The sequence below is a fragment of the Thamnophis sirtalis genome, unplaced genomic scaffold (assembly GCF_051295495.1).
Source record: "Thamnophis sirtalis isolate CommonGarterSnake01/CBP01778 unplaced genomic scaffold, rThaSir2_p1.2 scaffold_11, whole genome shotgun sequence".
NCBI lineage: Eukaryota > Metazoa > Chordata > Lepidosauria > Squamata > Natricidae > Thamnophis > Thamnophis sirtalis.
This window is the reverse complement of record NW_028261391.1, coordinates 27550528-27694706: the sequence shown is the minus strand read 5'-3', so window position 1 is coordinate 27694706 and position 144179 is coordinate 27550528. Positions and strand designations below refer to the sequence as shown.

The window sequence follows — 144179 nt, the reverse complement described above, 5'->3', positions numbered from 1 at the left end:
CAGAGTTTCTCACAAACAAACTTTCCAGACTGATGAACGAATTGTTTCCTACAAAAGCCCACTCCCCGTTCCTTCCTCTTTTGTTTCCTATGTGAGGGGGCCAATCACCTCCAAGGTGTGGCTTTACTCTTGAGTAGACCCTACTTTCTTAGTGGTTCTTGTCTTCTGGCAGCTCTCTGCATGCACACACTGGGAATAGGCTCCAGCTGCTCCTCTGCCTTGCTACTGTCTAGCTCTCTTTCTGCCTCCGATGCAGAGCCCTCGGCTGAGCTTTCCTCAGCCCTCAGGACTGGTCCCTGTTCCTTCCCAACCTCCTCACTTCCAACTCTGCTGCCAGCTCTGCAGGCCACCAGCAGACCACAAGCAACTGAGCCCCACATTTATGTTTCTAATTGAGAAATTTTAGGTGAGTTTTGCCCCATTTTACAACTTTTCTCATCACATTTGTTAGGTGAATCACTGCAGTTCTTAAATTAGTAAAACGGTTGTTCAGTGAATCACGTTTTCCATTGACTTTGCTTATCAGAAGGTCACAAAAGGGGAACCCACATGACTATGGCACTCTGCAACTGTCGTAAATCTGAGTCAGTTGTCAAGCATCCAAATGTAAATCATATGACCATGGGGGTGCTGCAACAGTCCTAAGTGTGAAAAATGGCCATAAGTCAATGCCGTTGTAACTTCAAATGGTTACTAAATGAACTGTTGTAAGTTGAGGACTACCTGTATCATAAATGGAAGAATAGTCACCTTCTGATTGAAGTTCAAGGAAGATGGCTTATATGTCCACAATGTGGTCTTGCAAACTTTTTTAATAGATTAATAACTGATACTATATTATCGTTGTTTTTATATTTTAACTGCTTCATGAATTGCTATCATATCTACTACTACTACTAAGAATTCTCAAGGGTGCCCAGGCTATAGAATTGTGAATGACAAGGAAAGACAATAGCAAAAGATGAAGAGTTTTTTTTCCAGCTGCTGTTCTTGGGCCCCAATAATGTCTGTATCTTCTATAATTTCATTTTCTATACAATGCTAAACGTCTTTCCCTATGAGATCAATACTCCAACATTGCACAATCAAGCTGGGAAATTATTAGTTCTTTTCCCTTCTTTTCAATGATTAGAGATATTCTACCTTTACTAGAAGGGACGCAGTGCTCAGTGGCTAAGATGCTGAGTTTGGCATTTGAATCCCTAGCGCCACGTAACGGAGTGAGCTCCCATTACTTGTCTCAGTTTCCGCCAGCCTAGCAGTTTGAAAGCATGAAAAATGCAAGTAGAAAAATAAGGATCACCTTTGGTGGGAGGGTAACAGTGTTCTGTGCACCTTCAGCATTTAATCATGTCGGGCACATGACCACGGAGACATATTTAGACCATGCTGGCTCTTCAGCTTTGAAATGGAGATAAGCACCATCACTTAGTGTCAGGAAGGACTAGTATATATGTGCAAGGGGAACCTTTACCTTTACCTTATCTTTGCTAGCTTCATATTTTTGGCAGTGAACTCCCCATCCCACCCCTCAACAATTCTTCTACACTAGTTTTGACTTTTTAAAAAGTTAAACTGTCTTTGATAATCACTGGAAAGTGAACTTTGAAAATGTAGAAATGCTTTTGTTCAAGGAGGATGCTGAATCACATTATAGTTTGTTCTGTTTGACCTTACTATATTGTCAATACCTAAACAACTGAAGCTGAAAACTAAAGCTAAAATTTATGTTTTAATATGTTCAGTGAATCCAGGCAATTGTGATTCATTTTGTAAGCCTCAGTTAAATATCACACAGCTCATGGGACATTGGAATCAAACTTTGTTCATGTGTGTGTGTGAGAGAGGGAGAGGGGGTTGAGGGAGAAATGTTGACAGTATATGGTGTACAGGTCTATCAAGCTAATTGGAATGGAAACTCAGCGGAACTACTTTTTGAAAGACAAGGTCCTATTATATTGGAGCTGCTGTGGGCAAACAATAGGCGAATGAATCTGGCTTGCAAATAAATCTGTTTACTATTGAAAACTGAATGCAGGATTAAATAAAAATTCAGCATGATCCTGCAAGGCTCTTCTTTTAGTTTTACAAGTTGGATCTGCAACAGCAGTTAGAGAATCCAGTGCTTCCCTTCAATATTTAAGAACCATCCAGAAGTAGTCACATCACGCTCACCTCTCAAATAGTTTTCCATGACTACTGAGCATCTCATTAAGAAGTTTGAGTCGAGAAATATTTTTCCTGAATACATTTGGTACTTAAACAAAACAAGGCATAGTTTTCTCAGACCTGCTTCTCTCTCTCTCTCATTCTCTCTCTCTCTCTCTCTCTCTCTCTCTCTCTCTCTCTCTCTCTCTCTCTCTGTGTGTGTGTGTGTGTGTGTGTGTGTGTCTCCTTCCCTCTCTCAAGAGTTGTCATTTCTTCTGCAAAAGCAACATATGTTCAACCTAAAACATCAGAAAGTGAATGATTTCACTCCCTATGACCACAACCTATGATTTAAATATCAGACTAATGAGATTTCCATAATATTGGATTTCTTTTTTCTTTTTAATGAAACTTATGTTCCCACACTGTCATGATTAACAGCACTGGACTTAGTTTGTTAATTTATGAGTTTACTTTTTATCTTCTTTTTTTTGGTGGGTAGAGTAAATTCAAAGCATGTAAAATGATAATGAGGATAGCTAAAATTTAAAAATTCATCTCATATTAAAGTAAATTAGATTATGAAAACTTTTAATACACTTATTTAGTTTAAACAAGCATTTGACTTGAATCAACATTTTTAGACAGCAATTTTGTATGCATAAATATTTTTCTTCTTTGGCTATCAATAGAGATTTATAATAATAAAATATAACACATGATATACCTATATTTTCTTAACAAATCTTGTTATAAATAGTCTTAGTTATTAATCAGACTTTCCCAACCTGGCTGGAAGATGAAGGTGTAGAACATATATAGAACATGTTGGGAAAATCTGCTAGAAGAAGATGAAACTCTAAGGTGGGAGAGGACTTTGAACTGTGAGCGAATAAGATGTTACTGGCAGATAATTATTTTTATCTTTTCTGAAGATTATATGTTGAAAATGTTACCTTATGTTATTCCAATGTGGTGATCAGGTGGTGGAGGGATCAAAGATGATAATCTTTCTGATTATTTTTTCCAGTAAACCACAGAATGAATGAAATCACGTGGAACAAGTTTAATCACAATTACTAATTCAATAATGTTGGTATACTTAAAATTATATAAATAGAGCAAGCAATAAATAAATGTAAATTGTTTGGACAGAAAAATCTGATATTTCTTTTTTTCCCTCCCCAAATTCTTGTAATGCTTGATTGCAGCATTCTTAAAAAGATGGTGTTTTAATAAAAAAAAAAGGTAAACATACATACGAAAATCAATCCTTGTAATAGAACAATGTAAATTTGTTCTTAGTTTGTAAGCAAACATTTTATTCAATGGGCTTGACAATGATTACATGTTGGCAGGATGGATAAGGGTATCATAATTGACCAATAATCATACTCTTGATGGTTTTAAAAAGGATTTAGTCAAATTTACTTGGATAAGTCTCTCCACGACTATTATCAAGATGGTTATGTAGGCAATATGGTTATGAGTACAAGTTTCTGGGGAGCAATGAGAATGATATTGCATGTATGTTCTGCCTGTAGTCTTTCCAGAAGCATCTGGTCACTCAGTCTGTGTGTGGGGAAATGCCTCGCTAGATAAAGCTTCAATCTGAAGCTCTTATGATTTAAGAGGTGTGGGCTCATATTCAAATACTGCTTCATATTCTTGTTAGGCTTTGTATTAATGAAGAAAAAAATAACCTAAATAAATCAGTGAATGCCACCACTGATAGAAATAGAGCATCTATGTTCAGCCTTAGCTATTACACCTCATAGCACATTGTTTGATTGTTGCCTAGTTACTAATACAAGTTACTAAACGTAAAAAGATGGTGTACAATATGGAGGTCAGTCTTGAAGGTCTTAAAGATACTTTATATAAATTGATAAAATAATATTTATACTGTAGACATATATTTATTTTTTCAAAATCACTGCATATTGCTTTCTATTAAAAGAACCTCAAATTTCACATCATCAATTACTGTGGATATACATTATGACATTTTTATATTCACTTTGTTGCAAAGGGTGCCAAGAATTCTCTTTTCCTCAAGGATGAATTAACTATTGCTAGGACCCAGCTGGTGTCACTTCCTGGGTCGCCTTATCAACCAGTCAGGAGGAGTATGGATCTAGTTCACAGATAGTCCTTTTTAGCACCCCAAAGATCTTACCACTTCTTTAGGCCCAACAGGATCCAACACAGATAACCAGGTCATCTATTTAATGGTCAGGGCCTCAAAAGGACTGTGTACAAAGCCTCAAGTATACTCATCCCCAGGGGTGGGTTGTCATTTTTTTTACTACCGTTTTGGGCAGACTTGCTCGTGTGCTTGATTGGTCGCATGACACTTCTGATCACGTGCAGAAGCTTCTGCACATGCACAGAAGTGTACTGGTGGGTAGGCAGAGCCTCCCATCACCATTACTACTGGTTTGGCCAATCCGGGCTGAACCAGGAGCAAACCACCTCTGCCCATCCGCCATTTCCTTTTTATCAGTTTCTAGAAGCAGACCAATGAAATAGATCCTGATACCCTGCAGTGGAGGGAGCAAAATAAGAGATCCCCAAAGTCACCAGGCTGTGATCTCACCACAATAGATGAGCTTACCCACTTAGTGATCTACTTTTGCTCTCTTCCTTCCCTCCCCATCTCTCACTTAGAGAGGGAACGCAGAGGCTATTTTTTAAAGTTTAAGGTTCATTTTGCTGTTGGCCTCTTTTGAGAAGGGGGTTATTAAAAATGGTGTCCTCATGTTTGTTTCTCTAAATGTCATCTTTCCACGTGGCATATAATTTAAATAAATAAATAAATAAATAAATAAATAAATAAACAAACAAACAAACAAACAAACCTTTTCATTTTATTCTTAAGAATAATGTATAGTACTTTACCTGGGACTAAATGAACTTTGTAATTGAAATCTTCCAAATACTGAACAATATATGGAATATATTTTAGAATTTAGAAGTCTTATAAATACATGCATGTATATTTTTTTTCTATGAGGGATGAGATATTTCCTTGATACCAACAGCAGAAGGATATGCAACCTATCCTAGTCCATATTTATCTTTTGGAAAAGAATGCAGAAGTCTAACACCAGCTGCCTATTTTAATGTTAGAAGATTTCCCCCTTTGGCTGTTGTTGATTATATTTGTTTTTCACTGTAGCTTCCAAGTTAATAAAACACTTCAAAGTGGTTCTTGGCATCCAGCTTGTGAACAGCCCTTTTAAAATCAGCAGAAGTGTTCAGTGCTTTACAAATTTGCTTCAGTATCTCTGCTGCTGAACTTATCTGTGCAAGCTGAATCCAAATCTCTTCATTGCCATGAAAATTGCAATATTTTAGTAAACATTACAGAATCACATTCATTATCCCATATAGCTTGATATTTTTAGAGTTGCAAGTTGGGTTTATGATTGGATATTATTGTTAAATGTAGGAGATTCATGAACTTTAACAGTTGTTTTTCATTATTTCCACAAGTTATACCAGAGTCTAATCCTGTGAATGAAACAATATATTTATATTATTTCATTTCATTTCATTTTCCTTTATTTGTATGCCGCCCTTTTCCCTGGGGGGACTCAGGGCGGCTCACAATTCAAAAAGGGAGGGGGGGAAAGACAAACAGTATTCAAATATGGAAACAATACAACATATTAAAAGAGAGCACAACAGTCACACAATTCGGGTGGGGTTGGAATCTTAACCCCAGGCCAGCCGGGACAGCCAGATCTTCAAAGCGGCGCGGAAGGATTGGAGGGTGGTGAGGGTCCGAATCTCCACGGGGAGTTCATTCCAGAGGGTCGGAGCAGCCACCAAGAAGGCTCTCCTCCGGGTAGTTGCCAGTTTGCACTGGCTAGTAGATGGAATTCGGAGGAGGCCTAATCGATGCGATCGTATCGGTCTAGTGGAGGTAATTGGTAGTAGGCGGTCTCTCAAATACCCAGGCCCACTACCATGAAGGGCTTTATAGGTGATAAGTAGCACCTTGAAGCGCACCCGGAGATCGACAGGCAGCCAGTGCAGCTCGCGGAGGATAGGTGTAACGTGGGTGAAGCGAGGTGCACCCACAATCGCTCGCGCGGCCGCATTCTGGACTAGCTGAAGTCGCCGAATGCCCTTCAAGGGCAGCCCCATGTAGAGCACATTGCAGTATTCCAGCCTAGAGGTCACAAGGGCATGAGTGACTGTTGTGAGGGCCTCCTGGTTCAGGTAGGGACGCAACTGGTGTACCAGGCGAACCTGGGCAAATGCCCCCCTGGTCACAGCTGACAAATGATGTTCGAAGGTCAGCTGTGGGTCCAGGAGGACTCCCAAGTTGCGAACCCTGTCTGAGGGGCGTATAATTTAACCCCCCCAGCCTGAGAGATGGAACACTTGGCCAATTCGCGGGAGGGAAACACAGCAGCCACTCGGTCTTTTCTGGATTGAGCACAAGCTTGTTGACCCCCATCCAGTCTTTAACAGCCTCCAGACCCTGGCTCATCACATCCATCGCTTCGTTGAGTTGGCACGGGGCGGACAGATACAACTGGGTATCGTCTGCATATTGGTGGTATTTTATCCCGTGCCGTTGAATGATCTCACCCAGCAGTTTCATGTAGATGTTGAAAAGTAAGGGGGACAGGACCGAACCCTGTGGCACCCCATACGTTAGGGGCCTAGGGGTCGATCTCTGCTCCCCAACTAACACTGACTGCGACCTGTCCGAGAGGTAGGAGGAGAACCACTGTAGAACAGCGCCTTCCACCCCCACCTCCCGCAGTCGTCGCAGAAGGATACCATGGTCGATGGTATCGAAAGCTGCTGAGAGGTCAAGGAGCACCAGGATGGAGGCGTGGCCTCCACCCCTGGCTCTCCAAAGATCATCGGTCAACGCGACCAAAGCGGTTTCTGTGCTGCAGCCAGGTCTGAAGCCTGACTGGAAAGGATCGAGATAACTGGCTTCCTCCAAGGACCGCTGGAGCTGAAAGGCCACCACCTTCTCAACAACCTTCCCCACAAAGGGGAGTTTGGAGACCGGACGATAGTTATTTAAAACAGCTGGATCCAAGGATGGTTTCTTCAGGAGGGGTCTCACCACCGCCGCCTTTAAAGCGGGGGGAAAGACCCCCTCCCGAAGAGAGGCAGTAACAACTGCCTGGATCCAGCCCCGTGTCACCTCTCTGCTGTTGACAACCAGCCAGGAGGGGCACGGGTCCAGCACACATGTGGAGGCTCCTACAGCTCTCATCGCCTTGTCCACATCCTCAGGGGTAACAGCTTGAAACTCAACCCAGCGATGGCTTACCAGATCATCCCTTGGTGCCTCGGCTGGTTCTGCAGGATTGGAGTCCAGGTCCGCCCAGAACCGAGCAACCTTGTCTGCGAGGAACTGGACATAATCCTCAGCCCTACCCTGCAGCGGATCGCCCGTATCCCTCCTATTTAGGAGGGAACGGGTTATCCTAAACAGGGCGGCTGGGCGCGACTCAGCAGACGCAACCAGAGAGGCAATGTATGTTCTCTTAGCCGTCCTAATTGCCTGAATGTACTCTCTGGTGCAGGTTGTTAAAGGTGCTTAAGGCTAAAGGAACAGCAATGTCACAATGCCAGTTTTAAGAAGAGTTGATGGTTTAATAATAATTAATGCTAAGTTAAAGAAGATTGATCTACAGAAACACAATCTAATAAATAACAGATTATGAATGTATGATAGTGTTCCAGAACAAAAGATTAGGATGATCATTGACTATCATCCAAAATATCTTCTACAAGAAATGGATGACTATGAACAATAACAAGTACTTTACAGATTGTTGAATAAATGATGAAGATTGTAGAAAAGCATCATCTTAAACTGCTTTATGAAACAATATTGTATTGTTCATGCAACTAAGTCATATACCTGCACTGGTATAACCAGTAAAAATGATTCTTAGATCCATTTTCAATTCTGGAATTCAGTCAACTCTGCATATGTGAATAAACAACATATGAAAGAAAGCAAATGAAGTATTGTGCTTTGGAAGATTTAGGCTGAGATTGATTTTGCTCAACTTCTTTTAGTTTCCGCTGTGGCTTTGAGAAACAACATTATAAATTCTTGTCACAGATGTTTCTTTCATGACACTGTACAAAAATGGTTTACTGCTCTGCTTTCATCTCTTGGGAAAACAAAGGCAGCTTCACCAAATGTGCTAAGGGACTTCTCTTCACTGAGACCACAATAGCATGAACAATCATGAAATTTTCATAACTGATTTTAGAGACCCTCTTCGTGAATATACAGTGGCATTTATCCAAACTGTGTGCCTTGAAGGTTCCACATCATTGTTTAATTCAGTGGATTAAAACTAACCAGTTCTATGTTGCTGAATCAAGAAGATAAAAGGGCCAGGCTTACATACCATGCACTGAATAAATGGTTCACAATGGATTTGAGTAATTAATCACTTCTAACAACAATAACAAAACTGCCATACTATTTAACTGTTTCTGCTCTGGGATGTTTCTCTCCAAGCAACAAGACTACAAATACTTGCAGTTGGAAATCTAAAATATTTTTGATATTGCAATAATTCTTTCATTTGTGTTATAAATCAAAGAAGGAAGTTAAATATAAATGGAAAATTCTGCAGGTGCAATTTTGCTTGGATTTTTTAAAAATAAATTTATAATTATGTGTAACAAAAATGATGAAAATAATAAATGTGTGATGATGTCACAATGCAATCCTCTTCCTTTCACAATTGTATCTCAACTTTGGATGCAAATATTCAGATCACTATGTTTTCATTATGATGTCACCATACCTCCCCCCACTGCCCATGACTATGTTTTTAGGAGAACAGTAACTTTACACACCATCCAATGATCCAAAACCATAATTTCATGCAGTCTTTCAATGACTAGAATCTTCCCTCTATGTTGAAATTACCTCAGTCCCAACTGGTATTCTTCATGGCTCCATGATTCATATAGTTTGCATCTGTGTCTTTTAGGAGACTATCACATTGTATACTAAATGATTCAACATCACTCTTTTCAATGGAAACAGACATGAGATTAATGTTATAAAGCATTTAATACTGATGGAGTATTCATACTATTGCTTTCCCAAAGATGCTTTTCCAAGTGGCAACTGGATTTCCTTTTTCTTTGAAGATGTTTCACTTCTCACTCAAGAAGCTTCTTCAGCTTTGATTTGATGGTGGAGAATGGAAGGATTTATTCTTCACAGACAGCTGGTCCTTTGAATTATTTTACAGAATTGTTGAGGCCACATGTGTCCTCAGGATCACCTGAATAGTGCAATCAAGCCTTCTTGGAACTGCTCAAAGGACTGTGTGGTGGAGCTGTGCTTTCTGTAGGATGTTTTCTGCCCTGTGTCCCTTCCCTTTAGAACACAGGTGCGACCTGTAGGGGATGAGTCTGCATCTCAAACTGAAGTGCAAATAGTTCTTGCAGTCTATGATTTTTCTGGAAATCTGTTCATACTTCCATTCAAAGGGTATCCATGCCAAAGTGCATAGCTAAATGTCTATAGAGATTCTCAGTTATCCAGGTCACAGTTGTCCCAAAAGTGCTTTTTTCCAAGAAGCAAGTGGACTTTCTTTTTTTTTCTTTGAAGACAGTTCACTTTTCATTCAAGAAGCTTCTTCAGCTCTTGATACTATTGCTAGATATTCTTCATCTTGTGATGGAGTTGATAGCCACTGACTACTGTATGTAGATTCAGCTCTCAGTAGTTTGGGGAAAGTGCAGTTATCATCATAATAAAGGTGGGATAAAAAAAGAAAAGAAAGAAATACAAGCATTTGTCAATATATGGACAAGCTGATTCCTTTTATTCTTCAAAAGCAACCAAATTTTATTTAAAATGGGGATAGCTAGTCTATTAGACTCTTCACAAAAGCAATTCAGCTTATCAAATCAGGGATGTTATTGCAGGAAAATATTCATATAGTTCATCCAGGTCCAAATTAGAAGTGGTAGATTCTCCAAATTTAATTCAAAAAAATAATGTATATGGCTATAGTTCTAATGTATAGCACTATAGGCATTTTTGGTCTTTATAGAAATATCTATCTAGTTTATCATCTAAAAGAAAGTGTGCAAGTGATTTTAATAAGTAAGGTGTTTTAATAAATGAAAATGTACAGTTAACGATATCTGAAACAGTTCTGAAACTGTTCTATTCTATGACACTAGTCCTATTCAGTTCTATTCAACATTATTAGTCTTATTCAGCTTTACCAAATGTGCATTAGCTTGGTTGTAAAAATCTTTCTCAATCTTTTTCATATGACAAGATCTTTCACTGATGGTCATTACATTCATTTGGACAGGAGTGCCAGAAAGAGAGTACAAATAATGTGCTCAGGACCATTCCCTCAAATGTGTCACTTTTCCTCAATAACTGAATGGAGCTATTATGCTGAAGCCACATAAACTCACCATTCCTTTTATCAGCATTTCCAACAGCCAGACTAAGAATTATCTCTAACATATATTATGTTGACCCTAGCATCTATTGCTTCCTAGTAGTAGACATGAAACCATGGTAATAGTAGTGTAATAATAATAATAATAATAATAATAATAATAATAATAATAATAATAATAATAATAATATTTACATTAGCAAAAATATTACATCCTTTACTGAAAAGGCGATGAAACAATGGAGAACTGAGTTGGTGGTAGGGAATGAGATCTATGGAATGGTTAATATCAAGCGAGGAATTTTCCAGGGTGATTCACTTTCACCTCTTCTCTTTATCATCGCAATGATCCCACTATCAGTAATCTTAAAAAAAATGAAATTAGGCTACCAAACAGCCAAAGAAGCTGAAAAAATTTCGCATTTACTATATATGGATGATTTGAAACTCTATGGAAAGTCAGAAATAGAAATCCAATCACTGACAAACACAGTCCGAGTATTCAGCACCGATATTTCAATGCAGTTTGGCATGGAAAAATGTGCCACTGTATCCATAAAAAGGGGCAAAATCACTGAATGTGAGGGAATTGAAATGCCCAATGGCCAATTAATTAAATGCAAAGAAAATGAAGCCTACAAATACTTAGGCATTCTGCAGTTGGATAACATCAAGCATGGAGAAGTAAAAACTATTGTCAGGCGAGAGTACACCAACAGAGTTAGGAAAATTTTGAAATCTAAATTGAATGGTGGAAATACAATCAAGGCCATAAATACCTGGGCAATACCAGTTATAAGATATACAACTGGTATAGTTAACTGGACACAAGCTGATTTGGACATTTTGGACCGAAAAACCAGGAAACTAATGACAATGCACTACAGTTTACATCCACGTGGCGATACTGATAGACTATATCTGCCCCGAAAATCAGGTGGCAGAGGATTATTACAAGTGAAGCAAACAGTTGAAGAAGAAAAACATGCACTGGCTGATTATTTAAAAGAAAGTCAAGAACATCTATTAATCGAAGTAAAGAACAAAAATCTACTGAAGGCCCAACAGACGAAACAAGAATATAGAAAAGATGTGATAAAATCAAGAATGGAGAGTTGGCAGAACAAAGCACTGCATGGCCAATTTCTGGAAAAAATAAAAGATAAAGTGGACAGTGAACAAACTTGGTTATGGTTAACAACAGGTACATTAAAGAAAGAAACAGAGTCACTAATCCTGGCTGCGCAAGAACAAGCTATCCGCACAAATGCCATTAAGGCCAAAATTGAAAAATCCTCTGATGATGCCAAATGCAGACTTTGCAAAGAAGCTGATGAAACTGTTGATCACATACTCAGCTGCTGTAAAAAAATTGCACAGACTGATTATAAACTGCGGCACAATTCAGTAGCACAAATGATCCATTGGAATTTGTGCAAAAATTATAATATTAAAACAGCAACAAACTGGTGGGAACATCAGCCTGAAAAAGTCACCGAAAATCAGATGGTCAAGATCTTGTGGGATTTCCGTATACAAACCGACAAAATACTGGCGCATAATACACCAGACATCACACTGGTTGAGAAAAATAAGGTCACAATCATAGACATTGCAATACCAGGTGATAGCAGGGTCGCCGAGAAGGAACATGAAAAAATCGCAAAATACCAGGACTTAAAAATCGAAATTCAACGACTATGGCACAAACCAGCAGTGGTAATTCCAGTGGTAATTGGCACACTGGGTGCTATTCCAAAAGCACTGGAATTACATTTAAAACAGTTAAAAATTGACAAAATCACCATCAGTCAAATGCAAAAAGCCGCACTGCTTGGATCTCACGCATATTACGAAAATACGTTACGACATCCTAGGCCCCTGGGTGGGGCCCGACTAGTAACCAATGCCAAATCCGGCGAAACAACTGGCCGCTGTGATACAATTGCATAATAATAATAACAACAACAACAACAACAACAACAACAACAACAACAACAACTCCGCCGTTGCCGGTCCCAAGCCCGGATGAGAAAGGAGGAAGGTTGGGATCAGGTTGGCATCTGGTCCTGTAAAAAAACCCCCGCCAACCCATACAATATGGTGAAAAAAACGAATAAGAATTCCATACCGCATCGGTCGTCGCGCGGGTTAACAAGGGCCGCGGCGGATGTTGGGGTCCCTGGACATCCGTCGACAAGTGGGCTACAAGTGGACCAGCCAACAAAACGACAAAAATATAGTGCAGATGAAAACCGTGCCATAATGGCCTGTTACTACAACTCAGAGCCAGAAAAAAGAGGATATTTAAAGCGAATGTATGAATTATGGAAACAACAATATCCAGATTCAAATGTTAGTGAACAACGACTAGCAGATCAAAGGCGATTTATTATACGGAATAAAGTGTTTAGTGAAGTTGAACATGAGGAAATTCAGGCAAATTGCAAAACCCAAAAAACAATATCACAAGCGGAAATAACTGATATTCAAGACACAACTAAAGACACTATAGTAGAACTCCCAGAAGAAGCTCTCAGGGAGGAAATAACATCACCACCACTAGAACCAGTTATCACTGAACCAACTGATGAACTAACTCAAAAACAAAAAGAATTGAAGGATAAGATCATGGAGCATTTTCTGCTTAATGAGGAAAGGCAACGTTTACCATCACTAAAAACTGTGCCTAAGAAAATTTTGGCCCCTATCATGAAAATGGTTAATGCAGTGTTTTCAACAATTGAACCGGGATCCATCTTGGAAACAAACCAGTTAATGTACAGCGCAGCTGTAATAGTCACTAATGAACTAGGCATTAAAATTAAAGTACCTAGTCACACAACAGAAAAAGCATCAAAGCCAAAGTGGAAAATCCGTCGAGAACAAAAAATCAAAAAATTAAGGGCAGATGCTAGTAACTTAAAGAACATGCATGAGCAACGGCTTAAAAACAACAAAATCATAGATCGGCTAATCAGAAGATATAGATTGGATACAAGAAACATCAATGAAGCTGTAGAGATTGTAAAACAGCAGATAACAGCAACAGCTAGAAAAATTGAAAGATATGAGGCACGAATCATCCAATATAAACAAAATCAGCAATTTCGATCAGACCAACGGCGTTTTTATCAAAGTCTTAATGTGAATGGTGACACCAAAAGTGAAAAACCAGAAAAGCAGGCCACAGTTGAATTCTGGAAAGAATTGTGGGAAAATGCAAAGGACTACAACAAGGAAGCAAAGTGGATACATGACTTTGAGAAAAGCATTGGCAACAAACAAATGCAAGTATTAGAAATAACAACTGAGATGATCAAAAATCGAGTTAAAAAGGTAAAGAATTGGACATCACCTGGAAAGGACCAATTACATGGTTTCTGGCTCAAATATCTGACCAGTTTACATGCAATATTGGCCAGGCAACTGAATGAAATTTTACAAAAGGGCCAAATTGATGAATGGTTGACAACTGGAAAAACATACTTGATTCAGAAAGATCCAACTAAAGGAACAACACCTGAAAACTATAGACCAATAACATGCTTACCAACAACCTTCAAATTACTCACAGGCATTATTGCAGATAACATGATGGATTATTTGGAAACAAACAACATCTTGCCAGTAGAACAAAAAGGCAACAAAAGAAGGAGCAGGGGCACAAAAGATCAGCTTCTAATTGATAAAATGATATTAGAAAATTGTAAGAACAGAAAAACGAACTTGAATATGGTCTGGATTGATTACAAAAAGGCATTTGACTCACTGCCACATAGTTGGATCATAAAATGCTTAGAAACAACTGGCATTAGCAAAAATATTACATCCTTTACTGAAAAGGCAATGAAACAATGGAGAACTGAGTTGGCAGTAGGGAATGAGAGCTACGGAATGGTTAATATCAAGCGAGGAATTTTCCAGGGTGATTCACTTTCACCTCTTCTCTTCATCATCGCAATGATCCCACTATCAGTAATCTTAAAAAAAATGAAATTAGGCTACCAAACAGCCAAAAAAGCTGAAAAAATTTCGCATTTACTATATATGGATGATTTGAAACTCTATGGAAAGTCAGAAATAGAAATCCAATCATTGACAAATACAGTCCGAGTATTCAGCACCGATATTTCAATGCAGTTTGGCATGGAAAAATGCGCCACTGTATCCATAAAAAGGGGCAAAATCACTGCATCTGAGGGAATTGAAATGCCCAATGGCCAACTAATTAAATGCAAAGAAAATGAAGCCTACAAATACTTAGGCATTCTGCAGTTGGATAACATCAAGCATGGAGAAGTAAAAACTATTGTCAGGCGAGAGTACACCAACAGAGTTAGGAAAATTTTGAAATCTAAATTGAATGGTGGAAATACAATCAAGGCCATAAATACCTGGGCAATACCAGTTATAAGATACACAGCTGGCATAGTTAACTGGACACAAGCTGATTTGGAACTTTTGGACCGAAAAACCAGGAAACTAATGACAATGCACTACAGTTTACATCCACGTGGTGATACTGATAGACTGTATCTGCCCCGAAAATCAGGTGGCAGAGGATTATTACAAGTGAAGCAAACAGTTGAAGAAGAAAAACATGCACTGGCTGATTATTTAAAAGACACTCAAGAACATCTATTAATTGAAGTAAAGAACAAAAATCTACTGAAGGCCCAACAGACAAAACAAGAATACAGAAAAGATGTGATAAAATCAAGAATGGAGAGTTGGCAGAACAAAGCACTGCATGGTCAATTTCTGGAAAAAATAAAAGATAAAGTGGACAGTGAACAAACTTGGTTATGGTTAAAAACAGGTACATTAAAGAAAGAAACAGAGTCACTAATCCTGGCTGCGCAAGAACAAGCTATCCGCACAAATGCCATTAAGGCCAAAATCGAAAAATCCTCTGATAATGCCAAAGGCAGACTTTGCAAAGAAGCTGATGAAACTGTTGATCACATACTCAGCTGCTGTAAAAAAATCACGCAGACTGATTATAAATTGCGGCACAATTCAGTAGCACAAATGATCCATTGGAATTTGTGCAAAAATTATAATATTAAAACAGCAACAAACTGGTGGGAACATCAGCCTGAAAAAGTCACCGAAAATCAGATGGTCAAGATCTTGTGGGATTTCCGTATACAAACCGACAAAATACTGGCGCATAATACACCAGACATCACACTGGTTGAGAAAAATAAGGTCACAATCATAGACATCGCAATACCAGGTGATAGCAGGGTCGCCGAGAAGGAACATGAAAAAATCGCAAGATACCAGGACTTAAAAATCGAAATTCAACGACTATGGCACAAACCAGCAGTGGTAATTCCAGTGGTAATTGGCACACTGGGTGCTATTCCAAAAGCACTGGAATTACATTTAAAACAGTTAAAAATTGACAAAATCACCATCAGTCAAATGCAAAAAGCCGCACTGCTTGGATCTGCACGCATATTAAGAAAATACATTACGACGTCCTAGGCCCCTGGGTGGGGCCCGACTAGTAACCAATGCCAAATCCGGCGAAACAACTGGCCGCTGTGATACAATTGTATAATAATAATAATAATAATAATAATAATAATAATAATAATAATAATAATAATAATAATAATAATAATGGCGGCGTTCGACTCATTGCCACATAGTTGGATCATAAAATGCTTAGAAACAACTGGCATTAGCAAAAATATTACATCCTTTACTGAAAAGGCGATGAAACAATGGAGAACTGAGTTGGCAGTGGGGAATGAGTAGGGTTAATATCAAGCGAGGAATTTTCCAGGGTGATTCACTTTCACCTCTTCTCTTCATCATCGCGATGATCCCACTATCAGTAATCTTTTAAAAAAATGAAATTAGGATAGCCAAAGAAGCTGAAAAAAAATTCACATTTATTATATATGGATGATATGAACTCTATGGAAAGTCAGAAATAGAAATCCAATCACTGACAAACACAGTCCGAGTATTTAGCACTGATATTTCAATGCAGTTTGGCATGGAAAAATGTGCCACTGTATCCATAAAAAGGGGCAAAATCACTGCATCTGAGGGAATTGAAATGCCCAATGGCCAACTAATTAAATGCAAAGAAAATGAAGCCTACAAATACTTAGGCATTCTGCAGTTGGATAACATCAAGCATGGAGAAGTAAAAACTATTGTCAGGCGAGAGTACACCAACAGAGTTAGGAAAATTTTGAAATCTAAATTGAATGGTGGAAATACAATCAAGGCCATAAATACCTGGGCAATACCAGTTATAAGATACACAGCTGGCATAGTTAACTGGACACAAGCTGATTTGGACCTTTTGGACCGAAAAACCAGGAAACTAATGACAATGCACTACAGTTTACATCCACGTGGTGATACTGATAGACTATATCTGCCCCGAAAATCAGGTGGCAGAGGATTATTACAAGTGAAGCAAACAGTTGAAGAAGAAAAACATGCACTGGCTGATTATTTAAAAGACACTCAAGAACATCTATTAATCGAAGTAAAGAACAAAAATCTACTGAAGGCCCAACAGACAAAACAAGAATACAGAAAAGATGTGATAAAATCAAGAATGGAGAGTTGGCAGAACAAAGCACTGCATGGTCAATTTCTGGAAAAAATAAAAGATAAAGTGGACAGTGAACAAACTTGGTTATGGTTAAAAACAGGTACATTAAAGAAAGAAACAGAGTCACTAATCCTGGCTGCGCAAGAACAAGCTATCCGCACAAATGCCATTAAGGCCAAAATCGAAAAATCCTCTGATGATGCCAAATGCAGACTTTGCAAAGAAGCTGATGAAACTGTTGATCACATACTCAGCTGCTGTAAAAAAAATTGCGCAGACTGATTATAAATTGCAGCACAATTCAGTAGCACAAATGATTCATTGGAATTTGTGCAAAAATTATAATATTAAAACAGCAACAAACTGGTGGGAACATAAGCCTGAAAAGGTCACTGAAAATCAGATGGTCAAGGTCTTGTGGGATTTTCCACATACAAACAGACAAAATACTGGCACATAATACACCAGACATCACACTGGTTGAGAAAAATAAGATTACAATCATAGACATTGCAATACCAGGTGATAGCAGGGTCAACGAGAAGGAAAAAACCAACAACATTGTTAGAGAGAAGTCACCTGGTTTTCTACAGAAGTGTCCTCCAGAATTCTGGGCCTTTTAAAAACACTGCATATGATGTGGTGGTCATGCCTTAAAGCTAGGGAGTTCTGGCTCAAAGTAAATGTTTTGAAAAGATTACAGGACAAAAGATAGAGCTGAAACCAGAAGTATTCTTATTGGGCATATTAAGGGGATAGGTGTAAAAAATTTCAATACATAATATTGAATATATTAACTGCAGCTAGAATCGTCTTTGCTCAAAATTGGAACAATATCCCCTCTGATCAAATGGGTAGGTTAACCATGGAGTTAAAGGATAGAGAAGAATTGGAATATTATAAGATCTGGAATATGTTTTACATTTGGCTGGATTATAGACGTAAAGGTACTGTATAAGGAATATGTAGGATGTATATAAAAAAAGAGAGAAATGTATATATTTGTAAATATTGGTATAATTTCAATCAATATATAATACATAGTATAGTAATCTATATAATTAGTAACTATGTTAATATAAGTGACATCGATACGGAAATGCTGTAATGAGTGGAACTATATGTTGTTACTTTTAAATGTTGAAATATGTTTAATAAAATCTTTTTTTAAAAAAACACTGCAGATGAAAGTGTTCATGGGCAAGCTTAAAAACCTGCACAAATTTCCAGACTTAAATTAATTGCAATTAACTTGTTGCTATGGATTTCACTGGGCCTGCCAGGCAGGAAAGCTATTCCCATTGATTCAACAAGATTCCAACTTTCCTCCCTGTTGACATGATGATATTAGTGTTTATTTTATTTATTTATGTTTACTATTTCTTAACCGCCCATCTCCCACCCATTGTTCTACTTATATTGGTAATGTTTAAATTGCTAAACACTATAAGGTTTAACTTCTTCCTTAAATGTGGCTAACTGCTCTTGGATGGGAACTACCGTAGCATATTTTGAAGTGGTAAGTCTTGTGCCTATTTTCTCAGGTGTTTCATTTAGGGAATAAGGAACCAGCTAGAAGAGTTCTGTAGATGGCACAGTCCCATCCAAATATACATACACCTTGAGTTCGACACAGATGGCTGGAAAAGCATAGCAAAAGGCTGTGTTACAAATGAGGCATGGTTACAAAAAGGTTCACTGTGACTGTGAAGTATATGGGTGTACCAGTCCTTGCTGCCAATGCCATCTGACAGAAGCCGTAGCAAAAGGAACATTTGCCCAGTGGCAGCCAACAGCAGAGTTTTCCACTCAGTCTCCATTCAGTGATAGGCACCTGGCAGGCAGGCAGGTTTCAATGTTTCCTATGCTGTGTCGTCTTTCTGCACTGGTTTTGGAATTTTTATTTTTAAAAAAATCCTTGTTATTTTGGTATACCACACAGAATAGTTGCATGAAGCTTCCTCCCAAGATGCTGAAATGATTGAAAAAAAATTGTTCTACCCTGAACAAGGGTACTGGCATCTGACAACTAGCAGAGCATTTAGCTAGCTGGGAGCTGGCAAAAGCCATCTCAACATGAACAACAGAAGTGACATCCGGCATGAACTGGTGCAAAACAAACAAACAAAGAAGCTGACATATTGCTACTGGCAAACTAGAGAGGAGGTTGGATCATTAAATCAAAATCATTAAAAAAAAGCCACCACTACATTTAATAGACTTCTGTTGCACAGTCTCCTCTTTTCTAGGCACTGCTGTTTCTTTTAACAATTGGATGCAGAACTGTACTGAAATGGTCTTGGTACCATTTCAGGTACGGCAACAGCCGTCAGCAAAAGTCTGAGCCATTTCAGTTTTGCCAAGAGATTAAGTAGAAAGATTTCTGGCTGTTGAAAAGTTTTTCAAAAGGATAGTTTAGTTTCTGGTCTTTTTTTTTTTAAGACAATAGTTAAGCATTCCCAGTAATAATTCCAGACTGGTCTCCAGTCATTGTCTCATCTCATCATTTTAGTACTACTATAGTGGATACAATTTTTCATACGTTTTAAAGATGGATGGAAAAATGGCCTTCCAAATGCTCTCAACGTGTTTGTAGATAGTGGAACGGCCATTTGGAAAACTATTTTCTGGAAAGAAATCCTTCAGCAGTTTCTGAGAGAATAAAAAAGAACATTCTCTGAACGTCCTGTGAGAAACTTTGGTCTCCATCAATATGAAAGAAACATCACTAGTCATTCTGATTTATGAAGAAAATAAGCTAAAAGATGAACTCTGAAAGCTATAAAGAGGAACCTACTGAGTCTTTCAATACAGTAATATGAATATAACCAGTAAACAAAATAAAACGCAGATAGATAAACGTTGCTATTTTTCTGTTCTACTGCATAATGTCTTTGTAGTATGGCAGTATACTCCTTCCATATTTTTTTCATGTATACTGAGTTAAGGAACACTTTCATGAAGGATCTTTGTGCCAATTCAGAAGTAAGTCAGGATATGTCCAAGTCATAGTATCAATTATGCATGGAACTTGGGTGATTTATTGCTGACTCAGTTGTGGTATGTCTGAAACCACAGCAAAGCTGGCCCTTTTACTTGAAGCTGCAGCTCTGCAGAACTTGTGGGTGGTCTGCTTTCCCATTGAGGGGAACTCATGCCTTACCCTTCTTCCTGTCACTCCCCCCAAAAAATTAGCCACTGTAGCATTAATTCTATGTTTTTAAGTTGACAGAAATGAGTATGATTATAGATTGGCTTCAAGTCTAAGAAATTGGGAAGTAGAAATTGTGGTGGTATGTAAGTGTCCCAAATATGAAAATGAAGGTTTATGATGACAATGGTCTTGCTTTTGAAATCTAAACATTGAATGCAAGATAACAAAGAGGTTTAATATTTAAATCCACAGAGGCTGTGAGTTCCCATATATACAAACACATGTATTATGGCTGCAAGACCTTTCCAAACAATTTGCTTAGCTTCTAATTTGTCAGTTTCTGCTGCTGCTGTCTTATAAACAAATTAAAATTAGCAATATTAAGACTACGAATTAGAGGGTGGATGGTGGCAGGCACTCAAGTCATAAATGGTTTAAGAGAAATATATGTTTTTTAAAAAATTCCAGATACTTTTGCTTTCTTTTTGTCAGTTTGTTCCACCAAAATGTGGCCAATGGCATGATGACATTTGCATCTATGTGTTACATGCTGACTTTGGTTTTTAGTTCATATTTTTCTCATTGTCCCACATAGACTTTACTTCTCCTCATGTTTGGGTATAGCTCTAAATTAATAGAGAAATCAAGCTTCAGATTTTATCCAGCTGGAAATATGGATTCTCTTTCAAATCTTTTTCAGACTGCTGTTTGGCCCCCACATTTTCATTGTTCAGAAACATGGTAACATCGTGGTTAACATCTTGGTCAAGGAGCCTATTATATGTGTATTGCTTGCTTTTTCTTCTCAACTACTTCAGATATTAAATGAAATAAAGTATTATCCATGTTTAGCTCTATAGGCAACCAGCAAAAATTTATTGGAAGGATGTTCTGCAGATAAATTTTCCAATTGCTTTTACTTTCCATACTTTCTTTACACTGCCAAGAATGAGTCACACTCAGTTTCAGAGCATAAATCAGTGAAAGTAAATTGATGACCTTATGAGTGCTTTATAGAATCCAGGCCACAGAACCAACCATTTTAATCCAGTTTTGGACACACAGTGCCTCACTTCATAGCTATTACTGGAAAAAAGGGTGGGTGAGAAACAGACAAGTCTCCAAATCCCAAAGAAATTGGTGCCGAGAATATTATGTACTTGGGAATCACCATTATCTTTTGGGAACTTGTCATGAAAGCAGATACTTTTGATGGTGAATTTATTCATCCATAAAAGTCCAAATACCAGTTCAGTATCTGTACAAGTTATAGCAGAACTATTGTCAAAGGCATATGATCTGGTTTGTAATGTGTATTTCACTGTTCTGATGTTCTTTTTTACAAATCAAGCCACAAGTTCTTGTAGAAATGATTTTATTCTTTTTGTAATATACCCAATAAATTAACAGTTTAATCCTATTGATAAAGTATAGTATATCCTTTACTCCAAGGTCTGAAATAGGGCCTCTGTTCTCCCTGATTTCTCTTTCCTCTCCTAGATAATCTTTATCTGTTTTCATGCAGTTTCCAGTCTGAAGTCACCTAGCCAAGTCACCTGAAGAATGGTTGCGGGATTTGGGTTTGACTAGTCTAGAGAAAAGAAGGACTACGGGGGGACATGATAACAGTATTCCAATATTTGAGAGGCTGTCACAAAGAGGAGGGGTCAACTTATTTTCCAAAGCATCAGCTTTCATGCTTTGGAAACAATGGATAGAAACTTATCAAGGGGAGAAGCAACTTGGAATTAAGGAGAAACTTCCTAACAGTGAGGACAATTAACCAATGAAAAAGATTGCATTAGAAGTTGTGGCTGCTTTATGACTGGGTTTTTAAAGGAGACACTGGATAGTCATTTGAAATGGTACAGGGTCTCCTGCTTGAGCAGGGGGCTGGACTAGAAGACCTCCAAGGTCCCTTCCAACTCTATTCTGATTCTGATAGCCAGTTTTTCTCCCACTCTGCTGCCAAAAGCAAGCCACAAAAGCACAGGACCATATGAAAAATATAGTGAAATATAGTGGAAAATATCAATGTGCAACATTTCTTAATTAGGATTTTCAATATAATTATTTCAAAAAGTATTTGGTACATATAAAAGACCTGTTACTAGCTGTGATGGGATTTTGTTCATCAACAATACTGGGAGATAGGCCATCCTATATTTTATAATCTGCTCTGAGTGAGGTGTGAGATCAACCTGAGCAGATTTGGAGTATGAATGTGTATATGTGAAGAGTTAAAAAATCCCCATGGCATAAGTACAGTATTGATCTGGTCATCTGTCTCTAGGTTTGCTTTTGTCTGCTCTCAGTTCTATGAGCACTAACAATGCATTTTTAATTTAAGCAGGCACATTGTAAGCAAGCTTCCTTGGTGTAACTTTTCTGGATTAAATAAATGAATTGCATCCTTTAAAAATAACAGCAATTCAAATGCTGAATGTGTTAATTGCTACTTTTTAAAGTAGTTTATATTTTAACTATTTTTCTACCTATGCCACCCTGAAGCTAAGGCTAGAGGATGAGTTATAAATTTAAAAAGTTATACACCACTGTGCATTTATGTGTATGCATGTGTGTGGTAGAGGGAGGAGGAGAGATTATTTTGTTCCCATGACTGTATTGGATAATCAACTATTCATTTTCAAACAAAATCTATCTGTAATCAATGAAAAAGTTTTCCTACACAGTATTTTGTAAATATTTAAGTAACAGCATGTAACTTGCCTGAGGCCCTATAATCTTCAAAAGACACAATGTTTTGTTTTTATTAGCAACCTTATAACAAGTGTAAAATTTCAGGAAGAACAAAGAACAGATTTTCTGTGTCTCTTTACTATTATTTCATTCCAACTAAATAAGAATATTTAAAATGGGAACTGTAGATGGGTTATTTATATGGAGGTCAGAAGAAAATATCACTCAGTGTTTTAGGATCCCTGCAGCTTTCAATGGATTTTACCAAAATATTTTTGTAGATGTCTATTGTTGTTTTTTTAAAACTTAAAAATATGACAGATGTGAATGAAATGGATAGGTCTTTTTCAAGAGAAGGGGAAAAAAATCAATTTCATTGCTCAGCATGTAGCATTTTTTTCCTCTGTGTTTCAAATCTGCTGTAAAACAAGACCTCTCCATGTCTTTTTAATCGAGAAACTTAGCACGACGAAAAATCACAAGCAAATACTAGAAGATGAGATTATTCAGCTGTCTAGTTTTACGATGCTATTATGATTTTTTTACTTTGTTTATCCTGGGATTTCTTCTTTTTAACAAGGCTGCTTCAGCAGCGAAACAACAATAAGTTTGTACAATGAAGCTGTATTACCCATTACAAAAGTAGCAACAGCTGGACTGGATATGCTACAGTTGAAAAAGAGGAAAACTCCCACAGTCTTGTGTGATTCTGACACTTAACTGATTGAGGCTTTTATAGATCTAACCTACTAATGGGGTAAGAATGCAAACTATAAGAATATTTCAGTGACAAAATGAAAACAATATAGAAATGGAAATCTTTATGGATGTATTCCAATTAAAAGTAAAGGTAAAGTTTCCCCTAGCACATATGTGCTAGTCATTTCTGGCTCTACGGGAGGTGCTCATCTCTGTTTCTAAGCCAAAGAGCCAGCACTGTCCGAAGATGTCTCCGTGGTCATGTGGCCGGCATGACTGAATGCCAAAGGCACACAGAACCCTGTTACCTTCCCACCAAAAGTGGTCCTTATTTTTCTATTTGCATTTTTACATGCTTTCGAATTGCTAGGTTGCCAGAAGCTGGGACGAGTAACCAGAGCTCACTCTGTTATGCGGTGCTAGGGATTCAAACCGCTGAACTGCCGACCTTTCTGATTGACAAGTTCAGCATCTTAGACACTGAGCCCTTGTGTGCCCTACTGTATTCAAATAAAGGTTTTGTAAACACTGGCACTTTTCCAACTCATGCTGGGAATGTGCATTGATCACACTTGTCGACGACCTCTGTTGGGCTCAGAGTGCATACATCATGGCACTCCTTGGTTCTCTCAGTGGCTTTAAATACCATTGATCATGGTACCCCTCTGGGCAGTCTCAGGGGGCCAGCACTGGAAGCACTGCATTATGGCATTTTTCTTTTACCAGGACACATTCCAGTCAGTGTGCTGGGTGGAAGAAATTTAATGGAAGCCCATGCCTTGTGGGGTTCCTCAAGGCTCCACCCTTTACACACTCTTTTTTAAACATCTAAATGAAGCTGCGGCATGATGTTATCTTCTGGTAGTTCTGTAGTGCTACCAGGCAATAGTTCTTAGAGTTTCAGATAAGTGTCTTTGCCAGCTGGATCTGAAGATGCCAGTACAGAGACTGAATCTTGCTCTTTTGCATGCAAAGCATGGGTTGTCCTACTGAACTACAATCTCTCCCTCCCTCTCTAAAGCTGCCTTACAGTATATGTTTTGTTCCATTCAGTGAGTACTATCAATCATTGTGGGACAGCGGCTTTCTAAGTTGGAGATATTTCTCTGCCTGCTAACTTTAGGTTCTCTAAACTGGAGGTGCCAAGGACTGAATGTCGAACACTCTATATGCAAAGCATAACTCTGCCCCTCTGCAGTTTACTCATTTTCCAGTCAACATTAATAGTACAAAAGGGTGGGTGCAGGGTATTATCCATATGAAAGCAGAAGTAATGTGATTGGGGAAGTGTGGATAAATATAAAGTTGGACTTATTTATAGTCTGTACTGGTTGGCTACTATTCTGATTCACCAGAAGCTTTTAAATGCATTAAAAAAAACCCATACATGTATTTGCATTGGTTTTTGACAATAATATCATCGTTAAAACATTTTAACCCTAGCAATCTTTGCTGATCTAAAAAATAAAACAAGTTTGGCTTTGGTTAGTATGTGGAGAGGAAACTGCTAGATAACCAGGGATATAAGTAGACTGGGAGGTTGAAAATGACAAATCACTTCCATACTGTTGCTAAAACATTACAGGATGTGCAGAAGAAGACAGCAAAAGTAATCTTTGATTCAAAACACCCCTTTAATATATTTCTAATGCATATTTTTCTTGATACTTTTTTGTTACCAAATTTCCCCTGCTACAAGATTTTTAAATAGAAGAGTTCCTTTTGGAAACAAGGTTCAGAAATAAAATATATTTCCAAATAAATCTTTGTATATGTATGTCAATGCCAGGAAACTATGTTCACTTATGTTGTCTCACCATTCATTCATTCATTCATTCATTCATTCATTCATTCATTCATTCATTCATATTTTATCACTATTCATCTTAAACAAGTGGAAAACAACAATTAAAATATTTCAGACATTACAAAGGAAAGATCAGGAACAACAACTACACAATTAACATTTGCTTTCTGGATCCCCCCAATCTTTCTGATGTTAAAGTAGCAGTCTTATAAAGGCCTTAAAATTGTATTTCACATTTGCCATTTACTGGTTTTTCTTCAGGGATAATCTTGGACAGTTACTTTTTAATATGACTCCAAAAGCTATCCCTACAAATGAATGCAGTTTTGAAGTGGAAGAGAGACAGCTTTCAGAATTCACATTTACTCAAAATCTAATGGCTCACCTGTCTCTGTAGTAGGAATGGTAAAATAAGCAATGTCATGCAGATTAAGAAAATGCACAGTCATCAAAGAGCTGGGAAGCAGCCTTCTGAAGTATTCCACATAAGAAGAGCAGCAGTGTTACCTGGCAGTTGACTAACTGAAGCACCAGAACTATCTTGCTTGGATGACATTTTTTTCCCATGGGGAAAATTGGGGGATAAAAATTAAAAATGAAGACCACGGTTCTCACTTGCTATGGCTGGGGTTGCCACCCGCCCACCTACTAATAAATTTAAACAAGAAAACACAACATTGTCCTTATGGACACAATTCCTCAAAAAGGAATAAATCTGTAAACCAGAAAGACTTCCTCATGAAAGCCATTTTGTGAGTGAGTCTACAATAGGCTTTCACACTTCCAAATATGCCTATTCAGTTGTATACGCTGCTTTCTTCATTCACAATACATTGTAGAGGAGCTTGGAGAAACATTTCAGATTGAGGAAGTGACACAAAATAAAAAGTTGATTGCTCCAAGTTTCTTTCCTGACCAACTTACCTGCTTGCAGTAGGGAAAGGGAAACAAAATGCCCATAGTTTGGTCTTGAATGAAAAAAAACTGATTGTGAATAATGAGACCTTTGTTGCTTTTATAAATTTATTGAGAAGAATATTCATGTGTATGTATGCATATGTGTATGTGTTGGTTTATATACCCCCTAGATATACAATAAGAATCAGATATTTTTAATAATAACTTATGGCACAGTCTTGTATTCTCATCTATAACAATTTTTCAGTGAAGTATATTTGTGTCATATCTCAAAAAAAGAAAACCCAAACCCGAAAACGTACAACCAAACAATCAAAGAAAAAGTTAAATCTTTGTAGCAACCAGGAGCTTAATTTTCATTAGAGTGACTGTTTGGTAATTAGTCATGCATCATAAATCAAGTCCCCAAATCTTCTGTAGGTTTCTTAATTGAAAATTATTGTTTCTTGTCTGATTGTGCAGCAGTGTTAGAGCAGTGTTAGATGCTGAATCCAGCACAAACAGTTTGATACAGTCAGAACTTGATAGATCATTGCCCTGAAGCAGCTTGTAATGGTGGAGAGTCTGCACATTAAAGATTCCTTCATCAAAATGCAATGGAACAAAGGTAACTGTGGTTCACAAAACAACATTTGGAGTTTTCTAACTATTTGAGAATCATACTTTAGTTCTAGAATAAGTTCTGATAAAGAGTTGGTGGAGATTTAATTAATTTAATTTAATTGATTTAATTCAATTCACAGCTAATTCAGTTTCTGGACTAGCTATAATATAATTTAACCTTCCTAATGTGTTACAGATAATAATACAATTGTAGATAAAAATTATCTTCTTACCTAAGAGCAACTTTCTGATAAATACTAGCCAGAAATGGGATTTCAAGGAAATGCTAATCAGAAAACATACCTGTTTGTTCTATTAAAAAATACTGTGTTTCATCTCTTCATCATGTGTGGGTGTACAGAGCTTTTTAGCAAAGATAACAATGTTTATATCTGTTGTGCATTTTTTCTTTGTCTTTAAGGCTGTTATGGGCAGCAAAAATGCAGATAACCATAGAATGGCAATAAAAAAATGCACTCCATTTTTTTTGTAGATACTTAAGGATTTTCCAGATATTTGAACCCTGATGTAACAGTCCTATTTTTCTAAGGCTACTTAGGAAATAAACTCAACCCTCTTCTTTACCATGCTCAAGATAAATAAGCAGTGGTATTGATTTTTATATTTCCCTTTATAACATTTAGTTGATATAGGCCTTGTTCTGACCCCCCCTTCTTTGCTCGTTCAAAGACGACAGTCAGGCAGACTTACAAGGAAATAACTTTATCAGTCCTGGCTTCTGCTGGCTGTGAGCCAAAAATAAACATAAATAAAGTCTCTGGCAAGAAGATAACAGATTGCAAAAACAAAGATCTCTTACGGCCAAACCAGGTGTACAGAAAGAAAGCAAATCACTTCTCCAAGTGTCTCTTTGAATCAGGGTTACAGAAAGCAAAACACTTATCCAAGTGCCTCTCACAAACAAACCATGACCGATGAATGATGAACCATGAACGAACGACAAACGTTGACTTCTGCAACCAGGGCATGGCACCATCAGTCCTTTTATCTCCAGAAGACCACACTAACGAGCCCCAGCTGCATTGTTATTCCTGCATCCCGACTCAACTCACAGCAAACTTCTGCTGAGTCACAACAGACCTGAATATTCAAAGAAAGTTATGAAATTAATGTGACAGGTTTTAATATGGAAATCCTAAAGAAAAGTGAGCAGAAAATGTTAAGAACATTGCAAATGTATCAAAAGAGCCACATTTTATGGTAAGTCTGAAAATATTTACAACTCTTTCTTAGGGTCACACTGAAACTATTTGAAGACCATTGGTACTGATGAAATCACCATCAATCAATTGTAAAAGGCAGCTTTACTTGGAACAGCTTATATCTTGTGATGATATAGTTAATACTAACAAACACCAACATCTGCCTACCTCAGGTCCTTGGGATGGACTCAATAGATAGATTAAAATGCCAAATTCAGTCTGAACAACTGGCTGACTATATGATGAACAATAATAATAAATTGTACATGTTTAAACCTAAATGGGTTAATTGACATTAGACAACACTGACAAAATTAAGTGCTTAGCAGTGATGACATGTGGGGACAAACTGTCCCTGTCTCTACTGTTTTGGCATGCTATATGCACAGTCCTGAAGGAAGAAGTTGAAACAGTTTATGCCCAGAATATGAAGGGTCTACAATATTTTCCAAACCCTCCTTCTGATCCGGGCAATGTACATGTCTTCTAGGAAAGCCAGGCTGGTGGTAATTGTTCTTTCTGCAATATTAACTATCCATTGGAATATTTTCCCCAAAATCTGGGTCCTCATTTTACAGACCTTGGAAGGATGGAAGGCTGAGTCAACCTTGAGCCTGGTGAGAATTGATCTGCCAAACTGCTGGCAGTCGGTGATCAACAGAAGTAGCCTGCAGTACTTCATTCTAACCACTGCACCACTGCGGCTCTTATAGAAGTACAAATAACAGACTCAATAATTCCTCTGCAAAATTGTATCAACAGCCCCGGGGACAATCTAAGATTCTTGAGTTCATGCAGGAAAAATATTCTTTGTTGTGCCTTTTTAATGAAGTTTCTAATGTTAGGTGTCCATTTCAGGTTCTGGAAGATTATAGAACCCGAAAATCTGAAGAACTCTACTGCTGTCAAATATAGTAGAGGTGGTAAACGAGAAGGTGTCCTCTTAAAATCTTGAAGAAAATCCAGAAATAGCAAATCCAGAAATTGTCTAGAATATGGTACACAAATAATTTTATATTTGGTAACACTACATAGCTTAGGCCCAAATTACCTACGGCATTGCCTAGTAGCATACAGTGTGTTCCAGATGTTCAGGTCTTCGTTATGTCACATTTTTCAGGTCTTACCATATCTATGTTAACATTAAATTCTGGGGTTTTTTTCTGTCATGGGATCTTTATTGAGAAATCAGCTGGGGTTGAAGATGAAGCAGTTTTTCACATTATATTCTGAGCTTAAAGCCTACCTGTTTAGGCGATTGATTGATTAATTTAAGATTGATTGATTGATTGATTGGATGGATGGATGGATGAATAGATGGATGGATGAATTTATTTGCTGTCCATATCATAGCAAAAGACTCTGGGTGGCATTTTAGTCTGAATAATGTTGTGTGTGTTGTGTGGGTATAGTAGGTTTCCAAGAAATGTATAAAAGTGATGGAATATAAATGTACTGATAAATAGAATTATCATGGCACAGAGGAAAATTGGACAGGAAATGGAAAGAATGAGGAAACTCTAGTATACTAGTCCTTGGCTATCTGTGATGAAAATGAACTGCTCAAATATCATTTTTCTAAAGCAATTATGTAAATCATATTTCTTATTGATAATTCTGGGGAATTGGGTTCCTCAAGTCAAATGGGTTTTCTAGACCAATTCTCCAATATTGATGGAGATTTCACAGCCTTCCAGTCTGCTTTCCTTGCTCATAGATTAGTTAGATTCAATGGCTTCTTCAGAAGATAGCTGTATTCTTTCTGAATACTGCACAATAGAGTTCAGACTATAATTACCAGATATGGAATTATTGTAAAAAAGAAATGTTAACCATATAGCAAAAGATAGGATTTTAGATGCGAGATTAGATCTGGAAAAGAATTGAATATGCCATGGTTTCAAATAAGACCTTACAAAGAAGAAACTACTAAGTTCATGCAAAATAACCTCAGCCTATTCTATTTTTTTGCTTTATCTGTCAACATGTTTCATTTAAACATACTTACAGTCCTGTGGATATGCATATATCCATCAATTTTTTTATTCTGTTCTTGATTTCAGAGATGCTTATGTAAAATAAAAGCTATCATTTTTCTTTACATGTGATTATCTTTAATTATTTTAAATTTTATTTTTAATTAAAACTTATCTCTTCATCTGCTTTTATGATTTGATCACCTCTTTTCTATATACATAAAATTTGTCCAGAGTTTTACAAAATGCACATTTCCAAACACTATTCCTTAACATATGTAATAATGCCACTTTGCAAAATTCTCTCTCCCCACTCCTCTCATTTCTTTCTGGCTTTCTCTCTCTCTTGCCCCAATTCTCAATATGACAGTTGAATGACAGTTCCTGATAAAGAATTAGAATTTGGTATATAATTCAACATCAAAGTGTCAAAGATTCACAGGATTATATCATATGGGTCAATCAACCCTCAAATTTGTACCCCTCCAACAATGAAAGTCTGATATGTATCTTTTCAAGCATCTTTTTGAGGGGAGTCCAAAACACTCTAAATACATTTTCTGATAAATCAAATTTAAACTCAAATCTGTAGATACCATTTACACTTTTTAAGGACATGAAGACCCTGATGGGACTGGTGTTTCCAGTTCTTTATTCTATATTTGCAGAAATGTCCACTTTGAAAATATTCCTGTGTTTTCAATAGAGATATGTTAAACAAGTTTTACTTCTGCCATGTATTTTGTCATATGAGTCCATCTTTGATGCCTTTGAAATGATCAAAGAGTCTGGCTCATATTGAACCATTAAAACAAGCTCAAGTTGAAAAATATTGCCATTGCCAGTGAATCAGAAAGACCAAATCCAATTTAAAGACAGGATAAATCCTTAAAAGGGCAATTTCATAATAATTGGTTTAGAATAATTTAAATCATAAAATCATCAGTCAAAGCTTTCACCCAAACTTTCATGTGATGGAAAAAGTAAAATAATAAAATAAAGCTGCAAAGCCTTCTCCAATGCCCACCACCACTTTTTTCTTTGTCTCTCCTTCCTGTCCCCTCTCCCCTCTGCTTGTCCTATTGCAAAGTCTTTTCCCATTTCTCTCTGCTATTCCCCTCCCCTTGCTTACATAAACTGGAGCAGCCGTAATCTAATGCATAACCCAAATATGGCTATCTTTTCCGCTGCCAAGATAGCCTTTTAATCCTATCTCAAGGAGAACAATGAAAAGTCCTCACCTAAAAATGTTCATCTAGAAAACAGGAAGTGAGAAATCACAGAGATTTCATCTCATGCTGACACAGTGGTTAGAATGCAGTATTGCAGGCTAATTCGCCATTCACTCCAGGAGTTTGATTCTGAGCGGCTAAAGGTGACTCAGCCTTCCATCTTTCCGAGGTCAGTAAAATGAGGACCCAGATTGTTGGGGCAATATGCTGATTCTGTAAACTGCTTAGAGAGGACTGTAAAGCCCTGTGAAGTAGTATATAAGTCTAAGCGCTATTGCTATCCTAACCATGCCACATGCTTGATTGTCTCAACATTCCATTCTCGTCATAATTCTTGCCAGCTTTGCTTCACAATAGAAAAAAATTATTTTCCTTTGCTTAAACACTTATCTCACTTGGTCAAAAGGTGTCCATGGATCAGTTTCTGCCCCTTAACTCCCAAAGGTATAAAAATTTCAGCCTTTCTATTGTTCAGATTCCATCTTTTTCGCAAAGCAGGCACCCACAGATCACTGAAAAATGTCTGGCCATTTTTCCTCAGCATTGTGCTCCTTTCTTTGGCAAAAATTCCATGACTGTTCCCATTAAATGTTTTACTGCCTATTTTCCAAAGAGTAGTCATAAGCTTTATAATAAAATCCCCTTTGTTGCCCAATTCGGTCCAAAGATTTCTTGCCTGAATTTCTGAAAATAAGAAGTTTTCTATATATTTATTGCCACAACCACAATGGAAATGAGTGGCTTTCCAAAATACCTTATAAATATTCCCCTACATTTCCACATTGTGATGCTTGAGAAAATATAATGATATATTTGCAAATCACTTTCCTCATATAATAATCTCAGTTTAGCTAAAGAAATCATTGAAAGTCTACTATTCCTAATATATTTCTTAGGTAACCTGAAAGAAATATTTATTTGGTATTTAAAATAGAAATATCGTTAAGGATATACATTAATCACAGGGAAATATTTATCTTAATAACGCTTTTTTTACCACACACTAAAGGTAACTGTCCAAAGGGAATTTTGACCCATCTATTTACATATGATTCAATATTTTCTAATAGCATATTTCCACAGATATATTTTTGAGTATTTAAGTTTCATAATTTTAGTATAATCAATGGAATCAGAAAATATAATTCTTTGAATAACTGTACTAAACTATTCCCAAAGGAAATGAGCAAGATTTATCTCAGTTTATAATTTTAATCTTATAACCAGAATACTTTCAAAAATGTTATACAAAATACAATCTATTGAATAAAGTCCCATACCTAATCATCACTTGCTTAGGAATCTCTTCTGATAGACTGGTGCTAGTAGATGCAAACAACAAATTTCACTTTTATTATTCTTATCCATTATTTATGATCACTAAAATGCAAAATGCAATTGCAAACTAAAATCTTTGATTAAAATAATGGGGAAATGAAGATCGCTTTTAAATTAAAAGATTGTGTTTTGCATGATGAAATTCCAGGTTCAATTCCTGGCAGTTCAAAGTAGGTCTGGAAAAGCTGTTTTACCTGACATTTCTCTTAGTATTGTGAATTACTAGGCTGAATTGGCTAGTCATCCGAGACAATATAAGGCATCTTCTTATATTCCTATTCCATGCAGTTTTTCTTCTTTGGAGCAACACTGGATCATCATCCATTCAAATTTAATGGGTCTTTCTACATGCATACTGATCTCATTTAACATTTGAAATTTATGAAGCTAAATCTGTGTGACGCACTTTGTTTTTGATGAATGATGGAAAGTAATTTCAACAAGCAATTTTAGTAGGTGGACCAACATTAAGCATAGGCCAAGATCCATACATCGCCTTCTCTGTGTAAATCATTCTGGAATATTTCAATCAAAAGTAGGTTCAGGTTATAAAATGTTGGTCTGCCTGCCTATCTGCATTAAAATGTGCCTAAAATGTTGTTGTTATTGTTGTTGTTGCTGCTGCTGCTGCATCCTGTTCACTTGCTTGATACTCTGACCATTTTTGAACCCTTGGGCTCTTACAGAGAGGAGGGACTTGGAAAGGTTGTCATTTGATCTATGTATGAAGGCAAAGGGAATAGTTTTCCCTTTAATAGCCGTCTTTCTGCTTAACAGTTGGTGGGAGATTAAAATGATCTAGGTGGAGATGGTGGGTCAAAGGTCAAGAGACACCACCATCTTTTTTCCTCCCCTTTATGTCAAAATAGAGACAGGTCGTTAAACTTTAGAAATAGTATGTTCTTTCCTTTCCCTCTCACCCCCAAAATATTTAAATCCATAGATGCAGACTGATTTTATTGTAAATTCCAGTTCTTCTGCAGGACTGCACCCCTACCAAGCCACTGCTTGGCCTGAACGGTTGTCAGGTTCTGACATTCTGAGTTTCAGCCATATTAATTGCTGAATAAAAGCTATAATCCTCTCTCTTTGAAGCCTGGGGTTGATTTTTAGGCAGAACTTCAAAAGCAGCACACAACTGAAATAGACATATTTCCGACCAGCACTGAATCAATATGATTTACCCTCTTTGCATCTGTCCACATGCACACACTGGACTTATTTGGTTATACACAAGACTGATCTGATTTGACTGTAAAACAATCTAAGGAGAGGTTTTTACAATCTTTAGCATTTTACTTGAGACACAAATGTAGCCCTCCAGAACTTTCCTTGGTGCATTATTCATGAAGTAGAAACTCCTTTAGCATACTTGCCCTGACAATGAAAATAACGTGTGTAATTTGAGTTGTTTTCCATTCTATGTTCACAATAAAATTACAGCTGCATTAGAATCTTAATGAGATCAATGAATGCCATTTAAAACATGTTTGAAAGGCCAATCCTAATATTGTAAATTTTGGAAGCATTTTGGTTAAATGTGTCTGTGAGCAAATACTGTTTTTCTGCAACCAGAAATACATTCAACGTATTAAGCATTTCATTTAACTTAGCTGCAAAAAAGTCCAATTTTGACCCAGACACCCTTGCCATAAAGGCAAGGGAGGGGGGCAGAGAAGAAGAGAAGCAGTGAATTGTGTAGCTAATATGAAACTCTTGATTGGCACCTAACCACTCTCATTTCTGAGGCTTGAATTATATGAGACCTCTCTCTTACAGGATTTGCCAACTGTACTCAGTGTTATGTTTGAGAAAGATTAACAGTATTTCAGATCAAAGGCGAATCCTGCCACACAGTCTTAGGAGATTGCCATTCACTTCCATTATAGCTCATTTGCACAAGATTTTCCTGTAATATGAACCATTGTTTTGATGGCACTGATTTGACGTCAAGACAGGGGCCAGATGCATGTCAGCGTCCAAATCAGCTGAACTCAGGGTTACTTGCTTCAAAAGGACTTGAAATGAAATGCAACTATTACTGTTATATTCAAGTGCTTTTTTCAGTTTGAAGAAAAAAACAACAACAACTTATAAATGAGCTGGATAAATGCATTTTTTCCATACTAAGTCAGTGTTGAAAAGTGAAAAAGAAACAAAGGCACGCAGTGAATAACTATGGTAAATTCTGTTCAAATTTTTAAAGTGTGTGTGTATGTTTATGTGTGTGTTTATTGTTAAAAATAACATTTCATGTAACAATTTTGTGCACTTCCAAGGATTTATGTATGCATGTTTCCTTCCTTCCTTCCTTCCTTCCTTCCTTCCTTCCTTCCTTCCTTCCTTCCTTCCTTCCTTCCTTCCTTTTTTCTTTCCTTCCTTCCTTCCTTCCTTTTTTCCTTCCTTCCTTCCTTCCTTTTTTCCTTCCTTCCTTCCTTCCTTCCTTCTTTCCTTCCTTCCTTCCTTTTTTCCTCCCTCCCTCCCTCCCTCCCTCCCTCCTCCCTCCCTCTACCCCTTTTTATTAAGCCAGTGTGAAGCAAATTTATAAAGTATATGGAATTCATGAGACTGAATTGATCATTGGTGGAAGTCTATTGAAGTATTTCAATTTTTAATCATTTTTGTGAGAGGAAAATGAAAAATTCTATATGAGAAGCAGATAGGAATAAAATCCTCAACAATATTCATAGCTTGATTTAAACAAAACAGTGAGAAAAAAGAGATGATAATATCCTGAGCTACATTTTGAAGATTCCAGAGGAGAGAAGAACAAATGTAAAATATAAATGTCATTGTTATAAATAAAATATCTGAGATTTATTTTTCTTTAAAAATAATATTTATTGTATTTGTATCTTATTTGTATCTCATTTCTTTTTCAGCTATGGAACTTTCCTACACTTTTGACAAAAATAATGAGGATTTAACTGTGAGATTGTTTTCTTATTTTCTTATTTTTATTCTAAGAGTTTTTTGGTAGAAAGACAAGTCCCAACTGAACACAAACAATATGTAGTGCATATGTACTGACAGGACATTTTCATTACAATACCAGGCTTTCTTACTAGATGGACATACCTTCACAGACCTAAGTATTTTTAAACTCTCTGGCTTTAATGTGCAAATGCTTATTCTTCTTTGTTAAATCTAATCCTATAAGAAAAATTTAAAACAAATGTTTCTCGGTGTTGTTGAAACAGTGCAAATTCCACAAGTCTGAATATGTAGCCATGTTTGTGTAATGGTGGCATTATTGATCAGAAAATCAGTTAGCAATCTATTAGATCACAATCTATATAACAAGGTGTCATATCTAATATAATGTTAATTGAAGAACTATCAAGTTAATTAAACTATATAAATTGACAAAAAACCTGGATGGCTAATAAATGAAATTCTAAAAAGATATTTTCTCCTTTAGAAAGACGCCTATGATACCAATTATGAACTAGCAAGTTCTTTTTGAATGATTTGAATGTTGACTGCTCATTGGCATCACAGCAATGGGTTGCATGTGTATGTATGCGTGTATTTGTGGCATATGCATTAATCAGCAGATTAAAGTACTGTTAATGGAGTTTGTTTTAAATAGAAACATTATATTGCAGGATTACACACTTGATCTTAGCCAAAAGGCCAAGAAGCAGGATTAAAAAATATATATAACAGTGAAAACTGATTATAACACTGGCAATGTAAAATTGAGGTGCCTAAAACATAATTCTTCTATGTGCTTAGAAGCTAAGCCATAAAGTAAAAAGCTCTTACATAGAACTTCCCTAGTGTAAATGTGTATAAAATCACATATCAGTACTTTTGAAAAACAACAACCCTAAACTTGTTTTTTTCTTTTTATATAAGTATGTTTTATGCTACAGCTGTCAAAATGAAACCTTGCCTCTGAAACTTTTGGAATACAAGGAATTAAAAGCTGAGTTATCAATCTCTGCCAAGTGAGCTTTATATGGAAACATTGACATTTAACTCTGACATTGATTGTTTGCAACCTAGCAGCACTTTGTGAGACTAAAAAAACACCTACTTTCATAATGCCTTGAAATAAAAGATAATTTGAAATGTTCATATTGCTCATATTGCTCATATATGGAAACTTTTAAAATATAAACATTAAGCTACTGAGATTTCATTCCCTTATGTGGACTGAAATGTGAAATTAATGAACAATAGCGCCCTCTAGATTTGGAAAAGCTAAGAGAAAAATAAACAGCCCAGTTTAAAGAAAGGTATTTTAAAAATATATTTCTGTTTATTGGTGGTTTTCTTTTGGGATTTCAAGATGCTAAAATATAAAACTAATAGGTATGTGGAATTATAGATTGATATGCCTCCTTTGCTTTGCTTTACTTATACAACAAATTCGTCATACAAGAAACAAACCATCAGATCCGTAACTAACATTGCTAAGTTTAATAATGAAATATTTGCTTATAATTGAATATAATATATGCAATATATATGGATATATGTAATATATGTTATATATATATATATATATATATATATATATATATATATATATATATATATATATATATATATATATATATATATATATATATATATATATATACACATACATACATACATACATACATACATATATATTAGATTTTTTAATATATATATTTTATACACACACACACACACACACACACACACCACACACACACACACACACACTGTAAAATTTCTGTTCTGCTTTTAGACTTTAGAAACGTTACTATTTATTTAAAAGCTTTTTATTATTTATCCTCTATCAGTTGTTTACATGGTTGATTAACATTGTACTAAAACTCTATAACATTAATGTGCTTCAGGTATAACTTTTATAAAATAAAAGAGGAAAACTATGTGAACATTGGAGGAAAATTTGTTGAGATGTTTAGGAAAAAATATTTTTTGTTGCATTACTAAAAATTCGTATCTGTTGAATCATAAGAATAAAAAATTAAAGGTTACTTTGCCATTCTCCCCCTAGGCAAGCAACTGGGCTAAAAGACAACAATTTTTTTCAACTACACTTCGTATTTATACACAGCCCATTATGCAATTTATAATATATTTAAACAATTATATAATTTAATAATTTATTTAACAAATACCACAGCATTAAGGATATTGTTTTAAGGATATTTAAAAACAATGGAATAAATTATTTCATATCAGAGTTATAAATTCAGAAACACAATTTATAGTAATTTCATTATTAGTTTTATAAAATATATAATTTTAAGAGCTTATTAGGCTTTGGCTACTAGCTTTAATATTTAAATAAAGATGACAGTATTTTGGCGAATTAGAAAGATTTGCATTCATTAATTTCTATATGTCAGTTTAATGTTTAAATGAGTATCATGTTTCTGTATTCTCTTTTTTTAATTAAAACAGTTACAAAAGTTATTTTCTGTATTTTACACAGAAATTTAACATATTTTGTTGTTAATTAAAGTTGCATTCATATCTCAGAAGAAGCTTTTACAAAACTGATGAATTGATTTTGTTTAGGAATTTTAAGGACTGGTTAATAAAAATATTTCTCACATAAAAGTGCAAAAAAAAAGTTTCTTGCACAACTTAAATATATGTAATAATAATTCTCATGTAATAATTCCCAATGAATGCACACATCACAAGGAACCTTAACTGTGTGCATTAAAATAGTTTTTTCTCTAATATGTTGGAAAAGTTTTTCTAAAAAGCTTTTAAAAAGAGAAATCAATATTATTTTGTGAATCAAAACTGACCGATCAAGATAAAGTCCCATAGCACTTTCATCTTCTGAAAACAATCATTCCTTGTTTCATTTTCTAGTCCAAAGTAACTTAAAATTGTGAAATGGCTACACCAGAGATAAAATTTGTAAAAGTGCAGCGATTTTTAGTGGCACCCTTTTCACATTTTGGAGTAAATTAAATCATTGAAAGAATGCTGCAAATATATAATTGTTCCCTGCATTCTCTTTGCTTGTGACTTCTATAATCATACAGGCTGATTTACAAATGTAGACTTCAAGGTTGCCCAGTTTCCTGCAGCGTCAAAGACTGTTACTTTGGCATTCTCACTCCTGCCCTTGTAATCATCACTGAGACACTGTGCCTTGGTACTTCCAGTTCCCAGTCTCTTGATTGAACAGCTCATTCTGTGCTAACAAGGTGTCCAAGGTATTTGAACAGGGTCTGCAGTCAGGGGGGGGGGGCGGAATTGTTAATGGTGTCACTCATTAAGGAAGGAGGCACTACTTTTAAGTAATTTGCTAACTGTCCAAATTCCTAGTTGATTTTTGCCTTCTCTGTTTCCAGGGACAAATCTATTGGGATGGGAGAATTCTTTGGAAGAGTTACTGAAGGGGTGTAATTATATCGTTAGATGTAAAATATGTTACTAAATCTGAAGAAGCCCTTACTGTATAGGTTTATTAGAATAAGTATAGAAGATCTGAATTCTAATTTGTTTTGGTTTTAACACATATATTTTTATTGCATAAAAATAACATTGGGACATTATTTATTTAGAAATACGGACTGTTTAGGTGTATAAAATATATGCGCACTGAAGTGGAACTGCTTGGGGAAATATATTATTATGATTAAAAAGAATACAGATTATATAACATGAAAGCTAACTTCCAAAACACAATGAAAGAGTGAAGAAGGAACATTTCTAGACGGTGAGAAATAAGTTGCCAGTCTAGTAAATTTCATTTAAAAGTTTAATAATCATTCAAAAATGATAAATTGTCATAAATAGTTCAGTTTTTATTATCTGTAGCCAAAGTTATAAATCATCATATTTCTTGAAAGAAAAGCAGCTTCATTGGCTTTTAAGAAAAGGGGTGAATATATTAAAGGAAGCTTAATATTCCCTCAGAAACATAAATTGCAAGGAATATAGTTTCTATTCAGACGGAAGCTGATTCAGCTTTCCTTAAGAAGTTGACTTGTTGACTTGGAAAGATTTATTCAGGGAATGCCTATTTAAACTTATTGTCCTACTTCTACACTAACTGTTGCAAACAGATTTACAGTTAACACTTTTAGAAAATAAAAATATAAATCACATGTAAGAGGTAGAAATGGGACACTTGAAAATACTATCTAGCAAAAGGTCAGTTTTCAATAAAGAGTTATATCTAAAGTAACCCTGTTGTTTCAGAAATGTGATTAGAGATTTTCTTCCAAGAATAAATTCAGTGCCTCCCTCTAAAATCTTTCAGTTTATAAATTTAACATTGGCTATGTGACAATTTGGCATTTTTCTTATATGCTTTTTAATGTCAGTGATAAAATAACATCTTGAAAATAAAGGGATTTTTTAAAATTTATTTTTAGTTTGATTTCCCAACTCTCTGATTCTAAACATTGTACGTTATGTAGAGCAATTTGTACTATAATAACCAGTTATTTAAATATAATCTAATTTAAGAATCCATTTGTGAAAAAAATTAAGTTGATAACAAACTGGATGAATTCAGTTCTGCCCTAAACCTTCGGTGTTACCTGTTCCTGAAGTCTTCTGCTAATAATCATTTGGACCTACCTTTAAATTTTTGTCTTTTCAATATTATGCAAATAATTCATGCCATGTGTTCTTTAAGAGACACACAAAAGGTTAGTAAGGGGAACATTTAAAATAAAAGCTTTCAAGTAATTTAATAAATACTGGAAATAAGTCATTTCAAAACTACATCTAAATATAAATTTTAATACTAAATATTATTACTGATTATTTACACGATATTTTGATAATTAAAATGAACATTTTCTTTAACACTCTCTAGATATGAAAACTGAGAGCAATAAAATGCCTTTAGATTTGATTAATTTTTTTAAAAGTTTCAAAACAAGAATGAACTTCAAATGATGGACATTTTGAAACAATCCCTTCTGTTTACTTTGGCATATTCATTTTCACTGTGCACTTTTCTTAGAAGATTTTCAATTTTGCTGGAAAAATCTTATCATTTACTCTATTTTGTCATTAATAGATTTCAAATGTTTATGCCAATGAAAATAATCTCACTTCAACTACCTCTTTCTTTCCAAATTTAATTGTCAAATACAATAAATGTAGGGATTTTTAAATTACTTTTTTATTCTTCATAGTATATTTTGTGTACATGCTTAGTTAAACAATGTTAGCTAAACCCCCTTTTCCTGGTTAAGATAAATCTTTGCTGAGTTTACCAGACTTTGCAGTGATTAATTAAGGGCTATGTTTACATAAATATTAATATACCTCTTGCATAAATATGCTCTTTAAAGGGAATGGCAAGATTGGGACTTTTACATGATGGTTTTTGGCACCATGATGGTGCCATAATGTAATTTGTTTTCAACTGATTGGGAAATAAGTGAAGATAATTGTCTCTTTACTGGGAGACAAGTTCTGTATTTAATCCACCAAATTCAATGAAATTTGCTTTTTCAGATAAATATTTCTAGGATTTCAGTTAAGCTATCTAAAGTGTCCATTCTGTGTATCATTTTATGAACTTACGAAATCCAGATGTTGCTGATATGCAACTGTCAGTTCCTTTCACCGATTCCAGGATTCCTATATAGTCTGAACTCCTGGAATTGGTGTCCAGCATGTTCTAGAGTCCATGAATACAAATCATGCTAGGGTGATTTTTTTTTCCATTTCAGCAGATCAATAGCAGGAAGAATAAGCATCAATTTCAACTTGTATTCTCAAGAAAAATCTTACTTTAGAAAATTATAAAGTGAATGGAGGTCTATGTGGTTTTTTTTCTTCCTTTCCCCCCTTTTATTACAAAAGTGCTTCATCCAAAAAGGGAAAGAGGTCTCTATGGAGCCTCCTTGGAATGTCTATGTGATCACACATTTTTAATATATGTTCCAAAGTAGAAAATCTATTCTACGAAGAATCTTGCTCTGCATGGCAGGAGATAAAATGGATCAGATTCACATGACTAAGCATTATATATATATATATATATATATATATATATATATATATATATATATATATATATATATATATATTATATACATACATACATACACACACACACACAGTTGGAGATTAATTCCATAGAAATAAAAGAGTTTTATATTTTATTGTTATAGATTCATAGTTTAAAACATGTTAATAATCTCACGTGAATTTGGTGCAAAAATACGTGCGTTTTAAAATGTTTAGCTCCTTTGTCAGAGTTAGTGAAAATGGAATGTCTATATTTCTAAATTCCACTATTGTTCTCCCTTTTTGTTAGACAGAAAAAAAAGGAAAGAAAACATACAGGGCACACGGTGAGTGTAAATAGCACTGTTGTGTATAAATCTTTCTTGATGTTCTTCTCCTTTCTATATGCTACATAACTATACTTGCCTAGAGTTTAAAGACATATAAAATCAACAATTAAACCATTTCCTGCTCATAAACAAAAAAGGTTATAACCTTTTGTATTACATAATCCAGTAATCATTCTGACAAAAAAACCCAAGAAAAGTATCCTTCCAAATCCCTCCAAATACTAAAAGACATGAAAACAAAAAGATGGACAATTTGCCAAGTTAACTTTCTTTTAATCAGTTCCTCTGAAATACAAACAAGCACTGACAGGTGGAATCATTGAAAGAAAATTTCAGTCAATTCCATGACTTGCTCTTCAAGACCATAAGCAGGGCTCTTAGAAGAAAACAAATCACCCATGTTGAATTTCCACCTGGCTGAAAACCGCTAAAGTCACTCAAGAAAGGAGTTTTTTGTAATTTTCAAAAAAAAAAGGGGGGTGGGGAACTTCCATACACTGTTGAATAAAAAGGCAGAAGGTGTTTAGGGTCTCTTTGTGAGAAGAAATACCTGACTAGAATCAGGGTCAGGATGGGGTTTGTCTTTTATAAAGTTTGCAAAAGAATGGAGCTGTGATAGGATAGTTGGGCATACATCCTCTTCTTGTTGTGTTGGTAGTTGTAGTTCAGTGGTGGGTTTCAAATTTTTTTAGAACCTCTTCTGTAGGTGTGGCCTGCTTTGTGGGAGTGGCTTGCCAGCCATGTGACTGGGTGGGCATGGCCAACTTGTAAAATGTGATAAAACTCACTTAACAACGCTCTTGCTTAGCAACCAAAATGTTGGCTCAGAAACGCTGGCATTTGAAGCACGCAAGTCTTAAAGCTGTCAAGTTACAAGACCCTTGCACCTCTAACCCTTTAGAAAAAAAACCAGGGGTATTCAAACTTGACAACTTTAAGACTTGTGGACTTCAACTCCCAGAATTCCTCCTCTCGCTTTTCATCTTGATGATGTGTGGGTGGGTGGGGGGAGGGAGCTGGAACCGGTTCTAAACGGCACTGTAGATTTGTGGAACCTCTTCTATAGAAGAGGTTAGAACTGGCAGGAACCCACCCCTGTTGTAGTTGCTAAGGAGCATCATGGAATATATTTGACCCCTAATCTATCAATACCATCTTGTCTCTACTTAAACACAAGCAGTATCATTACTATCTGATGTAAACAGGAAGTATAATTCTTTCTTTGTGTCCTAGCAGTTGGAAGAGAATGAAGAAGAAGAAGAACAAAAGCAGTGATTGTTCCAAAGCTTACCTGATCTAGGTGATGGAGAGGTATTCCTTCACATTAAATTATGAACAACTTAATCTGCATCCCACTAAGACTACTTCTTTATCTACATGGGGTGAGGAGTAAAGTAGGTTGTGAAGTTTTCTGGTGAAAACTTTCAATATTTCAAAAATTGTGCATCCCTCTCTCTTTTGGGCTACAGCAGTGCAATAAACCCTGTGGAAAATGGGTGAGTCTAAGACAGCCAAGTAGCTGCAAGAGATAAATATGATTTCGTTCTGTTTACTTAAAGGCTGTTAAAGTGATTACACCTGATCCATTTCATTACTTTCATTTCTGCCACTTTAAAATTACAATCTGGTGGAACTTTTGGGTGAACATCAGGTGTTACTGATGTTTTGGTGCTTTCATGTACTTCTGACCCCTAGAGTTTTAGTTCTGGCTTAAAAGGAGACAACACAATGCCAAATGTGTTATTTTACTGAAATATAATAATATATAAAGCACACCTCTTTTCTTTAATATTTTTTAAACAAACAAACAATTATCAGTCTGCTTCAGACTTTCACAAAGCTGGGATGCTTTGATTCCCTGCAATATCAGCTAGATATCAGGAGAAAAATAAACCGGTCTGTCGTATCGCAGCTTATATCTTCATCACTTTATGAGTCTGTTAAAATATTTTCTAAGGTTTTTCTAACATTTTAGAGAACTTGAGGCTGATGTGGCCCAAAAGATTATCTAGACTGGGAAAGAAAGCTGGGTTATGCCAATTGTGTTCTGCTTCTATGAGAATGCAGTGCACATTTCCTGCTACTTTTACCAATAGAGAGTTGCCCATGGTCATATTTTACCATTTTTATTATTAAGAGGAAAGTGCTCTTTTCATTGCTGCATTCTGGCTCTATAACTGTTCATGGGCTACTTCTAGCTGTTATCTAGGCCCCAAGGGCAGAAACAGACTTACTCTCAGCACTGCTGTGCCAGTACCTGATGACAGAGTCCTCTTATTATCAATGGTTTCCTTCTTTATCCATCTGCAGGTTATCAATGGGGCTTGTTTGGACATGATTTTAGCGCTCTTTCAGAAAAGTGCTAGATCTGTGTTCAGCAACAGCTCAATTGATGAGTTGGTGTGTAAACATACACCTGCAACTGTTTAGAAAACCATTCTATTTAATAAGTGATAAAATTAACAACATTGAACTATAAATACTGAACTATACTCAACAGTGGTGGGTTCTGGATCCCATTGCAACCGGTATAGTGCAATGGGGCCGGCGTCCACCACATGAACGCTTGCAGCACGTGCACACATGCATGCAGTGTGCACATGTGTACTTACCACCTGCGATGCTCCATGATGCCTCCGCGATGCGCCAGCTGCTTGACGGAGCATCACGCAGGCAGCATACGCTCTGTGCACGGAAGCCCCTAAGAGCTCAAATACCGGTAAAGAGCACCGGCGGGCAGGTGAGCCCTCCAAATTGGACAATCATTTGTCTGAAATGGAATAGGTTTTCCTGCTTAAGCAGGAGTTTGTACTAGAAGAACTTCAAGGTCCCTTTCAACTCTGTTATTCTGTTATTTGGTTAACTCATCATCATCGTGTATTAGGAAAAGTGAATGATAGCTGTTTTTCCACCAGCATTCTTTGGTAATTAGGAGAAAAAATAAAACAAGGTGTTCCAAACATATTTTATTTCCAATATGTCTTATGCAGAGATGGGTTGCTGCCAGTTCAGCCCTGATTGGGTGAACTGGTAGTAGCAGCGGCGGAAGGCTCCGCCCACCTGGCCAGACACTTGTGAGGATGCACAGGAATGGAACACATGCACGAGCGTGCTGAACCAATAGTAAAAAAATTGGCAACCCACCACTGGTCTTATGTTATAATAATAAGAAAATTCATTTCAAATATGAAATTCAGAGGCTGGGGGCACTTTAACATGACTTTCTGACTTTGCAAAGTTTTTAAAAGGTGCTCTATTTCAATGAAAGTTGGGCAAAGAACCCCCCCCCCAAAGCAATGCCTTCTGCTCCAAGAAGATAAATATCTTCATTGCTGTTCTTTGCCTGATATCTGAAGCCTTCAGAGTTCCACAAAAGTTTCTTTTAATGGAATTTTCTTATTGGAACTACCGGTGGATTACTGTGCTTCTCTATGATCCCATGCCATTTGGAATTATTTTGGCCTTCAGATGGTTATTTCAAATAGATAGAAATATTTCAATAGGGATATATTAGATGACCACTTCATGGCAAATGTGTGAGAAGTCTCATGTTGTTTTCCCAAAACGTCTCTATATCTTGCAAATATCTAGCAAACAGAAACCAACAAATTCCTCAAATTATTTTCCTTATTTGACAATAAGGATTCTCAAGCCATATGGCTGAAAGGAGTTAAAGATGCTTTGGTAGGGGGCTTTATTGTTACAGATTGAGTTCTTATTGAACATGATTGTTCCCATGAGTATATTATTGTCCCTGTGTTCTTCAGCAGTCTCAGTGTTTAACTGCCTCTCAGCAATAGCTATTTCCTGAGCAGGATTGGGATATTGGAAATATTATCTCTTATGTATAATGGGGATAATATCTGTCCAAGAGTGATAAGGACCAAAGAGCATTAATTTAGTGTTTTGCTTTCTTTTCCATATTCTTTTATGTCACCTATCTGGTGACAAGAATTTATTGGAGAAAATGTCAGCAATTTTGATATTTAATGTAGCAATAGCACTTAGACATATATTCTACTTTATAATGCTTTACAGCCCTATCAAACCAGTTTGCAGAATCAGCATATTGCCCCCAACAATCTGGGCCTTCATTTTACCAACCTCGGAAAGATGGAAGGCTGAGTCAACCCTGAGCCTGGTGGGATTTGAACTGCCAAATTGCAGGCAGCCGGCAGTCAGCGGAAGTAGTCCGCAGTACAGCATTCTAACCACTGCGCCATCGAGGTTCTTATATATACATCAATATCAACAGTCATTTGGCATAACGTCTTTGGGATGTAGCCATCTCTAGTGAGGGGGATTATTTTAGTACTTCATTAGCAAAATTTGTAAACAGTTTTTAGTAGTTGCTTAGAGAAACTCTACAAAGAGGAGACTATTATTTTAAGAGCATGGTTTAAAATTAGAAATTCTCTTTTGATAATATTCCTGGACACTATCTAGTATAGAAAGCAAATTTCACCATATTTTAAATTCTTTCTGTTCAAGTGAAATCTTCAAATAGAGTGTTAAAGCCTACAGGCAAACCCTGAATTACATATAGTGGGCATTTCTGCCTTGTTTTTTGTTTTTTTTTTAATTTCACATAATTTTGATAAATCTCTGTTTTGATCCCCCTTCTCCGTCCAGGAACGAAAGCCAAACAGACGTACAAAGAAATGTTTTAATCAGTCCAAGCTCTTGTTGGCTGCAAGCTCAAATAAACAAAGATAATAGCTCTGGCAGGAAGTCCTATAACTCACACAATACTGCAAACCCGGCTTCTCTTATCAAGCCACTTATCCAAGTCGGCTTCTCTCGGTTTGTGGACGCAAACGAGAACCAGAACGAGAATGAGAACATTGACTTCTGCAATCAGGGCGTGGCACACACAGTTCCCTTTATATTCAGGAGAGGATCCCAATGAGCAACAGCTGCTCGCAATCATCTCCTGTAAGTACTCAGTTGTTCCTTCCATCAGTAACCCTTCGATGGGGTGCATCCTGCAACAACTCACGAGTGTTTCCCTGAACACTCCCTCTGATCCAAGGCTCCGCTGCCACCTAGTTGCCAATCAGTCTCTCCTCACCCTGCTCCGAGTTGACACCCTGTCTAGGGTCCTCCACCTCCTCCAAAGCTGACTCATAAGCCCCCTCACTGTCGGAGTCTGGCGGCAGCCCCAACGGCTCCTGCCGGGCCACAACACATCTCAATTAATAATTATTTGTGTTTTTGAAAGTATAAATGAATCATATCAATATTATAAAGTTGTCTGCAAAATTTATAACATCTAATTCAAAGTAATATGAATACCTTGAAAAAGGCCAGTTCAAATTATCAAAGGCTTTTCCTACATCAAAAACAAGTAATTCAGTTTACAAGCAATTTAATTAATCAAGCATGAATTGCCAAACATTTCAGCTTTCTTCTGGATTTTAAAACCTAATCCCTAAACTATTTCTGTGAGAGCAAGTAGCACTGAAGTGAATGGCCTTAAATTAAAGAAGCATTTGGAGTTAAAATTCATGCATGAGTCAGTAAAATAAAGAGTTAAACCTTTTAAATATGTAACTACAAAATTAATGGGGCAGTTTAATCCATCCCAAGATCTAATGAAATACACCACAATTTAAATTGCAATTAAACTGGGACATGTCCATAGACATTGTGTCTCTGCACAGAATTGGAAAGAGGTTTTTATTTCACAAACTTCTTGTTCTTGAACTTAAAAACAACTCTGCATTTTTTAAACAACAATACCAAATGGTACCGATTTAATGTATTAAATATTAAAAACAACAATTTTGAAGTACATGTTTGCCATTGTACAAAATGAGGTAACTTAGCATCAAATCCACAAATATTAAAAATAATGTCTGGACATACTACATTTTCAGTTGATTTCATCAGGATAGGTCTTACAATTTTCATTTGTAAATGTCTACTTCTGTACTATCCCTATTACCAAAAAGATGCTTCAAGATCATATACTAGCATTAGTACCTAGTGTATCCCACTTGATAAAAAACTTCCACGAAAGAGACCTAAAATAAGATAGATCGATGACATCAGCAAGTTTTGCAGGACCAATTGGCAAAAAAAAAAAAAAGCTCAGGACTGTATTGGTGGGAAACATGCAAGAGCACTTCATCTTACACTGGGTAGGCAATGGCTAAAATTATAATGATGATATTATTGTGGCTCAGTGGCTAAGATTCTGAGCTTGTCCATCAGAAAGGTCAGCAGTTTGACTGTTCGAATCCCTAGCGCCACGTAACAGAGTGAGCTCCTGTTACTTCTCCCAGCTTCTTCCAACCTAGCAGTTCAAAAGCAGATAAAAAATGCAAGTAGAAAAATAGGGACCACTTTTGGTGGGAAGGTAGCAGCATTCAGTGTGCCTTTGGTGTTTAGTCATGCCGGCCACATGACCACGGAGACGTCTGTGGACAGCACTGACTCTTCGGTTTTGAAATAGAGATAAGCACCGCCCCCTAGAGTCGGGAACGACTAGCACATATGTGGGAGGAGAACCTTTACCTTACAGGAGACAAATCTGAATTATTTCTTATACGGCTTGAGGCAATGTCTTACTATTTAGTTGGAGATATGCTTAAATCTTACTCAAAAGGGACAACGGCTTGTTCATGAATTCTTCTTTTTCCAGATATTTTTAGTAGAAGGAAGCAGCAGGGTTGATGACTGCTGCAGCAATGAAGGAAACTCCAGAAGAGCTTAATTGCTCACAAATTAAAGGCCATGTTATGAAAAATAGAGAACAAAATAATAAATCTGGAAAGGTCCAGTTGATTAGACTAGTCTTTGCTTCAATACTTTACAAAAAAACCCAGAACCTATTGCCTCACTAAGTAACTGATTTGTTCATATAATCATACAGTGGGCATGCATCTTGCCAATAATCTAATTCCCTGTTCAGAGCAGGTTACTAAATCATTTTAAAGTGATACTTCAATTTTTGCTTGAAGACCTCTAATGAAAGGGAATATGATACCTCATGAGGCAACCCATTCTACACTTACTAAGAGGAAATTCCTCCTAATGTGTAGCCTGATTTCATTTCCTTGCTGTTTCAACCAATTGCAACCAATTGGTTCGGCTTCTGTTCTCCAAAGCAGCAGAAAACAGCTCCACTCTCTCATCCATATGACAGCTTTAGAGAACTGACTGCTATCATATATTTTCTTGAGTCTTCTCTTGCAGGATAACACATCTAGTTCATTTAATCATTCCTCATAACACTTAACTTCTATTCCCTTAAGTTCTTTGGTAGTCTTCTAAAATTGCTCTAATTTGTCTACCTTGTTTTTAAATTACAGGGTACAGAACTGGATATGATATTGCATTGGGGAAATTACTAAAGGAGATTTGAATAGGACACTTACTTTCTTGGAAGTGGACTCTGTCGTCTGTCAATATTGTGTTTACTATTTTAGCAGCTGCATCATGATTGTTTCATGTGCAGCTTGTGACTATCACCACACCCAGATTTGTGCCATATGTACTTCGCCCAAGTAAAAGCTCCCCCATCCAAGCATTTCTTCTATTTTTCTTTCCAGATACAAGACTTTAGACTTCTTGTTAAATTGCATCCTGTTAGTTCAAGAATCTTTTTGTGTTTTCTATTTCTCCTCTAAAGTGTTAGATATTCCTCCTGGTTTTGTGGGATTTACAAATTAGATAATCGTCCCTTCAACCCTTTGACCCAAATTCTTTTCTGGTTTATCCTGAGCTACAACTCTCTTCTTGAATTGGAGTGGTGCACAGGACTGCAGTGGTGGACACAGTTCTGACAACTAGCCTTTGAATGATCTTTTCAAATAAAGAATTTTGTATTTGCCTGCATTCAATTTCATGCTGATATTTTTAGTTTAATTCTCTAACATAGTGAGATCATTTCAAATGTTTTTTTTATGTCTTTTAGAGTATTAGCTAATCATTCAGTTGTGTATCACTATGTTTTCCTTCACTTCAAATGACTACTAAAAAGGAAGGCACAGCTTTGGGTTGTGTGCCAGTTGTGTGCCTCTTCCCAATTAATCTTGACTTACAACCATTCATTTAGTGACTGTTTAGTGAAGTTTCAATGACACTGAAAAAAGTGACTTATGACTATTTTTGACACTTACGACAATTGCAGCATCCCCAATTTCACATGGTCAGAGGATTAAATTTTGGATGCCTGGCAAGTGTCATGTGTTTAGATTAGATTAACAGAGTTGGAAGGATCTTGCAGGTCATCTAGTCCAACCACCATCCCAAACAGGAGACCCTAACCATTTCTGACAGATGGCAATCCAGTCTCTTCTTGAAAGCTTCCAGTGATGAAGCTCCCACAACTTCTGAAGGCAAGCAGTTCCATTGGCTGAATATTCTCATTGTCAGAAAGTTTCTCCTTATTTCCAGGCTGAATCTCTCCTTGTTCAGTTTCCATCCATTATTCCATTATTTATGATGGTTGCAGTTCCCAGGGTCATGTGATCACATTTTGTGTCAGATTCACTTAATAACTTTTGTTGCTAACTTAACGTGCATTGATTCACTTAACAATTGTAAGGAAGAAAGATCATGAAATGGTGCAAAACTGATTTAATAATCATCTTGTTTATCAACAGAAATTTTTGGCTTAATTGTGGTTGTAAATCTAGAACCATCTGTATAACCTTTCTTTTTTAAAAAAAATCTCCTCTTCATCCCACTGTTTAGATTATTTCTGACCAGTTGCATAATCATTATTCATAGATAAGCAGTCCCGGATTAAACAAATTATGTACATCAATTCCTTCCAAGCTAGTCTGGACATTTATAAATATTATCTGATAATCACAATGTTTTGTATCATGTGGTAATGCTGACAAAATGGAAGAGCAGTAAATAAACTGACTAAACCATTAGCTTTGCTTAACATGTCATGTATGCTCTACGTAAATCAGTATACTACCATCCGCCAGCAGAAAGCCATAACAAAAGATAGTGATTGGCAGCAGAGATAACAATTTGTTTGCTGGTATAATTTTTCAAACACCTTGAGAAGGAGTGGAGACCATTTTAAAATAACTGTGGAAAAACCCTTGAACTCTGTGAAAAACAATGGTGGAAAATTCCAATTCTGCAACAACTATTATGCCGTAAACATTTATCTACAGTAACTTGCTAAGCCTGGCTAGTGCTCTAACCTGATTTAGATTTTTGTGGTTGACACTGTGCTGAGTGTATCCATTGGTTAGTTTATGGTTTAATACCTTGTACAAAGCCAGAAAATTGTTTAATTCTATAAACAAGTTAAAAGTATTCTCTGATCATAGCTAATTAATGCCTGAGAACCATGGCTAATTATAAACTCCATTATGAGCAGAGGTGGTATTCAGAGGTTCTGACTAGTTCTGGAGAACTGGTAGTGTAATTTTGAGTAGTTTAGAGAACTGGTAAATACCACGTCTGACTGGCCCTGGCCCCATTTATTCTCCGCCTCCCAGCTGATCAGGAGGAAATGGGGCTTTTGCAGTAACCTTTCCCTGCCATGTCCACCAAGCCACGCCTACAGAACCAGTAGTAAAAAAAATTGAATCCTACCACTGATCATGAGCTGCATCCTGAGGGGGTTTAGAAGCTGTGGTTTGTAATGTTTATTAACAATATGCAAATGCTACTCAGTGACAGGATTCTCTGAGTTCCCTACAGTCAGAAAACACTAAAACATAACTACAGCAGACAAGTACTTTAAACTATTCTTATATATTTAAGAATATTTAATAATACCTTTTAAAACTAAGTTAAATAATTTCCTTCAGGCTATAATAGAATAACAGAGTTGGAAGAGACCTTGGACGTTTTCTACTCCAATCCCCTGCTCAGGCAGGAAACCCTATATCATTTCAGGCAAATGGTTATCCAGTGTCTTCTTAAAAACTTCCAGTGCTGGAGAATCCACAGTTCTGGAGGCAAGTCATTCCACTGATTAAATGTTCTAACTGTCAGGATTTTTTTCTTTAGTTTTAGGTGAGTCCTTAGTTCTTTGATCAAGTTTTATCCATTGCTTCTTGTCCTGCCTTCAGAATAGGTTAACCCTCTCTTCTTTGTGATAGCCCCTTAGATATTGGAACACTGCTATCATATCACTATTAGACCTTCTTTTTATTAAACTAGACATACACAATGTCCGTAACTGTTCTTCATGTTTTACTATGGGCCAATTTTGGAATTTGAATTGCATACTGGGATTAGCATTCCAAAAAACAGGTGGAATTTGGACAAAATCTGAATTTCATTTAATTAACAGGAAATATACTAATGAAGCATGGTCAGCATGATTATTCTTCATCTCTTTAATTTGTCAACTCCTAAAGTTGCCATGGTGAGGAAAGGGGAGGAGTGCATTCCACGCATACTTTGGCCTAAAGTCAGGTCTCAGGTTACCGCAGCATACTTGGGAGGGGTGCACCTCATTGGGGAATGTGATTTATGACACAGACTGAAGGGAGAGAAGGAACAGGGGTAAAGTTCAGCTATAATTCAAATAATGCTCAGATCTGACTTCAAAAAATCTTGCAAAAATAAATGCTCCTAATAAATGACTAATTTACTTTTGAAATTTGGCTCGGGACTCATGAATCAACTAGGGCATTTTTTTGGAAACCTGACATAATTATTTTCTCCTTCTATAATGCAAAATATTTTCTCCTGGAATCTCCAGATGCATGACTTACTTGATACTTTAATTAATTTTTAAAAAAAAACTTAATAAGGGGAGGGAGAGGATGGAGTCATATTGCATGAAAGAAACCAACCTTGCCTACAAATTGGCATTCAATATTTAGAAATCCCATCCCCACAAATCTTACAATGTGTCATCCCTGGTTTTATCCTAATATTATACAAAATACCCAGTAGGGCATAACAACTATGATCTAATATTGGGCCAGGATACATTTAATAAAAGAGAATTTGATTTATAAATTATTTCACAGAAAAAGAAATTTTGGTTAAATTATTGAATGTGCTGAGTTTTTCACTTATTTAATTATAGGTGTTTGTAGGTAGGTGCTTTGTTAAACTCTACAGTCATAAAGCTGGCAGAAAATATACATGCTTTTATTGCTAGTTACAATTTTGCTACAAGAACAAAGCTATTGACTTGTTTTGCTGACTTAATGCAGGACAAGTTAAGGATAGCAGTTGGTGGATTACCCCAGTTTCTCCTTCCACCATCTGATAATTATAAGAGCCGAGGTGGCGCAGTGGTTAAATGCAGCACTGCAAGCTACTTCAGCTGACTGCAGTTCTGCAATTCGGCTGTTCAAATCTCACCGGCTCAGGATTGACTCAGCCTTCCATCCTTCCGAAGTGGGTAAAATGAGGACCTGGATTGTTGTTGGGGGCAATATGCTGACTCTGTAAACTGCTTAGAGAGGGCTGAAAGCCCTATGAAGCGGTATATAAGTCTAACTGCTATTGCTATTGCTATTGCTATAATTGTTAACAGGAATAAGTCTCTGAAATGCTGGAGGTTGCTGTGGGGAAATGCCAGCTACTCAGGTAATTGGAATGGCGTATTTGTCATCTAACAAATTGCCAAACTAATAGACTCTGGTTTCTTTGCACTCAAACCATGTGAGATGTCCCCTATCCATAATTATATAAATTTCACAGATATTTTTATTTTGTGTTCAACTGGCATTCAAAAACTACTTTCCAGCAGAAATGGAAGTAAGTGGAAGATTCCCTTCAGTTGAGTTATGAGGGTTAGAGGCATATGCAGAGCCTCTAGCATATTTCAACATATGATGAATAATATGCCTCTCGAACATTCTGGATGATTTTTCTATATGATTAAGAGCCATGGGTGTGCAGTGGTTACAGTGCAGTACTATAGGCTACCTCTACTGGCTGCCAGCTGCCTGTAATTTGGAGTTTGAATTACAGACTCAAGGTTGACTCATCCTTCCATCCTTCCGAGGTGGGTAAAATGAGGACCCAGATTGTTAGGGGCAATATGCTGACTCTGTACACCACTTAGAGAGGGCCGTAAAGCACTGTGAAAAGGTATATAAATCTACGTGCTATTACTAATCTTTATTTCATTCTAAAACCCACATGATGTCTTGCAGTACTCAACATTGGCAGACTTGTAACTTCAAGAATTATATGATCCTCTGCATATCAGCATTGAGATGCTATTGTATTATCACAGATTAAACAGACAGGAAATAGGATTAAATGATCAATTCTGCTTTACTGTAAGACTACATTAACAGAATCTGGCAAGTTTGAAGGCACAAACTTTCTGCTGCCATTTTTAAGTACTTGATCCATTAGGGTGGGTCCTTCCTAAATTTCTTTTTCTGACTTTTAAGTCACTAGAGGCTTCTTCCTCACTTGTCTGATTGTTTCCTAGGTAGCATCTTATCCCCATCTCCACCCCTTTCCCAAGGTCATTCACACATTCCATTACAACTACAGAGTGCTGAACACATCAGGTTTCTATTTATATGGAAACTGAATAGATGCATCACAAAATCCTTGAAATATTGATATAATTAGAGTACGAGTACAGTATTGGTTATGCAAGATAATCCTGCTTTATTGTTTGTTTCAGTCTAGATACATTTCACTATCATATTATTTATATATATGGATCTTGTCTCATTAGTTTCTCCTTGTTTCTTTCAAGTAATAAGCACTAGTAGCTATGCTACAAACTAAATTGTTAATTTTTGCTGAGGGAAAATTAATTTTTGTGCCAATGATAACATTTGGCATATGTAGTTTAATTTAATAGACTGTTCTTTATTATTAAATTCAGTTTGAGGTTGGGAATGATTGAAATTATCTCAAGGGTATATTTTCTATAAAAATAACATGAAGTTGAACTACTAAAATATCAGCCATGGTTGAGTGATATTAACCACATGAAAAAAAGATGTAGAAGACATTCATATATAACATGAAAATTAAGTATAAAACCACATGCATGCTTTTTTAAAACTTTGAAAAGCATGTCCATTTGTTATAAAGGCTTATGTTACCAGTTTTAAAATGCAATGGTACATATTGTGATAAAGTTTATGCAATTTGTAGTGCTTGAAGAGAAGATGGACATAGGATTTTCATGCATGCTATTTCAAAGTGGAGAAAATATGAACAATTACTTCCCAGAACATATATTACTGATTTTTTTTAACTAAAGCATTCTAACAATATCCTTTCTTTTTTTACACAGTCATGTACCTTGGCACAGTGAAGATTTTTGAGCTGAATATACTGTATATATCCCTGAATCACAAAATACCTACCTTCCTTCCACCTTTCTTCTAATTTTTGCACTGAAACAGAACATCAGCAACTATAATCTATTTACTTTCCTGGAAGTCAGAACTGACTTTCAGCATTTGAGATGCAGGAGGCGGTGAGCGTGATCATCTCATGGCTGCTGCTGTGTTGCAATATTTTCAGGAAGGGTTTATTTTCAGGGGAGGGCTTATTTTAGCACATGCGCTCAAAAGCCCGATTGGGCTTATTATCTGGGGAGGTCTTATTTTCAGGGAAACAGAGTATGTTAATAGGCATCATAATGGCTCACAAGTTGCTCCTTGCCTTTCTCTATATTTAAAGAAGCATGTTTACGTTATATATTTTTCTTTCTCTATCACCCAGAAAATTTATCAAGTTTTGGAAGATGGGTTACTGTATATACTCGAGTATAAGCCTAGTTTTTCAGCCCACTTTTTGGGCTGAAAAAAGCCACCTCGGCTTATACTCGAGTCAGTGAAAAATTTGCCCGAAATGGAGGAGAAAAAGGGGCGGGGCCATGCCGCTGGGTGACACTCGTGAATGGCCCAGTGCCCCTGTGAGTTTCCCCTCCCTCTGTGTCAGTTTGCCGCGCAGCGCGCACCGCACCATCCCCCCTCCTCACGTTCTAATGTAATGCAGGGCTGTCTTACGATTCCCCTTAATCCCCCTCCTGCCGCTCTGCAACGATGTCCCACCTCCTCCTTGTTATGGCAAGCAGCCACATAGCGATGTCCCACCTCCTCTGGTACAGTGATCCAATGATAGGAATCACTGTGCCGTGTGTCATAGGAGGCGGGACATCGCTCCCGCGGCTGCACGGGACATCATCATCACAGCGGGACATCAGCATCATGAGGTGAGTGAAGTATTTCATTGAATACACCGCTAGTTTACTGTTTTTCTTTGAAATAAATATTCAAAAACATTATTGGTATCTATTTTTATTTTTGAAATTTACCGGTAGCTGCTGCATTTCCCACCCTAGACTTATACTCGAGTCAATAACTTTTCCAGTTTTTTGTGGTAAAATTAGGTGCCTCGGCTTATATTCGGGTCGGCCTATACTCGAGTATATACGGTAATTGGGAAAATGAAATTAAAGTACATTTACGTATCCAGTGAAAAATAGTTTACTTGATTTATAATTACTTCTCCACTCCAACTATTTCATTAAAGTTACAACACACAGAGAGCTACACGTAATGTATCACATTATTTCCATCAAGTCCTTTTCAGCCCCTTCATTGAGAGAATCTTGATAGCTATTCCAATATTTCATTAAGACAAAATCCCTCTTTCAGACATAACCGCCAACAATTTGGATTAAGATATCACCACTAACCTCATATCTAGGAAGCAAGAGTATGTTCTCTGAAACTTACTGTTCCTTCTTTTGCATTTACCTTTGGATATTTGCATGTTTAATGCAATGTGAACATGGGAATCTGTAGATTCCACAGATGTCCAAGTAATAGGTAAAATATGAGTCAAAGCCAGAAGGTAGTTCAATGTTCTTCTGTATATGGTTCTTGTCTTATGATGAGCATACCTTTGATAAGATTTTGAGATGAAATGAAGGCCTTCATGATTCACTATGGGTTCTCTGGAGATATGAAACCAAAGAACTCTGAGATTATTTTAAATGATTCACTGTGTGTTATGAGTATTTAAAATGTATCTTATATTTGGGTTTTTTACCCTGCTCAATTTAGTTAAATGTTAAAACTTGATTATTAATGACACAATCCACAGGAATCTGAAAAGTTCTATGATGCAATTCTTACTGAACAGGAATTCTATTGTTAGTTAAATATTTAGGTCTGATTAAAACAGTATAGACTCAGTGATTGATGGTTATAAATTGAAAACAGGCAACATGTAAGAAAGGTTTGTAGCTTATTATAATATATAGAGAATAACCTAGGACAACGTAATATGGGAACAGGGCTAGTGAAAAGATTTAGATTTTGAATTACAATCATTACAAGGATTTTACCTTTTTACAAAATGATTGCCATAATGGTAAAAGCAGTCATAAAGATCTCTTTTTAAAGAACTAAAGCAGTACTTTAACTGCTATAGGTGACTGATTATATTCCTTAAACTGTAACATTGGGTATATAATAGTGTTCTAGTTCTAAAAACAAAGTATTTGTTCTATGGCAACTATAGGTAGAATATTGTGTCAGGTGATAGAATATGGAGTCAGGTGGTATCAAATTAAACAAATAAATATAATAAACTCTGATAGGAGAGCAAGAGTGGTATAGAAGTTAAAGTCTACAGAACATTGAATCCATGGAAATCTAATGGGTGACTTTGGGTCAATGGTTATTCCTCAGCCCAATGTACCTCACAATATGATTATAATATGATTATAATGAGAAAACATTTAAAGAGAGAAAGCTGGAGTACCTGGAGGAAAAGTGGTATATAAATCTGAGTAATGAATTGTATAAAAGTGTGTAGAAAACCAGGGCTATTCATATTGAATCAAACCAGTGATGGTTCCTAATGGTTTGGACCAATTCAGCTGAACTGGTAATAGTTTGGCAGCCTGGGGCGCTAGAACCGGCAGCTACCCAGGCCTGCCACACCACTGAACCAGTTCTCTGGATGGCACCATAGATGGCGCTATCTGGTTTTTTGCTTCTGAACAATTTTTACTGCACTGCGCATGCGCATGCAGTGTGTATCAGGTGCGCGCGCGGCGCACCCACAAGTGAACCGGCAGTAGTGACTGCCAGAACCCACCCCTGAATCAAACTCATTGCTTAGTCCTGATTAGCTTCACTGTAATTTAATGTAACATTGTGAATGAATTCCATAGATATGCTTGCCAGATGAGAATGCTGACTCTATTGGATTTTTCTTTTAAAACATCAGTGGAGAAAGAGTTATTGTAGCCATTCTGAAGAATTCATTATAAATCCCAAATCAAACAAACATGACACTTGTTTTACAATGTTCTGTAGCCACAAAAAATGTTTCTGAAGTCTAGGAATGACTCTCAGCTACATACATGCAGGTCCTTTTCCTCCAGGGAAGCGTATCTGTGTGTGGTGATATGGGTTCAAGGCTTCAGTGTACAGATAAACTGCTGTCTTGCATACACTGCCCTACTGTATGTTCGGGCAATTACTCACTTGAGTGGACAGCATGTAATTTTTTGCTTCTCCCAGGGCACTAGTAACTTGTAGTTCTCTGTTTTTTAATGATTTGTTCAAAGGCTTTTGATGAATATGTGCATTATATACCTCAGAGCTATGCCAGCCTATTTAGCATCTGACTTGATGCCCTTTTCAGAGCTGCACATCTTGGAAGTGCTTAAAAGTGAAATGTTCACAAAAGTAGGTGCACTGGAGTATGGAAACATACGTTGAAAAGATGTCACACATGAACAACTTATGTAGGAAAAAAGCACAAGATACTTCCCCTGGGTAATGATAATGTGAATCTGAGGGCAGAATGCTGAATATTTCTCTTTGAATGGGACTTTTAGACTCCATCGTTAATATGAGTCAGGCAGTCAAAACAAGGCTTAGAGTGTTCCTAATCTTAATCTCCAAGTACACACCAGGTGCCACCTAACATTTCTTTGGGATGGCTAATTGATACGTGGTCTATTGGTATTATATTTTATGGGATTCCACACTGACTTTTCTGTCATTATAAAACAGTTTACATTCCTTGGATTACTCTGCTTAAAAACAGATAGCAAACAAGCACATGAAAATAGATTCATGATCTTCCATTTAAATGAAGAGGAATAAGAGAGGTTTGGAATGATGAGCATATACACATTAAAGTATATACTTATTAAAGTATATGCTGATTTCAATAAAAGAATAAACTAATATATTTGTAGAGTGGGGCAAGGAGCACAATAGAAAGCATACACAAGCTAAGTAACAAATAACACATCTGCTGTGGCCTGCCAGTGGCCATCGGAGCGGGTGGCAGACTCAGACAGTGAGGAGGTTGAGGAGGAACATGGGCCAGTCTTGGAATCTGGGGAAGGCCCTGATGAGTGTTCTGCGTCAAAGGCAGAAATGGGGTCATGGCTGTCCAACAGTTATCAGCTGCCTTTGGAATCAGCAATCAGTGGGGCAGAAGAACAGCTGGAGCCTGTTCCTGATGTGTGCATGTGGAGGCAATTAGTTCACTGAATTAGTGTGAAGATTAGTTAATGACTCTCAGAGACTCCTTGCCAAGTATTTTCTTGTACATCATTGTATTTGGAAGATATCAGCCGGGCAGCTCTCCAAGCCTGATAAGATCTGTCGTTGTAAACTCACCCTTGAAAGACTGTTTGCTGGGACTTTGCTGGATGTGAATGAGAGGAATTCACATTAGCTTAATAAAAAGAGGCTTTGTCGGGACAAGGAGTCTGCTTCGTGATTTTGTGAAGCCTAGTAGATAGTTTAAGGTTAAAGTTTGGGGGATTTGAAGATGTAACAACAGAGTCAGGTAGTGCATTCCAGCATTGACCACTCTGTTGCTGAAGTTGTATTTTCTGCAATCAAGTTTGGAGCGGTTTACATTGAGTTTGTATTTGTTGTTTGCTCTTGTATTATTGTGGTTGAAGCTGAAGTAGTCATTGACTGGTCAGACATTGTAGCAGTTAATTTTGTGTACTACGCTTAAATCTGATCATAGGCGGCATAGTTCTGGGTTGTCCAAGCACAAAATGTCAAGCCTGGTAGTGTAAGGTATTCTCTTGCAAGCAGAGGAGTGTAATACTCTTCTTGTTAAATTCTTCTGGACTCACTCAATTGTATTAATGTCCGATATAGAGTGCGGATTCCAGATAGATGAGTTGTATTTGAGAATTGGTGCATCCAAGGTTTTGTATGCCCTAGTTAGCAATATGATATTACTGGACGAGAAGCTTTGTAAGATTAGGTTTCTTAATGCCTTTTTGGTAAAGCTGTTAAAGTGAGCTCTAGCACTTAAATAATTTGATAACAGTACTCCAAGGTCCTTGACAGAGTGAGGGCCATTTACGAGGTCGTATCCGCCTCGTTTGTGTTTGGTGTTCTGATTTTTTTTACCAATGTGGAGTGGTGATGCCAAGATAATAGTGTACATTAACTGTACACTTTTCTTTTTGGTCTGCCCTTCATCTTTTCCTGACTCAGTATCCAGAGGTTGTCCATGTCTAATAGTAAAGAACAGGCTCGGGGTCAATTGGCAAGACTAAATGATTATGGATACATGATATTTTGATTGGTGACATGGAGTACCACCTCATGGGCAGCTTGTGTGTAATTTGGGGTTCCCCCTGGATTCTCAGTTCATGCTTGGAGAGCAAAGGGCAACTGTTTTCAGGACAATTTTGTCCTGAAAAACTGGACATAGTTATATCTAGTGTACCAATTATGTCCATTCCAAATAGATAGGACTTCAAATTAAATAACTTCAGCCTGCCTCAAAACATTCTGAATTTCTGTGGAAAATCACACAAGATCTCAGTCAAGAGCACAAAAACTCAGAAGATTTAAAGTGAAAATATTGTAGGATTTGGCAATTTTGGGTGATTTTGCCGTAGATATATTTCAGCCCTTGTATTACCATAACAACTTCTGCTAGATACTTAAAGCAGACTATTTTGTTTCAGATTTCAGGTGCAGAATCCTTAAAAAAATAAGACTAGTTTAATGAATAGTAATGAAGAGCTGACAAATAATGTGCTAAGAGTTTCAGGAAATGCAAAGCTTTTCTTCCAAATAATTTTCTCTTTGTACAGTGTGGCTAAGGTATTAGTGACGTAGGTTCAAGTCCATCCTCAACCACGTAGTTGTTTGGGTGATTCATCTACCTTACATTAAGTTGACTCAGCCTTCCATCCTTCCAAGGTCAGTAAAATGAGGACCCAGATTGTTGGGGGCAATATGCTGACTCTGTAAAACCACTTAGAGAGGGCTGTAAAGCCCTATGAAGTGGCATATAAGTATAAGTGCTATTGCTATTGCTACATGATATAAGAAGAAATTCTGCAAATTCACAGACATTCATGATGTCCTCACATCATGCTCTACATGGGATTGCCTTTGAAGACCACCCAGAGGTTATAGCTGTCCAAAATATAGTACTTCCAGCTATGTCTTGGATTCCTATGTAGCACAATTTTTTTGTGAGAAGCATTTTTTGCCAATGGGTTTGGGGTGCAATTGAAGCCCTACATGGCACAGGATCTAATTATTCATGGTACCAACTCTTTCTGATTATTTATGCTATCTATTAAATGTGTGGGTGTATGAGTACAAACCAGTAACAAAAAAGAGTATTCCTTTGCAAACTAGCAGTCATTTGTAGATCACAGATTGGGACCATTGTTCCACTGGTGGGTTTCAAAATAGTGAACTGATGGAGAAATAGAACACAGTACAGAGGTTTTCTGCTGAGATAGATAGTTCTCAGCTTACAACAGTTCATTTTGTAACTGTTCAAATTTACAACAGTACTGAAAAAGAACGACTTATGATTGTTTTTCACTCTTCAGACTGTTGCAGCATCTCCATGGTCATGTAATCAAAATTGAGATGCTTCGTAACTGACTCATATTTATGATGGTTGCAGTGTCCTGAGGTCATGCGATCACTTTTTGCCACTTTCTGACAAGCAAAGTCATTGGGGCAACCACTTGACAACCGTGTTACTAACTTAACAATTATATATGAGTTTGAGCATAATGCATATTAGTCCTGTTGTAAAATTTAAAATATCTTCATATATAATGTTTAAATACTAAAATGTTGTCAGCTAATGTGGTGCAAATATTATTACAGTTATTTTATCATTAATATGTACCATGTTGCCCCCCAAATAAGATGGTCTTATTTTCTTTTGACCCCGAGCAATAAGTGCTTGGCCTTATTTTCGGGGAGGTATTATTATTTTTGAGGTGCAGGATAAAGATGAGTGTGGTCACATCATAGCTGCTGCCCTGTTGCAATATTTTCGGGGAGGTCTTATTTTCAGGGAAACAGGGTAGTGTCAGAAAATAAATTTCTTTTAGTTTTATTTTTCAGAAAAGAAGAAAATTTTACCAAAATTATCCTGTATGAAATGCAGTGTGGTTGCATTCACTCAACTGCATGTATCTTAAGTGGTAAAGTGCAGGATTCCTACAGCTCCCTTCATTCAATGTAGGCAAGCATGAGTATGAATGTTTTGAGCTTTCCCACCTTCCATTAAATCCCAATGGGAGTCATCATGAGAAACTGATAGACAGACGTGTGTGATATAGAAACAATGCTCCATCTTGCAATAACAATAACTGGAAAGACTGACGAAAGGAAGTTCACCGCAGTTTGAAACTGAGGCAGAAAAACTAAGCTTCTTTTACAGAAGAAGAACCCCTTTACAGAACCAAAATACCCTTTGCAAAATATGATTAAATATTCAACGGAAGAATTTCAACAACTTCCTTGAAGTTTAATAGCTTCATTTCAAAATTAAAACATTCCTCAGAGCTATGAAGCAGCTGCATATCTGGTATCCTAGTCCTAAACAAACTGCTGCACAAACCTATGCAGAATAACTATTAGCATCCAACCGAGATTTCTTTTGAAATATTTAGATACTTTCATCACATTGAGATTTAGAGCGTGGTAAAATTGGATCCAGAGAGATATCCTTGCTTCAGTGTGTACTTGGAATACAATGCAGGAGCAATTGTGCATAGTGGGACATCCTTGTAAACACAAGAAGTTCCCTTACATTTACAAAAATTGAATTTGTTTCAGTGGGCACGATTGAGAGACAGGAACAGAACAGAACAGTTCAGCAGAGTGATGGCATGAGGGCAAAGCAACTGTCTAGCTGTTTTGGCATGCAATGCTCTTTAACGGCATCCTAAGGAAAGCAGTTGAAACATGTCCAAGATGTGGAGATCTGTAGACCCCTCTTTCTCATCTATGCAATATACAGGTCCTCAATGGAAGGCAGGCTGGTTGCAATTGTTTTTTCAACAGTCCTAACTATCCATTGAAGTCTGTACCTGTCCTGTTTGTACTAAACCAGACAGTTATAGAAGAACAAATGACAAATTCAATAATTCCCCTATAGAACTGTATCAACAGCTCCAGGAGAAGTCTGAACTTTCTGAATTGGCACACAAAGAACATTCATTGTTCTGCCTTTTTAATTATGGTTCTAAAGTTGAGTGTCCATTTCAAATCCTGAGAGATTATAGAACCCAAAACCTGGAAGTACTGTTAATAATGTGTTGTCTAATAAAATAAGAGGTAGTAGAATAAGAGGACTTTTCCTAAAATCCACTCTTATCTCTACAGTGTTCTGCTACAGATTGTTCCGGTTGTTCCACAGAACCAATTGTTCAACCTCCCATCTATATGCAGACTCATTCCCATCTCAAATGAGAACAATGACTGCTATACCTGCAAACTTCAGTACTTCAACAGTGAAAAGAGAAAGTTTTACAAATTTACAACTTTGTAAATTTACAAGTTTTCAAATGTTCATATTTGCTGAGATAAAGATAAAACTCGTAATTTCCCTTCACTGGATCTACTTGACAGTTTACTTACAGCTCTCAATGGAATTCTGAAGACATATAAATTCTGTCCAAGATATAGATCTTCCAAGGAGGTGATGCAGGGGTGAAATTCAGCAGGTTCTGACATGTTCTGGAGAACCGGTAGCGGAAATTTTGAATAGTTCGTAGAATCGGCAAGTACCACCTCTGACTGGTCCCAGAGTGGGGTGGGAATGGAGAACTTGAAATATTCTTTCCCTGCCATGCCCACAGAACCAGTGGTAAAGAAATTTGAATTTCACTGAAGTGAGACCTAAAATTATATGGGGTTCTAAGTCACTGTTGGAGATTGTGAAATTCTGTTGAAGATAGTTCAGTTTCTTGCTGCATCTTCAACAGTGAGTGTGTTCTGTTTGTGTGGTATACTTTTAATGTTCAGTGGGGTGACGTCCACAATATTCTTTGTCTACCATTCTGTTTTGAGAAACTGTCAAATAATGAGCTCAGAAAATTCCTTGCAGGATCAATGAAGCGTTACCACAGGCACGGCTTAGTAGCAGAAGCAAGTTTGTTGTTTCTTTAGAATCAGAGATGTAGAAGTACCACAGGGCCTTTTTAACATCAACTGGCCTAAGCACTGAGTATTCCCTGGCTACCCATGTTATGTGAATTATTAGCAGATTGGAAGTGACATCAATTAGTTATGTGGAGCTGACATTCTGATGGAAAATAAAAATGAGGTACTGTACATACAAATCTCAAATTCATCTCTACATTGCCTAGGGATTTTCTTTCCCCTTTCCTTCCCATAATATCAATTATCGGTTTATAATATAGTATTGTTGACTTAACAATGATATATTTCCAGCTGAAGGCAGAAATGCATTTTGCATTAATAAACTGTTTTGAAATGTGTTTAAGGACTATTTTATTATAGACAGACAAAAAGGCTGCTACAAACTACATTCAGCCATCTCTCAATCACTCCTACCTGTGGCCTGTTGGTGGCGGTGAGCATTTATCAGTGTGGCAGGAAATATTATAGATGTGATAGACATCTATTACTTCCTCTCAGACAGAAGTCCCTCTACCTTATATTCTCATTGCCATGGGAAAAATTCGCTTGGTATTTTCTTTCTGGCAACTGTGCGGCTGTTCATAATTTGATGGAAAATTGATTAATCACACATTTAACTCAATGCAAGATCTTCTGCACTGTAATAAATTATGGCCATTAATCAATAAGTACAAAGTAATTCCAGCAGTCTGGAGACATGCTGGTTTCTAATAGAAAAGCTTGCGCTCTGGCCTTCCTGCCAGTGACCACTTCATCTGAGGTATTTTGCACCTGCCTCAATCCAATTAGATGACATAATTAATGAATCTCAATGCACTTGATAATCTGTTATACAAAAGGAAGAATGTTTTGGCATATCCATTAAGTTCTGATGTACAGCCCTTTACACACTGAGAAAAAAAAAGAGCGAGAGAGATGATTCAGGCCAGGCTTAAGAGTGCAGTTGAAATCTTATTGGTCAGTTGTGTATAGTTCCTGTACGTTGTGAGTAAATAGTCAGATCAGGAGAAAAAAATCAAAAATAAATAAATCTCCTCCTTGGATAGGAAATGAATAGAAACTGTACATACGCATATCTACACACTGAGACATTTAGGCCATCTTGCTCCTTTCATGATAAATTAAATGGTATGATTAGAATAAGGAGACAGGAAGTATTCTTTTCCAGCCAACCTAATCAATGTTTCCTTGGTTAGTATCGGTTACAGCTTTGCATATCATTGTACTTTTGCACCTGTTCTTTGGAACCAACAAATAGACACCCTATCAATTTTATAACAGGCAAAAAGTAGACATAGATTACAAGAAAAGAAAGGAATGGGCAATTATATCACTATGAGATGAAGGGAAAAGATTTTGTTTAAGGACCTTGGAAAAACAATTAGCTGAGGATTAGAGAACTAAAAGGCCTTTCCAAACTGTACCTGGAAAATACCTCACCCACTTAATGCCTTCTAAGCTGTCATTGTGCTTGAACTTCAGTCCCAATGATTAATGGAAAGCTGGAGGGCACAGCTAGCAGCTAAAGTCTCAATTATGAAAAAGCAGTAACTAGTTTAATGTGCTGATGCCTTTATACTTAAAGTGACAGCTGTGAAAAATGGCAATATTTCCAATCATGCTTTAATAATTTATCATTCGTTTATTGGCACCCTCATCACATCTTAATCTTAGTCCTGCTTCTGGGTTTCATGGTTTTGTTTTGGATTTTGGGTTCTTTGAAGTCCATGATGGCTCAACAGAGGGAAAAGAAAATTGCTTTCAAGTTTAGGAAGTTAGTTCCTTTTGACAAAATATAAATCTATTTCAGTTTCAGCAACATGTTTAGACTCTGCTTATTACTTGTACTCCATCTAATGCAGCCCTAAGAAAAATTACAACTTCTACTTAACCACCATAAGCAGGCAGATACTTCATATTATCTTCATATTACAATATCCATCAGTGATATATCCATCAGATCAGTGATGTGCGGTGAGTTTTATGGCTGGTGAGGCAGCAATTTTTTTAGACTTGTGGACTTCAACTCCCAGAATTCAACAGCCAGGCATGCTCAGTTCCAATTTAAAGTGACAGCATTTGTTTTTCTCCTTTGCTAAATAAGTTTCCTTCTTTCTTTTTCTTTTTCTTCTCCCTTCCCATCCTTCCTCCCTCTCTCCCTCCCTCCACCCTCTCTCAAACACACAGACACACAAAATTGCACCAGGATTCAGAAAATTTAGGTTTTCCTCCTCAGCCCATGTTAGCAATACCACTAGCAGCATTTTGGCTGGCAGGTGTAAGTAGAAGTGGAAATTCATTCTACTGAAAACATTGTTTTTGCTTATGATTGGATAATTAAAATTTCAGAAGACCCAAAGGCATAGTATTAGAGTGTTACGTAGTGCATAAATTAAAGAACTGTCTCAATATGCTCTCTCCCCCCTCTCTCAAACACACACACACACACACACACACACAAAGTTGCACCAGGAGGATAAAGTTTGAATTCCTCCCGCTCCCTCTGAGCCACATGTACCTTTTCCAGCTGTTTCAGAGAGGATTTCAATTCTGCTCTTGCCTGCCATCATGAAAAGAAAAAAAAATGTAAAAGGAAAAAGACAAGAGCTGAGGTCAGGCTGAGCTAGTTGCTGCCAGAGTCACCGTGTGGATGACTCTGCTTAACTGTTTAAAAAAGCCTCTAAAAAATGCCCTCTACAAGAGGCAGGAGAATGACGTGCCTCATCTACGTCAGGAATTTTTTGGGTTTTAACCCTTGCTTAGCTCTGCTCGAGTGATCATAAAGTCAGACTAGATGAGGCACCTCGTTCTCCTGCCGCCTCCTGTAGAAGGCACTTTTTAGAGGCTTTTTTAAACAGTTAAGCACTAAGCAGAGTCATCCATGGTGACTCTAGCAGCAACTAGCTCAGCCTGACCTCAGCTCTTGCCTTTTTCCTTTTACATTTTTTTTCTTTTGATGATAGTGGTAAGGCTCTGCCTCCCCTGCCTCCCCTGATTGCACGTCCCTGCATCAGATTATCTTTAGCTTGTACATGGGTCTTACCATGTCTGACCATTTGACATCACAATTTTCCAAAAATATTTTACAGAAATTGAATTTTTTAATTCATCTTAACTATTGCTTGTTTGTTTTAGTGTTCTTTGTTTTGGGGTTGCTTGCTTGTTTGGTGTTACTTTGGAAGTTTTTTTCACTATCACAGTTAATATCAGCTTCTCTTGGGCGGAATCTCAGACTGTGATTCAAGAATCCAGCTCTCAGATAAATTATTTTATACTACCATGTTTGCAGGAATGAGCAAAGCTGTTAGAATCCCAGTAACTGACAAGTATTAAACATGAGCCCTATTTATAGCACAGTCCAGTTCCATTATTGTGCCTTTTTGTCCCACTCATCTGGTGAAACTGGTTGGAAGCCTCACACTTTTGGACAGGACTGAATAGTTTTCACATGTCCCTTGTTATTATAATTAATAAGAGCTAGCTTTCCTTGTCTCATTAAATATTAAAGTTTGCCAACAATTTCTGGAAGCAGCACTCAAAGAATTGAGAAAGAAGTTTCTGCAGCTTTATCAGCTCTGGGGTAAGTACAACATTATAGCTTTTCTCAATAGCATTACTTAGGGAAAGAGAGAAAACTTTTAGCCATATTGATAACCTACCTATGAACTTCAGTTGCAAATGTGTCAATTTGATGATTCTGAGCTCTGCTACTAGTACTGTTAATTCCCAGCCTCATATCTATTTCATAGATTTTGGAACTCTATAAATAAATTGATTTTTTAAAATCCAAACCAGATTGCAAAACATTGTTAATTTTCAAAAATAATGTTAAGCTTCTTTACTCAGAGGTAACACTGAGTTGTTTTGCTTTGGAATGTTATTTGGAGATAGAAAAGGGATTTTCTAAATGAAAAAATGCTGTACCATTTGAAACATCATTTCAAATTATGTCTCTATCCAGAATTCCTCTCTCCTTTATTTATTTATAAACCGCCTTTTTGCCCAAGGCAATTGGCACAACATTAAAAAAACAACAATGCAATTTAGTTAAGCAATCAACCTATTAAAATCCAATAAAATTTTATATCCTAATCAATTTTAAAAATGAAACAAAACATAGAAACTATAAAGGCACCAAGGGAAAAATAGTACATTTGTGTTCCTTCGTATCAAGCTTTCTTCGTCATAGGTAGAATCAGGATGTACATGGGTCTTTGCAGGACAGAGGCAAGAAGGCAAATAACATCAGGATGCAAACAAATGAATTACCTGTGTAAAATATAATGATGCAGTTATGTAATTGCATTATTTACATGATGATGAAATGATGCAGAAAGCATTTTGACATCATAATTAAAGATGCAGGCCAGCACAGAAATAAATGCTACAAAAAGGTGATGCCTTTGGTTAGTGGATAAGGAGCTGGCCTAGAATCCAGAAGATGGGTTTTAGGCCTCCCTTAGACGTGAAAACTGGCTGGGTGGCTTTGGGCCAGTTACTTTCACTCAGCCCAAGAACTTGTAGGTTTGCTGTTATGAGGAAAATAGAAAGCAGGAAATCATGTATAAAGGATGGAATATAATAATGACTTTTCTCAGTCTATATTATATAGAGGTAGACCATAGGTGTCAAACTTGCTTTCATTGAGGGCTGCATCAGGTTTGTGTTTGACCTTGAGGGGGTGGGTGGGTGTGGCCAGAGTGGGCATGGCCAGCTCAATGTCATTTGGGGGGGGGGGGCTGTGGTGACCCGAGCACTCTGCCAGTGAAAATGGGCTCCTAAGCTCCATTTTTGCCTGTGACAGATTCCTACAACCTTCTGCCAGTGAAAACAGAGTTCGGGTAGGCCGTCTGTGGCCTTCTAAAGCTCCATTTTTGCTGGCAGAGTCACCCAGGTCAGTCCTTCACTGTTTCCAAGGTACCCTGGGGCCAGCTCCAGCTCCTGGGCCTTGAATTTGAAATCCCTGAGGTACATAATATTTTGTAATGCAGTAGCATGAACCAGAGTAGATGATGATGGAAAACTGATCAGGTTCTAAACGAAACAAAACTAAACTAAGAGTAATTTTGCCTGAAGTTCTAAATTGCCTCTTTCTATCAGGACGCCGCAGTTTATGCACATCTGGTTTTAAAGCAATTTCTCTGGGAACTTCTATTATGTGGGAACAAAACTGTGTGTCAAAAATGATGGTAAGATTTGTAAGAAATTGCCATTGTTTGTTTTAATCAAAGACAGGTTTACATTGTACTTTATTTTATTCTCTAAATTCAAAATAATAAACCTAGTATTTGTTTATCTAATTATTATCTATACAGCAATTTCATGAAGTACTGTAGATCAGGTAAACAAACCCTGATTGCTTCAAAGTCATATATCCCTGAAATTTATATCCCGGAAAGTGGATTGAACCTGGTATTCCTGTTCGTAATCTAAGACTTCAAAGGCTACACTATGCTGTCTTCCACTTGTAGATTCATAGGGTAGCTATTCTCCAAAGCACCTGAGGGCAGGACAAGAAGCAATGGGTGGAAACTAATCAAGCAAACTAGAACTAAGGAGAAATTTCCTGACAGTTAGAACAATTAATCAATGGAACAACTTGCCTCCAGAAGTTGTGAATGCTCCAACATTGGAAGTTTTTAAGATGTTGGATAAACATTTGTCTGAAGTGGTGTAGGGTTTGCTGCCTAAGCAGGGGGTTGGACTAGAAGACCTCCAAGGTCTCTACCAACTCTGATATTATTGTATTGTATTGTATTACTATTATATTATATTATATTATATTATATTATATTATATTATATTATATTATATTATATTATATTATATTATATTATATTATATTATATTATATTATATTATATTATATTATATTATATTATATTATATTATATTATATTATATTATATTATATTATATTATATTATTATATTATATTATATTATATATTATATTATATTATATTATATTATATTATATTATATTATATTATATTATATTATATTATATTATATTATATTATATTATATTATTATATTATACTATACTATATTATACTATATTATATTATATTATTATATTATATTATACTATACTATATTATACTATATTATATTATATTATACTATATTATACTATATTATACTATATTATATTATCGCATCGCATCATATCATATTATATTATAATATTGCTGGTTCTTCTGGGTCACAAGAGACAATAATCATTATTCATTTTTAATTTAGTGGAGAAAAACATGTAGTGTTTGAAAAAAAAATGTTCCTAATATTTTTTTCCCTGTGTGTCATTCAATTAGATGAAAAAACAATTGCTTCCATATTTTTTTTCAAGAAGAGAAAACAATATGAGGAAATACTTACTGTACTTAATTTAATTATAAAGACATGACTATGTTCTCTTTTATTATCTGTAGCTTTCCCGGGTTCCCAAGCAGACTTCATGAGAAACTTCTTCCTAAAAGTTTTTTAAAAAAGAAATAGGCAGAATGAACGACATGCAACAAGACAGCAGAGTGATGGCGATATGTATGATAGAACATCAGAATTAAAACCATATGCTATTTTTCAATGATAAACTCACATAGCTGAAATAAAGTCTTGCAAGGAGAATATGGAGGAACTGTGTATGTTTGACCTTAAGAACAAAAAATGAGTTTTTGTTATTACTAAAGGACCTGAAGTCCTTTAGCAATACTAATGCTAATTTATAAGAAAACAGCTTCCAGGAAATTTTTCCTAATGTTAACAGAAACTTAGTGATGGACTCATTTAGTTATATTCATAAAGAATCTGGATAGACATTTTTTGAGAATACTTTAATTTCTGCACTAAATTTCTGTATGTGCTGAGACTTTCAATTCTGAGACTTTGTGTATTTGGTTGTGCTTTTCCACCCATTTTTCTAGCTCTTTGATTTGATGATATAGTTAGATTCTTCCAATTTCTGACTCTATGAATGTATTGAATTGAATTTAATTTATTATATTTCTATGCCGCCCTATTCCCAGAAGGGACTCAGGGCGGCTCACAAACCAAGTCGGGGGGGGGGGAGAGGGGATACAAATAGGGAAAAAAAAGACATGGACAAAACAATACCACAATTTAAAAACAATCAACAGCCACACCATTCGAGAGGGGACAAGAACTCATCAGCCCCAGGCCTGTCGGAACAGCCAGGTTTTAAGGGCTTTGTGGAAACCCTGGAGGGTGGTGAGGGTCCGAATCTCCACGGGGAGCTCGTTCCAGAGGGCCCTCCTCCGGGTGGTCGCCAGTCAGACAAACACAGTTGTGTTTATATAAAAGTGTGACTTTTATATAAACACAAATAAGAAAAATAGAGGGCATGTGGCCCTTAGTTTTTCTCTTGGCCATAGATTCCAAGGAACATTCTCATTTTTCTCTTGCTGTCCAGAGAATTAGTTAAGAGAAAGCAAAAAAGAATGATGTTTAGTTCTACTAATAACTATAGAAAAAGAGAAGGTTGGATAAGAAAGCTGATAGGTAATGAAGAATTTTCAATGTTGTCCTCTAGCAAATTGAATGTGTCACCAAGGTTTCTGTATGTCTTCTTACAGTTTTTCAAATCCTAAAAAGCTTTCCATATCTGCTGTAGATGAAGAAACTTGAACCAATCACAGCCTTCTATATATCATAAGTAAAAAATCAGTAGACACCATGGAATTTCTTTTCCTTCTATATAGAGTATCTCTTATGAATACAGGTGTCCAGATGCTATTTGACCTTAGCCCAGAGTCTACATGCCCTTTGATAAAATATGCATTTATGTGAATTGCTGTGTTTAACACGTTTTGTGTTTATATTTATTTGAAATAGCAAGGATATGCGAATTATGACATGCCTAATTTCTTAGAATCACTTTTTGTCAGGAATTATTACATTCTGGAGTGATTAAGGCTGGTTTAATATCAAAGCCTTTCAACAATAAATAACCAGAAGAAGAAAACACAGGTAGCTGTTGAAAGTCAAAAAATGGAGGGACAAACGTGTTCTGTTTGGGAATGAATCTTTACTGAATAAGGAATTTTCATCATAAATTTAATATTGGTAAGCGCAATGCAATTAAAAGTTAGCTTTGCTAGCCTTTTGAAGCCTAAAATAGAATATAATGTAGTTCTTTGCATAGGTTTATAGTTTGCATGTGCTCTGGTATTTCTACTTACTTATTTAATTTATAACTTTATATATTACCATATAGTTTGCATATATAAGATGCTCCAGATTATAAGGCATACATTAGCTTTAGAGAAGGAAAACAAGGGGGAAAAAATCTTCTGTCTCCCAGCGTCCATCCGGCATTCATCTGGCTAAACAGCCTGGTCAGCTTCAGCATGTTATCGCTGCCCCAGAACATGGCTTGTCAGTGCTCTGCTCCATTGCACCCACCATTGGTTAACTGAGCTGAACTGCAGCTGCCTCCAGGCAATGCTGGAGCCTTCGCTGCCAAGCCGCTGATTGACAATTGGATTTGCATCCCAGAATACCGCTGATCAGCTGTTCTAGGAAGTGGAGATTGCCACTGCTGCTGCCGCTTATCATCACCTGTTCATTATTGACCATTCGCCGCTGCCAATCGTCGCTAATCACCACTGCCCATTTGTCACCGCCTAGCAATAGGCGGAAGTGAGTGGGCAGCGGCGATCAGGCAGTGGCAAATGGGTAGCAATGAATGGGCAGTGATAGGCAGTGGCAGTGGCAAGAACAACTCATCGGCAGAATTCTGGTATTCTGAGAGGCCAATCCAACCACCAATCAGCTCCTCAGCAGCAAAGGCTCCAATATTCCCTCCAGCATTCCCCGGCGGTGGCAAATGCCACTGCCGCACCAATCCCCTCCCACCACCACAATATTTGCTCTATAAGACACACAGATATTTCCACCGACTTTTTTTGGGGAGGGGAGTATGTCCTATAGTGCAAAAAATATGGTAATTCAATTGATAAGACTGATTGCTAGACGATATTCAGCACTGCCTGTTTAGGACTGAGAGCTTAAAAAGATTAAAATGTTAGGACTTCACTAGTATTCTGACTGCTAGCTTCCAGAAAACATTCTTAGTGAGAAATATTATATTCCCTAGTAAGTGCCTATTCATGAAGAAACCTGTTCCTTGAACTTGTACTCTGTCATCTGGTGTATGTTCTTTAGGAACTGTAGGACTTAATTCAATTTGTGCCCAAACTTGTTGGTCTCAGAAAAGAAATAAACCTATTTCAGACTGTATCCATGATTCAACTTTATCCTTTCATGATTTCCTCATCAGGGGAAGCATGCCAAGTATATAGAAAGCTACTTATTATTTACACTCAATAACATGCACCTTTAATCTTCCAGGGGCTATTCTGAAAAGCAATGTCAGTTTCACAGGTCTTTAATATTCATGTGCGTAACCTTTTTAGAAGTGCCATTTACTTTTCTTCAGAGCAATCCAGGTCTTTCATGTTCACCCCTTTCTTCTGTTAAGCAAGATAAGAACAATGCTGTATTCTGTGAACAATGTCCAAAAGAGGGATTTTTTTTTATTTTTTCTTCCTACTGCTTCAGCGCAACATTTCTAGGTTTCACTGAATTAATGCTGCCTTAATCCAAATGTTATTTGTGGAATGAGCATTAGGTATCTTATTGGTGTCATTAAGTATACAGAGGTCTGGAGAGGATGTAAATCCATTCTAATAAGCTCTTTGATAGTGTTAAAAAAGGGCTCTCACCAAATTCCTGCCCATTGAAAAGTAGATAGCAGAAAAGAGTGTGAGATCAGATTTAAGCATCAAGTAATGGCTGATCTCAGTTGATTGTGATACTGCTCATGGCAAGTTACTGCTGTGCATTTTCCTTTGTGCTATAATTTTCACAACAACCTCAAATGGCATGCAAAGGAAGCTTTGGGGCATAAGCTAGCAAGTCTCTGAAAATTTTCCCCAAACATATCTTCTATGTTCACCTCCCTTTTGTTTGTTACAGGCCACTTAGTTTTTTTTAAAAAAATACCTGTAATAGAGGTGCATGGGTTAATGGTAAAATTATGCAGGGATACAGAGAACTCATCCACAGATAGTCCTCAACTTATAACCACAACTGAACCCAAAATTTCTGTTGCTAACGGAGACAGTTGTCAAGTGAATTTTGTCCCATTTTACAACCTTTCTTGCTACAGTTGTTAGGTGAATCACTGCAGTTGTTAATAAAATGTTGTTAAGTAAATCTGGCTCCCCCATTGACTTTGCTTGTCAGAAGGTCACAAAAGGTGATCACATGACCCCAGGACACTGCAATTGTCATAAATATGATTCAGTTGCCAAGCATCTGAATTTTGTTCACATGATCATGGGGAATGCTGCAATGGCTGTAACTGAAAACAGTCATAAATCCCTCTTTCCAATACCATTGTAAATTCAAACAGTCACTAAATGAACTATAAGGACTACCTGTGTTCCCCATTCTGAAACTTCCCTAGGTTCTGTTTCATATTATATACATTAAATCTTGCATTCTTCTAACCATCATTAACCTTCTTTAGGAAATCAATAAAAATGCCCCAAAGAAAGAGGAAAAATTAATCTAAAAAATCAGGTTCCACCTACATGACTTATGTTAAAACTACAGCACCCTAAATTTGCCACTCTCTACTTCTAAGAATTAGTTCTCATGAACATGCCCACACATGAAGTTTGAAAAATGGAGAAAAGCAAATACAATTTTAAGGCTCACAAGAGGCTGATTAAAAACCAGGTTATTACTCAATATCTTCTATGTTCACCTCCCTTTTGTTTGTTACAGGCCACTTAGTTTTTTAAAAAAAAATACCTGTAATAGAGGTGCCATTGGCTAAACCTGAGCAAATATGCATGGAAAGCATATATTCTGCCATTACACAGATATGACTTGTGTCACCAATTTTGTTATGAAACTATTTCAAGCAGGAATGCATAATATTTACAGACACATATATCCATGTGACATAAGGACTGTCATATAAAGTAGTTCCATATAAAAAGCTGAGGGAGGCTTGCATGCGTATATTAAAATTTGTAGATGCAAATTGTGAAATGATATAACAGAGATACAATACATCTTATCAAAGTGGGAATGACAGGGATGAGTTAATTTGTGCAGCTGCTTAGTTATTGTTTGCAGTGTTAGTTATTGATGGGTTGCTTTGACATTTTTTAAATAAGTGAAACTGATTGGATAGGACTTCAACTACAGAACACCTTCAAGTAAAGGTAAAATGAAACAGCTGCTTTGACTGATGGGTTGGTTGGCAAAAAATTGCAGCCCATCTGCTTCAACTTCCAACCTGCTGTCCAGAGCAATCATTTCATTGTGCATGCAAAATATGGTTCTCTGTGGCTGAATGCCAAACTAACAACTGCCTTATGAGTGTTACTCTGAAGGGCTCCTCAGAGCGATACCTTCTTCAATGAGCATATCTATTATAGCAACCAAATGGTACATAGAAAATATACATAGGAAGGAGTAAAGATGACAATAGATCAATGGAAGTAAAAACACATCATTTTCTTGCTTCAAGTGAATCTTCTTGATCTATCACTGGAATTTTCACTTCCCAAACATGTCTCCAGACATTTTGATTTGGCATCATAAATATTTATAATCAATAGGTGTCAGCACAGAGATGGAGAGAATTCCAACTCTTTGCTGCCATCTGGACAGCATACCTCAGATTTCAACAGCAGATTGTGGTAGCTCTACCATTAGCTGGGACGCAATCTAGCTGTCATGCCTGCAAGCCATCTTTTCTTTTGGATTTCAGGCTTGCCATACTTTCTATTGTGGGAAAATGGGAGGGGGGATTATATGGAGTTGGGTAATAGCCATAATAACATTCTTCTTAGAAACTCAAGGTCATCTTTGTCTCTGCACCTGGCTGGAACTGGATGGGAGGAATATGTCTTCATGGCAGTGGAAGATTGGACCATGTGATGAACTTGTGGGTTGGGGCAGGATCTTGAACTTTCAACTGGATGGGGAAAACCTGGAAGCTTTTAGATTCGTGTTGTCCCAGATGTGGCAACATGGCTTTTTTTAAAAAATAAATTGGAACTTTGAGGAATCCTTTGCCTCGGAATCTGATTTAATTTTGGATGCTATTTGGAGTTAGCTGCTTTACTGTGCCCATGTTTTCTTAATTCTTATGACAGTTCACAAAAGTTTCATCCACAAAGGTACAGATAAATGATAGATATATTTTGTATGTTGATCTAAAGACTAGTGCTCTTGAGGAATATTAAAATGTGAAATAGTTAATAACTGAAAATATTGTCTTCTTTGCACTCTAAACCTGACCTGATTTTCTTATGAAAAATATAGTAAACCACAAGGTAATCATCATATTTTGTTGTAAAGCCTGCTTGACATTTGCAAATATGCAAAATCACTTTATTTCATTCTTTGCTGAAATCAGAGAAATTAAACTGATAATTCATTTTCCATTTCATTCCTGAATCCTGTAAAATGTTTAAATTTTCACTGAAAACAAAATGGTTCCAAATATGGTAATAAAGGGAGGCTTGTAATAACACTATGCTATAATGGCCTGTAAAACAAGACATTCAGATTTAGAGAGCTCTGTTAACAGTTAAGCTTCCACTGACCACCTGCAGAGGATTGCAGGAAAAGCTGCCTTTTGATCTTCTTTGTGAAAGGACCTTAAAGGGTGGGAAAAAATAGAAGGGAAAATAAATGTGGATGAACCTTAAAAGATATTTGGTGGAAATATTCTGTTTGGAACCATTTAGTCCTTTGAACAAGAAAAATACTATGTACAACATTAAATCTATGGCTAGGAAAAGGGAGGAACATCTGTGTTTAGGTCAAGCAGGATCAACATACATTTCATATAACTGTTAACTTGTCTTACAGGTCATTGCCTGTCTGCTAGACTCATTTGTTTAAAAAAATAGTCTATACTGTTAAAGAAGGTCAATAAAGATGCATCATTTTGACCTGAATTTTTTAAAAAGGAGATAAGCTTCATTATTCTGCTACAAATAGAAAAATCAACTTCTGCAGTAGGCTGAGCAATTTAGACCCATGTGCTAACATCTATTCCATTTTACTTTAGAGATTTATGTAAATCCCTTTAGGGTTTCACATTTAAGTATAAAAGAACCTTAGAAATCATAAAACATTTACAAGTTAATTTTTTAAAAGAGAACATCTATTTGAAAAAATAAACTTACCATGGAAACTACAGTGGCTGCATCTCTATAATGGCAGAGGAAAGAGAGAGGGAGTGAGTGAGAGAAAGAGAGAGAGAGGGAGAGAGATGTGGGAGGAAGGGGGAGAGAGAGAAAGAAAAAGAAAGAAAAGAAAGAAAAAGAAAAAAGAAAATCTTCAAATGTGAAAAAAAATGCATTGGATAAACTTACAGAAAAAATGAAGAAGGAAAAAGACGAAAGGAAGAACTTTAATAGCATACCTAAAATAAATACTTAAGGTTGAAAGTATGATACCATTTTTTATTGCAAGCAGCAGATTAAACCCCTATTTAGCTATGTGTAACATCTTATTTACATGTTCCCTTTAAGAGTTTATGAAATACTGTACAACTGACATAGAAGAATTAAAATGTGAGCACAGTTTGGAGCAATAAGTATGTATCTGATTAATAGGTTTTGTCATTCACTATGTAAAATGCTACACCATTGATAATTAAAATTGTAGAAGGCTTGTGAGTGACAATACAAAAATAAAACATTCATTTTTGAAATAAATAGAAAGTTTTTCCTCCTAAAAGATGGATGGAAATAATCAGATTGTTTACATCAATTGACTATTTCAGCTTTCAGCAGTTTGTTGCTTTTTTTTGGGGGGGGGGTGATGGTTAGAAGCACCAAGATTTGATTTAATCAATATATTGGAATTTTATGGTTGAGATGACGTTAAGCTACTGACCTAAAGTCTGTTTTTCCTGTTTTAACAAAACTTTCCATAATAGTAGTATATTCACTTTATAAGATATGTTGTAGCCTAAAATATACAAAAGAAAATGCTAGAGAAGCTGAGTAGCTTTCATTGCACATTCCTTGGAATTTCCATACAACCATTTTCTTGATTGTGTGAATGCCAGATGGGTAGTCAGTTTCACCCTGCAATTTGGCAGTTCAAATCTCACCAGACTCAAGGTTGATTCAGCCTTCCTTCCTTCTGAGGTCAGTAAAATGAGGGCACAGATTGTTGGGGGCAATATGCTGACTCTGTAACTGCTTAGAGAGGGCTGTAAAAGCACTGTGATGTGGTATATGTCTGCTATTGTTATTGCTATATAAAGTCGTCTATACATATTGTCAACTTTATGTGGAAAGAAGAGATATGCATTCATGGGAAAAGATATCAACATTTCAGCCATGTATAAGAATATTCATTCAAGTGGTGGAGCAAAGATGGATTCACTTCAGACAAAGTCTAAGCCTCAAGCAAACACAGTTCCAAGTTGAGGCAGAATCCAAATAATTGCATACCAAATTGGAAGCCAAATGTTTGATATGGATATAAGAAGTTCTACAGCCACTTTTTCAAGGAGACTGCAGATTGTTTTGGCAGAGAAAGGGTGGGCCACAGTGAGAGATGCAAAAAGTCCATATGCATGGGTAGATCAAAATTTTCTGGATTTTTAAAAAAGTTCTTTAATTTTTAAAAAATTATGGGGATACAGTTTTGTGGTTTTTTTAACCAGAAAATGATAGGAAGCTGTGATTCTGATATTTGGCTGTTGAAGTCTTGGGGACTCCAAGAACAATATAAAAGGATCTTCAGCCAGCTTTGAGTATTTATTTGCCTAGTCCAGTCTTACTACATAAGAGATGGTTATTCGAGTTCCTCTTGTATGACATAAGGCATTACTAACTGACCTTGGCTGAGCTCAAAAAGTTTTGTTAGTGCTTGGATAAAGCTCTCAGGGGCTGCCACAAAGAAGAGGAAGTCAAACTATTCTCCAAAGCATCCAAGGGGAGAACAAGAAGCAATGGATAGAAACTAATCAAGGAGCGAAGCAACTTAGAACTAAGGAAAAATTTCCTGACAGTTAGAACAATTAATCAATGGAATAACTTGCCTTCAGAGGTTGTGAATACTCTAACACTGGAAGTTTTTAAGAAGATGTTGGATATCCATTTGTCTGAAGTGTATTTCCTGCCTAAACAGAGGGTTGGACTAGAACACCTTCAAAGTCCATTCCAACTCTGTTATTCTATTTCTATTTCTACCAGGAAATCTCAATGCAAGGTACCAACCACTATCACCACCACCATCAAATGGCAAAGAAATCAATGGCAAATTACTTTTGTAACTTTCCAGGAAAACTACATAGATATAGCCATAAGATTATCAAGACTTCATTTAGGGTACACTATATTTATTTTTAAAACAATAATAGAAAAAGCAAGAACTCTCACCTATAATAAACAATAAATAAATATATTCACCAGTATAAAAGGCAGAACAGGCAGTCAGTGAAATTCTGTTCCTGCATTTAATTATAAAATTCCCTTTGTCCTGATATATGATTTTTGCTGATGGAAAAAATGTAGAGAATATTGCAGTCGATTCCCAAAAGGAAGTTTGCACTTAACACAGTGGTGGGATTCAGCCAGTTTGCGCCACTTCAGGAGAACCGGTTGTTAACTTTCTGAGTAGTTTGGTGAACTGGTTGTTGGAAGAAATCATTGGGACAGAGAATCAGTTGTTAAATTATTTGAACCCCACCATTGACTTAACAGTATTTATGAGAATATCTCTCTGAAAAAACATAAACCTCTTGGAGAAATTGTAATACAATAAGAGATGAAAACAATTCTTACATTTCTTACTCCAAAATGTCAAGACAATTCTATATTCTGGGTTCTAGGAGGTCCTAGTGGCAGCATACTTGGAACAGTCATTCATTTTTGTGGAACTTGGCTCTGAATGCTTTTTCTCCTAAAGGCTATCAGTTTCTTGGGTATGATCTATTGCAGGACAGTGGGCACCATCAGAGAGGGAAGAAAATAGGACAAGAGACAAAGATGGACAGATCTGCTAGTAGTAGTAGGTGTCAGGGTTTACATTTGAGTCATTCCTTTCTTTCTTTTGATATATCTCTCCCTCTGTAGGATCCCATTCTCCCATACACTATGAAATCACACTGAGGCTAGCCCAACAAGCATACATTCCTCATGTTCCCATTTCAAAATCACACTTCTTCATCTACACAAAGTCTAGTTGGAGCTGTGAGATCCTATTTGAAATGATTTGCTTATAATTGTACAATTGCCAGGTCAATTGTCACAAAATGGCATTCTCGACATTTTGCTCTCAATCAGCTTGCAAAATTCCTGAAAATTTAACAATTGGCTCTCATGACCTGCTTCAGCACACTACTGCTCTTACCCATAACCAAATGACAAGAAAAAAGATTAAAGACCAGGGAGAGTATTCATAGGAATGCCAATGGATTCATTATAATTAAAATTATATATATCCTTCGGGATTGGGTGGCCTATAAATTTTATTAATAAATAATAAATAAATAAAATAAATCATTATTATCGTGCCATCACTGTCATATCATTTGGTCAAATATCAGTCAATAGGACCTCAGCCTGATAAACTTGTTAGAGATCCTATCAGGACACCAAAACTGAATGATTGCATTGCATATAACCCTGGCCTATAGTATGCATTGCAAAGCTCTCAAAGCTTTAATGGAAACAGAAGGATATTTATACAGAATTAGACCATTTGTTCTTCTAGCCCAACATTGTTTATATCGAATTGAAATAGCTCTTCAGATATCAAAGCCTTACCAATCTTCAACTCTGTGATATGCTTGATATTGGACATGGTACTTTTTACTTTTCAAACATATACTCTACTACTGAGCTACAACCCATTGCTTTATAAAGTCCACTATATATTTATAACTTTCATTTCTAAAATCTGACTTGTGAAAAGTGAATGGAAAAATGATTTTTCATGAACTGAAAGCAATTTCTCTGCCGGATTTTTCTCCACTGGACTTGATTCGGAAAACAGATATGATCAGATTATTAGATGTATTGCTTGGATGGTCCAATTGAAGCTAAGATTCCTACCTTCTAAATTTCTTAATTTGGAAAAGACAGTCTTGAAGTTTATATGTTATATTCTCAACAGCTCATTTCTATAGCTACTACTTAGCACCTTTTTTGTTTTTGTTTTTGAATTCTAGGTATCTTTTTCAAATTCTCTAATTTTCTGTATTGTTGATGGTGAACAATGGACAAATTTGAACCTAGCAGAGTCGCGCTTCCTCTCCACACCTCAGCTTTTGTTCTCCAACAAATCATAAAGATTTTTTCCTTCTTTCTCTCCATTATTATGGATATAACTAAGAAAAAAAATCTGCCTATCCTTTTGGGAAACTCAGAGAAATCAACTGTTTCATTTCTCTGCACACTGACTTGACAGAATTTTTTGAAAAACTATTTATAACTAGACACTGAAGGCTTGTCTATCAAAATACTTTTCAGTTCTTTCTTCCTATCCTAAGAATTCTCCAAAACGTAGGAGGGGGGGAAAAAAGCAAACTGGTAGGGCCACACAAACTTTGGAATCATCTTCCTTATATTTTAGACTACATTGCTAAGCCCTTGAGCAAACTATTATCTGCTTCTGTTTCATTCAATCTGCTTAATAAACAATCCAATGGGTCATACATTTGAAGATTTCACAGGCCCTCATTAGGCCAACATAAGAATATGTATAGATTTTTTTTAAATAAAAAAGTTAATTTACAGAATTATATGCTTCTGCAAATTCCCTGCGGAAGAAGAAATGTCCAGGCACTCAACCATTTGAATTGGCCATTATAGGGAATTAAAATGCAATCTGACTTTACTGCTGGAGTTCTTTCTATTTCAAGTCTAAAGACTCTCATTCCAATAAGTTTTCAGAAATAACACATTAAACTCATGAGCACTTGTACTTATTGCGCAGAAGAGCTTGTTCCATGAACTGATCAACTGAATATTGTGTCTCTGTGTGTGCATGCATGTGTATCTGAATATGTATATGTATGTATGTATGTATGTATGTATGTAGGTAGGTAGGTAGGTAGGTAGGTAGGTAGGTAGGTAGGTAGGTAGGTAGGTAGGTAGATATAGATAGATATAGATATAGATATAGATATAGATATAGATATAGATATAGATATAGATATAGATATAGATATAGATATAGATATAGATATAGATATAGATATAGATATAGATATAGATATAGATATAGATATAGATATAGATATAGATAGATATAGATATAGATATAGATATAGATATAGATATAGATATAGATATAGATATAGATATAGATATAGATATAGATATAGATATAGATATAGATATAGATATAGATATAGATATAGATATAGATATAGATATAGATAGATAGATATAGATAGATATAGAATAGATGATATAGGTATAGGTATAGGTATAGGTATAGGTATAGGTATAGGTATAGCTATAGCTATAGCTATAGCTATAGCTATAGCTATAGCTATAGCTATAGCTATAGATAGATGATAGATAGATAGGATAGGTAGGTAGGTAGGTAGGTAGGTAGGTAGGTAGGTAGGTAGGTAGATAGATAGATAGATAGATAGATAGATAGAGATAGAGATAGAGATAGAGATAGAGATAGAGATAGAGATAGAGATAGAGATAGAGATAGAGATAGAGATAGAGATAGAGATAGAGGTAGAGGTAGAGGTAGAGGTAGAGGTAGAGGTAGAGATAGAGATATATATGATATAGCTATAGCTAAAGATATAGCTATAGCTATATACATACACACACACACATCTATATCTATATCTATAGCTATAGCTATAAATATAAATATATAGGTGTGTGTGTGTGTGTGTGTGTGTGTGTGTGTGTATTTACACAGCAATGTGAATGGAAGAATAAATTCTGTAGGGACTATTGTTGTTTGGTTAGTCACAAAACATATTTGACATTTACTGCATATGTGTTTGTGTAGCACACTGTTTAAAGATACTGCAATAAATTGGAAAAAGATGTTTCCACAAGTTCATAGCTACATTTGCCACCTTTAATATTAATAGGAGAGTATCTTTTAAAGTGAGCAAATCGAGGAAGTAGCAGAAAGTATAGTTTATAAAAGAAGATTAGTGGGTTTAATATGCACTGGAGACTCAAGAAAAAAATCTTATTACTGTATGGAGAAATTACCTCATAAAGTAGCTAATACAGCAGGCTAGGGAGTCATTTTTAACAAGGTTTTTATGATGCACAAGTGTAGGCAAGCTAATGAACTTATCTCTGGTTATTTCCAAATTGGAACAGTGTTGTGGTTTGTTTGTTTGTTTTCTTTTTTCTTATCTTTCTATTCTTATGTTTTTGAAAAGTAAAATGTACTTAATCCCTCTCAGTAAAAGAAAACCATAACTGTGATCAATTAAATCTTGCATTTCACTGAGGGATGGAGCCATATTAGAACTAAGATCAGCTGGTAACAGTAAAAAAAAAATCTATTCTGTGAATAATAATGGGGAGGGGGTGAGAAGGAATCCCATCAGTAAATCCGGAGCAAAGCTATACTTCTACCTCTACAACCAAATATCTCTAAATCTCTCAAATGTAAGTCCCATTGAATTCAATGGAGTGCGCTCTTAAACTAGTTGGTGTAAGGTTGGAGCCTCAGAAGTGAAGGCCAAGCACAGTACTAGACGAAGCTTTGTTTTAGCTGTGCTGCTGTGTGTGTGAAAAAGCCATGTGGTCTTTAACGTTCATAAAACAGACATCTGAAGAATGTCATCTCCAATAGCAGGAAACCAAGTGGGGGAAGGGGGTTGGTAAATACATAATGTCCATCTGTCAGCACCCCAGCATGTCATGCAGAGGTATTGTTTAGGAAGAGAATGACCACATTTTCTTACCCAGATGCCAGAGACAAACTGCTGTGCGGTAATAAAAAGTCTTTTTTATACTGATCTGCAATGGGTGCTTTTGAAATTAATTTACGTGTACTCTGGAGATTATTTTGAGGTCTGGAAGGTGTTTACTGCCGGCTTGTTCTATTTTTAATAAAAATGAAATAATACACATTTTATAGTTTTATATGACATTTGTACAGCAGAATTATTCAAAGTAATGGGAACATTTAGTTTTTACTGAAATAGACTAAGGACTAAGGTCACAACCCATTCGAACTTACCTGAGAATAAGCTAAAGTAAAATAAACGAGATTCAACATATTTTCTTCAAAGTCAATCATATTGAAATCATTGAGAATTAAAAGTTAAGCTGATTAGAATGGTAACTTTATCCAGTGTTCGCAATTTGGAATTTTATGTGTATAAAATTTATTTATAAATCTACAATAACATTTTTTGCAAAATTTTAGATAATATATAAACTACGCTCCCTTTTAGATGAAATAACAAATCACATTTTTATTTTCCTTTTTTTTTTTTTCAAAAAAAGTGAAATCGTGCTAGGTTCTTAGTTATATATTTCATTTAGTAATATTCTGAGCCTATTTTAAGAGGTGCATTTCTTGGTGACAGAATTCTTCTGCTAAGAAATGAAAATCCCACTACTGTTATTCTCGTATATATCTGTGACACTGAATGATTACTTTGCAATACAGTATTAGTCTTCATTCATCCTTCTAACATTGCGATCTTTAAAGCTAGAAAATCTACCCATGTTTAGTGGGCAGAAAGTCTTATTGGATTTTACAAGCCTTACATCTCGTTAGATATATAATGTAATATTCTAACAGTGTACTGTAGAAGAAATAATAACAAAGAACTGGTGGGAGTTTTATAAATTCAACTAACTGAATTGAGTTTTCTGATACCAAAGTTGAACAGGATTATTAAACAGGTTTGAGGAAATGATAAAGATCTCTTTTATAAGAAGCCATAATCTTGGCAGACTTCAAGGAGATTCCTCCTTCAAGTATCAGCCTTTCAGCCCAGAGGTTATAACAGTGATGAGCTGTTTTCAGATATCACCTTCTTTTAGGCAAGGTTATTTGCCTATAATAGGCCCAATGGCTATCCTTTAATGAAGGACAATATACGTGTCCCAGAATAATGTTCCAGGATCCAAACTGGTTCGGTCACCAAAACCAGAGGTTTAGTCTCCTAAGCTTTCAGACTTGTGCTGGAGTCCATCTTCAGGGAACTGTTTTGGACAAGAAGGCTGTGCAGAGAATGCTGAGGACAGAGTAAAAGATTTTTATTGGAAGTTCACTTCCTTCTATCCAGGACATGGCATATAAGCACTGCTTGACAAAGATCCACAGTATGGTCAGGGATGTGTTACATCTTCTCCATGACCAATTGTACTTATTACCTTCTGGAAGGAGGCTCTGTGGTATCCAAAGCAGAACAACTAAGATTCTGTAATAGCTTTGTACCATATAGTATCAACCTTGTTAACTCTAAAGACTATTTTCCCCCACTATCCATTCAAAATGGATTATGTGTATCAGGATTTCATTTTAATATGTTCCATTGTACACACAGAAAAGTGATACTAGCAATAGCACTTAGAGTTATTTGCCGATTCATAGAGCTTTATAGTCCTCTCTAAGTGATTTACAGAATTGAATATTGTCCCAAACAATCCGGGTCCTCATTTTTCTGACCTCAGAAGGATGGAAGGCTGAGTCAACTTTAAAGATTATTTTACCTTCTTTTATCTTATCTAACTTCTCTCTACTGGAAAGTGTGGTTTGGAGTACTCTATGCATATGATTTACATATGTGGTACCTGGTTGGGTGTGGCTTCTTATTGTTTGATTGGGATGTTGATGGCTGACTATTAAGTTGTTGGCTGTTGTTTCCTTATGCTGCTAAGTCTTCGGTTCCTAAGTACCTGATAAGCTGGTGATAAATCAGCACTCCTGTTGTCTGACAAGGGGCCTGTTTCCCAGGATTCAATCATTTTCTTGGTTATCTTTATACCTGCTCAGCCAACAATCTTAATGGCTGCAAAATTGAATGAATGTATTCACATTGCAATGAATGTATGTTCATTGCAATGTAAGGCTAGGACAGACAGAAAGGAAGTTTACAACCAGATTGCAAGAATACAAGTGAGCGGTTAGATGAAGAGATCTGAACTCATTGTTAGACTCACATTGCAATGAACAAGGACGGACATTCAATTTTGCAGCTACTAACATTGTTGGCTCTGATAAGATCAGTGAAGAATGAAGATCTGGCCCACAGAAAATGCTCATCTCCTTGTGAAGCTTCATATGGAGAAGGTCCTGGAAAAAATATTCCTAAAAGTATACAATAACTAAATTTATGTTTCAGTGTTTGAATCTATTATAAGGAGCCAATTACATCCAAATAAAAAAAAATGTGTTTTCAGGAGAAGCACATGGGCTTCTTTTTTTGACCTGAGATTAGCTTTCTTAGGTTATTTAAGCAGAACTAACTTGCATGACAAAAAGAGATGTCTTGCCAGTAAGACCCTGGTCAGTGTTCATCTTTGTACAGAGAGACATCTGCGACCATTGTTCTGTCCAGAAAATGATCTCTGAATGAAAATATTGTACTCATATACACAGTATGTTACATCCTGAAGAAAATCTAAATTATAAGTTGTTTGCTAATTTTTGAGACATGCTGTATAATTAAACAGATGCAATGTTTTCTCAATGAAAATAAGTGAGATCATTGTCCCAACCATTTGGGGTCTCCTATTTTCTGCAGCCAGCAAGTTTGCCTGAATTGTCAAAATTGTTTTATATGGGTTGAGAGAAGAAGCTAGCTGTCTTCCATTTATCTAAAAATGTAATGAGCCGAGGTGGCGCAGTGGTTAGGGTGCAGTACCGCAGGCCACTTTAGCTGACTGTTATCTGCAGTTCAGCGGTTCTAATCTCACCGGCTCAAGGTTGACTCAGCCTTCCATCCTTCCGAGGTGGGTGAAATGAGGACCCAGACTGTGGGGGCGATATGCTGACTCTGTAAACCGCTTAGAGAGGGCTGAAAGCCCTATGAAGCGGTATATAAGTATAACTGCTATTGCTATTGCTATTGCTACTTCCAAATAGTTGCTTCCTTTCCAAAACAGCAATGTTTGGATGGAAATATGCAGAAAAAGAGTGAAATGCAATATTGAAGAAGCCTTTAAACCAGAAAGGTCAAATATTGATTTTCAAATATTACTTATACTAAACTTAACATGTTTTGGACTTCAGGTCCCATCATTATAAAGTTGTGTTGCATCAAATATGTTACAGGGAGGTTGGTTTAAAATGACACAAGAAAGTTTCTCAGAGTTTTAGATCTTTACTCTTTCTGAGCCTATCCCAGAATGGCATAGAGGGAGATCAATACTTACTACAGGGCAAAACAAAGGTTGCATAGTTGAAATACAATTCTCATACTGGGATACAGTTGACTATGTTTTCGACCAGAGTTATTTGTTTGGGCAGCTCCTGATATACTAGCAATGATCATCAGCGTAAATGTATAGACACTACATCTTAACATGTTTGTCAAAACCAGTTCATACGCCATGGCATGAAGCAAAAGTATCATCTTACAGCTGTGTATTAAATCATTTGCCCTTCTCTAGGGAATAAAAATCTATGGGATAATATTAAGTTTATCCATTTCCATCCAAACATCAAAGTTTGGTTTAAATATTGCTAATGTTTCATATATACTGTTTCTTCCATTAATTAGTTTGACCAAATAGTTAACAATCACCATCAAAATATGGTGTTTTGGAAGCAACAGGTAAATCATTAAAATAATGTTTAAGAAAGTCACAAGCTTTTTTCTCAACTCTGAGAATTTAAGGAGTAAGATACCTTCTTTGTTAATATGAAACTGGTGCCTTCTTCTCTGCTTGTATTTCTTAGGTCTGGAAGAAATAAATATGCTTCTAAATTAGCTTTCTCTGTTTTTATTCCCCAAACACTATATTTAGATTGACTTGAGCAAGGCTACATGCATTTTGCTTCATCGTAAGTGTGGTTTTGTATTGTAAGCTTTTAAGAGAGATGGGAGAATAAGGAGATGGTCTCCATCACGCTTCCTTCCTTCCTTCCTTCCTTCCTTCCTTTCTTAGTCCTACTTTATCTGTCCAAAGACATGTTCCCTCAAACAGTAAGGCAGGTCAAAAAAATAAGGAGAAAAGATTCAGAATAGGTCTTTGGTCTCTGAGCTGCACATGTTGAAATAGGCAGTGGGAACTCCACCTGCTCACAGTCCTGTTCTGTTAAAAGGAACTAATCCTTATAAAACTGACCTTTCTTGTTGTTTTTCCATCTCTAATTTCCTGCATTCCTTACAGTCCTATATTCTCACTTCTCCTGATTCAGTTTGCTTTTGAACATTCTGCTTCATAAACAGATGTTATAAATTACCTTTCTTGTTTCTGGTAACTCATCCCACATGGTTTGTGTCATTTTCTGAAATAGTTTCCCCTAACCTTTTCATTTGCCTCTGTTTCTCAGTGCTGAAAGTATAGGCATTTTTTTTTCTTTCAAGTATTTTTTTCTATAAAAGACAATGTCAAGTTTTTTTTAATGAGAACTTTAATTCAAGCCAGAAGCATGGAATATTTTTGTTATCTTCTTATGTATCACAGCAGAACTTGCCCCTTCATTACACCCTTATGAAACATGAAAATAATTTAAAACTAGAACAAAACAATATTTTGCTGAAATTTCTTTTAAAGCAATTTTAAAGTCTGCAATATCTTACACTGTTTAAAACACATATATAGTTATGTATGTGTGAGAGAGACTAATAATATTCATATCAAACTAATTTTTCTAGAAGTTTCTAACCATCCAAGATATTATATAGGGAGAGCTTTATACAGCCACTTTTTCTATCATAAATCACTCTCAAGAAAGCAGTCTTCAGCATTCTAACTCTTTCTTATCCTAGTATCAGGACAATCAAGTGTGATGCACAACAGAGGTTGGGAATAGGATTTGAATCCTTGGTATTTCTCTCCAAGCCAAAAACAATAGTCAAAACTGGAAATGGATGTAACATTCGGAACCTCCTTTTTTAAAAAAATGTATTTGGTGTGATGTACGGGCATTGCTGGAATAATAACGTTCTGAATCCATCTTCCATAGGCTTTGTTATACAGTGGAATCTCAATACTCATTTGTTGGTGCCAGAAAATATGATGAGGACTAATAACAACAAATACCAAACAAACCACATGACTTAACATGTGACCCTTTGCTTCATCCAGAAAGGGACATGAGTCATGAGGCAGCTGACACCGACAAGTACTACCTTGCACATTGAGTACCAAACAGACAATCAGCACTGAGACAAAATTTTCACAGTACAAAAGTCCAAGAGTTTTAAAGCAATCCAGTACGGAGATATGAGTCTATTGTGGGAAGAAGAAAAGCAGAAAAAAGGGCAGAGATCAAATACAGCAGTGGTCCCCAACCTTTGCAGCTTGGTGGCCCAGCAGGGTGGAGGTGAACCGGGCTATGTGAGTGGCTGGCCAGTGTGCACGCTCATGTGCAGCTCGACTTATATGATCAGCAGCCCAGTGTGCACAGGCATGCACACACAGCTCAACTTGCAATAGAGCAGCATAAAGAGACTAAAGGATCCTTGGTGCTCTCTGAGCTTTGTTGTTTTCTTGTAGACATTTCATTATCCAAACTATATAACATCATCAGTGCACATTGTGCATACAGTGCATAAGAGACCTATTTGCAGCAAAGGAAGGAACTGAAAATTGAGAGGGAGAAGGGAAAAAAAAGATGAAGTCAAAGGGAAAATCAGGAGGATAATCCAAGCAATTTAGGCAGAAAACTTGAATTAAGGCAGTAGTGCTTGGGAATTAACACTTTCTTTCCATTTTCATGATCATATTTCCCCCCTACAACATCCAAGTTGTTATTTGCCTCTTGAGGAAATTATGCAAATATTATTATCGGTGGTGGTATATGAATGTTTCTACTAAAATGCAGAGAATAACTTTGGCGATAATGGGAAAGATTGCAGGGGGGAAAGGATGAATTCTCTTCCCATGTGCTAAGGCTCCTGTCTAGACTATCATTGAAAGAACTGCTTTAAAAAAATCATTTATTTTTGAAGAGTTATATCTATGAATTATTTTTCTTCTAGGTGCTCAAGGTATTCACAGATCCATGATCAAGCATGGAATCAATTATGGATGTCCTTTCATTTCAAACCAAGTCACTGAAAATCAGATCCTCTACCATACATTTAGATTCTACTATTTATTGAAAATGTTTGGATATGAGTTCAAAGTAACCAAAATTATCATAACATGAAAAAATAATAATTAACTAATAATGGGGTTAATATAGACCCCACTGAACTTCATTTTGTTACTGAGATACATATAAGCTTACATGTATGCATGTGTACACAAACAGAAACAGGGAAAGGGGGATGGAGTTTGATGCTCTAATTTACTTGTACCAATCTGCTTGGGACTGAACCATTGATCTGATCTACTGCCTGAATTGAGTATGTCTTGTTAAGATAAGGTTCTATCCTGTTATCCAACATAGAGAAAACCAAGGGCTCTTTTTAAACAAAAAAATGAATAGGATTTCCAAGCAAAGTAGGTCATAGTGACAGATTAACCCTTCTCACAATCCCTATTATCATCATTTCTAAGACACCTGTATTTTGCACTTCATTCATTTAAAAGTTCATAAAAGTTGCAGAATTTTTATGTGGTAGGAATGGTTTGTCATAAGGATCATTAAGTCCCCTATCTAAATTAATGGAGGCTGTTGTCAATATTAAACTTAAATATAAAGATATGCCTCCAAAATTAGAATGTTTAAATCGTTTAACAATGAGCAAACATATTCTGTTATATCAAATACCGAAGATAAAAGGTGATAAATTATTGATTCTGATTCTGTGGTCACTTCTGTTGTCACTGCCATGGGTAAGGTTAAATTGTGGATTCCTAACTGTGGATTGTTAATGTTTTATGAAATCCAGAGACACTGTGTGTGAGTTGGGTGACTAGATAAATCTGTTTAATAATTAAAAAAATAATTTCACATTCAGGAGAAGAAGGATACAGCAAATGGAAGTAGCTATCAGCCAGCCTTAGAGAAGAACCGCCACTTGTGAGAACCTGCTGAGAATGAGCAGAGACTCATGAAGCAAACTGTAATAAAAGAAATCACATTCCTGCTGGAATTAGGCTGTTTTCTGATTGTTAGTAAAACTCCGAAATAAAAAGACATCTGCCAATTACTGAATATCCAATATTCATCTTCCTTTCTGACATGTTGTCCTTAAGCTCCAGATGGAGATTGAAATTTTGTGTAAGATAAAAGCTGAAGCTAAATGTAGTTGGTTTTATTCCGCTGGCTCCAACTGTACAGATTAACATAAATTACCTTGCTGTTTCTAAATTTGGGGTTTTGACAACTTTGATGCATGCTAATGTGTTACAGTTTATTTATGCAATTTTTGTGATTTAACAACTGTCACAATTTTCATGAACTTTAGGTAGTATGTTTACACATGCACAAACATATTTATGTATGCATTTGAAAATCTTACCATTTTGATTCCAGTATTTTGTAAAAATAACCGAATCCCATTTATGTTATGTAATTCTTAAGAGATACTTAAAAAAAACCATATATACATATACATACACAAACACACATGTTTCAAGCAATGTATTAAAATCCAGAACAATATATTTCATGTTCTTTACTGTTGCTTGCCTTGGAACCAATACATAAAAGGATCTATTCTGTTTTTCTTAGGTAAATCAGAAACTGATTACATTTTGTTCTATTTAGTTTAGGTTTTTTGCAGCTCATCTTCACCTTGCAATGCACATTCTGTCCATTTTGTGAATTTGCCTATGGTCATCCCATCTTAACCTCATGCTTTTAAATCTCTCCTTCTCTTTCTTTGTAAGACTCTGCATATGTCCTTTTTGAAATTTGTCTTACACATTTGTGCTCATGATCAAAATTCTCAAGGTTTACCTGAATCGTAGCACAATTCTCTGTATTCCTTCAGTCATTATGTTTGCAGATTTAAAAATCATATTTTCTAAAATTACATCAAAGTCATTTATAAGCCCATCTGGTATGACAGGATCTAGAATGGAGTTCATCACTCCTTCCAGTTTGACAAGAAATCACTGACATATAAACCATTTGTCGAATAGTAGCATTGTTCCACTAACATTTTGCAAATTATGTACTAAAATCTCATATAAAACATTTTTGAATACTTTGCAAAAGTTAAGGTATATTTTAAGGCTTTTAATTAGAATTTCTCTTCCATCACATTAAAAATTATAATTTAGCACCAACTTTTTGGATCCACTGGATTAAAAAATATTTTAAAGGAAAAAAATGTTTTTCTCTCTACATCCATCTGTTGGAGGACGGAGGGAGGGGGAGGAAGGAAGCTGGGAAAGAAGGATGGAAGGAAGGACAGAAAGAAGGAAGATGTAGCAATCAACATATGGGTACAAGTTTATGTCAGGAATATTATAATGTCCACTGCTTTCTGTGGACATTTGTGCATTTTGTCTGGATTTAAAGTTTTAGATTATGGCCTCAATATCTTGATTTCATTGCTGTATTGCCAATATCTGTTTGTGGAATTCTGTGCATTTTTTCATCTAAATATTTGCCAAAAAGTTATTATTTCTAACTTTATAGATTAGTGTTTCATAGTACTTTATAAATCCTTAAACTTTATGGTCCTTTTAAAATGTAATATATAAATAATCTCAGAAACTTTCTCCTCCTCCCTCCCTTCCCCACTCTCTCTCTGTCTCCCTCTCTCTGTCTCCCCCTCTCTCTCCTTCTTTCTCTCATTCTCCCTCCCTCCCTCCCTCCCTCCCTCCCTCTCTCTCTCTCTCTCTCATCTGCACACACACACACACACATACACACACACTGCACAAAATGTATCTTAGGTTTTTTAAATCTCTAACCCATTTTTTAACATTTATTTTTTTTTCAAAATAAAGAGCTCTGATTACAGACATACCAGAACCAACACCATTTGGTGTTTCTATTTCTAGAAAATTGGTTCTTGCTGAAGGGAATGCTTTTGGCAGCTCTTTTTATGGCCCAATCTGAAGCTGCACAGATGGGTCTCCAGACATTAGATAAAGGGTCTTGTTCTTCCTCTTGCTTGAGGCAACCAAGAAATATTGTTGAAGACGTGGTGCTGTTGCAGCAAAGGAAACCATGATACTGCATTGCTGTCAAACCTGGCTTTTTCAAGGTACAGCTGTATCACCATGGTAGTTTTCACATAGGATTAGGCAGGGCAGGAGTTGGAAAAATATTGTTAAATGCCATTGTACAGGATGTTGATCACCATAGAACATAGATGATGGGAGTTTCCTATGTTCTTGATGGCTAAGAGATTTCCAGGTCTTTTGTCAAATCCACCCCTAGGTTTAGGCTTATGGCATGATCATGCAACATTTTCAAATATGACCATGAAAGGCTTCTTGGCATTAAATACAGAGATGTAAGCATTGTAGTGAGGTGCCTATAATCCCATGTTTAGATATCCACATTTTCCCTGAAGACAATCTGAATAATGAATCAAATGATCTCCACAGTAATTGGATCTTTTTCTGTGTAATTAGCCATTTCCCATTCTGCATTATAATTTTAAGTAGTATGGCTGAATTGAGCAACTCATGAAATGAGTCATTCATTATGTGAAAGCTTTTAAGGAAGTTATTTCTGGAGGTCTTGCTACAGAGGTTAAACTTATGTCTAAATTAAAAGAACTGACAAGCAGCAATCAAGGCAGCAAAATAGATGGGCTTGGGAAGCAACCTTGTTATAAGAAGAAAGTAGAAACAGATCTCCATCTTTTACATGGGAGCTGAGGGAATGATGAATAACTTAGGTAACTCACTCTGTGCAAAATCAATCTTTCACTGTCAATTTTAAATGAACTAATTTGTCCAAAAATCTGTTCAGTCAGTTTAGAAGCATTTCTCAGTTCATCCATATTAGCAAATCCTTTAATCTTGACTAGACTGCGTAGTAAGAAATCTAGAAATGTGTTAATATGACTAGACATATGTAGTAGAATACGAATTGATTCTTTTAATTAGTGTCTCCTGAAGTTATAGTGCTTTCCCTGAACTATTGACCGACTAATACATGGGGAAAAAATACTGTTTTGACTAACATGCCTTGTGCAGACTAGCTTAATTCTTAATTCTATCTTAACTGGTCAACACTCCTCCTTGTTTTTATAGTCATCAAAATTGGTATTTTTTTCTAAGGTTATGGTTTCTACTGAAGGCATTCATTTTTTAAAATGTTTTTAGGTCAACTATTTTGGGTCAATGTATGAATATTTTCCTACATCTCCCCCCCCCCAAAAAAATTCTTATGATAAAAGAATGGGAGAAAATAGAAATGAGCTCTTGTTGCTCAGTGTGGATTTAAAGTGAGGTGTCTCAATGTATCAAGTTTCAAAATCATCAGCCAAAAAAGTCCAGGAATCATGAAATTTTTAATACAACAAGTTTTATTGTGTTATTCCATGATTATTGGCCTCAACTTTATACAAAAGTGGAACCCCAAACAATAAAAAGCTAAGATATGTATAAAGGTTGAATCCAGGGAGTGATGCTTCTATTTTTTTGGTTGGGGTGGGAGTATGGACATGATTGTCATAGGAAGGTTCTTTAGAGTCAGAGAGAATCAATTTGGATTTGGTACATTTAGATGAAAACAGGAGTTGGTTCTGGATCAAGATTTGACTCTGGTCATACCCAGAAATTAAAAAGGAAAGGGGTGTATTTTATTGATTACAACTATTTTTTCCACCATAGTAAAATAGATATCAAAAAGATCTGTATAAGATGTTTTGCCACCTTTCAGATAGAGACCAATTTCTCAAGTAAAACAAGTGTTCTTGTATAGGTGAGACTTTTAAATTGCTGGCTATGGAGTCTAATAGAATTGGGAGTCATGTGGTTACTGGGGATTGTGACATATATTTTGAAATATTCAGTTCTCTGTTAGGAAAACAACTTTTATTTTCAAAAATGCAATTAATAATTTAACATCCAATAAAATCTGCTACAAGTAATGTTTTGTAGTGTCCATGTCTTCGGCCAACTTCCTGCAGGTTCTTCCCATGCACCCTAAAACTAATTTCCAGCATGGCACCACTACTGCCACAACATGTTTTGAACTGAGATTGGCAAGAAGTAGCAACTTTTCAAAATTCATCTGCTTAGTCTATCCATGTTTGCATAATGGGGCTTGTCAGGAAACATTGGTTGTGTTCAGTCATGCTGAATATTTCCTTCTGACTGGGACCAAGTCATTTGCCAGGCTCTTCTTGTCAGGGAGAGTTAAGCCGGTCACTGATCCTAATTTTAAAACTGTTTGTTGCAGCATTCCAATTTTTAATCACTACATGACTTGTCAGCTTGCATATAATCCACATCAATATTTTTTTTAAAAAAATCTATTCTAATATTGAGAGTGCCCAAGATGGCTATTTTAACATGTGGTTATACCTTCACTCTTAAATATAATAAATCAAACTCAAACCCTCTTTCTTTGTTTTGCTTGCCAAAAAACATTAGAATTTTTAAAATTAAATATTTGAAGTAGTCCACAAAGCTAATTAATTTATTGGCTTCCCCATGAAAACAACTATAAAGCCAACTATTAAGGAAAAACTTACTGCACTACTTCTAAAATAGTTCTTTAACTCATAGGGCTGAAGAAGGAGTATTATACCCTTAGCTCTTGATGTAAAGGTGAAATTTAAATCTGTCCAATCAGGGAATCAATAAAATTGTACTAATTTCAACTGTTCTGTCCCATATATGCTTATATTTAGATCCAACCCTCTGCAATTTTAATTGTTTCTTTCTCTCTTGTAAACTACATTTGCCATAAGGTTTTATAAATACAGAAATATGGTTCTAAGTAGGTCAAAACAAGCCATTACATGATGTACAAATCTGAAAAAGAATTAATATACTGCAGCTGACTACAGAGAGAATGAAAATCTCTCTGACGCTCTGAAGGTTTAGTTACTTTTGTTTCACTTACGGTACATTCACATGCTTGCACACATATATGTTGATATTGGTATATCTATTTTATTGAGTTCACATAATGCCTAGGCTTAATTTTGCAGTCAATCTTTGATACAAATGGCTCAGTAATGTCAGATTATTCATCTGTCCATTTCGCAAGCATCTACTATTTTCCTTCTCTTTGGAAGAATACCTTGGGCTCATTTATGACCATAATTCTATCTGTGATCTGCTTTTTTAAAGAGAAAGAATAGAAATGCATGAATGTGTCTTCTTGTTATTTATATACAGCTGAAAAACCAGATTTTTACCTTACTTATTTCCATTTAACTATTTATTTTATCATCAGAGATGGTTGTCAGAAGTGAAGAAATTGATCTTATTCAAAATTATCCACCACATCAGACTGCACTAAGGGCAGAGAAACCAATTCCCAGTAATGAAGCTCTATTCTTTTTTTAAATGGATATAATATCTTCATTTGTTTTATGTTTCATTTGTGTATGCAGATTGATATTTTGTACCATTTCACATGATCTAATGAAGAGAGAAAAATGCAAGGCTAAGTGTTATTTCTGTTACACTTGTGACATTGTCAAAGAAATTCAGAGGAGAACACATGTTGCCATCGTTCTTGATAAGAAATTTCTGAGTCAAATAATGAATTGGATATACTGTAAATTAAGGGTTAAAATGAAACAGCGTATATTTTCAGAATTATTCTGAAAATTCTGAGTCTAGTACCAAATCAGTCTTATAAACAGTTTATTAGTAGACTAAATTTTCCCAGTTTTCAACTGCTGCAAAATCTCATTAGCAATTTAAATATATTAAAAGACAAAAAGAAATGATTAGGTCTTTTATTTGTAAAAAGGAACATACTTATTTCCCTTATATTTTTCTCTTCTTATCTAGTAATAAGTTTACCTTCATGTGATAGAATTGCTTCCAGGAATTACTTCAAAATTAGAAGTAGGAAATGATTGTACTAGCTGTTAATCCAAATCAGTGACTATTCCTGATACCAACTGCCCAACCACATGTGGTGACTCACTGAATCATTAGACTTGAGTCTGAATTCTCCAACATTTCCTTTCTGGGTGATAATACAAGAAAAAACAGTATTTTAGAGGGAATGGTAGTTTTTGCTATTTTCTATCCCACAGCTTAATATCACCTTTCTTCTAAATTCATCTGCATGAAATCTGGTTTCATCATATTCTCAGCAGGGGTTTACTATGCTTGTGAATGTCACCCAATCCTGTAAAATTTCAAAAACATTGTTCAGCCATTTGTTGAGTTGCAATAGTAATGAAAGGAAGCCTCATACTTCAGTTTCTGAACTGAGATTCTCATTCAGCCCTGAGCCAAATGGAATTAACTCTAAACTGGGGCCCAAACTTAATCTCATGGTCAATGCACAGTCTAGCTCTTATCACACTGGATTAAATTCAATCAAGTTATTTCAGCAATTAACATATGCAGAACCTGGGTGAATTATAGCTGCTAGGCTTTCTAGCTCTAATTCAGCAGAAGTTACCCAAACACTCAACGCAGCATGTCTGGATAAAGATCATTACTGTATATTAGAAGAAAAGTACTTAAAACAGCTGATTGTCCTCTGTCTACTGGAGGGCACAGTCCCTTTTATACTTCAGTTTGAACTCTGATACTATTTATTCCTGATCTTTCTTTTCCCAGGCTTTTTGCTGTGAATTAGTTGGATGTTGACAGATATTTTATTTTTGATCACCTTTATTATAAGAATTTCACCTTTCCTTGGGAAATAAGAGATATAGACCTACAGCTCTGATCTCAGATGTTTCTTATCCCCAAAGAATTCTAAACTGGAATGTCTCTCTACTCCCCATATCAGTCCTCCCTCTCCTTCGATCAGTTCTCTGGATAGTTGGATCTATATCTCTTCTCCCCATATCAGGCCTCCCTCTCCTTCGATCAGTTGTCTGGATAGTTGGATCTATATCAGGGGTGTCAAATTTGCAGCCTGCAGGCCAGCTATGTCACATGCTGGTCATGACCATTCCACCCCTGATCTATATCTCTGAAGTAAGCATATTTAGATAAATCAACACAATAAAAACGTGACATGTCATCTGATCTCAGAAAGGCTTTTAATCTTTTAGTTAACATCACAACCAGGTTACACGAAGCTTGTTTTAGTCCACCTTATGGTAATTATCCTTCATTTTTAGTCCATAACTTTCTAATTCCTTAAAAATAAGAGAAAACAAAGAAGAATAGATGCTTCAGATCTGTGCCTTAGGAACACAAACAAGTTACAAATAATAAACAAAACATAAGAGTTAGATACAGATTTGGAAGCCAGTTTGGCATAATGCTGGCTGAGAAACCAGGAGCTATGAGTTGTAATCCTACCTGAGACATGGAAGCTGCCAGGATGACTTTGGGTTACTCATTCTCTCTCAGTCAAACCCTATGTTGTGGGGAGTTTAAGGAATTTAAGTATGTTCATTGCTCTCTCTCCCCTCCCTCTCTGTGTGTCCAGGATAAAAAATTAATAATAATAACAACAAAAGAAAGCAAAAAAAAATACCAATAGTAACTACATGCCTTTCATGTAGTTTTAAAACATCTATATCAATGACACTGATAAAATCACCTTCAGTTAATTGAAAAAGGCAGCTTTCCTTGGAAAGCTTACATCTTATAATGATACCAGAAGCATTGTGTGCGGGAGTATGCACAGTAGTACGTCCGAACCAGTAGTAAAAAAATTGGCAACCCACCTCTGAATGATGCCATTAACACTATAAAACAACATCTACCTATGCCAGGTCCTTGTGAAATATTTGATAGGTGGGTTAAAAAGGATAAATCCAGTTTACATATCTAGCTGATCATGTGACCAACCATAATAATCATAATAATATGTAAATGCTGTTAGATTATCTGGAGTTCAGTATCTCTGATCCACGCTAATTATGTGTCACGCTTGATAGCATATTTATTTTGTTGCTTTATTTTTAAACACTAATTCTGTGTGTTCTGTCAATTAGGAACAAGTGTATGCATTCATATTAAATTTGTATAAACCAAAACTTTTAAAATATAGTACTAATTTTACCTTGGTTGCCTTGAACAAGGGGTATGACAATGGAAATCTCTACTAATCTAACTGTGTTTCAGAGTTTGGCTGTTCCTAGGTTTAGAGCAACTGGTAGGGAACTTGAAGAAACATTTTCTTACAATGTGGATGTGCATAATTAAAAATATACATGAATATAAAAAGATTAGGACTATTGTGTCTAATCTTTTATGTTTTTTTTAAAAAACATTAATAGAAATGGAATGTCATAAATAATGTTGCTAATATAGTCATGCTCAATAGAAATGTTATTTTGTCAAATTGAAACCCCTTTGTGTATCTCGAAATTATCCATCAAGAGACAGAAATGCCACATGACTTAGGTGACTAATCACACAGTTTGAACTCCTAATTAGAAGAACTTGAGTCTCAAAGTAGCAGTCACTCTTGAACAGCTTCCAAGCAATCCATGTGCTAAAATATATTTGTATAAATCATCTTATCAAAAGCCTTCAGAATATTTAAAAAAAATCCTATAAAAGTACTTCATAAGAAAAGAGATTTTTTTTAAAAAAATTCAATCAAACTAGAAGCTCTTAATAGTTCAACTAATACTATAGCATTTCTTTTATCACTGTACAAAATTATTCTTTACAGTAACATGTGTTCAAACAACACATTTAACTTGGTTACTGAATTAGTTCACTGAATTCATGTAATATGGTAAACCTGAACCAACTATGGTAAATGCACTGAATTTGCACAACAAGCAAGCAAAACAAACCTAACCAAGGTTAATACTAAGTTTAGATTGTAGAGCTGCTGAATCTGTAATTGACCTGGTTAAGTATGTTATGTACCACAGCTAATGATTCTGCAAAGGAACCTCAAACCCTGATGTCTTCTCTCAGCATGTGATTACACTATGGAAGTCAATAATTGCATTTGGTAAATATTACAGTGTGATAAAAGATGGGACTCCCACATGTATAGTACCTTCATAGACTTGCAGTAAAAATTTTAATGATTAAAAAATGAGGCAAGTATGTAAGTTTAGCATTTGTATTCTGATTCTTCAGCAAACATTTCATCATGTGTCTCCTTTGTCTCCTCTCTATTTGCATCAGTTACCTTATGGCTAAGACAGAGGCTTTGCTTTACCCACAATTGTTTAGCTTTTTCATTGTCTCCCCCCTCTCTCTTGAAAATAAAAATCTTAATTGCTTGTATAGGAAATGAAATGGGAATGACAGAAATAATGTAGATCATGGGTGTCAAACTTGCGGCATCATGTTGCATGATGTTTTGTGATGTTTTTCCCATTCCTGAGCTGAGGTGGGCATGGCCTGCACATGACGCATGTGGTCTGTGGGCTATAAGTTTGACACCCCTGATGTAGATTAAATATTTGGCACAATAAACTGTGTGCTCCTTACAAGTTCAGTTGCACATTGCCCTTCCTGGGCAATCATCCAAAAAAGGGGTTCCTGGGTATAAAATAGCATGATAAGGAAGCTTTAAGGAAAGAATAAAAACAATCACAATGACTCCTATTGACAGTCAATTTTGTTTTGGAAATTCTATGAAAAACGAGTAAGTTTCTGGAATTATGTTATGAATGCAATTTCATTTCTTTGAGTTGAACTCAACTGCTGATATCATAGACATTCCATTAGTTTTTTTCCATATCCATAGACATGTGGAAGTGATTTGCCATTGTCTTCTTCTAGCTCCTTTTTTATTTCCCAGATTATTCTACTTAAATTGAACTTTTTAAACTTTTTCAAGTCAGAAAATCAGCTAAATAATGCCACATAACTCAATTTGTCAAGCCTAACTCTAATCCTATCTGAAAAAAAGTGTGAAGAAATACAAAAGTGACCTAAAATAGAAAACATGTTATTAATCATAATAATACTCCTCTACTGCATTTACCATCAGAATTAATATGCTATTCAAAACCAAATGTTGGGGATAATGAGAAAGGCAATATTATTGTTATTTCTTACTTATAGGCTCTGGTCAGGGACTGGGTGAACAACTCCTTGCTCCTGAGGTAGTGATTACAATGGCCAGAGGTTTATACTGGCAAGAGTTTGCTCACTATTGGTCAATAAAGAAATAAGAAATAATGGAGAGTTTTACTAAGTGTTTTGAACATGAAATAATCATGTTTTAATTTGTTGAGCAGTTTTACTTTTGTTTTCACTGATGTCTTGTTGCATTGTTTGAATTATTATTACATGAATAAGAATAAAATTCTCTTGAAATTATATGTCCCTGTTGTACAAAGGAGAGCCACTTTGGTGCAGTGGTGAAGGCATCAGATTACAAAATGGGAGACTATGAATTAAGAAGCCGAGGTGGCGCAGTGGTTAAATGCAGCACTGTAGGCTACTTCAGCTGACTGCAGTTCTGCAGTTCAGCTGTTCAAATCTCACCGGCTCAGGGTTGACTCAGCCTTCCATCCTTCCGAGGTGAGTAAAATGAGGACTCGAATTATTGTTGGGGGCAACATGCTGACTCTGTAAATCGCTTAGAGAGGGCTGAAAGCCCTATGAAGCGGTATATAAGTCTAACTGCTATTGCTATTGCTATTGCTAATTCCAGCAATGCCTTAAACACAAAGATGGTTGGGTAACCTTGGGTCAATCGTTTTCTCTCAGCCCTGGGAAGAAGGCAAAAATCTTGTCAAGAAAACTTCAGGAACTTTTCCAGGCAGTCTCTTAGAATTGGACGCTATTGAGCACAAGAAAAAATATGTACAAATATATAACTAATATGTAGAATCTGGAAATATTGCACATTGCATTTCATTGCAGTGAGTTTTTGTCATTGCAAAATAGGAACTGGGATCTTGATTCAGTTTTACAAATGACTTTTCTGTTTGTAATGCAGTTGTTAAAGTGGTCCAAGTGGACACAGTAATTGAATCTGAAAAGAAAATTCCAAAAAATATGGAAAAAAGAGCCAAAAAAGTAAAGAAACACTTATTTGAAGACTCACTGTTGCCAACCTCAACAAAAATCTTAAGTACCTGAACTTTCCTTAGCTATTTTTGCTCATCTCTTTAACTGTAACAACATCCAAGATTAAATGCTCATGCTCAGCATGGGTTGGGATGCTTTGATGAGAAAAATATTTATTTTATACACCATGGTTTTGATCTTCTCTTGAGAACAAGAAACTGATCTCGCCCATTTACCAGAATAGTTCCCAAAGTTTCTTTACTGCCATTTCTGTATTTGCAAAAGCCATACAGTTATATTAACAGCTTGTTGGACTGTTTTATTAGCTGTTATGCAAATTAATGCATTAAAATCCTAAAATGATTTCAAGTATTTAGCTTTAACTTCCTTTTTTTTTGTAAACTTGGGAATAAAATCCAGCTGGAAATTAACTCAAAAGCATTTATCTCTATTTAGCAATCGTCTTCAAATAAGTTTATCCATTTCAAAGATGGTAAGGGTGGAGCATAAGTATGCTTTTATATCAAGGAGGAGAGGGCATGCCTGGTGAATCAGCAGATTAATCTTTATTTGCTAAGAGCAGTTACAAAAAGAAGTGAAGCAAACAGCTTCACTTGTGCCTGTTCATTTAGGGGACTTCATGCTTGAAATAGAGAATACCTGTGCCTTTTCTCTTTTCATTCATTAAGAACAAAAAAAACCTTAACATGTTAAGAATAAGCTTGATCACCTCCAAATTACATATATATGCCCCACTGCCTTTGGATACTGAATCTCAGTTTGTTGAAAGCTAGATGTGTAAGTCATTTCTATTTCCAGAAGAAATGATTCAAATGTGGTTTGGTTTCCCAATTGTGTAACAGAACACTGAAGACCCCAGAGAAGAAGGGAGAAAAGAAGGAGAGGTGAAAGACGTCTTTTTATGAAATTTTAAGTAAATGTTATAAAGAGTCCCTATCATACTGTAGCAGCAAACTCTGTCATTGATTATATGCTTTTAATTCAATATATAAAATATATAAAATGTATCCACACATAAATGTACATTTGCGCAAACCCTTTGATAATAAAAGAATCTTTTCTTCAGATTGCAGAGTTGTTTTATATACATGCAATTGTATAACCTCTTGTGTGATCTTAAAATAGGGATGAACCTAATCCTGGTATGGAATACTATCTTTTTTCAGTAATAAATACTTAGTTTGATTGCTTTGTATATGTCCAAAAAGTCAAGATTCACTTGTAGCAACTACTGCATATAGCTAGATGTTATCATGAATGATCTATTTTTGAGCAGTCCGGCCATTGCTGCCATAATCGAGTCTCTCTATCTTGATGCTCTTTACTTTCACTTTTCTTAGCACTATGGATTCTCCAGATTTAAAACCACACCAATCTTCTCCAATCTGATCTCCTTCAATAAATAATATGCTTATAGTTTTAATAAATAAGAAGAAAGTGTACAGCTTGTTCTATTCCTTTGCCAACCTAGAACTAGTCTGTTTCACTATGTTCTGCCTGGACTGTGGCTTCTTGTTCTGTGCGTAAGTTTTTCATGAGGACAGATGTTCTTCAAGCTGTGAAATGTCCTGAGGAAAATGGGAATCCCATCCCACAGCTTGACAGGTTTGATAAACTAAAAGCCTTTCTATCAACAATGAAGGACATATTAACTTCTTTTTTTACATTATTTGTCTTTCTTAATTATCCATATGCATCTGCAGGAATGTCTCTTTGTTCCTCTATTCATATTCCTTCTTAAGAACTTTTTTGATTTTCATTCATCTGGTTCTCTATCAGTGAGGTTCAGAACTTCAAAGCAATTCCTGATGTCTTTCTGAAAATAGTAGGTCTATGCCCAAGATGGTAGAAAATGATGGGCTTTGTTCTTCCACTTTAAATTTACTTAGAGTTTGCATATAAACAGTTTATGATCTGTTCCACAGTCAGACTCTGGCCATATCTTTGCCATTATAACTGAACTCTTTTATTCCACACCAATAATATAATCAATTTTAATTCTGGGTACTCCACCTTTTGGTATCTATATACATAGATGTTATTTTGGTTGACGGAAGATTATATTCGCAATGAATAAAATCATTGGATTGGCAGGAAATGGTAAGTCATTATATTGTCTCATATTGACATTTTAGACAATATAGTACAACTACATTGTTCTGCTTAATATTTCTAACTTTGGCATTTTAGTCTCCAATCACAAGTATCACATGCTGCTTGTGTGTTCTGTTGATTTCATATTGGACTGAAGTCTTCTTCTGTATCAGTGATTGGAGTATAATTTTGGATAATCATAATACTAAAGAGTAGTTCACAAAATCTAATAGTTATTATTTGGCTATTGACTGCCTTGTACCTAATTATTGCTCTTGCTATATCTTTCCTGCTTATGAAAGGAATGCTTTTTCTTCTTTGTTTTTCATGTCCGGAATTGTCAACAGTATTATTTTTTCACTGAAATTGTCCAAATCTTATCTATTTCAATTCACAGATGCCTAAGATGTCACTTGTCACTGTGTTGAAATTTCCTACGTTTATGCTTCTTACATTTCATATTTCCACTGCATTTCTGTCTTTACAAATTCACATTTTCTTTTCCTGTATGGCAAAGTTAGCAACTCTATCTCCCAAATGCTTTAATCTGACAGTGTCAGTGTCATTAGTACTTAAAAGGATATTGAGGAAGAGCTGAAGATCTTTTAGAGTGCTAGCTGACAAAAGGAGTCCATCATGGGGCTATGTTGTCAATTACTTCATCTTTCCATCCATATGATTCTTTTGGTAAAATGGAAGAGTGGTTCACCATTGCTTTTTCCTATGCAGTGTGAAGTAATGACTGATACTGCTACAAAAGCAATCATCCACCTCTGCTTATATTACTGCTGCCTGGTATAGATGCTTTCTTTTTTTAAATGGGCAGCTGGATGATCTTGATGTCTTTAGTGACATCAAGACGTCTTTAGATGGGAATAAATACTCTTCATGTACACCAATGGTATTCTTCACTCACCTTTCCAGGAAATCATCTCACCTATCCATCTACCATAATGAAGCATAGTAGCAGGATTTGAAGAATATGCTAACAAGGAGTATTTACTTTGAATATTTTCAAATACCTTGAAAACTTTTATGCATGTTTATAAAGTGAATATAGCAGATTTTTTTTTCTTTTAATGGGAAAACAGAATAGTAAAATGTTAACAAAATTTTACAATTTAGCATCACATTCCAAGATGATGCTAACAATCAGCTAACCAATTTTAAACATCCAATAATCTTTATTTTTGATTTTTGATTAAGAATTAAATGAAAAACAGATAACTTCCATATTCTGCAAGAATCTTACCTATCAAAGGTTCTTTATAAATTTTCCATATTGAACTTAACCCACGATCTTACCAAATGCTTGATACAGGAATCATTTTTGGTTATCAAACTGGTAGCAAAAACAGAAAATTTGTTGAACCCCTAGTGTACAATTCTACTTGCCTGGTGTTTTGTGTTTATCAGCTTGATATTTTACAGACCTAATTATAAGGTCTGCTTTTGTTTCCTTAAAATAAAAAACAACAACAACATTGTTTGTCCTGCTCAGAAATGAATGAAGTAATATGGAACGGATGGAAATGTTGCATAAGGATTGTTGAAACCAGACCTTAATCATGATAACCTGTTTTATATTTAGAATGAAAAAAAATTGAATAGTTTCCAAGTAGATTTATTTCTCTTATAGATTTTGCTGTTGTGAATGCAATTCCAATCCAGACAAGATAAAATTCTGTTGTGCAATCAAAAGACCAATCTAGGGATCAGAAAAATAACCTGCTATAGTAGGAGGTACTCTTTGAAGGATAAAATGAGCTACATGGAGATATTGCTGGCTCTAACACTGTCTCTAAAAGACAATTAGGGAAAATAGGTAAATATAACTTTTATTTCAAGTTTTAAGAATAGTAAGGATTACAGTAAACAAAATTGAAATATAAAAAGTGAAAAAGAAGAAAAAAAGGAAAAAACAGAAAAGCTAAAGGACAAGTGTGGAAATTTGAGAGAAAAGATGAAACTCAATCTCCAATCTTTTGAGAGATGATAAGGCCAACATTTCTAGTCTGGTTTTGGATTTAAATGGAAATTATCAAGCATTTTTTTTTATTTCCCTAGGCAAATAATATTGCCATGAATGGGTTTGATTCCAAGTCAACCTGATATTTAAACTAAGATTTACAATGAACATAGAATTATCATAGACTCATAAAGTATAAGGAATACTTAGACTGTTGAGTTCAACTCCCTGTGCAGGAAGCCAAATTAAATCATTCTGTCCAGATAGATATCTAGCTTCTCCTTGAATGCACTTAAAGAAGTTAAGGAATCCTTTTTCTGGGTAACTGGTTCCATAATCAAACAGTTTTTACTGATAGGATGTTTTTCTACCATTCAAGAAATATTGTCCTTCTTTTAACAGAGTGTCCTTATATTTTAATGACTATATTGTTTTCTTTTTCCCTCAGTTCCTTCAATCTCTCTAGAATCATTGCGACTATTGAAATAAGGCTAAATGATCCATAGTTTGCTACATCTTTATTTTCATTATTTTAAAATTAAGACATTTATTCTCTTCCATTATAATACTTCACTACTCACTATTTCTTTAAGATTTTCCATAAAGATTGAGATGATTGACTAGATCCTTCAATACATAAATTTACCTCAGAGTCTTAAACACATTCAAATAAAGATGCATTCCTTGACCATATTGCTATTTATCTCAAGTGTGACATACAGTCTTTCATAACTATGATGGAATGGTGTTTTTTTTAAATCCACTCATTATAATTAATTTTTTTGATGTCCAGGATAAACATTTGACTACACTTAGTTCTCCTTAAAATAAAACAATTCTAGAATTAAGTAGTCACTCTCTTCCAATGTCCCTGTTAATTCTATTTATTTCTTCAAATATACTTTCTGTTTGATTAATGTCAATATGTAATAGCAAATAATAAAGGTATCATAGGATTCCATCTAAGCAATATGAAAGACAACCATATTATAATATTCTAAGGAAGAAATTGTCCCTAATCTTCCTTGAACTGATGCCAATTATCTCTGTAAACTTGCATAGTTTGTGCAATATATCTCACATATACTTTTGTTTCATGTTCACTATTTCCATGTATTTAGCATTCTTTCTTTTGGTTAGCTATTCATTAATAAAATTATTTTGTATGCAAATAAAAGCAATATTTAGGAAAATTTATCCCTGTTTGATATTTTAATTAATACTGTGCATCCTTGAATATATGCTGAATAAATAGTTGATCTTTTAAAATTATGTTATTAATATTAAGATTGTACTTGTAAATTTCTCAATTAATTTTCAAGAAAGTAACATTCTAAAGGACAAAATGGGATTGCCATTTGAATGTATCTATTTAGCATTGAGAAGCATAAAAACATAGGAAAGTGGATCATTTTTAAATACTCAAGAGTAGAGCAGAAAGGCAAGAGACAAGGTGCAGACAGCTCTATTATTCTAGTAATAGAAATTTGAAAATTAAAATGCTCAACCACAGTATGGAAAGAAATGGAAAATCAGTTAAGTGACATCTAAGATTAAGAGATGACATTATGCCAATATATAGTTTTATGATAGAAATTTAGTAAAGAAGTATATGATAATTGAATGCACAGAGTATTTAGGAAAGTGTGTGCCAAACTGAATTTGAATAATAAATGTGCAAATAAAATCTAGTTTGAGATTTTGAGATGGTGGTTATTTAGAAAGTCTGATATGTGAGGGAGGAATTCATGAATAAATTAGTAAAAGAGTACATATGTGTAAAGAGATGTATAGGATGGACATTTTCAACCAAAGTTTTCATGTTATTAGAATTTGTTCTATTTCCCCAGAAGGCAATATCAACTTTTTCTCTTTGCTGGCTTAATGTGTCTCTGTATACTTTGCTTTTTAAATGATAACAGCAGCAGAACACAATTGTTTAAACTAGCATAGGATTATTGTCCATAAGAGCATTTGTAGTTTGGGTAAGGATGCTAAGAAATGCAGAATTAAAAGAAGTTAAAAATTAGAACATATCCCAAAGTCAGACCAAGTTCATTAAAATAATACTAAATTAGGTACAATAGTGCAGATCAATAAAACCCTACAAAGCTAAAAAATTAAAAATTGAGACTCGCAGGTTAAAAAATAGTAAAGAATTTAAACATCGTAGAATTATACATTCAACCAAACTAAATGAATAGTCTCCAGTTGGTGCTATAAGCTAATATAACTTGGTGGCTTTTGTACATAAACAGGAGTGAATTCCATAATCAGGACAACTGAGACTGTTGTCTCTCATGATGCTACACAGTAAATTGCTCTTTATACAGCAAAGAGGCACGACTTAAAGGGTATTTCACAGTCTTCTATAAGCAACACCAAAGATTCCAAAATATGACAATAAGAAATGTATTCATAAAATTAAAAGGGTTTCATTTGTGCCTAAATAAATGTTGGGGAAACACATCTCTACTGATGATGAAGGACAACTTACTTTAATAATCAAGTTGTGTAAGCCAGTAGTTATCTGCTATATATAAAACAATTGTCCCTTTCATTGGACAAGAAAAATATTGGACTAATATTATTTTTATTCCTACATAGCAGAGCTGAGTAACTACATATATATTATAGTTCTCAATTTACAAGAACCATCAACATTTGACCTTAGAATCAGTTTTAAAATGAAAACATATATTTTGTCTATTTCTATATATTCCATAACAAGTAAAGCTAATATATCTAAAACTTAAAATGTAAATTGTTAATCTTGTGCATGACATATGCAAATAATGTTAAAATCATTTTAGTTTTCAAGTACTCTTAATTGTGAGATAAAGACTAATTACTACATATACCGTAGTATCAAAGAATTACTGTTACTGTCTACTACCGGACTATACATTGCTGCAAAACTGGATATCACCAAGCATTCAAATAATATTAGAAGGCTTAAATAACATTTACAATCAGAATATAAAAAATGAAAATAATCTTATTCTACTGTATTGCACATTAGTGAGAAGTGGTTATGTTATAGCATCTTATTGGTAAATAAGTAGCTCTGTCTCTCTTAGCTTTATAACGGATATTAATCTTCCTTCTATATTTCATAAGGAAGTTACACATGTACACAAATTAGGTTAGCATTTCTTAATACCTTATCAGTGGCAAAACCCAATAGACCTAAGATTCCAAATGTTCATTTAACCTTATTACTGAAACATCACTGGTTGAAATGGTTGAAACATCACTATATTATTCACGTATATTGAGAAGTATCAGGCAGAAATCAGTTGTTGCCCTGTTCTTTTAAATCTCAGGATCTTTCTGTGGAATCCAAGGAAGAAGGTAGCAGTAGTATAGAGAACTTTCCAGTGGCATTTATTCAAACTATGTTATTGGTCAATGAAGCTTACATTTTACTTTCATGGTCAGCTCAGTCATGCTTGACAAATCATGTCAGCTGCTTAAAAAAGAAAAAAAGAAAAATGCTGTTGATACAGCTGTGATGCAGACTTTCCAGTTTCTAAATAGATACTTAACTATACAGAAACTGCACAACTTGAATGAAAGTATTGCTTAGCAAACATTCTAAATGCAGCAATGTTTTAAGTTTATGACTGGTAAAGGCTCTTTTCTCAATACTGTTATTTTTCTCCCATTTTATGTTATATAACTTTGGGGTTGTTTTTTCTGGCCATTGAATTATAAAAGGGCCTGATCCAGGTATCTTTTTGGGAGTGTATTAGGCTCTTCTAAATCCTACCCAAATCCTAATTCTTTCAACATTTCATCTCATGTTTTAGAGTTTGAAGTCCTTGCCTGGTTGTGTATATATCTTTATGGGGGTTCTTCATTTCGATGATAACTCAAATGAAGCTCCCAGTGAAGCTGCTCTGTGAAACTGCATGCAACCTTTGCATCATTTTCAGGATTCCCCCACTGAAAGGACAGAAGAAATTGAAAGGTGCTATGAAGCATCTTGTCAAGGAAATAATCCCTCTCTCTTTGCCTCAGTAAAGTGTGCTATGCAGTCAAGTCTCTGATCCGAGCAAATCGAAGACATTTTTGACACTCTCTCTCTCTCTCTCTCCCTCCCTCCCTCCCTCCCCCCTCTTTGTGTGTGTGTGTGTGTGTGTGTGTGTGTGTGTGTAAAGGTAAAGGTTCTGCTCACACAGATTCACGAATCTAGGGGGAGGTGCTCATCTTTGTTTCTAAGCCAAAGAGCCAACGCTATCCGAAGATGTCTCCATGGTCATGTGGCCAGAATGACTAAACACCAAAGGCACACAGAACACTGTTACCTTCCCACTAAAGGTGTTTCCTATTTTTCTACTTGCATTTTTACATGCTTTCGAACTGCTAGGTTGGCAGAAGCCGAGACATGTAACGGGAGCTTAGCGGTGCTAAGAATTCGAACTGCTGAACTGCTGACTTCTTTGATTGACAAGCTCAGCATCTTAGCCACTGAGCCACCATGTCTCATGCATATATACATACGTGTATACATACTTACATACATACATAATATAATATATAATAATTGACAGTATATATACATACGTACGTATATGTATATGTATATGTATATGTATATGTATATGTATATGTATATGTATATGTATATGTATATGTATATGTATATGTATATGTATATGTATATGTATATGTATATGTATATGTATATGTATATGTATATGTATATGTATATGTATATGTATATGTATATGTATATGTATATGTATATGTATATGTAGCATCCCCATATTCATATGTGTCAACTCTCAAAACTTGATTTAGGTTTTTGGCAACTGGCTTGCAATTATGCTAAAGTAGAATCTCTCAGTCATAGGATTGCCTTTTGGGACTTTCCCTATGGCTTCTAAAAGGCAATGGGAAAGCGGGCAAGAGGTTGTAAATGGTGATCACATTGACCATGGTACATTGCAATCACATGTGATTTGCCAAATGACATTAGCTGGCATTGTCAGAACTGCCATCATCAATCACGGTGGATACATAATATCGTGCTTTACAACCATGTCTTTTAGAAACAGTTTCTGGACCCAATTATTGACAGTAAGCAAGGACTACCTGTTCAACTGTTGTAAACATTGCCCCTCTCAGCATTTTTGTTGATATGGCAACAACATAAGATCATTTTCTCTACTTTATTCATTATAGAGTATTTGGTTGTACAATTACATTGATACATACGGTCTGTTTTAACTAAGTATTTCTTAAAATGTAACCATCATATGAAGAAAATGTCATTTTATTGTTGTAGATGATTTTCTTGAGAGAGTTAATGGATTAAGTGTCTATAAAGCTTTGAAGCCTTGAAATCTGTTAAATTGTGAAATACCTCTAGAAAATTAGAACATAGGAGAAATTATCAGATTGCAGTATCTATCATCTATCAGCATTGAAAAATACTTTCACCTTCCCACACATGCCCCCCACACACACAGTTTGAAGAACTCAGTGATAATAGCATTTTCCAAAAATAAGTATTTCTATTTTATTTTTTAAAATGTAACCCAGAAGTTGAATAAAGTAAGTCAAATTTTAAGATTTTATGTATATATATGTTGTATTTGTGCTGATAAATAAATAAAGGGAGACTAGTATAGATCTATTTCAAGCTATTTAGCTCTCATCAGCTAGCCATACCCTTACTGGGAATCGAACCTGTGCTGTATTGCATCTTAGGCAGATGTGTTAACCATTAAGCTACAGAGTTCGACTCCTTATCAACCAAGCCAGGGTGAAAGGTACTATCTATGGAAGTAGTGATCTTCTTCCCATATTTGGGCATACTGGGGGTTGTAACTCTAATATATATATATATGTATTCAATCATGTTGCCTACCTGTATTATATATTTATACATACATACATACACACACACACACGTGTGTGTGTTTGTGTGTGTGTTTGTTTGTGTATGTCTATGTGTTTGTGTGTGTGTGTGTGTTTGTGTATGTATGTATGTATAAATATATAATACAGGTAGGCAACATGATTTTTTTTCATACCCTTCTACCATTGAATTCTCACATTAACTCTGTTTATCTCTATAGAGATTTTAAATCTTTAAAGCAAGGATTCCATCACACATCCCTTTGGTATTATCTTAATGTAATACTATCCTAAAAACACTAACATAAATACAAATGAAGAATGAAAATAATAAAATGAAACTCTTGCATTTATTGTAACAATAATGTAATTAATTGAAACCATAGAAAATGTTCTTCCCACAATTAAGGAAACACTACTGTACAAAAATTTTTGAGTGAAAACTTAGAAAATGACTTAATCCTTGCAGAAAATGTAACTTTAATAAAAATAAATAAAAGTGTACTTCTGGCTGGAGTTCAAACTGCCGTTTATGGCATATAAATCCCTTCATGGCAAGGGGCCGTGTTACTTGCAGAAGAACTAATCCCTCCATTGACCCCACCATCCTGCCATAACCAATGAAACTTCTTGGATGAGAAGTGAATTGCCTTTTGAAAAAGCACCTTTGAGACTTGCAGGGCTATTGTTCTCCCTGTACTTCTAAGTCCAACGGAAAGAATATGCTCTAAGCTCTATCTATTAGGATATGTTATCTGCTAAGGAATAGCTCTTATATCAATTTCTCCTGGGTAGGTATAACTGGTTGGAGCAATATCAACTAGAGTATTGTACCTGATGTTACACGTAATAACAGAGACAAGGATTGCTTTTGTGCAATATTGGAAGAATGATAGTATTCCGCCAGAGGGATTAGTAATGCAAAAAATATATGATTGTGCAGAAATGACAAACTCACATTAGAGTTAAAGGGAAAGGATGATTCAAAATACTATGTGGTATGGGAGAAATGGTATGAATGGATAGACAATAGAAATAAGAAATGGAAATGTATATAGGATCAGAACATCTGGAAATAGAATATATATAATGTATTGAATATTAATTTTAGTTGTATGGATGTGACAGATATGTTAATCATGTGATAGAAACATGTAAAGAAAAATTGTACAATAAAAATAAATAAATTATATATTGACTAAAGTAAACATTCCTGTGAGTATTTGGGTGCCAATCCATAAGACATAAGTCCTATTTAGAGGGCACTGCAGTACTTTAGCCTAATGGCAATATGAATATGTTGCATACTTGCAATACTGTTGCAAGTCCTCTGAATAGTATTTCATGAATGTTGGGTGGAGTGGGTCTAGGAAGGGTTTTAGTTAGATCAACTGCCCAATTTAGGGGTTCTGTAGACCAGAGGTGGTATTCAGCAGGTTCTGATCTGTTCTGGAGAACTGGTAGTAGAAAATTTGAGTAGTTCGGAGAACCGGTAAACACCACTTCTGACTGACCCCAGCCCCCATCTATTCTCTGCCTCCTGAATCCCAGCTGATTTGGGGGAAATTGAAATTTTGCAGTATCCTTCTCCTGCCACACCCTCCAAGCCATGCGCACCAAGCCATGCCATGTCTACCAAGCTACGTCCACAGAACTAGTAGTAAAAAAAATTGAATCCCACCACTGCTGTAGAGTCATCATTCCTTCTGAAGAGAAGTAGTAGAAGCTATGCAGAAAGGGCCTTTGTACAAATTTATGTTTTGTACCAATTGTACTTGTTGATAAATTGGAGAGTTGTTCAGAGTCACTGATGCCTTAGCTATCTTCTATTTGGATTACTGAAAGATGCTTTGGGCTAAATCCAAAAGGATGCTGAAATTATTCCAGGATGCTTCAGTGGGGGTAATTGTGGGTTCATAGTCATATGCTATAATACCACTTCTTCATAATACTAAACATCTGATACTATTTCTTCATTAGCTGTGCTGGCTTTAAAAGGCTTCCATGTTGTAGTTCAAGTTGCTGGTGATTATAGGACTGAGCTGATTGCTTGCCATCAATTGTTTCTGCCTATTCCACATCCTAATGCAATTGCAACACAACACTTCAGGTCCCTTCCTTCAACTAATGTTCCCTGATGGAACCCAGGAGAGATGTCTTTTCTGTTTATAGTACTCGGAAAGTTTTCCCTTAGACATACAGTTGGCGCTGATCCTAATGGTTTTTAGCAAATCACTAAAAACATAGTTCCTCCCCAGGCTTTGGGGACAGAATGATAGAAGCTTTCACTTTACAGTGAATGCATATCAAAGCTTCATGACTGTCTATTAATTGTTGTTGTAATTTGAATTTGTGTGAACACCACACAGAGTCACATGTGTAGCAGTTGTAACTAACTTACTCTTTCATTTCATTCCTACCTATATAATAGGATAGTTTGATTCACTTTTAAGTCGCATTCAAGATGGTGTACTTCCCCTGCCCTTTGAAAACTCATCTATGGTTGCTTTCACTTTATCACTTTTCATTGGAGAATAACATCCAGTAAATCAATTTGTAATTTTACATGTAGCCACAACACACCAGATGACATTGATTTATTCTTTCTGACATATATTTTAATTTATAATTAAATCTATACTTTCACATTCTTGCAGGTGTCCATCAGTTCATCTCCACAAGATCAGACAACTTTTAACCAGTTCTGATAAATCTATCCACTTCCAGTTGCACAACGTTAGGAGTACAGTAGCATCTTTTCATATCACTCCATGCTTTTGATATAAAGTGAGCTGTAGTTCACAAAAGTATATACCTTTTTGCCCTAGTCTGCCATAAATTAATACAGCTCTCTTCCCATAGTAAGGTTGTCGTCATGTGTATTTTTATTTCATTTTACTTGTTAATTCATGTTGTTTACTATTTATCCTTCTTATGTTCCAAGATACAACCTTACATACCGTAGTCATCATCTCATGGATCCATAGATATAGACCTCTGCTGCTTATTAAGATTTGAGTCAATTGAGATTTTCAGGTAATATTGTATCATCTAAGAGTACTTTAAATTTTGATTCACTGTTATACCTATATAATATGTTGCATTAATATTAGCATATTTTTTTTACAAATGACCAGTAGACCACAAGTTTACTGATTCAATTTTACCCTAGGTTCAATCCTATTTTTCAATGCAAATATGGTTCCCTAATCTAGACATTATCTTGCAATGCAACTATTGCTTCATCTTATTGAAAGTTAGGTGCAGGGTAGTAGAAAATTTAGGATTTTTTATTCTGATTAAATCTATTTATTCCAGATAATAGCCATAAATGAGGATCCATTTTAAAATCAAATTTCAGTTCATTGTTTTTTTTCCTCTCTCTCTCTCTCTTGCTGAAAACTTAACTAATGGATCAATTAATTGAAACACTTCCAGTGTCTTTGTAATCCCTAGCTACCAACAACATTATTCTAGCAAATAATATGCTTACTATATTTCAGTTATATGTACTGACTTCACATTGGTTGATATATTAGCTCTGTTATATTTGGACTTAAATAGCCTTAAATCCAAATACTTCAATTTTCCTTGGGTGCAGAATGTCATGTTGACAGTTTAACCATAAGGGTGGAACTAGTCAATTATTATAAACCTCCTTTTCTAAGTAGGAAAAATGAGCATTGTATAACCTCCTGCCAGGAAAATGGAGTTTTTTATTATTCTGATCATGATAACCCCACAAGTTTCTTAGCTATTTTGAGAATAATAACAAAATAACAACAAATACATGTGGCTGTCTCTGAGGTGCTTTTAACCTTAACAAGAGCTCCATTAATTTTTCATATTATTGATAAAGTAAATTAAGAAAAGTCTATTTTAATGGAAACCAAACATAAAAAAATCAGCAGATATCAAATTGAAGTAATTTAATCTTGTATCTCAAGATTGCAATTAAAGCAATGCAAATTAGGTTCATATATAAGTAGATATGATCAACACAAACATCAACCTGTATTGATATTAATATTGACATGCATTTTAATAACCTCTTAGGGGGTTAATTTAATGTCGCTATAAAATATTGATGTTTAATAACATAAATGCAGGCAACATTACTTCTGGGGAGAGACCTCATTCATGAAATCGCAAAGCCATTTTCAGAGTGGCAAACCTTTCTTGCTTCGTTGTTCAGAAACATCAGTGTCATGCAGATGTCAAAGGAAGAAAAAGGGATGCTGTGCACATATGAAACCATTAAGATATCAAAACAACAAATCTATCTTCTCTTTTTTCTCCAAATAGGCACAAAGCAGACTCTATATTTCTATGCTGTTTTAACATACCACTGTTGGATGTGTTATGACCTAGGTGGTCAAGGCAAGGCAGGCCTTTTGTTGCCCTCAAGAAATATCCTACAAACAGCCCTCCAACAACCAGTAAGGCTCCACCTCATGCTACCCTGAAGGCAGCCACCTTCAGTTCCCCAAACAGCAACCCATATAGGAAAGTCCACCATATCAGGAAAGTCCAGAAGACAAAGTCCAGGCATAAGACAAATGACAGTCCTCAGGCCAAAGACAAGGTACGAGGCAACACACAGGCAGTTCTGAAGGTAAAGCAAAGAAAAGGACAAAATATCCAACAAGGCTAGAGCAAGACAAACAACAGTCCTTAAAGCAAAGGTGAAAAACAGTCCTTGAAGCAGGATACGAGTCAACAGGCACAAGTCAAAGCTGGAGGGGGAGTGTACTCCAAAACAAACAATTGTTCCTGGCAAAGACTAACTCCCCATGGCTTCTCCTTATGTTTCTTCACTCCAGGTGTTCCTTGTGAGGAGGAATGGGGTGAACTTGCAGCTCTTCTTCAAGCTTGCCTATACTCTGTTCTCCATGCCCTTGGATGGAATGGAGGAGACAGCCATGTGGAAAAGCCATGTGAGCATAAATAAAAAATGTATATGAAGTATAACATGATAGATTCAAAGATTCTTTAAATAAACAAGGACACAGCCCATATTACTCTATAATGGCCAGAAACATTCCAAATCAGAAATGAAAGCAAGTGCTAACCAGCAGATGTGAAGCTCAGTGTCCAAGTGAAGATGGGAATGTCTCAAGTAGGTTTGAGAGTAAGGAATTAACTAACAGAGAATTAACACATTTCTATGGAAAGACTATTCCCTAAGCAGAAATAAATCAGGGAATGTCCTTAGGACCTGTCTACCCCAATAGGCTCTCATGAGCTATACCATGAGCTATAGATCAGAGTGTATTTCATCAGAAAAGAACTGCTTCCTATCAGCACCACTTCCTCTCCGGTGTCTGTGAAGAGAGGCAGCTCTCCGTCTGGTCAACTACCTCCTCCAATGCCTGAGGGGCCTGGGGCAGCATCATCCTCAACTCCTGGTCTCTAAAACATGCCAAGGTAGATGTGCCATCCCTATTGGATGGTTGTGGTTCCAACTCCTCTTCCTCCTCCAAACCAGGCCATAACAGGAGTTTGTATGTTTGCCAAACTCTCATTCTTGCTATTTTATAGACTTCCAAATTGTTTTGATTATAAAAGATAGTGAACTGGGTGGTAGACTATATCATTTGGGATGATCAAAATGCTTTAATCTTCTGGCCATACTTCTTCCACAAGATTCCCAGTTCTAGGCATAGCATTTTAAGGGAAACTAGGAGGTTTCTATTGAAAGCAGAAGGCAAGGGAATTCATTCATAGGAAAACTTGGACAAAGGATGCCAATCTGAAAATGAAATGGCAGCTTAAAAGAAGCAGATATTATACTGAGAGAAATGTTTGAAAGGAATAATATATGCCTAGAATAAAGTAGTTATGCAAGAACAGAATCTAGAGGTAGGTGAGCTATGATGCACCAGATGATGGCAAATTCTAGTTCCCAGCATTCCTAGGAGATGAAATGAGGGATGTTAGCAATTGTGGTGCAGCAAGATTTGGAGTTTATAAGTTGTTGGCGCCTATTGATTATCCTACTGAAGAAGATGGATACAATTGAAATACTTGAGTTAATAATTCTGTCTCTGATTAACAATATTATTGACATCATTTTTGCATTTCCATATTTTACCTTTTCATTTTCCTACTTTATGTCATTTGCATTTTCAATCTTTTCTAAATGTTTGGTTATATACTGTATACATGAGGATATTGTACACACACACACACACACACACACATTATATATATATGTGTGTGTGTGTGTGTGTGTGTGTGTGTTTGTGTGTATGTATGTGAGTGTGTATATATATGCTGATAAATAAATAAAGGGAGACTAGTATAGATCTATTTCAAGCTATTTAGCTCTCATCAGCTAGCCATACCCTATGTTTGGGCATACCAGGGGTTGTGACTTTAAATATATATATATATATTTGTGACTCTAAATATATACCTTCTTCCCTGGCTTCAGCTGATAAGGAGGAGACCTGTGGCTTAATGGCTAAGACGTTTGCCTAAGATGCAATACAGCACAGGTTCGAATCCCAGTAAGGGTGTGGCTAGCTGATGAGAGCTAAATAGCTTGAAATAGATCTATACTAGTCTCCCTTTATTTATTTATCAGTACAAATAACACACACACACACACACACACACACACATATTCTGACCCCCTTGTTCCACACCAAAGCACACTCTGAGCCAGAGATAAATTACAGCATTTAATTAACAGACAAACAGGTCCTTGGTAGCAACCCAGTACAGACAAGCTTGGGCACCAATAAACACAGATAAGGCTTGGCAGCAATCCAGCCTGCTAAGGTCATACAAAGTTCTCTGACATTCGATTCTTTGTTGACTTCTGCAAAGAGGGGCGTGTGCACAAGTATCCTTTTTATAGTCTGGAGAGGAGCCTAATGACCACCAGCTGAGTGCAATTACCTGCTGTAATTGCGTAATTGTTCCTGATGCCTAGTAGCTCTTCGATGCTATGCATCCAGGAACAACTCACTACTGGCTTCCGGCTCACTCTCCCTTGTCTCCTCACTACTGGTCCAAGGTTCAGGTGCCTCCTGGTGGCCAAGCAGCCTCTCTGCTCGGAGTTGGAACCCTGTCCAGGGTCCTCCACATCCTCCAGAGCCAACTCATAGGGCCTATCGCTGTCGGAGTCTGGTGGCAGCTCCAACGGCTCCTGCAGGGCCACAACATACATACATACATACATACATACATACATACATACATACATACATACATACATCCTGCTCATGGTTATTTTTTTTTACTTTACATCTATACAGTATATTGAATCAGATTTCTAAATCTTGGTTGGTACTTATAAAATGCATCCATATTCTACACCATTTGTTTGTTGTGATACTTTGGTATAATAATCTAGGGCATGTTTTGGCAAACCAGGTAAAAACTTGTTGCTGCCATGTCCAACTGTGAAGTAATGATAAGAATGACTGAAGTTAATATTCCTTTTCATAAAACACAGAAATCTAAATTTGCTTATTACCTACATTTGATAGAACATAACTTTGCTTTGAACTGTATGCATTCTCAAACATACTACTACTAACTAACTAATACCTTAAAGCTGTTCACACAATTGTTGGCAAAACAATTGGCAATAAAAAATAAAATAAAACTGAACTTTGTATGTTTCTGGCAAATCCTTGATAGCACATTTAGTAACTATGACATTGGAAAGAGTTTTTTTTAATGTAATAACATGCCAGAACAGTGACAAAAGTATTAATACTTTGCATCAATCATTTTTCTGTGCCCACGTAGACATATACTATTTGGGGAATAATTCTGATCAATTTACAAGTGTGAGATGTAATGAATAAAGATAAATTTCTGTCTATAAGTTCCATAATTGTCTTAGTAGAAATGAAAAGGATATCTGTATGTAGTTCTATGATTGGAAAGTTAGGAAATAATTATGACCGGGGTTAGGGCAGATGTACTGACCATATAATTCCCATTGTTTACTTTCTTAACACATTGTTAAGAGATATTAGACAGATAATGTAACTAAAGAAGACAATTTGTGACTCTCATGTCAAAAATATATCTTCTACTGGTATTTTATAAACAAATCTGGAGAACGAGCAGAGATATTTATTTAATTAGGAAACAAGATGTCTTCTATATTTATACAAACCATTATTGTAATGATTAAGTACACATTTTAATATAAATTAAAGCCTCAGCATTTCCATGTGAACTCAAAACCTCTCTTTTGTTTGTACCAATGTTATACCAAAAGGGATCTACTGAATACAGTAGGTATTTATGCATACATTTCAAACCTGGCTTATAAATTATTCATTTTCAGTCATACCAAAAGTGCACATTATAGCATGGATATTGTCTTACCAATTTACTGTAACAAGTATGTATTTTGACGCTTGAGAAAAAAATGGGGGCTGGGTTTTTTTTCCCTTGACAGACAATAGTGGAACTTTTCAAGCAAGTGTTAATGCAGCTGCCATGTCCCCAAAAGCCATGTGAAACATTGAGCATAAAGAAAAAATGTATATGAAGTATAACGTGATAGTAGGTTCAAATGTTCTTTAAATAAACAAAGATACAGCCCATATTACTCTATAATGGCCAGAAACATTCCAAATTAGAAATGGATGCAAGTGCCAACCAGCAGATGTGAAGCTAAGTGTCCATACCTGAAGATGGGAATGTCTCAAGTAAGTTTGAGAGTAAGGAATTAACTAACAGAGAATTAACACATTTTTATGGAAAGATTATTCCCTAAGCAGAAATAAATCAAGCAATGGCCTTAGGACCTGTCTACTCCAATAGGCTCTCAAAAATCATAGTTCATACCATGAGCTATAGATCAGACTGTATTTCCAGATATCAGTTTCTGAACGGATAACTCTTTTGAATGACGTACACCCTGAAATGGGAAAGGGGCCTCTCTTTCACATATTTTAGAGAAAAAATAAATAATGCTATAAAAATTCAACATTTCCAATTCATTTCAAATGTGTGTAAAATGAATTTTACACTGGGTTTAAATAAAACATAGCTCTCACCAAAAAGAGGCATTACATGTGGACATGTCATAAATTCCAGACAGTTACATCTATCTAGCTATTTATATGCCTACCAATCAGTTATAGTTAGTTTTTTATTCTTTTTCAGTAGAAGATCTAGAAATGTAAAATAGGTGGTAGGAAGTTTAGCTGATTCCCACTCACTTATCCATCACCAATGTTCATTTGGTTTCAGGACATGTATTTCAGATGTTATTTTTGCATTTTCATCCATTACAATTTATTTTACAATTATCATACAGTGAGCTATATGGATATATTTGGGGAAATCCATTTGTCTGATTATTTGAATGAAATATGCTAACTTCTGTACATGATTGAACTATTTGTTCTAATAATAGCTTTGGGAGTATTATTGTTTCTTATTCTAACTTTGAACAATACCTTTAGGGGGCAGCCATTAAATGTATCTTTTATATTGTTTCATGGCATTATAATTTTATGCACAGTATGATTGAACATGTGCCATCAAATTGATGCCTACTCTTAGCCATCACATAGACATATTTTTCCAAGATGATATGTCCCTAAGTTGATCCTTCAGGTCTTCCAATGTTGCACCCATTGCCACTGTAATTGAGATCACCTATCTTGCTGTTGATCATTCTCTTGTTCTCTTTCTTTTCACCTTTCTCTGCATTAAAGTCTTTTCCAAGGTCTTCACATAATGTATCCAAGGTAAATTAATTTGAGACAGGTCATTGGTGTCTTGAGTGAGAACTCTGGGTTGATTTGTTCAATGAGTCAGTTTTATATTTGGGGCTGTCCATGGTATTCTTAGAAGTCTTCCTCAACATCAAATTTCAGAAGCTTCAATGGTCTTTCTATCCTGTTTCTTCGAAATACAATTCTCATTTCCATACTGGGTCATAGGGAGTACTATTGTTTATACTGTTCTGATCTCTGTAGGTTGGACACATCATGCTGTCAGAATGTTTTGCAATCACTTTAATAACTGGTCTTCCAAGTGCTAGTCTGTGGTATATTTATTGATTGCTTTCCCTTTACCATTTATGGTTGATCCTAACAGCACAATCCATCTATCATTGCAATGATCTTAATTATCAATTCTAATGCTAGCTATTGTACAAGTTGTCATTAGTTTCCTTGATATTTAATTTTAGTCCTAATTTATCACTACACCCATGGACTTTTATTACAGCTTGCAGATCATTTGCATTGGCTTTCAGAATAATGTTATCAACATATGATAGATTATTGACATTTCTTTCTTTAATTTCAAATGCTTATCTTCCAATCTATGTATGTTTGTATGTGTGTGTAAGAGAGTGGGTGTACTCTCAGGATATAGGTTGATAAATAAGAGCATGTATGCCACTTTGTGCCACTTCTTTGCCAGTCTGGGTCCAGTCTGTTTCACCATGTTCCATGTGTACTGTGGCTCCCTTATTGGTCTATAGGTTTTACATAAGGACAATGAGATGCTCTGAGATTTATATTTTTCCTAGATTGATCTAAACAACACAATCAAATGCCTTCATATGATAAATGAAGCACATATTGATTTATTGTTGGTATACTTTGGCTTTCTCACCTAGCCAGTGTGTATTCTATATTTATTTTCAGATTTTCTGACATAGCATAGTTTGAACTTTAACTGATTCTTTTTTGCCTATGACATATTTACGTGGGCATTTCACCAGTTCTGTTGATAAGAACGAGAAAGCTGATCTGATTTAATATTCTAGTCTACATTTCTGTTAGGTAGGAAATATTTTCTAAGATGTCTTTATTGTTGATATCTCTAATGTACAGTATTTCAATATAGTCTTCCTTATCCCCATACAGTTTCAAGTATACTTACCACTGGATACTTATACTGGATACTTATCTATGTACAATATACACAAATTGAAATTGCTAATTAAATTACCTTAAGCTATGAGACATAGGATTTTATACAAATAGGTTGGCTCTAATCAACATTTCTCCATAGAGCTACACTTTTCCTACATAACATCTATTTTCCTTTTTTTTTTTTGTAAAGTTGTATATCATCACAATAGATTAACAGAAACTATACACGGAAAGATACCAAAGACCTGCTTGGAAGATCATATTTGTTGGCATGTAATGCTGAACTATCTGAAGAATGAATGATTATATCCCTGTCAAATTTTAAGTATCATGCTGTTAAAAATATTAGTCACACAGAGTGCTATTTAAATGCAGCAGAGCAGTAAAATTCCCTTGTCAATATAGACGAGGATAACCTGATAACATGATACTTAATGCTCTGTATCAGTTGGGGAATGACAGCCTGTGGAAAGCTCTGATATATGTAAGTGCAGTAAAAGATACTGCGGAGGTTGTCAATACCCTGCCAATAGATAAACTCCACTTGTCATTTATGTTGGCTGAGGGGAACTTGCCTGTCTCCCTCCCTCCCATTTTGACATTCCCCAAGGGGGGCAGGGCTTTGGAGAACAAACTCTTGATTAAGTCAAAACATAACACTGAAGATGCAGGAAGGTGTGAGGGAGCATCCAAAGGAAAGTGAGTTAATATCTGCACCCTGAGGTTCAGAAAGGTCAAAGCTCCTGAACCAAACAAATTCTAAAGAAACGTTTTCTTCACTTAAGACAGTGTTTCTCAACCTTGGCAACTTGAAGATGTCCGGACTTCAACTCCCAGAATTCCCCAGTCAGCGAATGCTGGCTGGGGAATTCTGGGAGTTGAAGTCCGGACATCTTCAAGTTGCCAAGGTTGAGAAACACTGACTTAAGAAGAAAAAGATTAGATGCTGTCATGTATAAGCAAAACTCTGATTTTTTTTTAAAAAAGAGCCTTTTATATTTAAGATGGGTTTTCTGTCTTTTTTCTTTTTGTTCTTTGATTATTTTCCTCACAGTGAAAGAAATTTCTACTTAATCGGTATAAGAAAAGAAAGCAGCAATATCGTACGGGTGAAGGTCAGGCTAATTTTCACTTACATGATGCTGCTTTATCACTAGCTGAACAAAGATTAAGGGTTTCTCCCCTCCCCACCCTTTTTTGCTTTCCCTTGCATTACCTTAACAGATCTGAACAAACTCCAGATATTTTATCCAAAAGTATATTTTCGCCACATTATCTTTAATTGTGCTAGATTACATATGTAAGAAATGCTGTACTGAGAAGAATAAAAAGATCTCTTGTGCAGAGGGGTAGAAGCTTTAGTCATAAGTACGTGAGTAAACACTTTCATGTTTCTGAATAAGTTTTTCAGGCCCTTAGAGCAGGAGACCCCAAACTTGGCAACTTTAAGACTTGTGGAATTCAACTCCCAGAATTCTGACTTCAATTCCAGCTATGCTGGTTGGAGAATTCTGGAAGCTGAAGTCCACAAGTCTTAAAGTTGCCATGTTTGAAGACCTCTGCTCTAGAGCCTGAAATAGTGGCATTACAATAAACCTGCTGGATCAAGCAAAGGTTCAACATCTTAGTTCAACGTTTTATTACCTCCAGTAGTCAACTTTGGGGATACTCAGTAACAGAAAATAACCATCTCTCTTTTGGTCATTCTCCTGCAACTGGCATTTAGAGGCATGCTTCCCCAACTAACTGATACGTTTGAATCCTTGATAGAGCTGCCCTCCTTATTCATCCCCCTCTCAAGGAAATTCAGCTTCAACCGCAATAATACATGAACACACAATAGATACAAACTCAAGGTAAACAGCTCCAAACTCGATTGCACAAAATACAATTTCAGCAACAGAGTGGTCAATGCCTGGAATGCACTACCTGATTCTGTTGTTACATCCTCAAACTCCCATAACATTAACCTTAAATTGTCTACTGTTGACCTCACCCTATCCCTAAGAGGTCAGTAGGGATGTGCATAAATGCACCAGCATGCCTAATGTCCCTATCCTACTGTCCCCATTTATTTGTAGTCATTTCCTGTGTTCTTATTCATGTTTATTCTTATACCTGTTATCTTGTACATGAGTGACAAATTAAATAAATAAATAAAAATAATAATCCAAATTAATTATAGACTTATGGCTAAATGTATAGTAGAAAACATTATCAATATTTCCCCCTTCTTGCAGTCATAAAGGTAAATTTCCAAAGTAATTTTAAAGTGACCTGGGAATAAGACACGAGCCTATTAAAGCAGGATCCTCTTTTAAGGAAAAAAAAGCCCTTCAAGAAAATTGGAAGATAGAATCCTACATGTTATTCATATTATTGAGTAAAACATCTCAATAGCATATAAGATTATATATTATAATGATTCTCTCTGTGTGTGTGTGTGTGTGTGTGTGTGAGAGAGAGAGAGAGAGAGAGAGAGAGGGAGGGAGGGAGGGAGATCTAGTTCTAATATCAGGAAAAAGAAGAGAGTGTAGTGTCACTAGATCTTTATACTTGATCCTATAATCCATCAGATATACCATAGTAACTAGCCAAGCAATTCTTCTTTTTGTTGTTGTACTGTTGGTTTTCCTCAATATAGTATCAACTGCTTCAGTTCTCCAAGCGAATGGAATTTCTCTTGGGAATTTTGAGATGGCTATATTCTATTAGTTGGCCTTGCTTGTGTTTTTGTTACCTAGTGAAGGAATACAAATGTGAGTAAATCCCCTGTGACAGCATGGCTGTTAAGGAATGCAATCATTTTACTTATGGGGGAAGATCAATTAGTAATGACTTAAAGCCAGTTCTTTATAGGCAAACTAGGTTAGCCCTTCATTAAGAAACAAGAAATGACAGGCAGTGCATTTCTGGGCAATTTAGCACACTCCTCCACGACTTAAAGACAAGAAGCTGAAGATCAAGCAATTTTCAGACTTTTACCAGGAAGGAACTTTCTGGTGTGACCAAATTCTGTTAATGGTGAAATTATGATCTGAAAAAGAAACTGTTTTTTAAAGAGAATATATATTTGTGTGTGTGTGTGTATGTACATGATGTACATGTACGTATGTACATGTAAATGTATATGCATATGAATATGTATATGTATATGTATATTCTCCCCTTTACACCTATCTTCCCCTTATTTCTACCATCAAATAAAAGATAAATGAATGTTCCAAGTAGTAGAGATTAATGAGCTTACTTAAAGTAGGGAGACTGCCTACATTTTATGGGATAAAAAGCTATGACTTGGGAGAAGTCCTTGTACTTATGCCAAACAAATCTTATGTGACAATGAGAACTTCACGGGCTGACATAAAGTTAAACACAAAAAGATAAGTCAGTGCATCCAATTGAAACCCTGCAGTGTTCAGGTTAATGTCCATCAGAAATCTATAAGCAAGAAGCAAGAACATCTGTCCTCTCCCATCATTGCTTTCCTTCAGAGATACAGTATTATAATGTCCTTCAGCATGATCAGATGGGAAGCTAATGATTAATGTAAATTTTCAATTAAATTAATCTGAAGCTTCTGGACAATTGTGGTCTTTGACTGATGGATAATTATCACGTCTAACATTTATATGAAGTCACATCTATAGGAAGTCGTTTGTTGGGCCACCATAATCAATCTGCAGCTGATACTTATGTATACATCTCTACTCTGTGCTGAACCTCAGATGTAGTTAAACAGGGTCAGGAACCTGCCAGGCTCTAAATGAGAGGAAACATGTTCAGACTTATCCAAGCAAGACAGAGTGGATATTAATTCATAAACCTGCTGATTCTCAAGACATACCAACTTTGACTCTAAATTAGGTTGTGCTCCTCCATGAAAGGCAGGCTCTCAAGATGAGGGCCTCTTGTGCTCTCACATCCTGCCGGAAATGTAAATGGGGGTCATGGCCAAGAAGGTTCAGGTTTTGCTATTGTGACAGTGGTAGCCTTACTTAGAACAATAAATGCTGAAAGTAGCTACTCATGCCCTTGACATCTCTTGTTTGGATTAGTGTAATTTGTTTTATATAGGGCTGTTCTTGAAGGCCATAAAGAGATGTGATCTGGTGCCACATGCAACAGCGTCTTTGCTTATGGAACAGTTTTATTATTGTTATTTTTTCCATTTCTACAGGAGCTACATTGGCCACTAATATGTTTCTGAGTACACTTCAAGAAGCTGGTTAGCACTTACTAAATGCTATATGTTACAGGGCAGGGGAATCAATGAGACCACACACCTAGACTGATTCTGCTTGACTAGTCTGCAGAAAACTAAGTCTGCTTAAGGTCCCCACTGTCATTAGAGGTGACACGAGAAGCACACAAGTAATAATCCCATGTGAAGACTCCTTTCCTTTGGGACAATTTGCTACTTCCTTTCCCCAGACAAGGGTGGCTTTTATTTTCACAACCTTCTGAACATTTCTCTCTTTTCTTCTTTTTTTAGGAATCATTTCAGAGACAGATTAATTATGGTTTTCTTGGCAGATCAGATGAAGAACTCAATGTATCCAAAAGCCAATACCAGTTAAATAACTGGCAGCAGTGATTTCACACACAGATACACACACAGACACATGCATGCATATTATGGGCGCAATTGAAAAAAGAAAGCTCAGAACTGTATTGGTTGGAAACATGTGGAAGAGGCCTTCATCCTGCAGTGGATAGACAATGGCTAAAACAATAATGATGACATGCATGCACATACTGAACTAGTAAATTTTGTGTGTGTGTGTGTGTGTGTGTGTGTGTGTGTGTGTGTGTGTTGTATTTGTGCTGATAAATAAATAAAGGGAGACTAGTATAGATCTATTTCAAGCTATTTAGCTCTCAACAGCTAGCCATACCCTTACTGGGATTAGAACCTGTGCTGTATTGCATCTTAGGCAGATATGTTAACCATTAAGCCACAGAGTTCTTCTCCTCATCAGCTGAGCCAGGGAGAAAGGTATATGTTTAAAGTCACAACCCCCTGGTATGCCCAAATATGGGAGGAAGTTCACTGCTTCCATTCTCTGTCCATCGGCTCATCATAAGAGACCATCCAGACAGAAACCCAATATTTTTACTGTTGCCTTTGTTACATTTGTGTTGTATTTGTGCTGATAAATAAATAAAGGGAGACTAGTATAGATCTATTTCAAGCTATTTAGCTCTCATCAGCTAGCCATACCCTTACTGGGATTAGAACCTGTGCTGTATTGCATTTTAGGCAGATGTGTTAACCATTAAGCCACAGAGTTCTTCTCCTTATCAGCTGAGCCAGGGAGAAAGGTATATATTTAAAGTCACAACCCCTGGTATGCCCAAATATGGGAGGAAGTTCACTGCTTCCATTCTCTGTCCATTGACTGGGATGTAGGCTGTTGAGATGTGTGAGGAATTGTCCAGTTTTTCTTTCCCATGTGGCCAAATCATGAAAGTGTCATCAACATATTTAAGCCAGAGTTTGGGTTTGTGTTCAGATTTATCTAAGGCGTTAGTTTCAAAATGTTCCATTTATAAGTTTGTGATGACGGGTGAGAGGGGTGATCCCATGGGTGCTCCTTCTATCTGTTTGTATTTTTGTCTATTATGGATGAAGTATGTGTTGGTTAGGCAGTGGTTGGTCAGGTCCAGGATGTGTTTAGGGGGGTTCTGTTTGTTCTGGATAGCTGTCAAGGCTTCTTATAGACACTTCAGTGAAGAGGGATATGATATCGAAACTCACGAGTAGGTCGCTGGATTGTAGGTTTTGTTTCTTTATTGTTTCTATGAAGTGGAGTAAGTTTTATACGTGTGAGTTGTTGGATTCTGTGTAGGTTTGAAGTTGTTTGGCGACGAATTTGGCAAGATTCTGCAGAGATGAGCCTATGGAACTGACTATGGGTCTGAGTGGTGTTCCTTCTTTGTGTATCTTGGGGAGGCCAACTTCCCTTTCTGGACGTCCTAATCGACAAAAAAAAAAAAACAATGGCTCCCTAGGTCACACCATCTACCAGTAAAAAAAACACACACCAACTGCTACTTAAAGCCACAATCCCATCATCACCCTGCACAGATCAACTCTGTAGCCAAGAACCTAATCTCCAAAAGCAAATGCCTAGCTGACAAAGACCACCTGAAAACTGAATTACACACTCTCACAAACATATTAATCTCCAATGGATTCCAAAGAAAAACAATTATCAACCTAATCCAGAGGGAGACACCCACCAAGAACCCAGACACAGAACAGGACAACGGCATCACCCTCCTCCCTTGCATCAAAGATGCCACAGATAAAATCAGCAAAATTCTGCACAAGCACAATATCAAGACAGCCTTCAGCACTGACCAAAAAATAGCCAACATCTTAAGAAACCACAAAGACAAAATCCAGCTAGAAAACCAAGGAGTCTACAAAATACCATGCAAAATCTGCCCTGCCAAATACATTGGACAAACTAATAGGAAAATAAATGCACGCATCGCAGAACACAAGAACTCAGTCAGAACAGAACAGAACAAAACACTTCAAGAGAATAACTATGGAAGCCATCGAAATAGAGAATTAACCCCACAACATGAATAAACGTGATGACCTCCCACCTACCAGACATCTGGAAACCAGCCCTAGTCAACAAATGAACCTCACCCACCACCCAGGTTGTTACAACACAAAAGAACAACGGACACACAGCCAGCACCTCACCCACACAGGATGATATGAAGCAGCCAACCAATCTATAAACATCAACTCCATCTACCATCAGGATGCAACTGCACAGCCAATCAACCCACTTACAGCAAGAAAGCCAGCACTCCACACCCACTCACCAAGATTTGTAGAAAGACAACAGGTCCGACCACGCCTTACTCGCACAAGCACGAAGCCGAAAACTCCAGCTGAAGATGGCGAGTGGGACCTCGCCAAAACGTGCCAAGTCAATCTCAATCTTACATGGGAAAAGACCCAAATACAACAAGACCAGCATACTACACCCGTGAAATCTATGAAAATACACACACACACACACACAAACACAAACACACACACACACACACATATAAACACACACACACACACACACACACACACACACACACACACACACACACAGGTTTCCTTTTCCTGGTACATTTAAAAATATATTTTGCACAGTAAAGAGATTGAGCATCTGAAAAAAAATCTAGGCATATTCATGCTAGTTTGAGTTAACAATGAATTTCTTAAAAAGAGATTTTGACAGTAAGCCTTTGAGAATTGAACAGGGATATCTCGATCAAGATGTGTGAAGGAATCAATGTGAAAATGAAAGGTAATTGATAAACTAAAATTCAATCTATTTGTTTCTGCATCAATAAACATTTCTAATGACATTTCTAATGATTCTATTTTGCATGAAAACAATTAAAGCAAATAAAATAAGAAAAAAAAATCTAGATTCACATTTTTTTTTTTAAAAAAAAGAAGCACATGTGAGACTTTATTTCATTAAGAATTTCAGAATCCATGCTCCTGAAGTAGTTTACTAACTTAACTTTTACCTAGGAGGTGTATAATTTAGACTCTGCATGCTGTGAGCTGAACTCTTTGATGTTAGCTAAAGTTGTTTGTGAAGAGAAAATCCAATATCTTTCTGGAACATTTTAAAGAAATTGTATTTTTGTCATTGTTGTTCTGAATTGGTTTGGGAAAGGAGAAATAGATGATATTACTGAATATTTCAAATGGATACACTATAACCAAGAGCCCAATTTCTATATAAACAAAAGTGCCTTCATAAAACTTATTCAAAGAACTAGTACATTTGAATTAGAAAAACAATAATAGATGGATGCATACTTTCATCTCATAACTGCTTGCTTTAAATAGCAGATTTAAATAATGGGAAACTAAGGAAAAGTAAAAGTAAACCTTTTTTCTCACTGAGTAAAGATTTTTAAAGGTATAGGTATGGTTGTTTTAGCATTATGTGTTTTTAAATCTCTTGGCTTGAGTTTATACATATTGTATTTGTTTGGGTTTAACTCAGGGTGTTGTGCGAATACATGCAGCTTCTATGCAGCTTCTATAGTTAATGGTCAGAGTCTATAAGTGATATATTAAACTAGCCATTGTGACTAATAATTTAATAAACATAGTCTAATATGATTGTGTATAGTCACTAAAAGATGAAAACGTAATGGTCACATAACACTTAAATGTTTTCCTGGCAGTGATAGAAAGTGTAATCTTTTCACCTGGAAGTATCATCATCATCATTATACAAATTATCCAAATAAATTAATTGCAGGAATTTCAACAATGCTGACATGTTGCAAGTTATTTTCAGTTAATTCTTTTGAAATGGGTTACATCATCTACTCAGCATTTCTTTGGACATTTTCTGGGTCTTCTAAGGTCAAGTATACAAATGAAATGTTGTTGTTGTTCAGCTCTGAACTTTTGTCTTGCAATATGGGCAGCTCATTGGTATTTTTATAGGGCATTATGTAACATACTCCTGACTGTGGTCCAAGCCATATATTTCTTTTGAAATTGCATTGGGTTATGTTAGATATTTGTCACTTTACAGCAAATATGCCTAAAATTATGTTGCAAAAAAAAATCTTCAAAGTGAATCTCATTGCTGCTGACCACAGCAAGTTCATGTTTAGTGTGGAAGTCTTTCCCAGTGGAATAATTGGTGCTTAAATAATGACTTGATTTTGCTATATCATGTGCTTTTTAAGAACTGCATTAATAAATATTGTTTTTCTGAAACCTGTAATTCATGTTTTTTGTAAAAAAAAAATTATTACAGCATTTAAAGTACAACAATTGGTTGGCCTCTGGCCATATTTGCAATTGAAAGTTAATATAATTTATAAGTGACATCATACTGCCTATGCCATCATTTATCAAACCTACCATGGAAAAATAATGGCTTGATAATCACAACCTAATTATTATAGAAACAATTTGTCCCAATACATTATGTATACATGTGTCCAGGCACGATTATAGTAATACCAGCTTTTAAGAGCTATTACCTTCTCATAAATATTTTCATCGCCTGGAAAAAGAGTTATTGACTCTACGGCAAAGTAACATGCTATGTGTTTAATCCACAAAATGATATAGTTTTGAATGGGTATTCATGAATACATTACAAAATATTTGGTATATTTATTTTTAAAGAGAAATGTTGCTTTTGTTTCAATGTGGAAAATAATTTTATCCATGTAAATCTGTATTTCTAAAACATGAATTTGTATGACCTCCTCTGAAATGATGGGTCAAATAGATTTGGAAAAGAAAAAAAAACTACATTTTATCCACCATGAACTCTTTACGGGCTTTATCTGGTTCAGACTACTGAATATCTTCACATCCTTTATTAATGTTGAAACAGAAAATTATAAATTACTGTAAGGACAAATCTTGAAAGAACATTTCAAAGAAAATACTACCCTTTAGACAATGAAAAACTGCATGCACTAAGACTTTATCACTCTGTTTGTAATTACATGGCAATAGCTTCCATAAACTATGTAGTAAAACTGAAATTAATGTGAAGTATACATACATGCATGCATGCATGCATATCTATCACATTATTCCCTTTCAAGTTAGCAAAGTTATGCAAAGCACAGATATGGAATCAAGAATAAGTAAGCCAAAGAAATTAAAAAGCATCAGCCACAAGATAAGAGAGAAAAGAAAATGTAATTAACAGCTACTCTGTATTGACCTAACCTAAAATATAACCCTCTTTCACCTGGGTTCTATAGACAAAAAGTATCTCTAAAAATCACTGCTTTGTAACTGTAGAGTCAAAGGTCTGTTGTGTAGAAAGCTCTGCACATTCATTTAACAAAGAGCAGCAAACCTGGTTGTTGGCCTTATTATACATTCTGTTTTTATTTTAAATTTATCTTTGGGCTTTCAGATAAATTTAGCTGATACCTTTAGATGTTTTGGTGTGAGGTTTATACTTAACGGCACTTCCAAATGATTAAATGCACATTTGTGTTTCTCTCTCTGTCCTTAGAGGCAAGCAGGATATTCACATTGACAAGGCTGTTTCTTTCCAGAAGAGTAAAGCATTTAAATATCCTGTTTATAATCATCTACAGATTTAGTGGGTGGGAGCCACATTTATGTGAGATGCTTGCATCTCTGCCTAGAAGCTAAAACAAAAGTTGACTCTTAAGACATTAAGGTCTGAGACAATCCCATGAGAATTGTTTACTTTGCTTCTTTGACATGTTTTATTCTGCTAAGTGTCCAATTCAATATTCCAGTGTTGCATATAAAATGAAAATGAGCCACAATCTAAATAGAATTCTTGTCTTTGTTACCAATGCTCACATTCTGCTTCTTTTTAATCTTAAAGTACACATATCTGAAGAGGAAAATGTCTTTTCTGTCTGGAAAAAGATCAAGAGTCATTAAAGAAAGTGAAAGTCATTAAAGAATGTAGAAAACCAGTGTCAGATGCTGTATAGCGGGGGAGGTCTCTTCAGTTCTTGAATTTCATCAGCTCAATCATATTTTTGCTTTTGTCAATGGCATATCTCCCAGTGACCCCAATGCAGCCATGATATGACCTTGTGATTTTAAATATTATTAGGAGTCAGTGGTGGGTTTCAAAAATTGTTCGAACCTACACTGTGGGTGTGGCCTCCTTTGTGGGAGTGGCTTGCCACCCATGTGACCAGATGGGAGTGGCTTGCCACCCATGTGACCGGATATGAAGATGCCGACGACACTTGTCAGAACCACCTAAAATTACCTCACACACAGCACTGGCATGCATAAGAATGTGATGTAAACTTGTTTTTTAAAAGGCATCTTTGGTTTGCATTAAAACAACTTCAACACACGCAATGTTCTGATTGCACCACAAACGCAGTAGTCGTCCTTACCTTTCACAGAGGCACTGAGTTTTATTAATATGAGCATGATAGTGTAGTGTAGAATAATCATATCCAAGGACCAGTGGTGGGTTTCAAAAAAAATTGGAACCTCTTCTGTAGGTGTGGCCTGCTTTCCGAGTCCACTGGTGGAACCTCTTCTAACCAGTTCGGTAGATTTGACGAACCGGTTCTACCGAATAAGTGCAAACTGGTAGGAACCCACCTCTGTTAGGAGTGTTTCAGAAGGAGCTCATCACACATTTAAAATTAGGAATATAGACATAGCACTTAAAATTAGACAAAGATCTTATGGTTTCTTGCTTTAAAAAAAAAACCCAAAGGAGAAAATGGAGCATCCGCAAATTGTATAAATCAGTGTTTCTCAATCATGACAACTCAAAGATATATGGACCTCAACTCCCAGAATTCCAGAATGATATATACTACTTTACTATAAAGCCAAGTGGTTTACAGTATAGCATACCTTTCATTGTAAAGGGGGTTAAGGGTCTTTCTTTCTTAAGAGTGGGGCAGGACTGACATGAAGATGATTGATAGTTATATTATCAATCCACCCAGAGAGCTAACCTACCAAGGGGATTTGTCTGTCTCTAGCGGGTGTCATGCAAAGATGGAGAGTGGCGAGGCAATTGCAACAAGACCGGGGGGGCAGCTGCAAAAGCCCCGACACTGGAGAGAAGCCCTTCGGTGGCGCAGTGGTTAGAGTGCAGTACTGCAGGCTACTTCTGCTGACTACTGGTTGCCTGCAATTTGGCAGTTCAAATCCCACCAAGCTCAAAGTTGACTCAGCCTTCCATCCTTCCAAGATGGGTAAAATGAGGACCCAGATTGTTCGGGGCAATAAGCTGACTCTGTAAAGAGAGGGCTGTAAAGCATTGTGAAGTGGTATATAAATCCAAGTGCTATTGCTATTCCCCTGCCAGAAATGCAGTGAGGCTTTTCCTGATCCTGTAGTATGCAGGGCACATGAAGAGATCCACAGCTGCCCAGGTCCTACAGTTGTGACAAGTGTAGCAAGAGCTGCCACCTTCTCAGACTACTGAACCAGCACAAGAGTAGAAACCAACACTGATGCCTTGGGGTGCCGAGAAACGGTGAATCTTTAATGAGGAAGGTCTTTCTTTCTTAAGGGACCAAATTGGGATAGGACTGACAGTATGGCAGTTTGACCTGCTGGATTACATCAGATGGATCACATCTGTTGGAATAAATCTTTGGGCCATCAGTTTTTCTTCTGTACATATGCAGTATATTATCAGAAGCTACTTGCCTTGAACAAAGTGGCTAACTGAGACAGAGGGGCATGCATATTGCTTCACTTTGGGTGTGTGCCAAATCATTTTGCTTCCAATGCTCAAAGTTAAGTGTGATACAATTCACATCTGATATGCCTAATTTTGAATTCTAGTTTGTTAATTGTCTGAGATTACTTTAAAAAATACTTTTATTATTGTTAATGTCCACTAACTACTATTATTTGGGTTATATATTAACAACTAAACAAAATAAAACCCATTTGAATCAAATATATTCCATTTTCCTATTAATTCAAATTTTAATTAAATATATTGTCCCATCTTCCCACGCAAGGGTTCTGAATATTTATGTTCATGATCTGAACATTCTAGCCCTACAGATGGGTAAGATTTTTGGTTTAGTTTTTGATTTCCTTGTTGAGATAAATGTTACTGGTTAATGTGGATGAGAAGCAGTCAGTTTTGGTAACTGATTTATTACTTTGTAAAACAAATGGAGATTATTTTAAAAATTCAAATGTGGGAGATCTCTTCCTGTTCCTGACCTCCAAAGAGTGAATAGGTCTAGATAACCTGTTAGAATCAGATTCTGCCTTTCTGTGGTCCTTTTGTGAAATAATTATGACTAAATCTGAAACACAAAATCGTGGATAACCATTGGTTACAATTTGCTATTGTTCTTTATATTATGACTATCCAGAATTTTGCAATAGAATTGCAAAATTTCAGTTCTGATTAAGCCATATTTTGGAGGTGTGAACAGGTGTTCTTTGTCCCATTCAGTACTTTGTCAACTTACTATGAATTGCAAGGCTCCTCTCCGTTCCTTAAAAGAAGTGTTTATTGGCTACCTGATTATCAACTGATTTTCAAGTAGGTGAAAAAATACATATAACTCCTTATTTAAAATCTATTAACTGTAATGCCCCATCTAATGTTTGGATGAAACATTAGATGCCATGAAAATAAATTATATTAAAATTGTCAAATAGAATTTTCTGTGTTTGATATTTTGATCTTCTGGTTTTAATACAATAGTTGATTGTCCCATCTGTGAACTTACCTTTGCCCTATAATTTTGAGATATGATTCGTTGTTGTTGTTGTTTTATGGAAGTGAAATTGGTATAGAAAATATTGCAAAGTGTTCTGGCTTTAAACCAAGCCTGTCATCTAGTGGAGTGCTATGCTATTTCCAACTTTAATCTACGGGGCTGGCATACATTAAAATAAAGCAGCACAAATGCAATGCAGCTGTAACTGATCTTGCAGCATTAAAATGCTTAGCTGTATTTTACGCCTGTAATATAATTCTCCTAACTAATGGGGAAATCCTATGGGCATAAATAAAGCATGACAATCAGATTGTGTTTGATAGGATTGGTTATAAAAATGCCATAAATTTAGATGTTCACAGTCCCTCCAGGTTGTAATAAAAAGCTTCCATTGTTATTAGTAGAACCAATGTTAAAAACAGAATTGAGTTTTGAATCTCACTTAACTAATATCTTGCTTGACACAAGTGTAACACGCAATGCTCACAGCTGGGAATAGGTTCAGAGTTTATTGCCATCCTAATTATGAAACTTTCACATCATGGTGTGTTGTTGTAAAATCTAAATGCCTTCTGAATGATATACTTTATGCCCACTGTGTATTGTTGAGTGTGTATTAAGCTTCTCAAAGCAAGAGGTAGCAATGTAAAATAAATAAATGGTATGTAATTCATATGCCTTTGTCAATAACACATTGATTATAATGCTTCATGCCATACTTAGAAACCTAATAAATAATGTTTAAAAAAGCTAGCAGGATAAGTGAGAATAATGTTAGGTTAACATGTGGATACTTGAAACTAATATATTTAAAAAACAATCCTCTGCAAGGTTCAGAAATAAGTTCCACTGAGTTCAGTGATACTTACTCTCAGATAAGTAAGAATAGAAATGTAACTGTAATCTTATTTATGCTATCAGATTCAGAATCCCTTTTCTGTGAGGGAACATAATGCACATTATTTTTCCAACAATAACATCTGTTTTCATTTCAAGTAAGAAGTCAGCTTTGAATACCAATTGAGAATGAAAACATAAAACATCACATTAAGACCCATTTAAATTATGTTTTCTGTAATGTAGTATTTTTAGGCAAGCTTTGCAAAGATTCACGTATATTATATAAATTTTTGAAATATTTTTCCTAGTTACTTTAATTACTTCATTGTCATGAATCAGGCAGCCACTAGGTCACATTCTCATAGAGAATATTAAGAATAGTATCCTCTACTGTAATGTGATTTAACAAGAGTGCCTTTTCACTCCCAAAGGAGTAACTTAAACAATTGCAGTTTTTTTTAAATTAGGTCAACTCTAAAACATTTAGTCATTAGCAAAAGTTCCTTATTAATCAACAAAGCTCTGATTAGTTTAAATATTTTGATTTTTTATCAAATATCTATTTATAAATATGATTATAGAATTGTAGAACTAAAAGGAGTAATTAAAGGAACTATGAGCTAGCCATCCATAATGCTAATGATTTATAATGTATGTAAAATTATACAGAGATTGTCTTTATAAAAAACTGTAAAGTTATTTCTGTCTTCCATATTGGTAATATAAAATATTGCTTTTATCTGATGACTGTTGCATGTTGAATGTTTAGACAAAAGAACAGTAAATAGTAACATGGATAGGGAAAAATATTTCAAAGTGTCCTACTTATCAGGCCTTGGCATCTATTGATCCAAAAGTAATTCTTTGAGCAAAAATCTTACAGTTTTCTTTAACAGGATTTATTAAAATGAAAATGATAGAGATACAAGAATCAATTTTTCATCCAATGATTAGGACAACGATTTCAATTTTTTTTCTAGCAATCTTCTTATAAATAGTTGAAGAGGCAGTTATTTTCACTGTTAATCAAGGAACATGCCAATGGCTAGTTAGAAAATTGTCTCCTGAATCCTCAACAAGCTGTGAACTGACTGTTATGTCACCTGGTCCACAACAGAATGGAAAAGGTAGTTTAGCATGCTACGAATGACAGCATCTTAGCCAAATATTATTCTTGGTGATGTGATATACGGCCACTAAATATTGACTGCAATAAAACAGGGAATAGGAATCTTAGCTAATTGAAAAATGTTCAGCAAATAAAAAAGAACATGATTAATCCTGATAAATAATGATTTAAAAGAATTTAGCGGAAGAGCCGAGGTGGCGCAGTGGTTAAATGCAGCACTGCAGGCTACTGCTAGATCAGCAGTTCAGCGGTTCAAATCTCACCGGCTCAGGGTTGACTCAGCCTTCCATCCTTCCAAGGTGGGTAAAATGAGGACCCAGATTGTTGGGGGCAATATGCTGACTCTCTGTAAACCGCTTAGAGAGGGCTGAAAGCCCTATGAAGCGGTATATAAGTCTACTGCTATATATTTTAAAACACACACACACATGTATATATGTGTGTGTGTGTGAGTGTGTGTGTGTGTGTGTGTGTGTGTGTGTTATATATATACATATACAGTATGTATAATTTCAGCTATTGTTTGGGTCTTAGTTTAGGCTGGTGCCCCAAGCATTTAAATAATTACAGGGAAAAATAGAATTAGATGAGATAAATTAAGTCATAATGAAATGGAATACATTTTTCCTGACAGCTGGTAAATCCCACTCTGTGACTACTCAAACCCCAAATAGGAATTCTGATGACAGTATACAATAAGGCTATCATGTTCATGATGTATCTTAATGCTCAAGAGGAACAGTGTGCAAATGATACCTCACTGAAAGCAAACTTGTTTCATTTAGATACTGTTAATTATTATAATATATACAATCATTATAGACATCTGTTTTCTCTTTACCTTTGTCCATCCCATCTTCTGTTCATAGTCAATCAAAATTTAATGTTACAAAACAACCGTATAGTTGTCTTTTCTGTGCTGCTTCTGAAATACAAATGATCCACTTATTTATTCAAAGGGATGATTTTTAATACAATTAATAAGCTAAAGTTTGAACACAATTTTTGGCACAATTTTTTTCAAGATCAAATAGGTTTTTTAACAGTTAAAAAAGCTATTTTGGGAGGGTTATTAGCTTTCATATGCATTTAACCAATATATTAAGGGAGATGATCCTGCAGATATGTTGATTCAAGTAATTACAAAGTACATTGGATCAGAGTCAATAGGAAGATGTTGTCTCATAGATAGACATAGATATTGTTCTCACCTAGGTCCTCAAACACGACAAACCCTCTGATGTGAACTCAAAAGATTCCTTTATTAGGAATTCCCGGCAGCTCCGGCAAAAAGTTTATCTTGCAGGCCAACAAGTCCATCCAGCCAGAAGATGAACAGCTGTCTGCCAAACTTATTCATCTCCACCTCCTGCCTTTTATCCTCAGAGCTAGGCTGGCTCTTCCTTCCCCAGGATTGGCCTATGACTTTCCACTGGTCCCCCCTTCTCTACCTTTTCCATAGCCACGCATCAGGCACTGAAACTAGCTGTTCCTCTTCTTCATCAACCACCTCCACACCTGGGGGTTGTTGACCTATCATCTGAGGACTGATGGATGACCCAGGCTCTGCCTTTGTCTCCCTGTCTTTGCCAGGGAGCTCTTCCCTTTCAGAGCTCCCAGGTTGCACTCACCATAGAGTGCACATGAAGATATGTTAGTGGAAGATCAGCAAAGGAATACATTCAAACTAAGAGAATGTTGTGCCAAATCATTGCCACCTTTTCTACAGGAAAACCAATTGTTTATGTTAAAGTTTATTCATGTTAGTTAAACATTACATCAGAAATAAAAAATAAATTGGTCCAACACCTGTTTATCCTTCAGCATGTCCCGAAAGAACCAGTGTAGTTTTATTTAAGTAGCACATGCTACTTATAAGCACAAGCTACTTACAAGCACAAGCTACTTATAAAGCTACATTATTACTTCTTGTATGGTGAAAATTGAGAATTAAATTCCTAACTTAAAATAAATTCAAATACACCTTAAGGGCCAAGTAAATTATATCTTAGAATATTAGGGGAACCTGTTAAAGTGCTTTTAGCATTTGTACTTATTATGTTTGAGAGATCTGTTCATTAGATAAGAGGTTCTAAAGTCAGGAGGGAGAAAATATTAGGAAAAAATATGGTAAAAATAAAATACAAGAAACTACAGACTTGTAATTTGATCAATTTTCATAGAATAATCTCTGACCATAGCCTAGCTGACAATATCATAGAAGCAGTCCAGTGATATTTACTTTTTGTATGCAGACCTATATGTTCATTTTACCAAAATATGTTTCTAATTTAAAATGTATGGAAATATGAAGATATTACTTTTTATTTCATATATATATATATATATATATATATATATGTATGTATGTATGTATGTATGTATGTATGTATGTATGTATGTATGTATGTATATGTATATGTATATGTATATGTATATGTATATGTATATGTATATGTATATGTATATGTATATGTATATGTATATGTATATGTAAGTATGTGTATATATGTGTGTGTGTGTGTGTGTGTGTGTGTGTTGTATATGTGTTGTAAGAAAGGCAACAGTAAAAATATTGGGCTTTCTGTCTGGATGGTCTCTTGTGACGAGCCGATGGACAGATATATATATATATATATATATATATATATATATATATATATATATATATATATATATATATATATATATATATATATATATATATATATATATATATATATATATATATATATATATATATATATATATATATATATATATTAATTACAACCCCCGGTACGCCCAAATATGGGAGGAAGATCACTACTTCCATTCTCTGTCCTTCGGCTCGTCACAAGAGACCATCCAGACAGAAACCCAATATTTTTTACTGTTGCCTTTTTGTTACATTTGTTAGATTTGTGCTGATAAATAAATATATATATATACACATACATACATACATACATACATACATACATACATACATACATACATACATACATACACTATCCATAAACCACCACAAATAGAATTGTTCTCAAAGTAAGTGGTTTTATATCAAACTCTGGCTGATCAGGTAGTGAAACAAGACTGCGTAACATTTAATACACTATTCATAATCTCATATGCTCAGATAAAGATTGATAAAATATGAATACAATATAGCTTCACAATCTCTAAAGACTGGTTATGGTCTTAGCTATGCAAAGAGAATGTATGTAGGCACAATTTCTAGTGCCTAGTTTGATTATTTTTTCAACACTTTGAATGAATGTATGAACTCTGGGAACAAATACCGTAAGTCTGCTCCTAAATTTTCACTGAATATACAGAAAATTCTATACATTCAATCAAAATAGAGTGGTGATAAATAGTAGCTCAATGTATAGAGAATTTAGTAATGATAGATAGTATCTTCAACCATCGGTCTCATAGAGGGAAATCTTTTTCAATTGATTCAAAATCAACTAGACTTCTTTTCCTTGAATGCTTCTATCAACAGAATAATTAACTATTCTGTTGTTGCTCCATATCAGGCAGAATTTGAAGTATTTCCAAATTACCTATTTGTTAGTAATGCCCAATCAGGAATATTAAAGGAAATGCATACATTTTAACTAAATATTCCTGGTATATACAACTTGGCATTTCAACTAATTTTGTGCTAATGTGTGGTGTGCAGTATCAAAAGGTGTTATTGTTTTTTCAACTAAGTTATCTTGTTGTATTGAAGTGAATGAAAGAAACTTACAGATAATTTATGAAACTACAAAGCTTGTTCCATTCAAATCTAAGGAATTGTGGCAGAAAAAAAATATTGAGCCAGGTTGATCCATATTTGTTTATCAATGTACTCAATACAAACTATATCTCTTTAAATCCTGCAGTCTGGAGGAAAGTCAACAGAATTCTGACAGTATAAGTGGAAAAATTAATTTATTCAATCCTAAACTTTGTGCAGGGTCATATACAGTTCTGTATGTGCCTTAAAATGTCAAGATTGAAATATAATATCTTCATTTGTTTGGTCATGGTCAGAAAATATTTGTGCCTTTAAAAACTGGTATTTTTCTCACCATCTGATTTAACCTTCTACTTCTCAGCTTGTTTCTCATTATCCAGGTATCCTCTTATGGATCCAAAAGAGGCCATGCCTAATTTTAAGTGCAAAATAAATCCTGTTGCTTCTATCTCTGAAAGTGAATGAGCACAAGATTAGATCAGATAAAACACACTTGAGATAAAGTGCACAAGGTGGATTATACAAGAAAAGAGGATTTTGTGAGGAACACATCCACAACTTTTTGTTAACATTAAGAATGGTGGCTTTTGTAAGCAACATTTATGGAAACTCAAACTGGAGCTTTAAAAGCAGTGCCTTTTGTTGTACATTTCTCTGCATACATTTGCTTTCTAGTCAGTAGCTTTAACTTCAGAAACCATGCTGAGCCTTGACTCCTGTTCGTTTTGTTTAATGAAAAGCTAGTGATGTACTTTTACACCCATATTCCAGTTTCTTTTTCTTTGAAGTGTATTAAGCTATCCAGTAAGATGTGTAGCTCATTAGGCTTTTATTATCACGGACCCAAATTAAGCATCTGTTCCCCAGGGAGTGATAAACAGCAAGTGGATATCAGGGATACATTCTTGATTACAATATTTACTCACTTAGTAATTTACAATTTCTTATCAACAGAAATCCCTTCCATATAGATCAAGTCAAATACAAGGTATGACTTTACTCTTTTGACAAAACAGACTACAATCCACTGTTTTTAATAGTTCTCTGTTTTAAATAGTTAGTTAATTTGATCAAGCAAATTAAAAAATTGGCATTTTTTGAGATGAATTAACAAGCATGTGAGAAACGTATTGTAAAAGAAGATTCAAGGCAATGTGAAATTTAAATCATGTTAAATGACCTTCATTCTGAAGTGCCACTTGATATTATCAAAGTCTTTGGTTCTCTTTTATCTACAAACATGTCTACTTCCATTTTAACTAAGATTTTATAAAGTCTGAAGAGTATGCCTGAAATTGTTCTGAAGGTCAGGAAATAAACACATTCTCATAATTCAGCTCAGAGGAAGCAGCTCCAATTGAATCTCTTTGTTTAAAGTGTAGTTCTGTGAAAAGTCAAGTTTATAGACTGATTATTCCTTTCAGTTTGTGGTATCATCTGTCTTTATCTCAAATAGAATGTAATTTTATTTCTGATTTGTAAAAATAACTGATATGTTATTTTATGATATATAAGGCCAAAGATTTCCATTAGTTCCCACGCTGCTATAATATGATAACATATTCTAACTGATTATATTTTAACTCAATGGGATAAATGTGGCCTGATATTAACAGATACCAAGAAGTAGTCAATATGTAAGCTGTTATGGTAATTAGTATATTTGACTTCATTTGTATGGAATTGAATATTTTGTAAAAATTTGGTAACCTTACATATGAATTCAGCACAACCCTCAATCGAATGACTTTAAG

At 35.8% G+C, this 144179-nt stretch overlaps 1 long non-coding RNA gene across 2 annotated transcripts; it reads left to right on the top strand.

Annotated features, from left to right (window-relative positions):
* Window positions 1–38924: 38924 nt before the first annotated feature.
* LOC148043579 (uncharacterized) lies at window positions 38925–92212 on the top strand. Of its 2 annotated transcripts, none has more exons than XR_015698097.1 (3): window positions 38925–39013; window positions 43364–43438; window positions 90682–92212. It is a non-coding gene; the product is annotated as an uncharacterized LOC148043579 (long non-coding RNA). The 2 variants fall into 2 exon arrangements; XR_015698096.1 differs by lacking the exon at window positions 90682–92212 and adding an exon at window positions 70928–71485 and having other exon boundaries at window positions 38940–39013; window positions 43361–43438.
* Window positions 92213–144179: the final 51967 nt, after the last annotated feature.